Below are 144,179 nucleotides of genomic sequence, written 5' to 3' on the forward strand. Positions count from 1 at the left end.
CAAAGGCAGCAGACTTAGGACCCACTACATGTTACAGTCTGCTAAATCTTTTTGTTGCTTAGGAGTTTCTCCCTAAATATCACCCTTCAATTTTGAGGTTCTTTTTACCATTTCTTAAAATTATATCAAAGATCTTAGCCAGATAAATGCTAATTACTCTAAATCACCAGAAAGTACCACTGACAATTTGGGACTAGAGCCCAACCTGCTCCCTCAACTGAACAGACATCCATCCCTGCCCTTTATGTTACCATGGTGATCAGTTTACTGATAGAATTAGATTGGAAAATGATGCTTGACTACTTTGCTGTAGAATTTAGAATTTCTAAAGTATTACACCAAAGGCATTGTCTTAATAGCTAATATTATATTCTACACAGTTGTATTGCTTTCAATGTATTCTATTCTTTTAGGGCATTGTACATGGCTTATATTTATAAAATAAAACAATGAAAGAAGTATCTCAGAATCACAAAAGAGAGGAATATCTTTTATTTTTATGAAAAAAAAATTTTCTCCCAACAACCTATTAGTAAGACTTGTAACCAATATTTCTATTTTGGCAATTATGCCTTTTGCCTTTGACAATGAACATTAATATTAGCTAATAGTATCCACTATGGACATAATCAGAGTATCAGACTGGGTATATCTTAGTGTCAGAGGGTATATTTTCCATATATGTAGCCTGAATTAAAACCCTAGGGCCATGCTCACATATAAAAGTTATAATTGTATGGGTTAACTAAGATGATTCTGAAATCCATTTAGATCTTATTATAATTACTAGTTTTTGATAGCTTATTAGACCAGTTATTTAAATTTAAAATGTCATATTCTATATTAGATTACTAATGAAAATATGTCTAAAATAAAGATAGCATTTGTAATACATTCCAAGTAAAATAAATGGTATTTCTACATATATAAGTATGTCAATGGCATATGCTATCTTTAATATTATTTTTGGAAATAGGATGTGATTCATCACTGTTTGATCATAAGCATGACAGTGACCAAGGACATTTTAGAGATGAGGATTGTAGGTCCTAAAGTAGTTGATTGACAATTTTTTCGCTGAACCCTGATGGTGGTCTAGGATTCTAAAAATTGTGCCCCTGTATTCTTTTCTCTGGTTTGTTACTGTCAGTCCCTTCAGGAAAGCAATATGGTGGAATTAAGCAATGACTTGCTCTTGCCTGGCCTAATAGCATCACGATTTTGCTCCTCGGAAGAGAAGGGGAGTGTGCATAGTAACATGGGCAACTGGCACGTCCACTGGAGAGCTGAAGTCATTAGCTGTCCATGGGCTCATTAAACTCTAATGGTGGTCATAATCATTGCTGTGATTTGGAAGCACCGCCTTCACCCCCATGAAAGGCTTTTTGTTTTGCAGTCTTCTTTTCATTCAGCTTCCTGAAATGCTGTGCCAATCGATGTTTGCATGTTTCCAAGATGGCAACGAGCCTTCTAATTGCTTCTCCCACTACACTGTGTGCTGGCAGGAATGCACCCCACTTTCAGATCACTTGATACCTCCTGTCACCTTAGGGCTCGCCAGCACACATTCAGAGGCAATGGAATGCCAATTATTTTCCTTCCTGGCATTCCATGAAAACATGTTGTAACTCCTTAAAGGAGAGAGAGATTTGGGAGTTTGATTTCTTTAATAATTCCCACAGGGTTAGAGAGAGTTTAAGAGTTTAGCCTGTTCGGGGCGGGGGGGAGGGGCACTGGGTTTGTTCTATTAATCATGATATCCACAACCACCAATAATAGTAATACTGGTAATAACCAAGTTTTCCGCCTATAGGAGTTGAGAGATTGAGACAATGAGAGCACTACAGCTAATCAGTAAATTTTATGCTTGCTCTGCACCAGCGACATTTCAAGTGTTCTCAACCGACTGGCTTGATTGTGTTCTTCCACAGCTTGTCAGAATGTCTACTGTTCTTCTCTCAGTTTGTAGAGAAGAAGTCTGAAGCCCATGGCTATGTAACTAGATAATGGTAGAACCACCATTTGGTATTAAAATAACACATTTTTAAATTCAGGTTGGTGTCGAAGCATAAACACTTTAGTTGTTATAGGTAGAGCCAAAGACTGTCTGGGAGAGTGGTAGCTTCTAGGAATTACTCTCAACCAGGAAAACAATAGGCAGTGATGAACAGTGAGTTAAATGCATGAAACCTTCTCTTACAAAGGACTTCATTCCACCTCACTTTATCAACCAGCATCCTTTATAAAAGCCTTCATCCCATCCTACTTCATCAACCAGCATCCTTGCAGAAGAAGCCCAACTGGGGCATTTTATGCCTCTACAAAAGAATGCATTCTCCTGGCTTCTTGCTCCATGCAATTCTAATTCATCTCTCCTTAACTGTGACTTGTGATGCCCACTCACATTCCAAGGCAAGAGTTTCCTACCATCGAAAGAATCCTTTTGTACAACACCAGGATAGGTAGGCAGCCAACTGGCAGAAACAGACAGCAACTAACAGGAAGCCACACATCCAGTGACTCACGTTTTCATCTCTACCCAGGACCATAATTTTATCCTGAAATAAAGGCTCATTGAACATCATGACTTAGAAAATCACCCACAGGCAAAGCACCACACTTGTACACTATGTTTGAATTCGCAAGGTAGCTAAAACCATAATGTTACTTACTTGGAAATTCATCGTTTATCATTACAAACTATGTAGGCTCCATAGTCATCAGAATGAGTTGTGGACTTTAGAGGAAATGGCTTGTCAACCTAGAACAAAAACAAAACACCCAACAGTTCAAATTCGGCATGAAAAGATCAAGAGATTGACAGTACTTTAGTCTGTACATTAAGTGTTAGCTAAATAAAGGGTTGGCTTCAGAGTCTGGGGATGAAGGCAGCTACTCACATGGAGGAACACCAGGTAGCAGAACCACCATGTTTGTGTCTGGCTTTTGAGGAATCAGTTAAATGAAGAGAGCAAATGCTACAAACCATTCCTGGAAATGAACAACATAACCAAACCCGGGAGGGAGGAGCCTGCTGCCACCCACCTGGGAAGACAGGTTAATCAGAAGATCAATTTCTCTCTTATCTTAGTCATTAGGCAGCCATTGATACCACCTGCTCACTTTAAACATACAAATACATGGCAGGCATCAGAAAGCTGACGTCATGCTCCAAAAGCCCTCTCTTTCTGCAGAGTGACAGGAGGACCAGGGTCCAACTCTGACCCTGAGAATCTGGGCATCTGCTCCTCTGGCAAACACAGGTGGGAGGGTGAATCAAAAGCCAGTCTCCAAGTGCAGGGAGTGGAAGATGGATATGCCAGAACACAGGAGCTATATTTACATATGTGAAAGTCAACTGGGATTCAAGAAATAGTTAATGCATTGGGGAAGTTTCTCTCCTCTGAACCAATTCTATCCCTCAAATCCAAAGTGGCAATTCTTTAAAAACACACAGATAACACACAGATTTTGTTTGCTAATTTTACTGGTTTTGAGGACCACCGACTCCCTTAGATGTTGACTACTCTTTCCAAAGCATAAGGCAAGGCTCACTTGTCTGGGTGTGTTGTCAGCTGCTAATGACCAAGATTTAAAATGACTCCATGGAATTCCCAAAGAGAAGCCAGTACTGCCCCACCAGTGGAATCAGTAATTGATCTTTTCCTGCAGTAGCTCCTCCGTGTTTCTTTCAGCTTCAACTTTTTCTTAACTGCTGACACTCATGGGAAGTAGAGACGCATGAGGGGAGATCATCACAGCCCCTCACCTGTGCAGCAAATGAATATTCATGGCTGCCTTTCCCTTTTTGTGTTTTGAGACAAGGTCTCCTTATGTAGCAAGCTGGCCATAAACACCTGATTCTCACTGCCTCAGATGCTAAAATGTTGAGATTAAAGGTGTGCACCTTCCTATAAAAGGAATACTTTACCTCTTAATGGCGTGCACCTTTAGTAGCTGGTCGGTTGAGGAGTCAGTGGGTAACTGGTCACCAAGGAATGTCTTTCTGTCAGCTTTGCACATTCTTATTCTAGTCTGAATTACCTTGTCAGGGAGTGGTAACTTACTAACTTGGGAGGGAGAAGGTAAAGTAAGTTGTTTACCTTGCTTAAAGCTCTGGGATGGCAGCCTGCTAGCTAATTATGGCTCTCCTGCTCCTTTCTGTCTCTGAGAGCCAAAGTATCATGTGTAGGTTCTGAATACTTAAAATTCATTCCTAATTAAGCAATGTGTAGATGGATGGATTTTCTATCAAGTGAGTCTCAAACCTATAGCAGAAAATGAAGTAGCATTTCTGGCCTGAGACAGAAATGAGGTTAATCAAGATGCTGCATGAGAATCTACTTTCTAATAAAAAGACTCCCCTAGCAGTTTTCTAAAGTGCAGGTTTCTAAGATGGGCTAACCTTTTGTGTATTTTATTTTAATATCTGTGGTGCCGAGGAATTATTCCAGGACATCACACTTGCTAAGCAGATTTCCTACCAGTCAGCTATAGCCCTGTCTTCCTCATTTCTATAATTGGAGGTTCTTTATTGAATTTACCCATGATGGTAAATTTATACATCTCTTATTCTTTGTTTCATGTGAAAATTAATTGAGAGGGAATAAGAAAGTAAAATTTTGGAGACCAGAAAGTTTGAGGTTTCAATATACACATGATAAGTCTGACATGAACTGACAGAGTTAAATCAGAACTTTCGGGATTCGAACACAAGATAGAAAGGGTAGCTGAATGAGGTTAGAGGGTTTGACCTTCAAATGGTGGGTAAGTGGGGGCCTAGGGATGTAACTCAGTTTGTAGAGTGCTGGACTAGCACGCATAAGGTCATGAGTTCAATCCCTATCTTCAGCTCAGCATAAAATGAAGCATATTGCTGCATGCCTATAATCTTAGCACTTGGAAGATGGAATCAATTGTATCAGAAGGTCAAGGTCATAAAGCTTACAGAGTGAGCTCAATGGTAGATGCGATACATGCCTGTACATATAACAATAGTTAATAAAATAAAATAAAATGGAATCAACGTTTTTGAAGAGAACTGTTCTCTAGGATTTTCCCCAAAATTCCTACTTTTTCAATGAGTTTGGCCACAAACTCCCAAATTCAGCAATTCCTCTGCCTCAGCCTCCCAAATAGATGATATTACAGGTACATGCCACTGCAACTGGCTCTCCCTTTCTTCAGATTTTGAAATTACTTCCTCTTAAAAACTTTCCAAGTTCCAAACAATAGATGGCATTTTAATACATTTGGTCTAATCAAGGTAACCATTTGATTCACATAGTGGTGATATCTGCATTTACAAATACCAGACCGAGATTCTAACACTCCAGCGAGAAACAGTGTCCTGTAAGGTGTGATGTAGGGAAGAATGTTTCAACAAGAGTCAAGAAACAGTAAGTTCCCAGTAACGCGAAAGCAACATTTTCATCTGCCAAATGCAAATGAGCATAATTACCAGTAAACATAGAGAAGACTACACAATTCACACAAAAAGCTCAAGAATTAACACAGTGTCAGGTTAGAGGGAAGGTGCATCTGGTGTTCTCTTGTCTGGAGGAAAGGAAAAGGAAAAGATGGCGGGGTGGTTGTTTTTTGAGACAAGGTTTCTCTGTGTAGCCCCAGCTGTCCTGGAACTCACTATGTAGGCCACCCTGGCCTTGAACTCAGGGATCCATCTGCCTCTGCCTCCAGAATGCTGGGATTAAAGGTGTGTGCCATGACTACCTGGCAGGAAAAGCGTTTTTAAAAATGGGGTGTGTGGGGGGGTGGGGGCTTATATCCAAGTAAAGACATGTTTAACTCCCAAAGTTTTGAGCAAACTCCTCTGCCTTTAATGTGTGCATCAATATCCCTTGTTCTCCTACCTGGACTGTGGTGGTGACCTCCTACCTGTCTGTACCTGCCCTTGAGGAACAGGTCGAGTTATTGAGGTGGGCCAATTCCACTCTATCATCTTATGTGACACAATCTGAGGAAGCTTTTTCTATCACCACTAACATTGTCATTTTTTAATTAAAACAACTCTTAGAGTATTCTGAGTTGATTGAAGTATTCATAGAAGGAAGTTTGTCCTCTTAATTGGAAGCTTGGCTCTAGGATGGGGACATTAACCAGTAGACAATCAGTTGGGAACAGGGATAATGTTTGAGCAGGAAGTAAATAGGCTAGAAATCCAATTTCGGCACATGAAATGTCTGTAGTCTATAGATCAGAGCAAGGCTAGAAAATGAATTTAGTCAACAATAATTTCAGCAGAATTTAAAATGTAGCATCATTCTGAATAACAGTATGTCATATCAATAGTGTACCATAACTATACTATAAAAATGAGGCACTGAATAGTAATTAGTACTATTTAGAACAACTGTCTATTAGGTGATTAAAATGCAGAAATTAAGACGTTGGTGATGGTTAGTGCTCTCATGGCAAGAAGACACTAGTATCATCATACAAAAGAGAGAATGTGCATTAATAGAGGCTCAGTCTGGGGGAACTGTTCCTGGTATGTTTGAACTGAGTCTAAAGCTGGAAAGATTGGTAGTGGGCTATTGCAGTCCAGACATGAAGATGTTTAATGAGAACCTTGATGAGATGGTAGTAGTAGTAGGAAACCAAAGGACGCAAAAGATGCAAGAGGTATTTTAGAGGCCAGCCCCAGGACTTGGCTACTGATGAGATGAGCAGTGAAGGAGAAGGAGTAGACACAGATAAATTAGAAACATGGGCCCTGCAGAAGCAACTGGGAGGCTACCAGCAAAACTACAGATGTCTGAAGGAAAGAACCAGCGTGGTGCGGTGATAATGAACATAGGTGAAGTCCTTTCTGTTTGCTGTGTCATAATTTCTCATGGGACAGCAGCAAACAGCCACAACCACATGGTTATAATTAGAAATTGAACAAGGATGGAAGACTTCAGCATCTTCTAATGGATAAGGTGGTTAAAGCTGAGATTGTCTAAAATCACCAAAACTAAAAAAGACAGTAAGGCTCCATAGAAGTGGGGATTCTGGGAAATGGCATTATGAAGGCAGCCCAGCTAGAGGTGAGGCAAGCGGGGCTGATGAGTCAGTCTCTTTTCATGACTGTAAGCCCTTAGCAGGATTTACTTAAATTTAATTAAATTTACTTAATTTCATGATGGCCTTTAGAAAATCAGTATTGTTGTAAACTCTACTTTATAAATTACAAAGTGGAAGGGCAGAAAGTTTGCAAAAGCCATATCTTAGGCATGGTAGGGGCAAAATTCAAATTTAATTCTGCCTGAGAGTCCCTGACCTTTATCACTGTGCACAAGGAGTAAGCAAGGAATTATTGTTTGTTCACTTTTTACAGCTTTGACCATTTGAACCCAGGGCCTCAAGCATTGTGGACAACTAATCTACCATTGAGCTATGCAATCAGCCCAGGATGAGCTAGTTTTCCAAAAACAATTGCTCATAACAAAACAACATGTCCCATAAATTATATGTTCACAGTTCATTTAGTGAAGTGAATGTCCAAAGCCCTGGGGCTAAAGTTGGCTATGATAACAGGCCTAAAAAACATAGGTGAAAGAAGAGTTTCTAATAGTATTCAAATAGCAGCATGAAAAATTAGTATGTTCCACTTTCAGCAAGTACTAAAGCATTTACCAAGTTTACAGGAGGGGCCCTTGCCTCTTGTAAGGGGGGAAAGGGAGATGCTATCAGGGAAGCCACCCTACCTTGGGAAAGTGATATTCATACAGAGACTGTCTTAGTTAGGGTTACTATTGCTGTCTTGAAACACCATGACCAACAGCAACTTCAGGAGAACAGGGTTTATTTGGTTTACACTTGCATATCACAGTTCATCATCAAAGGAAGTCAGGATAGGAACTCAAACAGGACAAGAGCATGGAGACAGGAGCTGATGCAGAAGCCATGGAGAAGTGCTACTTACTGGTTTGATCTTCAGGGCTTCTTGAGCCTGCCTTATTATAGAACCCAGGACCACCAGCCAGGGACATCACCACCCACAGTGGACTGGGCCCTCCTCCATCAATCACCAATTAAGTAAATGTCTTTTTTTTTTAAATTTTTTTTTAATTTTACATACCAACCACAGTTCCCCCTCCCTCCCCTCGTCTCTCTTGCCTCCTACCTTCTCCCCACACCCACCCCTGTCTCAGTTTTATAAGTAAATGTCTTACAGGCTTGCTTACATACAGCCTGTTCTTATGGAGGCATTTTCTGAGGTTCTGGCCTCTCAGGTGACTTTAGCTTGCATCAAGTTGAAATAAAACCATCCAGCACAGAGAACTACAGGGTTTTTAAAAACTTCTTCCACTTGTGCTCATTTTCACCCAAGAAAATTTTATGCCGTCCTGGGCATGTAGGTTTATGATGCAAACCAGGAACAGAGTTCAATAGCAAAGAGCTTGCCTAGCATGTGTGAGATCCTGAGTTCAATCTCCAGTTCTCAAACAATAAAAATTAGAGTTAAAATATGTATACAAATCAAGTACTTACTGATAAAAAGTCATAAAAATGTTATAAAACAATGCTTTCATATATAAATAATTACACTATTTATTAAAGCCCAAAGCAAGTTTGGATACTAATGAGATGGATGAGCTCATTTGTATTTGCACACAAACTTAAGCCACGTTTGGGTATCTGACACTGTAAGACACAGAACAGCTTCAGTGTTTCTCCGTGCTGGTTAGTGTTGTAGTTTTATAGTTGGCAATGCTAGGCTTTGTAGAAATGTCTACCACCAAGAAGACACAATAGATTAAGGGACTGTTTCAGAAACTACAGGAAACCTACTCCTAATCCCAGTCCAGATACATGTAATGATTTGTTAAAAAAAAAACTCAAGTCAGTAAGTCAAATAGTGTTTTTAAAAATCAAACGTTGTGACACAATCCCCTCCTTAGATAAACCAATCTGTAGATGGTAAGTATTAGCCATAGGAAAACACAAAAAGCTTTAGTTTTTCATAGGTAAACCAATTTGCTTCTGCAAGAGCAGAAAACTTTGTGTGACCAAGACAAACACTGAAATGTATAGCATACTGTTTTCTGTTAAGGACTATCCTAGTTAGGGTTACTATTGCTGTCATGAAACACCATGAGCAAAAGCAAGTTGGGGAGATATGATGGCTATTCTTGGTTGTCAACTTGACTACACCTGGAATTAACTAAAACTCAAATGACTGGGCACACCTGTGAGGGATTGTTTTCTGATTTAAAACATTTCAGTGGAAAGATCTACTTCTAATCTGGATCATTGAGGTGGGAAAATAAACCTTTAATTCAGATTTTTGTTTTGTTTCGGTTTTTTTTGAGACAGGGTTTTTCTGTGTAGCCCTGGCTGTCCTGGAACTGACTCTGTAGACCAGGCTGGCCTCAAACTCACAGAGATCTGCCTGCCTCTGCCTCCCAAGTGCTGGGATTAAATTTAGGTATGTGTCACCACTGCCCAGCTTAATCCACATTTTTTGAGGTAGGAAAATCCATCTTCAATCTGGACCACACCTTCTGCTGGCAGTCTGTACAAAGGACATGGAAGAAAGAAACTCTTTGCTTGTTCTTGCTCTTGTTAGCAAGCTCATTTCTTCACTGACATTACAGTCCATTTCTTGAGGATTCTGGCGTATACTGAAGACCAGCTGAGGCATCCAGTCTCAAGGACTGATTCTTAGACTGTTGGATTCTTGGCCCTCCTGTTCATAGGTGGCCATTGTTGGATTAATTGGACCACAACCTGTAAACCATTCTAATAAATCCCTTTTTGTATGTATAGAGAAATTCATTCTGTAAGTTCTGTTCCTCTAGAGAACCCTGGCTAATACAGTGAGGAAAGGATTTATTTTGGTTTACATTTCTACATTATAGTAGCCCATCATTGAAGGAAGTCAGGGCAGGAACTCAAACAGGGCAGGAGCTGATGCAGAAGTCATGGAGGGGTATGGCTTACTGGCTTGATTCTTATACCTTGCTCAGCCTGCTTCCTTACAGAACATAGGACCACCAGCCTAGGGGTGGCTCCACCCACAATGAACTGGGCCTTTCTGCATTTATCATTAATTAAGAAAATTCTCCACAGGCTTGCCTACAGTCAGATTTATGGAGGCATTTTCTCAACAGAGGTTCCCTCCTGTCAGATGACTATAGCTTATGTCAAATTGATGTAAAGCTAGCCAGCACAGGAGCTGAGGAACTTCAGGCAGCATTGCTATTGATGTGGGTGTGAAAGCCTGCACAGCAGTGTGTATACAATGTGTTCAGAACCAAGGCTGTAGTGAAGCCACATGATGAAGCATGGGCCATCACTGCCAAAAACACCTTAGACTCAATGTCTGCTTGATTCTGAATTGATTTTTGTTCCTTGTGTATTCAGTAACCTTTAGTTACACAACTTCATACAGATAACTCAGAGTTTAAGAAGCCATAAAGGCATATATAATGAGCAGGAGTAAGCAGGCAAAATAGTCAAATATGATTTGAGAGTCCTTAGACAGAAATATTTGGGAATCCAATTTAAAGAAATATAGGACAAATATATTGGATAAAAGACCCTAAGGATTTTGTACTCTATTCTCAGAGCAACAGGAAGCTACTGAAGTGGTAATAATTATACTTCAGAGGGTTAAAAGCAACCACCCAAGTTCACATAGCTGCTAATCAAACCAAAAGGGAGCCCAGGTTACATCTATGCCCAGGTCTTTTCTTTCACAAAATCTCACCAAAATCTTGAGCCAGCTTACACAAGTCTAAGGATCCTTCCTAGAGAAAAACAGGGGCTTTAGCAATTTTTGGTATGGGTGGTATTCTAATTTCATTTCTGTTGCTGTGTTAAAACACTCTTACCAAAAGCAGCTTAAGGGAGACAATACTTTATTCAGCTGGCAGGCAGGCTCATGCTCGGAACTGCTTAGGGGATGACTCTGCTGACAGTGGTCTGAGCTCTCCTATATCAATTAACAATCAGGACAATCCTCTACAGAAATGTCCACAGGCCAATTATTTTCTAGACAATCCCTAGATTAAGTCCAAATCCCACAAATGGAACTCCATACTGAGGTAATTTTAGATTGTGGCAAGTTGACATTTAAATTAACCAACATAGGTGGTATGAATACCCCATGTCTTAATGACTTTTCTATTCCTATGATAATACACCATGACCAAGGCAACTTACAAAAGAAAGCATTTAATTTAGGTCTCACAGTTCCAGAGGGTTGGATTCAGTGACTATCATAGTGGGGACCACAGCAGTAGGCAGACAGGCAGGATGCTAGGATGGTAGCTGAGAGTTCACATCTTGATCTATAAGCATGAGGCAGAGAGAGCTATCTGGGAATGATACTGGCTTTTGGAACCTCAAAGCCTGACCCCAGGGACACACCTCCTCCAACAAGGCTCTACCCACTAATTTCTCCCAAACAGTTTCACCAACTGGAGACCAAATATATGAGCTTATGGGGGGCATTCTCACTGAATTCACCACACCCTGTTAGTATTATTTATGGATATTTACCATGTTAGGTTCAAATATGATATCACAGTAGATGTGGGAAGACATGATGCATATCATTCTCAATGGTATTCATAACACAGAGACAGCAATACTTTAAGAAGGCTCAAGTATGAGTTCCATCTTGACCTTGAAAAAAATCACAGATAGAAAATAATAAATTGCAACATAACAATTAGAAATGACTAGTTCTATATATCCATTTTGTGTGTTTCTAGTGTAAATCTCTATTCTAAATTTGTGTAATTTGAGTTTTAATAGTGGGTCTCTAGAGAACAGAGCACTTTCCAAAATCCTGAAAATTGAATGATTTTGACTAGTGCCAGGGTCTCTTTATCAAGCCACTCTTGGGCATACCTTTTTAGTTCCTTGTGTTTGTTTTGGGAAAAGGTTCCTGAAATTTTAGATCAAAGCTTCCTCATGTCTTTCCACATATCTCACCATGCTGACAAAGGTTCATTTTGAATAAGAAGAATGCAAAGATATTTCCTCCCAAATATCACGCCAAGAGTAGAAGCTGGCGAGGGAGGAAGGCTGTGAAATGCCTTCCATACGGACACGAGTGACTTACAGAAAACATGTGGCTGACTCCTCCCTCTTCTTGTGGCCCATCAGGAGGGCAGGATTCTCATTTCAAATACAAGTTTATAACTTGGATCACAGCTAAGTTTATAGCCTCTGTCTACATTATCATTCAGCTCTATTATTGTCATGTAACCTCCTCTTTAGGAAAAACCAGTGGACCCTAAAATAAAATGATCACAAACATGCAAATGAAGGTAACTGAATTCTCAGGCTTTGGCAGTGTTACTTGAGTTTGAGATGGCCTCAGAAGGGACAATCATAATATTTTTCTGGCTGTCTTGTCTTGATTTATAATTTGAATCTCCATAAATGATAATAGAGAGGGCAATTATCAAAGAAATGGAAAGGGCAATTATCATTAAATTGAAAACACATCACACATCCAACACGATGAATGTCTGAGCTAAAAACAGATTTTGTGGATCTTGCAACTGTTCCAGAGGAACTTAATGGAAGCAACTTCATCTCCCACCTCCTCTAATTAGCCAGATGACTTTGGATATATCCCCCCTTTCTCTTTCCCTTGGATGAAAACACAAGAGCTGTTCATCTAATCTGCCCAGATAGGCACACTACTGAGGATATGTGAATTTAAGAGAGTAAAGCAATTGTCTACTTAGTGTAAAAACATTTTCCTGACCTCTCTCTCTCTCTCTCTCTCTCTCTCTCTCTCTCTCTCTCTCTCTCTCTCTCTCTTTCTCTCTCTCTGTGTGTGTGTGTGTGTGTGTGTGTGAATTCAGGTGTGGGAAGGCTACAGTACGGGTGTAGAGGTCAGATAATAACTTCAAGTGTCAGCCTTTACCATCTACCTTGTTTTAAACAGGGTCTCTGGTGTTGATCCTTCATGGGACAGGCTGTCTGGCCTGAGGGTTTCTTCTGTCTTAGCCTTCAATCAATCTCATTGCAGGGGCCCTGGGATTAGAGATACGAGGCATCTGGTTTTTAAATGGTTTCTGGTGATTTGAATTCAAGTCTTCATAGTTGTGGGACAAGTACTTTACCAGCTCAACAATTTCCCCAGGAGCAGAATTTTCCCTCTTAAGGGGGGTAAAAACAGTAGAGTTCTCCTGTCGATACCGGTGTAATTCCAGGGGATACCCTTTCATCTCTACCAAATCATATAATGAATGAGCTTAAGTGAGGCATCTATATTTTGTTTATGGGCATAAATAACAGAATGGGGGCTGGAGAGATAGCTTAGTGGTTAAGAGCACTCGCTGCTCTTCCAGAAAATCTGGGTTCAATAATCAGCACATACATGGCAGCCCACAACTGTCTGTAAATCCAGTTCCAGAGGATTTGACACCCTCACACAGACATACATGCAGGCAAAACACCAATGTATATGAAATAAAAATTAATAAATCATTTTTTAAGTTAAAAAAATAAAATAATACCATACTGGACATCGGCATTACCTTAAACGGCCTTTGTCTTAGATAAATTATGGCATCAATTCTCATGACCAGGAGATGAAAAAGAAGAGGCAAGTGTTTATGGACACTGATCACAGCAGATCTTAGAAAATGGTGCTGGGGCAGGGGATCTAAACACTGAAAATTATTTTCATTAGCTCTTCAATACAGGAAGGGTAGTTATTTCATGGGTTCCGATGTCTGCTAAAGAGGCTCTTCCTCATGCAATTTGATCCAATCAGATTCTAGCAGTGAATAACCAGAATTACCTTTCTTTTCATAGGTAGTGTTCACTGAGTAGCCTAGGCTCTGGCCTCTTGATGTTCTTTATGTATGGATCATTAAGAAATGGTCTGGGCATCTAGAAATGCCCAGTGAATTTTCGTCATTTTATCTTGGTCTCTGATTCTTACTTTGTGTCTACAAGTAAGTCCAGCATGTATTTCTGGATAGTGCTAGACCAGATGGAACCTGTTTACTTAAGGGCAACGGACTACAGGTGATGTCGGCATGTGTGGCTACACTGAGTTACAAAACTGGACATCACAGTAATGAACAAAACAGTGAGATAAAACTGTTCAAAAGTAAAAAGGAAAGAAAACTCAATTGTCCTTTATCTGTCAGTTACATTAAATATCTGCAATTTCAGTGTTCTATCTTCTCATGTCAAATTATCTCTGGGCCTGTCTTTGTAAGTCACCCCCCAAAACAGATCAATACAATTTTACTATGCTCAGCATGACTACTGGAGTTACATTCTCCTTCAGATCGGAGGCCCGAGCTATGCCTGCTGGTTTGCTTATTGGAGTATTGAATGCAGGTAGTACTATCTACCAGCCAGCAGTATGTGACATTCATGCTGGATAGCCTTCTGAGGATAATTCTCCAGTGAAATATCCTTCTTCTTCTAGCTTTCATCCTACCTAGATTCCACAGCTATGTAAGAAATACTTCATTTTTTTTTTGTGATTCTGAGTGTTAGAATAAGCCAGTACACCCCTCCCCGCCCCACACTGAGCTGTAATGCAAAAAAAAAAAGTGTGCCCACCATGAATTTATAGAAACACACATGTATGTATATCTGTCATTCACCTTGAATTCTGTGTCCTTATTATTTTGAGGGATTGATTATCTTGGCAAATAACCATAATTTAAAATACCAAGAACTTAAACAACAATAACAAAAAGTAGTGTATTTTCTTTACAATTTCCCACTGTGGATCTGGGAATGCAACTTAGTGATAGAACACTTATCCAGAACCTCTGTAGCCCTGGGTTCAAGGCCCAGCACTGAAAAAAGAATTCCCCCAAATATCTGCGTGCTTTGAATTTCCTGAAGTCTTGCATAGCAGCTGTTACTAAGTGATTTCCACTCTGTGTACCCTCCCCAAGGCTGGGGAATTTCCCTTGAGTTACAGGAAGTCCCTCTCTCAATATGACACTTACTTCCCTTGATGTCACAATTTCTCCTGATAAGTGTAAACATTTATTTTTAACATGGTTTTAGATCTTATTTAGTACTTGCTTTCAATCCCTGAGTCAAGGACAGATGGAGAAGAAAGGTCAGCTAGTGGGTCAATGCACTCACACACTGAATGTGGAGTTAGAACAATACTGTTTTCAAATTTTTTAATGTCTTAAAATGTCAAAGGAGTTTGTGAAAAACAGGGGAGAGAGAGAGAGAGAGAGAGAGAGAGAGAGAGAGAGAGAGAGAGAGAGAGAGAGTTCTCTAACCAAAAGCATAAGTGAAATAAAATTCATGTCAAAAAATTTCCTCAGTAGTGTTTTGGAAGACTGATACATTTTTTACAAGTTTTGTTCACCATTTTCCCCTCAGATTTCACAGCTATGTAAGAAATCCGTCCTTTTCATTTTTTGGTGGTTCTGAGTATTAGACTAAGCCAGTACTCCCCCAGTGAGCTGCAATGTTAAAAAAAATAGATAGATAGATAGATAGATAGATAGATAGATAGATAGATAGATAGATAGATCAATAAATAGGTAAACTCTGAGTTTTCCAAAGTAGGAAAACAGGCAAAGCTTCTATGCAATGTGACCACCATGAACTTACAGAAACACACAAGCATATCTGTAAATCATTCATCTTAAATTAATGTCTATTATTATTTTGAGGGATTGGTTATCCTGATCAATAAGCATATTTAAAAAATACCAAGAACGTAAAGGTAAAGGTATTTTAAGTACCAAGGAGTTTTCTTAATTTTATTTCTGGTTGTCTGTACTTACTTTTCATATGAATCCAATGATGTATTTTAGGTCATCTGATTTTACATCTCTGAGAAGTTACCAAAAACTGACATAGCATACAGCAAGCAGACAGAAGGGCTGAAGCCCAGACCTGTCTGATTCTCGGGTCTATTCATTACAACAGGACGTGTCTTAACTGTGCTAGTTTTGGAGGGAAAGTGAGCCTACTTTACGTATTTTGTACTTCCTGGAATGTTTTCAGATGAACTGCTCCTTATGAAAGCTAAGGGTATATTGCTCAGTGCTAGAACAGTTAATTAGCATGCACAAGGCCTGGGGTTTCACCTCCAACAAACAAACAAAATTACAAAACAATCTTCCCTGTGAAGGCTCCATCCTTGTGATTTTGTTTGCTTGTACAGGCTAGGGAAGCATTTGGCCTCTGAATGATGTCTCCATACTTTGAGTTGTTGAGACAGGATCCTGTTAGATAGTCTAGGCTGCCCCCAAATTCCCTATCCTCCTGCTTGAGATTTCAAAGTGCTGAAAATATAGTTGTGTGACACCACACCTGGTTTTTCCTCAATTTTAATGTGCTCATAGTCCTCCCTCAGTCCCATTTTCCAAAACCAAACACCCAAATGTCTATTTCCTTTGTCCCTGTATTCATTGGAGATACATTCAACTCACTCACTACTAGGTCACCAGATATTTACAATCTGTGTCAGGTAGACTTCTAATCTTGGAGGAGAAAAAAAATATTTTCTATGTGTGGGAAGTTTTTCTCTGAGTAGGAAAACCAATAAACATGTTCATATGGACACAGACACAGATCACACACACAAACACACACATAATGACTTAGGCAAGATAGTGAGAAACTCAATGAAGAAAAATACTGTAAGATATGTTCTAGAAGATACTAGCTAATTTCTACTGAGTATGTTTATATGTGTGGAACACTGGTCTATATTCATCACAAAGGTGAATTTGTTTAGTTCCACCACACTCTTTGTAGTTGCTGCTGTATTCATACTAGCTAACTGCAGTGAGCTACAGCTTTCTCCCCTGGGTGAGATGTGGAGCTAATTGTTCTCCCTCAACCTGTGTGTGACCTCATTGACCAGGTTGATGGGTAGAGGCTGGGCAGAGGCAACAGAGCATCTAGTCCTCTTTAAGTTGTCCCGCTTCTTCTGCCTGGTCTTCAAGACCTAAGTGCTCAGTCATAAGTAAAAAGAGGAACCCATGCTGTGAGAACATTCCAGCAACAGTTAGTACAAAACACAGCTCTCACTGCAAAAGGTTAAGTGCTGTGGATGATTGATTGATAAATAAAACACTGGTTGGCCAGTAGCCAGTCAGGAAGTATAGGCGGGACTAGCAGAGAGGAGAATTGTGGGAAGTGGAAGGCTGAGGCAGAGAGACGCTGCCATCCGCTGCCATGAGAAGATGTTAAGATACTGGTAAGCCACGAGTTACGTGGCAACTTATAGATTAATAGAAATGGATTGATTTAAGATATAAGAACAGTTAGCAAGAAGCCTGCCACAGCCACACAGTTTGTGGGCAATATAAGTCTCTGTGTGTTTACTTGGTTGGGTCTGAGTGGCCGTGGGACTGGCAGGTGAGAGAGATTTGTCCTGACTGTGGGCCAGGCAGGAAAACTCTAGCTACAGGTAAGACTTTATTCTTGAGATGACATGACTTGTGAACATGGATTTGGGTTACAATAAATAACATGTCTCAACATGGAAATGGTTTCATGAAGTTTTATAGCTAAAGAACAAAGGAAAGTCATAAAGTCGGGTGTGGTGGCAAATGCCTTTGATCCCAGCACTCTGGAGGCAGAGGCAGGTAGATCTCAGTTAGAGGCCATCCTGGTCTACAAAGCGAGTTCTAGGACAGTCAGGGCTAAACAAACAAACTCTGTCTTGAAAAAAATCCAAAAGCCAAAAAAACTAGAAACTAAAATATAGAAGTCATAAGTCAAGCCATTTTACAAATGCTTTGATGGGAACATTAGCTAGGTGAGTTATAGGAAAGCAGGAAATACTGTTATCTAGATTTCAGGTGTTGTCTGATGGTATTCTTAGTTTCTCTATTGGCAAGCCAATGCATACGAAAGCTTTCATGTGACAGTCACAAGGATGTGAGGCCAGACACAGAGGTGGATGGTGAGTGACCATTAAGTGATATTCTGATTCTGGATGTGCAACATTCCAACTCCTCCCAACCACAGAAGTATAGTTTTAATCAGTTAGCCTTGTAGACTCTGTAACATGGGTATGGCTTCTTTCTGGGAACTTCAGTTCATGCAACACACAAAGGCCAGGTTTAATCTGAGCCCTGACCAAGTCCAGCCTGAGAAGGATCAGTACCTTAGTCCTCCAGTACTGCAGGGATGCACCTAGTGTGATCTGCCCAATAGGGTCCAGCCCAAACTCAGCAAAGCGAGAGGCAAGAGGAGTTGAACTCTAGCCCTTTAGACCTCCCCGTGCTTGAGCTGTGCAGTGGATAGCTGGGGCAAGCCCCATGTCCTCTTTACAGATGAGCAAAGCCAAGGGGAAGAATGGTGAACAGAAAAATGAGCCACACAGTAGAATCTGGATTCATACCCTGTCAGTGTCCCCAGGCATCCTTAAATATACCATAAAGCTGCTGGCTAGGTCATGGCCCGTTTTCTCCATGGACTCACAATGGTTAAAAGTGAGTCCCCCATCCCACGGGTGATCCACCAGTGCCAGGGTGCTTTTCTACCATGGGACCTTGCACTGTCCTTGTCCCAAAGGTATTATGCTGTCTATGGCTTTCCCGTGGATCGGAATCTTAGTGAAATAAGGAGACCACAAAGGCGATTGACCCGCACTAATCTATAATCCTTTCATTGTGTTGTAAAATTATGAGAATTATTCAAGTGAAATAGGAAATTGACTGCCATTTGATTAAATAAAAGGAAAGGAGCACAAAGTAATTTTCTTAAATTGAGGGCAAATAACTGTCACAAAAATCAAATTTCTTGGCATACAAATAGGTCACATCCTTTGTCTAACAGGCGTATTTGGGTGGGAAAAGAGTGAGTGGATGCATGGCCCTGAATACCCTCACCCAGCACTTCCCTCAGCCAGTTGGGCCCCCTGAGCAAGGAAGGAGATCAAGCTGCCTCCAGCAAGCTCAGCAGGCAGAGTTCCAAGGGTATTTACCATTTAGTTTAGCAATTTCCATTCTGAAGACCTTTTGTGCACAGCAGTGGGACCGCTCTGAGCACAGAGGAAAAACGTCTGTGGATGAGGTGTGCCCCTCTCCTCGGGAAACTCCTGATAGTCTTGAAACTTTCCTGTCAGACTATTAGACAATCCAGGGCCTTTTCCAAGCAGGAAGTATGATATTCCAAAGACAACTTGACCTCCTGATTGAAAATAGGGCTGAGTGAGTAGGTGGGTGGAGGTGGGGGTGATGAGAATGGTAATGAAGTCAGGCCCGGTTTATGTCGACCAAATTCACAGATACAAGCAAGTTAATTTTGGTAGAAACACAGGCTAACATTTTTCTTAAGACAAAAATTCCAATTTATTCTCCTCAGGGTACTTCTCAGGTACCCCCGAGTTTCTAAATGTTCAAGAGTTCCATAAGAAAGTCAACAGAATTACAGAAAGCAGCCTTTAAACAAGAGTATCCTGTTTTGTTTCCTGCATCCTCATTGGGGTGGCTCATCTGAATCCCTGACAGTGTCCAGTTCCAGTAGACAGCCTCAAGATTGTTTGCTGGCAGATTTTACCCACAGCTCCTCAGCAGCATGCCTGTTGGTCCCCTGGACCTGTAAGCCTACAATCGTCCTATTGTTTACTTTGCAGTCAAAGAAGCAATGGTCCCCAAAATCCTAACAGCCATGTTCCCTCAGCAGCAGGTCCCCACCTCTGGTTCCCAGAGGGGCTTCAAACAGGCGATAGATTAGCATCTCCATGGCTTGATGCAATCTGTGGCAAACCCATCAGCAATAGCCCTTTGAAAAGTGTGGTCAAGGCTAAATGATTTGCTGTGAGACAATTTCATTCTTGAGGTAGAGAGAAATTAGGGATAACTTCTGAGGACTGAATGCCCCGGCTGCGGGGGTAATACAATGCCTCAGACCTCTTGCCCTCTCTCAGAGTTTTGTTCTGTTGTAAGGAATGGGGGGAGGGAAAAGCTGAATTGTGTGCTGATGATCAGAACATTCCCTCCATGAGAGTGCAAGAAAGACACATGCCACTACCAATTAACCATCAGCAGGGCAAGGTATTTATCCTTTCTGTCAGATTCTGTGGGAAGTGTGCCTTATTAGCATTGAAGCCCAAAGAAGTAATACAGCAGTCCACATTCACTTATCCTGTGAGGAAAAGCAGAGTAGGCACTCTGGATTTGGAAAAGTAAATAAATAAACAAATAATAAATAAATGCTGTTAATCTTCCTGGGCTCTGCTTCAGTCCTAAAATTGAAAATCACCAAATGAAATCTGATTTTCTCCCTGTTTCTCTCTGTGTTTTTACAGTAGAGCAGGGGCTTGCATTTTAAATCAGTCCCATCACAACTGTGAGAGTGGTCAGGGGCTGCTAATTCCCTCCTTAACCATCTCCTACCCTTCCCCCTCCATTGCACTTTGAGTCAGAGTGTCTGGCTTGGGACTGAGAGATTCTCTAGGGCCCATGTTTGTGGCCCTATCAGAAAAAACTTTTCCCAGCTTTCAGCTGGTTCCTGGCATGTATCAGCGGGATCTGTGGTGAGTGGCAACTCGGGACTCACTTTTCATCCCGCCAGGCTGTGGTTAGGCTTAGTGGCGTTTCTTTCTTATCCCAGCCACTAGGAGTCAATCCCCCTGAAAATAGATGGTTTTCTTTTTTTTCCCTGAAAGGGAAGGAAGCAGCTCTCAGTCCCCCTCTTTACCCTTAAGACACAAACACAAAATAATCCTGCATGTTCTTTAGGTAAGTTGGGAGAAGACAGGAGAGGGCCAGCTTTCGGGGTTCTCTGCTTCTCAGTTTAATTTATGTGCTTTTCTATTAAAGACCTTAGAAGAGGCTAGTGTCCTGTAACTAAACTGCTGACATAGCGTTTCATTAAAGAATCAGGGATAAATAATACCACTGCTTTTTCATGTTGAAAAAAAAAATCCAAATTTAAAATGTGAGGATTTAGAATGTAATGTTATCACACCGAGAATGAACCAGGAAAATATTAAATACCAAAATTGATAAGATAAAACAAACAGGAGCTGGTACAGTTATAGAATTCTGGGAATGGAGAGGGCCACTTGGTACATGTCTTACTTAAGCCAGCACTTAACAGAGTTTAGCATTTCTTGAATCACTTTGGGAAAAGAAAGAGAACTGTAGAAGGCTGAGAAGATTTTACATTGCCAAGTCAGGCTATTTTAAAGACAGCAAGAATTGCAGTCCACCAGCAAGGCTGAAGAAGGGAACCTTCAGTCATTTCTTAAAGTGAGGACATGTGCACACCGGAGTGGTGGGGGCTGATGGAGGAAAGCCATCATCTCAGAAAGCAAGAGAGCTTTGTCGGGAATGAGGAGCTGTGACTCCCACGCCACTGTCCTCAGGGGTCTTCAGCAGCAGCAGCTTCCTGAAACTCACCCAGCCCCTTCCCACCTTACAGCATTTGCATCCCAGCCTCTGACAGGAAATGTGTGTCCTGGGACCCTGATGGAGTTCTCTCCCGCACTCTAACCACAGTGCTCAAACCCCTCCTCAGGCTCGCAGCCCTCCCTCCTCACTTCCACTTCTCTCCACCCCTCCCATTCATTCGTTCTTTCTTTTCCTTTTTCTCCTTTCATTCCTCCTTCCTCTCTTCCCTTCCCCTTCCCTCGCTCTTTTGCCCTCCCATGACCGGTCTTCTGTAGCCTAGGGTCACCTGACTCTGTATTGGAGGCTGACTTTGAACTTCTAACCCTCCTGTCTTTATCCAAAGTACTAGAATTACAGGTGTGCACCCTCCACACCCAGCACTGGGGATTGAACCCAGGACTTCATACATAAGCAAGCACTTGTCCAAACTGAGACACATTTCCAGCCTCTTGCTTTATTTTTCTACAAGGAGGTGTTACCGCCTAGAGGTGTGTGGTCATGGGTCTGTCTCTGTGGTTCAGTATGAAGGCAGGAGGCCATGTGCTTTTTATCTTCTCTTCACCTTCTTCTTTCCTTCTACTACAATTATACACGTGTGTAATTGCATAATCCTTTTTTTGTTTCATTTTACTGTTGTCAAGAAAATGTTTCTGTAAAGCCTGCATTATTTGTTATATACAAATCATTGTTAGTTTTTTCTATATTTGTGTTTTGTCTGAATATGTGTCTGTTTACCATGTTTGGGCTTAAGGCCGGTGGCATACAGAACAGTGTCCAGTTCTTTTTGATTGAAGTTACAGATGGTTGTGAGCCTCCATGCCTGTGCTGGGAACTGCATCTAGGCTTCGTGAAGAGCAGCCAGTGCTCATAACTGCTGAACAATCTTTCCATCCCTGGAAATCACTGTTTCCTTTCGGTTATTGGTGTGTGTGTGTGTGTGTGTGTGTGTGTGTGTGTGTGTGTGTGTGTGTTTTGAATTATGAAACCACTATTTTTGAGGAACAAATTTAGGGAGCCCCAGCAGCCCAGCTCAGTGCACGGCAAAGGGAATTGGACACTTGACTTTCCTCACTGCATTTTTTTCCAAGCAGCAGGAGAGCCACAGTTCTTAGAACATGCAACCAACTGGGGGTATGCAGAAATCTGGCTGATTAATGATTTCGGGAGCAGAGCCATTCCTAACACAAAGGTGGGATGTTTAGCAAGGATATGTCTTTTTCCTTCCTCCCAACATTGCCAGATTATACAGAACATAACAGGTGGCCCTGCCCTGAGGTCCACAGCTCACACTCCTGTGGCAGAAGATAGAATGATCAGAGGAAAGAACACAGATTCCCTTAGTTGGAGTTTCCGTGGCACAGGGCTTCACAAACAAGACTCAAAGATCCAGGGAAACCTCTTTCCACGCTTAGACTTCCTGAGGACTGTCAGAAGGGTAGTGGTGTGTTACACTTCCACTAACAAAACTGTACACAAGTCCATGGGAACCAGCAGTGCATAAAGGAGTGAGAACAGACAAAGGAAAATGATCAGATGCTTGGACAGAGAAGGGGAAACCCAGCAAACTTGGGCTGTTCAGATATTTCTTCATCTCTCTGTGACACACTCCTTCCTCCCAGGTATGGGGCAGAACCTCCCTGTACAATCAGAGAAGTAGGTCATGGAATTTCTCTTTGGCCACACATAGGAAGGCAGAGGAAGGTCAGAGCTTGTTTCTAGTGTTCTGACCTGCCTTGAGGGGAAGAGGCATTCTGATTTCTGTGAATTGCTTGAGGGAAGGAGAACAGAATGATGGCCCTCACATAGAAGGACAGAAAAGGGCCGTGGAGGGACTCCGAAGCTCCTTTGAACATCTTTCTCTTTAAAGTACTCAGTGTGTGAAAGGTCTATCCGTCTGGGGATAGCCTCTTCTGAGCCCCAATACCATTTTCCTAACCTTGTGGTTTATTGACACCTCAGAAATTCTCTTTGCAGTTTATCCTAAAACAGAAAATGTTTACTGACTTACAAAGCACAAGTTTCTTCTCAATAGAAAAGGTGACAGCAGATGCCAGGTGAAGCACAATGACCCATTGTTTCTCATGATGATTCACTGAGAAGTGACACCACAGGAAAGACAAGCTTATAGACCAGCATGACTACCAACAGCAACGGGGCACCATGGCAAAGGCCGTTTCGGATAGGCATTATGGAGAATTCACAGACAGATATTTTGAAAGTATGTCTAATTTTAGAGCCATATGGGGTGATTCAGATTCATTTTTCTTTAAAAAACAATTTTACTTGGAAACATTTTTTCCATTTTCTCTCTCTCTCTCTCTCTCTCTCTCTCTCTCTCTCTCTCTCTTTGTGTGTGTGTGTGTGTGTGTGTGTGTGTGTGTGTGTGTGTGTGTGTGTGTGTGCGCGCGCGCGCGCGCGCATGCGTGCACTAACTTGTGGGGACCAGTTCTCTCTTTCTATCCTGTGGCATCCAGAGGTTGAACTCAAGCTGACAGGCTTGGCAGCAAGTATTTTACTGGCTGAGCCGTTTCTCTGGCCAACTTTTTTGTTGTGGTGGTGGTTGTTCTTTTGAGATGGAGTCTCATACCTGAGGGATGCTATGCATCCAAAATTACTTTGGACCCTGACTCTTCCTGTCTCTGCCTCCTGAATGCTAGGATCATAGGTGTGCACCCCTGGCCCATTTATATGATCCTAGGAATCTAATCTAGGACTTTCTTCATGGGAGGAAAGCAGTGGACCAGCTGACCTGCAAACCCAAGCCCTTATTAAGAAACTTTGAAAGTGTATATTTTTCATTTGTGGAACATATGGGCTGACTCTTAAATATTTGTGGAAAAGTAGGACTACTAGGCATCAGAGTTCAGGACCTGGTATCCCTACATCTGCATGTTGACATGCCAGTGTGCCATGTATATTGGGTAACCCCTCTGCCACTGGGCTCCACTCACTGCTGCCACAGTTTACTGTAATGAAAAAAACAGAGAGCTCCATAGAAGCGAAAATGTTCTCTCACCTTTCTCCCCTGAAACATGGGCATGTAGCATTTCTTTGACCTACCTCCCCTAAATGAAAATCCAAAGACCCCCATGTTCCAAGTATTCTGCCTTATACCTGGAGGGCAATAAACCTGAGTGTACTGGCTTTGCTTCCTGAGCTCGCCTCGCTTGTCACCTTCTGTTTCTCTTGTTGTATTTCCACCTGATGATCCACTCTTTTGGAACATTGTTTTTTGTTTTTCAGGTTTCATTTCTGAAGGCTCCATGCCACAGAGAATGTTGGGTAAATAACATCACCATGCTTTTCTCTTGTTTATCTTTTACTAGAGGGCAGACAGTGATGAACTGTGGGCTAGATGAGAAAAATATATAACCACGTCTTTTACAGACTCTGGGTCCAACAGAAGGGGTCTGAGGTATCACACCTACTCAGAAGACTGCAGAAACGTTGGGCATAAACTGATAAAAGCCATCTAAAGGGTATTTTTTTAAAAATCAATGTCCACAAGGTCTCAGTGTTTTGCCTGTAGAGAAGAAGATCCAGTTTCTCTTGTCTCTTGCTTCTCAAACTCAGATGAGCAGTAGAAAAGCTTTGGAATGCTTTTCTCTTGTCTGTCCTTTGTTATGGGATGTCAGGTGAAAAACTTGTGCTTAGTGAGGGAAAATTATTTTTTCCCCTTTGTAGATGCCTAAGTATACACATCAAGCTTGGCACACAGTTTCTGCTTATAAACCAGGTCCGGTATCTCCTTTGCTGACCATTTATGATATTTAGCAAAGGTTTAAACGAGTGAGCTAGGGGAACAAATTTATAGGGAGAGGGCAATGAAGAAAACGGACTTGAGAATCCAAACATACCGGAGTGTATGTACACGTGAGCCTGTGCTTATCTTGTCTGTATGTATGATGGGGTTCTCTCCCCCTCTCCCTCTCCTCTTTCTCCCATTCTTTTATGCATCAGAATAGAATATAGATGGGGATTTGTACTCTCCATGGATTAATCCATCATATTCTGACAACTGGATTCCCAGAAACAGAGAATTAGACTTTTGGACTGGAGTCATTTTCAGTTAGATCTTATAGAGTGCTCACTTGAAGCCTGGCCCATAGTGGGTCCTCTAGCAATATTAGTTACCAGTGTTGGTATTAATTGTTCCCTTTAAGACACCACGCATGAGCTAGCAATATAGGGCGAGGGTGAAAGCGCTTGCCCTGCAAGCCTGATGACCTAAGTTTGATTCTGGGAACCCACGGCAGAAAGAGAGAGCCGACTCCCAATGTTTGTCTTCTGACCTTCAGACGTACATGAATTCACACACCTACACATACACACATACACACACATGCACACACACATAATAAATAAATAAATGAATGAATATAAAAAAAATAAAAAAGAAACCAAGCATCTGTGGCTGGGTATAGTCAGTGATAGAGAGCTTGCCTAGGATGTAAGAGTCTCTGGGTTTCATCTCCACCACCACAACAAACAAACAGACAAGGATTCCCATGTCCGACAGCTAATTCATGGCTCAACACCATTGCTACCGCTGTGACAACAAACACTTGGTAACACGTGAAGATAAAGTCATCGGACTGACTCAGTGATGGATAAAGAGTAAAATGTTAAGCAACTTAAGAAAAATCAGGAGAGTTAGATTTTTTGAACCATCACCCACTCAAAGGTCAATTTGTCTTATTTCAGTGTCTCTAATCAAGAGGATTAAAAGCAGAAGCAAGACTCAAGCCTTCTGATATTTGGAATAAAAAAAATGTGCATTTACATTGAAAACTGCCTGGGTACAATGATAGATGCAGTCATTTGTGGTAAAAGTGGATTGCGGACAGAGTAACCAGTGAGAATGCTTCTCAAGTATGCACATAGGACAAAATCCTCCAGGCATTAGCAATTGAAGTCTCAATTGGCTTTTCAGCTACACTGTGGTTTATTGTACTCTTTACATCAGCCCTAAGAAGACACTACATAGCATTGTGTCTGCTGGAAAAATCATTATGGTGCAATTAAAAGCAGTGTTGTTTCACAGATGAACATGGGTTTCTCGTCTGTGTCACACGGCTGGGCACTTCCTTGAGCCTCTTGTGACGCTGTGCACTTGTGATGGTCAAGAGACCCAGCTGTCGGGAAAACACTCAACAGATGGCAGTTGCAGCGGATGCATTACCCTTCCCGGGAGCCTCTCTGACACCCGAGCTGGGGACCTCCGTCAGCGCTGGTGTGCAAATGACTCCTTTCAAGTGACAGTGGTCTGGAATGTTCAGTGACAAAATTAATCTCCTTCCAGAAGTGAAGGAAATTGAATTGCCCTTATGAAACGAAGTGCACAATATAATACTTAAATATATTGTCCCTTTGAAAACTTTTAAACTCTTCTAGATAAGAGTGACAGACAGAGAGAAAGTTGACACACCAGTAAATGGACCCCCTTTTTTTTTTTAGGATGAGGTCGAAGCTGCGCTGGTCCTCTTTCTCATTGTGTGAAGCTCTATAAAGATTGGTTTTATATTTCTTTTTTTTTTTTAAAGAGCGATTTAACCTTGGCCTTGGTAATGACACGACTTGTTGAATGACATAGTCTGTAATGAAATTAGCCTAAGTGGTTTGAGAATTAATTAAGTGGTTTCATTTTACATCGGAACTGGCATTTTAACACAAAACACTTAAGCTTCCCTCTTTATTATCGTTCCTGTGTGTGTGTGTGTGTGTGTGTGTGTGTGTGTGTGTGTGTGTGTGAGAGAGAGAGAGAGAGAGAGAGAAGAAATCTATGGATGAGGGTTCTGAACAATGTGCCGAACGATGCTGGGATTGAGCCTCATTACTCAGTATTTAGAACGTGAGTTGCAAAAGACTTCTGACTCATGTTCTTTCCTGTCAGTTACACAAAGGACTCAGGTGCTGGAGCCTCAGTTCTGGCTAGAGAACATTCTGGTCTGTCTGCGTACGTAATTCAATGACAGGACAGTCTGGAATAATAGGTATAGACCTTCCTCTGTGTCCTGCAAAAAATGTCCTAGGTGCACCTGCCTGCTACCTCAACCCCCTTTCCAATATCTCCAAATGGTGTTGGCTTTCTTTACTTTGGCCTAAATATAAATGTAGGCTGTCAAATCTTCAAAACAGGTTACGTGGGGATTGCTATGTCCTTTAAGGTTAAGTTTAATTTTGTCAAAAATTTCTTTCCTTTCTGATGTCATCAAAATATGTCTTAAGATTTATATTTATTCTAAAACTCTGACACTTATATTGTCTAGTCATGTCCGAGAAGAATAGACCACCTGCTGTATATGCTTTCTGCTATTGTAATCACACTTAGGTCTTACTGGTCCCTCTATAAGATGAACTCTCTCTCTCTCTCTCTCTCTCTCTCTCTCTCTCTCTCTCTCTCTCTCTCCCTCCCTCTCTCCCTCTCTTTCTCTCTGTCTGATAAACAAACCAGGGAGCAGAGGCAGGAACACAGCATGGCATAAATTACATAATATTCATTTTAAATATATTGTATGTGTTTGAGACAAAAGGATTTCACTTATTCTAAGAGCTTAATGAATGTCAGCCATTGTACTAAGTCTTCTACATACATCATTAGATTTTGTTTTTACACATGTGTGAGATGCATTAACATCCACCAGGGCAGCACACTGGAAATGAATGGTGTCAAAGCTGATCATACACCTGAGCCTAGGTCGTCTTCCAGACTCCTACATTTTTTCAGAGGAATATAAGTATTTCTTGTCTAAAAAATTTACTATTTTTTTTCCTGAGAAAGGGTTTCTTTGTGTAGCTCTGGCTGTCCTGGTACTCGCTCTGCAGACCAGGCAGGCCTTGAACTCAAAGATCTGCCTGCCTCTGTCTTCTGAATGTTAGGTTTAAAGGCATGCACCACCACCACCTGCCACTATTACTCTTTATATGCATTTGTTCATAGAGTACTGTCATGTTATTAATAGATGTATGGGCTAATTAAGAAAACACTGAAAATATGCATTTGTTTGTATAATGAAAGACATCTTTATGTCTTAAAATACTACAATTTCAGCCGGGCAGTGGTGATGCATGCCTTTAATCCCAGCATTCAATAGGCAGAGACAGGCAGATCTCAGTGAGTTCGAGGCTAGCCTGGTCTACAAAGCACATTTCAGGACAGTCAGGACTGTTATATAGAGAAACCCTGTCTCCAAAAAAAAAACAAAGAAACAAAAAAACAAAACAAATTATAATTTCTATGAAAATCTAGTAAAAATAAATACATGTTCTTTTTTTAAAATATGGAATGCTTTACCAATTCCAATTCGCATGTCATCACACAGGGGCCATAACAATTTTCTTTTTATTGTTCCAATTTTAGTACATAGGCAGCCAAATTGAGCACATACATGTTCTTTCAAAGGATTCAGAAATGTTTGTAACAAGTGACTGCTTTTTGAAAATTTCTCTTTGAAAATTTCATTGTAATACAAATAATTTTGTGATTTCCTTTTATGGAAAGTAAATGAAAATTCCTCTTCCTATCTACTGAATGAAATATGTCTGTAATAACACCACTGAGAAGAATTTTAGATCCTTCTCCAATAGCCTACAAGTGGTAATACATTCCAGGCTGAGATTGTATAGGAATGATGTAACAAGGCATGTTTTCAAAGGTAATTAATAGATCAGGATCTGTGTAATTTGGGGATTGGAGAGAGGGGACAAATTGCCCCCCCCCGGAAAAGAAGTGAATTACAGATTGTAATGATAACCCCCATTCCATGTGTGCTGGAAATCAAAACTAGTATCTCATACATGAGAGGCTAGCCCTCTACCAATGGAGCTCGGTCTCTGCCTCTATGCACTTTTAATTGCAGCAGGATGAATGAAGTGGAGGGGGGAAATACACAGCAGAATGCTCCCCGGTCACCTCTGTGTGCTGCCATGATGATGGTTCAGAAGGACACTCTAGACAGCTCTGACACTTATGTGGACACAAGGACCTGAAGTGGATCCGTGCGACACAGAAGCACGCGTAGCTTAGATGATGTAAAGAATGTAGAAGCTGCTTGGGTTCGGGTGCTGTGGGTCTGAGCCCCGCAGGGAATGGCCCTGTAAAGCTGCTCTCATCATGTGTGGTGATTCTGCTGAGTAGTTGAAGCAGGTGAGAGAGATTTACTGTGGGGACCACTCCACGATTGTACAGTCTCAGCTCTGAACAGGTATGAACTTCATCTGCAGTTGTGATGTTCACATCAGTACAGGAGGTGGATCAATAGTAAAAGGAAGCAGACAAACTGTAGGCTTTGCAACAAATCTGTGGTATTAGGTGGACATAATTTAAGCACTTGTTTTTTTTTCCCTTTTCCTGAAGAATAAACACATAATGGGAGAAAAAAATGAGGCTCAGAAGGGATTACATGTCCCTAAATATTTTATGCCTGTATTAAATGCAATGCTGTGCTTTCGAGCTCCACTCTGGAGGAGTATTTGCTCACAATCATTTACTCACCAACTACAAACCCAAGAGCCACCCTTTGAGGTTTCTGTGTGTGGTTTTCATGTTGGCCCTTCTGTCAGTGTCCCACTATCTGCATGTAAAGACCAAGCTCTTTGCATGTAAGAAGAGAGGCAGTGGCGACTTCATCTGGAACATGTCCCTCCGTGCTTTTACCCGGCTGATATTTCATGATTTACCTTTGAATGTACTTCATCTTCCATAGCCCTGAGTCAAACAAAGCAGCTGCTATTGGGCATGCAATAATATTGAACTTCCCACCAACGACCTGTGAGAGTATCTGTCTTAGCTTTAGCTACGGAACCCATCTGGCCTTTCCCCTATGCCTGACAACAGGGGGAGAGGAGCTGTTTACTTCCCATCAGTGCAATCTGGGACAGAATGCATAATTATGCCAGCAAAAGATCTTCAAATCAAAATTCCTCATGTTAGCAGCGATCTGCAGCTCTAGAGGACAAAACAATACACTTTAGCTCATTATCAAAGGAACTGTGAGAAAGCTCAGGAAACACGGAACGCTCCTGCTGAGCCGAAATCAATCCCAAGGGTAGAGGTGTCCCTGGCAGAGAATCTGCAAGAGGAACTTATTTTCTTATAACTTCTAGGTGCTCTCTTTAGTGTGGAAGGGTAGGTATTTGAAAAGCCTCCCTTCTCATAGTTTTAGAAGATATTTAGACAGATGTAGAACTAGAGAGGTGGAGAAATTATCTATGAAAATAGACTTTTAAAAGCCTAAAGCAGGCCTGGGATGTGGCTTACTTGGTAATGTGCTTTTATAGTATGAAGAGAGCCCTGGGTTCCATTCCCCAGCACTGCATAAATCAGGGTATGTGGTGAGTGCCTATAATCCCAGCACTCAGGAAACAGAGACAGGAGAATCAAATGTTTAAGGTTGTTTTTGGCTACATAGCCACTTTGAAGCCAACCTGGGCCACATGAGACTCTGGTGTAAAAAAACATCATCATCATCATCCTCATTATCATCATCACACTACACACACACACACACACACACACACACACACATACAGACACCAAACCTGACTTATAAGATATGTAAAGAGATTGAAGACTTTTGGAAGGAGAAATATGACATTTATATTATCAAATAAAACACATGTTCTACATCTGAATTTAAGGCTTTTAGAATTATTGTCAAGTTCTTAAAAAATTGAGTATAGGCTATGGCTCTTTCCTCATAAATTTTTTTGTTAACATTGTAACATCTGTAAATTAGGATTTATTGGAAAAGGAAAATGATTATGAATTCTCACTGTAATTACAATCCTGTCAGACAACAACTCTTACCTAGTTATGATGGTGTCTAATCCCTTGGCTGTATACAGTGGACCGAAAGCAGTTTTCTTTTCTAACAATAGAATCCTAGGAGACAGAGGACACTGTGGGGCCTGATATTTTCACTGTGGACAGTGTACTTGAAGGTGTCCAACGGGAGTAGACTGCTATCTGTTGCAGCATCTTTTATTCTTAAAACTAGGGTCAGATTTTCCTCCAATATTTTTTTTTAAATTTATTATTATATTTTAAAGATTAACTTTGTTCATAATTTAGCAAAAAGAGTTGTATTTACTTCTGTGCATATTAGAAAATACTGAACGGATTGGTCCTATTTTATTTATCTATTTTTGGTGTTGGGGTTTGAACATAGGGCAGATACCCTGCAGATACCTCTTTGCTGTACAACTTCAGTGCTATCTGTAGTTTTATTTTGAAGTCTCAGTAAATTGTCCAATCTGGCCTCCAGTTCACTTAGTAGCCATTGAAGGCCTTGAATTTGTGAGCCTCTGGCCACAAATCAGCTCTAAAGATACCGATGCATTTTCTCAAGTTTGATGATGTTTAGTAGTTTGGACTCACCATTTGGCAAAAATGTAGATAATTTCTACAACGTTCATAATTATTCCATTATGATATATGAAAAAGCAAAGCCATTCACAGTGAGATGGCTGAATGAAGAAAGTGTGTGCATATGGGGCTTTGCCTCACACACCTGGATTCTCAGTACATAGGAGATGGAGACAGGAGGACAGGAGTTCAAGGTCATCCTTGCCTGTGTAGTGAGCTCCAGGCCAGCTTGGGCTACGTGAGAACCTGTCTCAAGAAAACAAAACCAGGTGAAACCAAAGAGTATAATGTGGTCTGACTTAACATTGTACTGTGTCTAGGCAATGGCTAGGAAGCTGTTCAGACCATTTATGACATTAAGTTTTCCTGCCTGGCTGGCCACAGGCCTAGGGCATGTATACATGGACTTTCAGCTTCATTTCTACTTGGGAAGAAGTCTTCTAAGTGTTTACTTACTTAGAGCAACTAGCTGATTTTCATGTGGGCAAATGAATGTGTTGGTATGGAGAACTGAGCCAAATGATCATGATTCCATTAAAAAAAACGCATGATCAAAGCACATATTCCCTTTTAACACACTTTTGTCCATGTGACTTGCTGCAGATTGAAGACCAAGTATTCGTGCATCCAGCTCAACTAGTTAGAAAATTTGATTTGGGAATCTTCCCCAAGCTCCTTCCTGAAGTCTAAATACTGACAGGTATTTTATATGATTTTTTCATTCCCCTGTTTGTTCAGTTCCAAGATTTATAGGAGCTCTAATTTGAAGCATGGCAGAAATGTCACTGTGCAGACAGCAGGGGTTTCCCCCACAAAAGTTTATTATAATTGTTTCCAGGCCCAAGGGCAAATTATTACAGGGAAGTATATATTTAAAAATAATGCTTGCATTCTTTTTCCTTTTAAAACTTTGAAAGTAAATCTTGTTGCTTTGGGTTGTTTCTGAGAAAGCAGATGTCCTGGTTGTTTTCTTCTGAGCAGCCTTAGCACATGTATTTGGTAGTTGTTGTTAGAGACCATGTTTTCACAAACAGCCAGGAACAAATTCAGTCTCTCCTTAGCTACACTGTTGGCTGAATGTGGGAGAGCACTCAAAGAAAGTGAACACTTCACAATTCACTGTTACTGTGATCTAGGTCCATCGAGCCTCTTATGTATGTATCTGTCGTATGGTAGAAAATGAAAATCAACATAGAAATGACATGTCTTGGAAAGGAGGTATATGGATAGATCTGTGTGTGATGGGAAGTGGTAGTTGGGGGTTGATGGCAACTGAAATTTTCCATTGTGGTTAGAGGACTTCTGACATTTTAAATAACTGATCACAGCATAGCAGTATTCAAGGTAGAAGAGATTCAAAACATATCAAATCATTTTGAAGAACTGACCTGGCAACATTGGAGACAAGAAAACCATGGGTGTATTACCAAGAAACACTTCTATGGGGAATAGTGAGTCTAATAAAACTCCAGCTGAGGAAGAGCTTTTCTCTCTACCCTGACTGTGATGACACTCTAAGGCAGAAAGCTGTGATGTCTCTCCCATTCTGCCATGTTTGTGGCTAACCGCCACATTAAAAGACAGGTTAACAAGAGAAAGTCTTGTTTTCTCCTACCTTCCCATTCCTTTTCTTTTCTTCTCTCTTCCTCTTTTTTCCTTCTCTCTTTTTCTTTCTTCCTCCCTGCCCCCTCTGTCTCCCTTCTGTTCCTCCCCTATCTGGTTTTGGTGACAGTCTTGCTGTTGCTCTAGCGTGTTTTATATTTGCTACATAGCTCCGTCCAGTCTCCCACTCTCAGCAACCTTCTTGGTACAGCCTCCTGAGTGCTGAGATTACAGGTCTGAGCCACCAGGTTCAGGCACAAGAATGCGTTTCATAGGTTTCATATGGCATAGACACTTCAGAATCGAGGAATAAATGACACTGAGAAAGCTGTACTTTATGCTTGAGTTTAAGGAAGAATGGTGCCTTATACAGAACTGTGATTAGCCAAAAGCTATGTTATCTAATGCAATAGACTGAAATAGGAAACCTTGCAAGGCCTGTTTTTCTGGATTCTTCTTGGGCACTGTGTAGTTCTGAAATCAAAGTCTTACGTGTTTCTGCAGAAAAGACAGGGGTGGGGTGGGGGTGGGGAAGGGTTAGAGGAATACTTCCATAGTGTCTCTGGCTTCTAGTTGCTATGGCTCCCCTTGGGGAAGAGGAATATAAAGTCAGAGAGAGACTGCTTCTGAGATGTTTTCAAAGCCTCAGTTGAAGGTTCTTCCTATGCCCAGTCACAATCCTTCTAGGTTCCTTTTCTCCAGCTCCAGAAGCATGATGCCTTCGAGGCCAAAAGTCTTGTATATTGTGACTTATATAAGCGGAATGATCCAGCTGACAAGAAGCAGACACCATTGACGAGGAAGGAAAAGAGGTTTCACTTGAGAAACTCATAGAATCCAATGGCACACTGGCAACAGACAAGTATCCGTGAGAACTTTGAACACTGTTTTATAAAGTAATAGCCAAGTTAATGAGTCCATGAATCATCATCATAATTACTTGCTAATTTACAAGAGGGTGGTCTTGAACACTTCTCCTGTCTCATCCTCCCCGGAGCTGTGATTACAGGTGTATACCACCACACCTGGCCTAAAAATATATTCTTAAAATGTAACTATTTTTAATTGTATTTAGCAACCTCCAGTTATTTCTAAGTTATCCTATTCCTCAAAGATCACAGCCAACTTTATAAAGTGTGATTTAGAAACATTTAAATTGTAATCTATAGGAAAAGAATAATGTGGTAAGGAGGATGCTTGTTGTTCCTAGAATACAGCTTGGCATAGAAGGAAAACGCTTTAACTCTTAAGGCTGTGACTCCTTCAGCAGCTTCCAAAGACAACGTAAGAAATACCTGGGAAACTTGTTAGAAATGTGCACATTCCTGGGATCCAGGCCAGATCTACTGAGCCCGTTCCAGAGGAATTACACCCAGAACCAGTTTTACCGCACACGTCCTTGCAGATGCTGTGTAAGCACAGACGACTTTGAAGGCTCCCTTTCAGGAACTCTTCAACCTATGCAGTAATTTAGAAGCACCATCCCAAATAATAAACCAGCAGGGTTAGCTGTCTGAAAGTGTGGAATAAAGAAAGGCTGATCATTTCCTCTCATGTCACTGCACTTTGTGAATTATTTTGTACAGGCTAAGCCCAGAACCAAGATAATACTATGGCAATGGATGAGTGCAATTTTCTCAATTACAAGACTATGAGGAATATTATTTGGATGTAAAATGTGCATCTTATCTTTCTTTCCTCATCAGAGGGCCATAATTAGCCAACTACAACTAGGATTATACAAAGGAAATTGACTATTTTGAGTGTCATACATTCAATAATATTTATATCATGTGAAGATAAATAGATACTTTAAAGCTAGCTACGGGGGATAGTTAGTAAGGGACAAATCTCAGTAAAACTGTAACTATTTAACAGGGGGTAGAGATGCTGGATTTGCCAGCCATTAATTCTTTTCCCTTTCCTTTTATTTTTAACCAGAATGTAGTTTAGTGTGTGCTCCACACAGTGTTTATCTTTAGGAATAAACTTATTATCCTTGAAAGTCCAGAATATGAATGCTCTCATCTGTAGATATTTGCTGAAAGTGAAATTACTTCCATTTTAGCAAAGAGAAGAAACAAGCTGCTAATGTTCACATTTATTCATTTACTTCATGATCCAGCAAATAGTTATTGATGACTTACTCTGTGCATAGCTAAATAAGATAAGGTCTCTGGCCTTGGAAAAGCTCAGTGCCTGAAGTTTTGAGAGGAGTGGATAAATGACATGACAAAGGGCTAGAAAATGGACAAGACAGACTTATCAGGGACTCCCGTTTTTCTTTTCAGAGCCATGGCTTGAGGCTCAGTGAAGACAACGTAATTAAACAGCTAACTGAGGTCCTTTAAGCAACGTTCAAGGGTTAGCTGCAGGAAGGCAGTCTCCACTGACATTTCAGGATGAACTCAGAAGGAATCCCCCCTGATTTTTATCACAGATGGTTTCCCACTCAGTTCCTGAGGTTCTGATTTGGGTCACACACTCTGGGAGTATTTGTGAGCAAAGTCATTAGCATTTCCATCTAATTCTCTCTTTGTTGAACCAAGCTGTCATAGGCTTAATAAACAAGCAATAAGTGTTTACAGACCATCCTTATGATCTGCTCTGTCCTTTCTGCTTCTTCTTATAGTATCTTTTGTCGGGCAGCCGTCCCTTCCACGCCATTGTTAAGCAGGGTGTGTCGACATCCTGTTTCTTTATGTAATTATCTCTTTAGGACATGTGATAGTTTTATCTACTAAACTGACTACGCCCTAACTAGTGAGGCTGCTGTTGCAGGATTTTAACAAAGAGATTGTACAAACAAGGGCACTGGTGACTCTCAATTAAGTATGTGATGAGTTGAAGGTATTTAGTAATAGTTGAAATCAGCTAGTCATTTAAATTTCTTCTGTGGTACTATTAATTTCTTTGTGATATCCTTCTAATAGCAGCATACAAACAGAGACAAATGTGAATTAGACTCTGTATAACGTGTACTAGTCTTGTCTTTTCCGGTTAAGCTGTTTTAATTCCCCCTTCTAGTACAGTTGGACAAAACAGAAAGCTCTTGTCTCCAGTGCATGGCTGATCAGCTTTACCTTCCCTCCTTTATGAAATGTTTGGTTTAGGTTGGAATGTGCAGTCTAGGAGAAATTATAGGTTTGCAGTGTCCTGTAAATAGCTAGATAGGAAATGAAGAGAATCAAACTTCCTTCTAGACCCTGTGAGCCAAATAGGAGGGGGCACCTTTTTCCCCCCCTTTGAAACAATGGGTAGCACGTGTCATGTAATTTTCAAGTCTTGTATACAAATGATAGCATTCTCTGCATGAGATCCCTTCTTAAAGACGAGACCTGTTTCCTAGAGCCTTTCCCATCACACAATAAAGCTGGAGTCTGCGATTAGACTCAAGAGCTATTTACCAGCGCCAGAGACACTGAGGAACTTTGAAAACACTTCCTTCAAATAAGATAATACTCTCCAAGGAGCAACCTCAGCATTTGGTCAACCTGACTCAGTGGGAAGAGTGCCACCTATTGACGGTGGCCACAGACTGACAGCACCTGGTCACCCTTCCAGCTTACCCCCACCCCCACCCTGTTTCCCCAGAGAGCGGAGGATAATAACCTTCTGAGGTGGTCTGAAGTTCACCTAAGTGTTTTCATATCACGCCTTATAATTTGAGGCAAACACATGAATTTAAATCAGTTTTTCAAACAACCAGGCCTCTCTTCTCATTTACTAGAATGAAGGAAAAAAATCAGTTTTATTACCTTAAAGATGCCAAACAGTGCCATTTTATTACTGTGGGAAGCTGGAAGTCATTTCCGAACTCTTTTGGCAAGGGTGCTATGTAGAGCAAGCGTCCAATTCAGCCCTTTAAGTGTCTTCTGAGAACCACCACACAGACTGTGATTTACTGTCTCCAAGAGTTAAAGAGACCCTTTCTACCCTCTGAGACGGAAGAAGGAAAGGTGAAGTGTGTTTACCAAGCATCCCAATGAGACTTGCGAGACTAGGGTAGAACTCAGATCAGGGAGCAGGAGGTAAAGATGCTCTGAGAACACGTGTTTTTTCAACATGTAATTCTTATTTTGGTACAAAAAATTATGTTGAAAGTTTTTCAAAGTTGTGGCAGTTTGGGTCTTCCGCCAAGCCACAGATATCTTACAGGGGTGAATGTGGCTCTCTTGCCCACCCTTCCTTCCCCTCTCACTATAGTCCAAACAGGTTTTAGTACACTTCCATAGCAAATACAAGGTTGTAGATAAAAATGTATAAATAGAAGCAGGCATAGTGGTACATACACACCTATGAACATAGCACTGAGAGGTGGAGGCAGGAGGATTAGGAGTTCAAAACTAGCCTCTGCTACCTAATGAGTTTCCTAGGTCAACCTGGGCTACTTGTGGACTTGTCTCCAGACACACCTGCATACATACATCTATACATATACACACACATACATGTACACACACACACACACACACAACTCTCAAACAACAAAAACTTAAAAAGTTACTAGCATACGTATATAAAATTATTATGTTGTTTAGATATACATGAATATTATATATACATACATATATGAAGATATATAATTCACACAAATATATGTATACATATACATATATATATACATGTATGCATATACACGCTATGAAGGTACAAAAGTTGAATAAACATATAGTCAATGGACTAAACACATTTGAACACGAGTCAAAAAGATTTTTGCTTGTTTTCTAATTTGCAACCAAAAGGTGGAGAGACTCCAGTCAGCCTTCTTACCATTTACTAGTAACAAACAAGAATTTTAATTTCTATGCTCTCAGCTGACTCAGATCTCTGGTGGCTGATTTCATGTAATCTCAAAGACACCATCACTGCTGTTAATTAAAACATGTTCACACACATGTCTTTTCTGCCCCTTATGTTACTTTGAGTAGGGGATTTGACTGACTTTCCTCTTCATGTTGTCCATAGTCATAAGTATCAGGTCCCAGGAGTGAAAACACAGAAAGAAACAGGATATTTAACCAGAGGGCACAGTTACACATTTAATCAAACAGCATATTACACCGTGTAACTACCCGTGTGTTTGGCACACAGTGGGCTCTGTTTAAATATCTGAAAACATATCAAATAATGGTAAGTTATGCAATCATGAAAATAATTGTCCCGTCATAGAAGAGATGAGAAGCTGTCTGCTAGTGCAAAAGAGTTTGATAAATTCTCTTCTTGACAAAACGTGGAGCCACTGACTACAAGGAGAAAGGCCAATCTTTATTTACCTCTCTCTTTCTGCTTTGATGATTACTGTCAAACGCAGCTCTCTAAGCAGGACATGGTTTCTTTTACATTGTAAACAGCTCAAAAATTTTCATGGGGCAATGCCTCTCCAATAATGGCATGTTTTTCTCTTTCTGTTTATCTTATTAATTAAGTAACCCATCAATTAATTGTTGTAGCATTGTGGAATAAACCTATGGCCTTGGGCATGCTAAGCAAGAAAGTGCCCTACTGCTGAGTTGCATTCCTAGCCCTTAGCAGAGTATTGCATTCATAAACTATATAATGAAGCTATCTGTAATGGCAGCCTGTGGTTTTCACATATGTTTCTGTTGGGTGAAATTATTTTTTATGGAGATGTGGTTATTAATGAGGAAATTATCATTTTATTTAATTTATTTTTGTTCTTCCAGGCAGGTCTGTCACTTGGAGGAGACATAAATTACTGGAAATTGTATACACTCTGCTCCTCAGCACCCAGAAGAGGTACGTATGCTACAGTAGATCTACACCCAACAAGGTTTAGGATGTCCTTCTGCTTTCAGTGTGGAATTGGGCAAGGGTCACAGAGGTCAAATCCTCCAGTAGCATCTGTCAGGTCAGTGGCTCAGAGAAGAAGAGGACTCTATCCAGACAGCCCAGATGCAAGACATACTGTTCTTTGCAATGGTGACTAGGGAACCAAATGTCCCCTTTCTCAAAGGGGTGTAAGTAAGCCCAAAGGTTCTGCTGCTTGCCCAAGTGAAGAAGGGCTTTCTAAGAGCAAACCTGACTACCACCTTTTCTGCATTAGCACCAGTGGCTATTCCAAAGGAACATCAGAAAACAGAATTACGTTTTATGATGAGTTAAAATATTTCTCTTTGAAAAAGACATGTTTGTGTCATCCATTTCTTGTATTTTTATACCATTTGTTTTGCTTAGACCTTCCTCTATCCATCTATCATTTGATTATCTATCTATCTCTCAACCAAGTACTTATATCATTTTATTCTTTTATCTCTTCATAAATCTAACCTATTTGAGGTCTGTGCTTCGTGACTCATACATACACTATTAGCTAATGGCAGGAAGGCATGGAAGTGGGAGTCTCCTCCCTCAAGTTGCTTAGGGTCCCATGGGACTGAGAAAGTTAAGAACTTCCGCACAGTAGAGGGGGACAGGAGATGATGACATTTTTCACTGAAGATTGAAAAGCTTGTAAATCATACCACTGGTTCTGGGAAGTCTGTCACAAAAGTTCAACTGTAAGAGGCAAATGATAAGAAGTAGGGGGTGGTGATGAGAAAGGTCATTCAAGACACCATATCTACCATATATAAAATGTCATTACTAGGGTTCATTTCTGGTAAAAAAAAAAAATGACAATTTAAAGGAAGCAACTCTTTGTCATATGATGTAAAGTAATGATTCAGTTAGCGGTGACATGAGGAAGTGATGACTTAATAGTTATATGTTCTCTGCCTCTGGAGCCAGACTCTCAGGGTCTGAGTTTTGGCTCTTACTCATTCCTGCAGATAACTTGTGGGGAAGTCACTTGCCTTCTTGGAAATTTGAGAACAATTGTTTATCTCATGGTGAGGACTAAATGAATGTAAACATGAAAAATTCATATGTATGTGCCTCAAAAGAATACTTAATATACATGTGATGTTTAATTTCAATTAGAGTGAGAGATGCATAGGAAGTTAGTGCAGCACATTCCCGATGTATCAGAGAGGGTGATGACTGCACCATTCAACAGGCTGGAGACCAGGACACATAAAGAAGAAGAGGAAAGCTATTAGCATAGGCCTTTCCTCTGCTCTGCAGCCCACCATGGCCTGAGCCCCTTTGTTTTGCCATGGCTTCCCTGCCATGATGGCCTGAAACCTCTGAGACAGCCTAGTTAGTCTTTTCTTCCTTCTATTGTCTTCTCCAGATGTTTGTTACAGCCAAGGAAAGAATCACACATCTATGCAGCAGTTGCTTTTCTCTCAGATTACAGTTGTATTATTGGTGAGTGATCATCGATAGCAACATGATCATCTTTTGAGGAGGTGTCACCAAGCTACCACAAAGTGGGGTTCACCTCAACAACCAGAGGTTTCATCCTCCCTAAAACTTAAAACTTGTACAGATGGAAAAAAAAATACTGGGAATAATTCAGGAGCCCTCTATTCAAATTTTCTTTGCTACCTTCAAATTGGGGCCTTTTAGCAAGATATTTAACGTCTGTACTTGTCTTGCACAGGAGTACAAACAACATCAGCATGTCTCTGATTGGCTGTTCTGGACATTCAATACGATGGTGTGCATAGGACTAGCATCACCTGAGGTTCTGTTCCCTCATGCAAGAAAACCTTTAAAAGGTGAAAAAAATACATAATAGCTAATCTGAGCATTCTGAGAAAACTATCTTTCCCAAAATACACGCTGAAGTTTGAGAGATCACATATAAATAGTCACATCTCCATGTGCCAACTCTGGAAAACACTCTTGAATGTTACTGCTGACTTTGATAGCCTGCCTTGGCATCTCTTCCAGGACTTGCTCTCTGTTGCGGCTATTCATAGCACACCCTTGGATAATGCTGTAGGTTAAATGTGGATGGCTCCTCCAATTATGCTGGAGGCAGTAATAACAGTGACTAAAACAGTCATCTGGAAAATAAACTAAGTCTCTCTCATATATATCTATATCTATATCTAATATATATGTTATGTATATATCTCATATATATGATATGTATATATCATATATATATATATATACCATCATCATATACAATCCTTAGAGTAACCCAAGAAAAGATTGCATAACACTAATTGAGTAAAAAGCATTGAACACACTAACCTCTTTGCTAGATATAGATCACATGCTATAAAAGATTACTAACCTTATATAAGATAGAAATTCAAAATGAATAAAAAAAACCTAAATTATATAGGAAAACAGATATTGTACCGTATCTTTTTATGGAATTATTTTTTAATTGCAAATATTGTTTAAGTCTCTGAAGCCAGTCAATTCAAGCAGTATATGCAGACTGACTTTAAATAAATCCGCACAGCGCCATGTTTCTAATGCCGTTAAAATCTTGGGTCTCTCCAACATCTCTGCTGTTTCTTTCTGACATACCAATTACTTAATACTGTTACATCTAAAGCCAGGGTTCGTTAGTCTGCCTGAAGGAGCACAGAGGTTCCAAGCTGGCATAGCCTCTATTTTATTAATTTTTTTCCCTTGCCTGCAACCTGATTTCTTCTGGGTCTGACCTAATTCCTTTGATGCCTGGGGCTCGGAGGCCAAGGCTAATCTGGAGGAAAGGTGAGACAACTGTGGGCTGAAGGAAGGGGAGAGCAACACCTGAGAGCTGTGCTCTTCAAAGCCCAACCGAGCAGCACCGTCAAAGCGGATCGCCCATGGTCTACCCTCGTTTATAAAGAACTCGATGCGCTGTTTCTAACACAGCTTTCTCCTATATCTTGATTCTTTACTTCTTTTAGTAAGCTTGTCAACACTTTACAGCTAGGGCAAAGCATTATGGGGGACGCAGGTGTGTGTGGTGTGTGTGTGTGATAGCAAACTGCTAATTATTAGCAAGGTACTCTGAATGAGAAAATGTCTGTTTGAAAGACGCCCTCGGTGCTGTGGAAGCCGTCTTTGAGGGAAAGGTTTGCACCGATTTTTACAGTGTTCACACGATGCACTCCGCTTTGTTCCTAAGCTGTGGAGCGTGCTGTGATTCAGACTCTCCTAGACCTGTCCGTTTATTTATTGTACCTCTGGGTCTGTTCCCAGGTTCCTTTCCCTTTGGGAAGCAGATTCTTATTGCTCAGCTATGCCGCAGACATCTTGTAGTCGTTAAAGCCCCAAAGACAGGGCCAAAGGAGCAGATTTTCCTAGTGCCTTTGCTCATCTTGGTTTTGAACTGAGTTCTGAGAGTGGGAAAGTGAAATTTACCCTTCCTTGCACACAAATGCCACACTTCATTTTTGAAATGTGAAGAAGTCATAAATTTACATGTATCTACAGAAAAGGGGTGGTGGTAATGTCCGCTTGTGATCTGATGGATGAAGACGCTCAAAGCCGCCATTACACCTGCTGCCCTCCGAAGAGGCGCACCATGGCTCGCTTTGGGGAGATTTTCCCTCAACAGATGTTCATAATCACATGGTGCTCACCTTCCCAACTTGATAACCATTTGGCATCCAAGTCAGTGCTTCCTAGCCACGTGAACAGCCTGTACCATACGTAGACAGGATCCACTGAATTTTGGAGCTGCACTCTGTCTAATAGATGCAGCTTCCTGTTTCAGCATATAATTGCCGATTTCCAAACCTTATCTTAGGCAGTTGACTAGATAAATTTATTTATAGGCTATTTAGAATGGGACTTGGTACAAATGTTGCCTTTTGTGTTTTTCCAGGAATTGTGGGGTTGTGTTGTTTATATTTTGCTTTCACGTTTGCTTCTGTTTTAATAGTGGATGCGCCAGTGAACAGGTACATGGCAAGGAAAACATTTCCTAGAAGGGAGGATGGAAGGAGGCAGGAGGGGCTGAGTGAGAAAGAGGGGACAGGGAGAGAGAAGGAGAGAAGAAAGGAGCAGAGAGTCTTGAAACTGGGTAACACAATGTATAAAACTAACACCTATAATTAGTTATAGATAGAATCCTGGCACATGTTAGTAGGGCTGTGCATTGTTGCTCTATTTTAGCATAAGTCTGCAGAATCAACATTTTTCACACTGATGGAAAATTTGGCAGTTTGATCTGAATATTGTTTCTGGAAGAACTGGAAAGGCCATTTTAAAGCAGCATATTCTCTATGCCATCTCCTATTTGATACAAAGAAACAGAAGGTCATTTATGACAGTGGGCGGGTGCCACTTTATGTCATTGGCCTCTCGCACATAGACTGATGAGTACCTAAGACCAGAAAATCCGCCTTCAATTTAGAGCCCAGACCATGCCTTGGAGTTTTACTTTGACAGAGATAAAGATAACTGAAACAGCCCCACATTTAGAAGTTTACACTGCTTAGTTTTGAGATCCATTATAGCTCCTAGTTGGGCAGGTAAAAGATTAATTTGCGTTTGTAAACATGCACACCCTTGGGGGCAGTTGTATTTTATGCATGAGTGAGCCAGGATCTTTTAGCAGCAAATCTATGAAGTTGACATTTTTATGCCTTTCATTTTTTTCTTTTAATTTTTTATTTTAAGCACAGATCTAAATACAAGAACAGCCGATTCCCAATATTAAGCTGTTTGTTGAATTCGTCTATCAGTTTATAATTTATGTGGTTCATAAACAAATATTAGGTACAAACTTAATATGTATATACATACATTTATTTTCCTAAGACACCAACATTTTTATTACTAAGTACAGTAAAGGAATAATTTATTTCTATCTTATTAATACAACCACCCATTCATAAAGGACTCCAATTATACTAAAATAAGAAGACATTTTAAAAAAATGAGCCTGGTTTTCTTATAGAAAATCTCAAAGAGATTGTTTCTATTCTTGCTGTGTTTTTTTTACAAAATTATGAGACTCATTCCATAGAATGGCTCTACATAAGCTTTGCTCTGCAAAATTCTCCTGCACACAATTTTATTTTTACAGAATTCTGATGAGCTGCGTGTGGTGCTGCGGAATTCTTCAAGCAAGCTAGACCTAATGCTTATGATAATGATCACAGCAATTACAAACACAATAGATGCCCATTGCCTCTGATGAGTTTCGAATCCCCTAAGAAAGGAGGACCGGGTCTCTTTCTTCCTGAGTGCTTCTCATGTCATAGCCTCATTGCTGATAACTAATAGGCAAAAATGCAAGGAGGGGATGCTGTAATGCCACCGGGAAACAAAAGCAAAATCGCTCTCACTTGCACTTGCTCTGCTAACCCCTTTCTCAGATGATCTTGGAAGCTTTACCTCTCTGCTTCACTCTCCTTCTAACCTCTCATGGATAGCAAAGCCAGCTCCTCCCCCTCCCCCCTCTCCTCTCTCCCACTGTTTCATTACATTTTCTTATGTGCATACCATCAAGTCCTCTTGGACACATAATAAGATTTGTGCCAGACTATGTTTCTTGGCTTTAATGGTTAGTTAGCTTTCCAGAATACACATGCAGCTTTATACATGTTTTTATTACTGACATCATGAGAACGCATTGCTCCTATGTTTACAATCGGGTGTTCACCCTTAAATAAAAGCCAGGAGACCCGGTTGTTTAAGGGAATCTTTGAAAAGCAGAATAAAAACAGCTGTTATCTGCTCGAACCATTTCATTTGCTCCCATGATCTGCATGGTAATGATGTGTAGCAGTGGGCAGTCTCCTGTGCTCATTATCCACCATACATCACAGCCTCTTTCAGGTCGGGATTGGGGCTCTGTCCCAGAGTTCCAACGTGATCATTTCCACCTCACTTCTAACAGGTGCTGGTGTTTGGGGGTGGGAGACAGGGAAGCATAAAACACCTATGCTCACTCCCCACTGACCTCCGGATTCAGGAGGCTGGATTTCATTGGCAGAGTAGGTTTGAAAGCAAAGCCAGGTCTTTGCTGAAATCTCACTCACCAGGAACACATTGTACACATACCCTTGTCAAACAAATGAACAATAGGGTGGTCCTCATTAATCAAAGCCTGGCTAAACCAAGCGCAGATGAAAGGGAACAATGGACTTTTCTTCCATAAAGATTTCTAGAAACAGGGGAAATGTCTGTCACTCTCCTTCAAGACACAGTGGGCCAGAAAGGATCTCAAACCACATTAAACCCAAATGAAAGAAAACAACACAAATAAACAGAAAAATTTAAATCCCATTATTGCCAGGATCCAAACCAGAGGCCTGATGACACTGGCAGCCAGTCAGCATGCCCCTGCCCCAGACTACTTCTGAGGATTCGGTGGCATCTGCTGGAGAGCTACCTGCAAGCTTCAGTTGGCTTGAACACCCCCGTCCTCTTCTCATATAACAGACGTTGTTGACTGGGGAGCAGAGTCTTGCTTTGCCCCAAGTCAGTGACTTTGAAATGTTGGTGGAATGTGCTATCGAGAGTAGAGCTCATCCCTGACCAAAATGCTGTTTGTTATTCTTAATTGACACAAATTTGCCAATAGCGATAGTTGAAATGTTGGGGACGGTGGGACGGCTCAGCAGGTGAGGGTTGACCCCTGGGGCCCACAGAGCAGGGGGAGAGAGCCCACTCCAGCAGGTTGTCTTCTGACACACTTACTGCACACATCAAGACAAAGCAAAGAGGGGAGACGTTTTGAAAATAGAGAACTTAAATGATTTTTTATTACGTGTGTGTGTGTGTGTGTGTGTGTGTGTGTGTGTGTGTTGAGTGCAATGAACTGGGAATTGGAAAAACAAGAATGTTTAGGAACACACAGGGGCTGGGGAGATAGTTCAATAGATAAACTGCTTGAGGACTCAAATTTGATTCCCAAAACACATGAGAAAATAACCTGGATAAAATTCCAAGAATTAAACATGCTTACAATCCAGGGAGATGGATACAAGGGGATCACTGCTCAGCCAGGCTAAGGTTAGTGAGAGAGCCTGTCTTAAAAAAAAGAAAAAAAGAAGAAAAAAGTGAACGGTGCCTAGAAAGTGCTAGGTCAAAGGTTTTCTTCAAGCCTCTGCAGGTGGGCAAGCACACATATATACACACCTGCACAAACAACAACATTCACACCTGTGTGTGCACGAATGTGCAAGTGTGTACACACATGCATGTACACACACACACACACACACACACACACACACACACACACACACAGAGTCCATATTCTGGACCCAGAGCTGCCTTGTTTGATCTTAGCTGTAGTGCCTAAGCCTGTTTTAGAACTAGGGATTGGGGATTCTTCTGGAAACAGCGACTTCAGCGACTTGTGGAAGACTAACTGCTACTCTTTAGAAAGAGGATACCTCAGATGTTTTAGCAAAATCAGCCTCACTTCTCTCTCAAGACTCATAGCATTATGTTCCCTTGTAGTTCAGGCAGGACCAGAAGGTGCTGAGATGCTACTCAGTTCTCATAAGTCTTAAAACAATATTAAACTCAAATCATATTTAGAAGGTTGGAAATTCCTTTGTGAAGACCCAAGGCAGAGGGTGTGTGTCTTCCACTGATAAAACAGCCCCCTGTATGAAGACTACTGGCGCCCAGCTTTTTTACAGCCAAAAGCTTTCAGGAGGCACATTCCTCCTCTTTGTTCTCAGTAAAGAGCCATCAACAGAATAGATTAACCTGTGGCTAAGTTTTTAAAAGGCTCTTCCCAAACTTTTGCAAGATAATTAGAGTCCAGATGGGAAAATTTTCTACTAATAGATTAAATATGTGTGAAACCTCAGATTAATTATAAATGTCTTTTTCAAGAGGACTACAATATTATAGCTTTTTGTGAGGAGATAATGTTTTATTGGATTTTGTGAGGAAATGAAATAAAATCATTTATATAAGAAGAATTCACTGACACTCCAGAATCAAGATTCCACAGTGATTTTCTGGGGAAGGAAAAGAGATTATCCAATTGATTTTTAAAACACTTGTTGGAAAAAATTGCAAAATTTCTTATGGAAACAGGTTCTACTATTTTGGAAATGTGATATTTTGTTCTATACATATGAAACAGTATATTCCAGTACTCATGTAGTGAGCTTCTCTTTTGAGAAGCCCTTGTCCACTCCAGGGTATGTTCAAATGTCCTTTTCTCAAGTCTTTCTTTCTCTTAATGCCTGTACTGAAGTCTATATTTAAACTTTTTTAAAGTCCAACTTTGCTTCATGAAAAAGCACTCCAAGTAACTCCGTGAATATGTGGAAAAACAACCAATTCTAAATCAACACAGAATCTTTGGCAAACGCTGAAGACTTCATTATTTCAATTTCCTGGTGGTGTTAAGTAAGTGATAATATCTTACTGAAATTCACTTTCAATGAGAAACTGTAGTACATCATGTTCCCCCTTACAGAGTGGGCATTCCTCAGAAAACACTTGCATATGACCAAGGCTTGTTTTGGAGCCATCTTAAAATTCAATGCAGCTTATTCACACCATAGTGTAAACTTATGCACCAAGGTCTATGTGGAGAAGACAGTTTGAGATTACTTCAGATGATGGAAACTCAGTGGTCCTAGGGTATTCTCTGGGAATGTCAGCAAAGGCTTTTAAAATCTTTGTACAAACCACGTTACATTTAACCTAGATACTACCAAAAGCTGTAAGGATTATAAAGTAGTCTTGATTTGTCTAGTATTCAAACTTAAACTAAAAACAAAAACAAAATAAGTAAGTAAAGATGTGGTATTGTAATCCCCCAAATACTGTGCATGCTAATAAACTTATCTGGGGTCAGAGACAGAGCAGCCACAATATTAAACATAAAGGATAGGCAGTGGTAGCACACACCTTTAATCCTAGCATTCCAAAGGCAGAAATCCATGTGTTCAAGGATACAGACAGGCATGGTGACTCATCACGCCTTTAATCCCAGAAAGCAAGCCTTTAATCCCAGGGAGTGGTGGTAGAAAGCAGAAAGGTATATAAGGTGTGAGGACCAGAAACTAGAAACATTTGGCTGGTTAAGCGTTTGGCTGGTTAAGCATTCAGGCTTTTGAGCAGCAATTCAGCTGAGACCCATTCTGGATGAGGACTCAGAGGCCTCCAGTCTGAGGATCCAGCGAGGTAAGGTTAGCTGTGGCTTGTTCTGTCTCTCTGATCTACCAGCATTGACCCCAATAACTGGCCTTGGGTTTGATTTAATTAATTAAGACCTTTTAAAATTTCTGCTACACAAAGATGTAACCACCACTTATTTCTGTGTTAAAAGGAATAAGTGAGACTATGAGAGAAAGAGAGAAAGAGGGATAGTGAGAGGGGAGGGGAGAGAAGACAGGACAATGAGTGAGAGAAGAGCTTGTTTGGATCAGAAAGTAAGAGAGGAAGGGGAAGGGAGAGAGGGACCAGTCTCTGTGGAGAGAAGAGCATCTGGTGGGAGGAATCTTCTAGTGACTTCTGTAAGAGGGTGAGACATTGGACCAGGGCACTAATGAGCTTCAGGCACTCCTTTGGTGTCTTCTACACGTTTAAAGACCATGAAAGAAGCAGCAGAAAGAGCAAGTTGTAGGATTGGCTTGATTCTGTCCCTTCCAGTTGTGTGGTCTTGGCCTGAAAACTTAAGCTTCTCAGTACTTCATCTCCTTATGTACAAAATGTGGCGTTAAAATGTTATAAGAAAGTTGGGAGTGATGGCGCTCACCTGTAATTCTAGAATACAGGATGTAGAGACAGGAAGATAGAGATTTCAAAATCATCCTCAGCTAACTAGTGAGCTTGAAGTCAGCCTGGGCTACATAGGATCCCATCTCAAAAATAAAACAAAACAAAAAACTCATAAAAATTATTTGCTCAAATGTTCTTGGAAGAGTATCTGGGACATAACAATACTCCACAAGTCTCTGTTACAAAATATTCTCATAAGAATTCTCTAAGCTGGGAAATAATTAATTTCATTTTAAAACAAAGGTGATTGAAGCCACAAAGTTGATACCAGTTGTCTAGGATCCAGGAGCTTGTCAATGGTAGCATGAGGTTGACACTTTGTACATCTGATTCCAGGATCATAGCTTCACTGTGCTCTAGAACATTCTCACAAGGCATAAGGTCTAGATCCATGATCACTTAAGAACCCAGTAAGAGGGCTGGTAAAAAGGTTTAGTGACTAAATGTACTTGCTTCCAAGCCTGACAAGCTGAGTTCTGTCCTCAATGACCCACATGGTAGGAGAGAATCAACTTCCACAAGTTGTCCTCTGACCTCCACATGTACATTCTAGCACAGCACACACACACACACACATACACACACACACACACACACACACACACACATACACACACACACACACATACACACACACACACAGAGTAAATATATGGGAAAAAGTCAAGTAGGAAATGAATATGGTTTTCTGATAAAACATCAAAGATGTTGCTTTCACACTCTCTCACTGTCATAGATGGAAAAAGAGGTAGGTGAAGACAAAATGCAGAAAAATGTAAATCACAGAAATATAAGTACATATACCCCCCAGCAGCAGTCCTGATTTGTAAACTAATTTTTCTTTTCCATGAGTACCTACTTATTCACTTCCCAATAATAACATCAGGTTTGATATGGGAACTCAGAGGTATCATCATTAAATGAAAAAATTGTTATGCAAATTCCAATAAAAATTTTAATTGTTTCTATTCTGAGCTTCATCACTTGATACAAGGTCAACTCATCAAGGACACCTCCCTAGGTTCCTGAGTGGATCAGAACTGTTACTTAGCTCTCAGCTGACTCACCCTTCACCTGTTGCAGTTTCCGTTACATGTTTTAAAAAATACTTCAAAAAAAAGGAGAGCCTCGTATCTGGAAGCATCACGAGTAGAAGGCACATGCCCTTGTCTCCCCCTTAGCTCTGACACCTCAGATGGTACTAAGCATGGCATGGGATACCTGCTCCATTAACGTATGCCAGATGTTAGTGTGACGCGTCAAAAGGAAGGCTGGCGAGATGCTTGAGAGTAAAGGTGCTTGCCAACTATCCCAACGACCTGAGTTGGATTCCTGGAACTCACGTGGTGGAAGGAGAGAGATAACTCCCTCAAACTGTGCTCTGTTCTCCATAGGAGCTCAGCCCCTCTTCCACGAGTAAATAAACGAAGTTTAGGAAAGAGTAAGTGAGCGCTGGGTTAAACAGCAACTGGCAGTGGTGGTGGTCAGTCTACATTGAGACAGTGCACCTATGTGGATTGTACGAAGCTGCCAAAACAAAATTGCTGTGTGGACAACACTGTGCCATGTTACTTCAGATCAGGATATGGGGTTCAAATAGAATTTTTCTTTTCTTTTTACTAATTTTTTTCGTCAGTCTGTTTTACACTTTGAGTAGAATACCTTTCTATAATTTCATTAGAACAAGCTGGCTGTGGTTTGAACCTATAAGTCAGAACAATGGCAACCAGAAGGATGGGTGGCAGCGATAATGTCAGCTTTCCCTGGTGGATGTTCTAAGTCTGTGTCATGGAAGGGTCACCACTCTGACCCTTGGGAGCAAGAACCCCTGTGTGAGTCATCAAGGAAACACTTTCTTCATTGAACTCCACAGAGGAGTTTCTGTACCCAGCAGGTGAAATAACATACGAGGGAGCCTGGAGACAGAGTGCCATATTCCCTCCTGACCTCAATTTCCCAAAGACACTGTGTTGTCTCTTTGTGTGTATGACATATGCGCTGGGAAAAGTGCAGGGCTGAGAAAAACTGTGAAGTTCTCAACAGATGTCTACCCTAATATAGGAAGATCCTTGTGTTGGCATTTAGTTAAGGAAAGAGGCTGGTTTCACTGGTATTTGAGAAAGAAGAAAAGAAGCCTAATTTGGCTATTTGGAGAGAATGTGTGCCACTTATTAAATCTGTCCTTGCTGACTCAAACCAGTTTGAGATCACTTAATCCTTTAGTGAAGATCCTACTATGTTATTTCTTCTCTATGGCTGTATTGTATTTTTTTTGGGGGGGGGTTCTATGGTTTTAAACATAATATACATTTGTGTTCCTTCTGTTTTAAATATGAAAGTTCAAAATAGAATACAATTATTTGAGTTGTAGTTCCCTAGATAGACAATCCCTTATTACCTTCATGGGTAACTAGGTATTTCTTGGAGTTGATAAATAAAAATTTCAATGAAGGATAACCACGTTTAGAAAGTGCAGGACAATGATACCCATACAGGAGATATTCATAGTATATATGAATCGGTTAATTGATATATATTTATTTCAAGGTATGGGTATCCTGTGTGTTATCTTCATGCAGACATTTAATACAGCGTTTTCTCCATTTAGCTACATTGTTGTAGAAGGGCTTTTCATGATGGAGGAAGTTAGTAAGATCTTCTCATTCCTTGTTTTAACATGGGCTTTTCATCCCTCCTCACCATCAAATTAAAAGTCAAAAACACCCAAATAATTAAAAATGGCAAGCATCGCTATGAAGGTGGTAGAGATAGGAGGATTACCCCAGGGCCACTGGGTCAGTAGGGCAATACAGAACGATTTTACATTTTTGAGGTAGAGAAAAAAATTGAGTAGGGAGAGACAAAGAGACAGAGACAGAAGAGAGACACAGAGAGACAGAGATGGAGGCAGAGGAGAGACAGAGACAGAGAGAGAGAGACAGAGGAAGAAGGGAGGACGGAAGTGGGGTGGGTCACACTTGTCTTCACAGCAGATGGCTGAGGCTGGAACATCATGAGTCAGGTCATCCTGGGCTACAGAGTGAGACCCTATTTAAAAACAGCACCAACAATGAAACAGGAAAGAAAGGTTGTGTAATTTTTTTTTTTTTAATTACGGTTAAGATGGTGGGGACCTGTGAGATGGCTTTGTGGGTAAGGGCACAAGCTGGAAAACCTAAGCTTAATCCTCCGAAGCTGTGATGGTAGGAGAGAAATGACTCCTGACAGTGTTCTCTGGTGTCATATGCATCTTTGTCTCTGTCTGTCTGTCTCTGTCTGTCTGTCTCTATATTTCTGTCTCTCTGTCTCTGTCTCTCTGTCTCTGTCTGTCTGTCTGTCTCTCTCTCTCTCTCACACACACACATACATACACACACACACACACACACACACACACACATACACACAGAGGCACACACACAAGAACAATAAAATTTTAAAGTTAAGACTGGCAGAGGTCTCCTTCAGAAAGTGGTGTGATAAGGAAATGCTAGACTGTTGAGATGACCTATGAAATCATTTCCCCCTCCCACTTTACAAATGTCCTCTTATGCTTCTTGTGTTGTTCTACATTCCTACACTGATGTTCTGGAGCATGGAGCTGGAAGCTTCTGCACAACCAAGCTGTATCACCCATCTTTTCCAAAACAATACAGTCAACTGGGACTGTTTAAGCATTGCTTTCTGAGAATTTCTGGTTTTCATGAAACTAAAATTGTCAATAGAATTTTCATAATAAAATTTACCTCTTGTTACCTCCACATAAATAGAGATTAGGGAACCAGTTACATTATCTTTCTTCCTTTTTCCTTTGTCGTGTTAGGTCGCACTGCAGAGGGAGTGTCTGGAAACATCAACGATACTGAAATTTACATTGCTCTGTGCAGATATTGTCAGGAAAAGGACAACAACAACAACAACAAAAGCTGTGTAAAAACAAGGAGAGGGGAGGGCAGTTTTACTCAGTAGCCATTCCTTTGGGTGGGTCACACACTATTACAGCTGTGCTTTTTCAGAGGAACGCTACTCCTCCATAAGACGGAACAGAATATGACAGCCAGTTTGGTCAAAGCTTTTCTAGCTTGGAGACATAGGCATAGTCTAGACGAGACGATTGACTTCAAGAAACATGCATTTCTTTTTTTTTTAATTCTTTTTTAACCCTTTTTATGTTATATTAGAAAAGAGAGGCAGAACTAATCAAGAGAAATGGTGCCAGTTGGCACAGCCTTTCCCCGGGGTTCCAAGTTCATAGAAACTCCCATCACCCATTGCTCCCAGGCACAATCTTTAATGCTATGCTCCCTGTAGAGAGGCTGCTCCACAGCTTCCATTGCTAATTTGTAGCTAGCTTATCTGGTGGAGACTGGTTAATCCAAGTGTGGTATTTGGGAATGTGGGATTAGACAAATATGACTCTAATATAGATAAGCTTTTCTTCTTTTACATCTTTGGGGGTTTTATCTGCCCACATAGCTTCTTTGTTAGTATTAGCTTGTTCCTGTAGCATACATAATTCAGTAGAAACTGGTTAAAATAGGTGACTCCAAAGCAGGAAAAGTTACTTAGGAAGGCAGGTACAAAACCGAACTATCACAAGTATGTCCAAAACCTTCCTCTGAAAGTAGACTTCATTTTTATTGCTTTTATCTAAACAGGAGGGGGTTCCTTAAGGCCAGAAAAAGTTGCCTTTTTAGTGGGGCTTGAGGAGTGAGGAGGGAAAGAGGCGTGCATTCAGTGTCTTTATGTATGGTTTAGGGTTACCAATTGTGCTCATATTGGGACTTTGACCTGTGTGAGCAATATAATACAATCTATCAAATATAAAAGACGGGATTAGGTAGGCCTGGATTCACATCTTGATTATTTTTAGTCTTTATTTTATGTGTTTGTGTGTGTATATGCCCATGTGGATGTAGGTGCCTTAGGGTGCCAGAAGAAGATGCTGTACCCCCTGGTGCTACAGGTGGTTGTGAACCACCTGACATGGGTGTTGGGAGCTCAGATCCTCTGGAAAAACAGAATGTTCTCTTAAGCACATAATCATCCTTCCAGCCTTCATTTTGATTCGCTAGTTGAAGGTTTAGTGATTTTTGTGAGTTGCTATTTCTCAGGTTTCATGCTTCTCATTCATAAACTTGGGGTAATGATCACTATAGAAACAAGGTAAGATGATATACATAAAATATGTAATCTTGTAAGTCAAGTATTTATTACAATGTGAGGGTTTAAGGACAGCAATGGATGTTTTTGCTGTTTTCTATGTACTCCAGGGCTTCTGAGAGTGTAATAAAATACTGGTTCTTGGATATCCTCTGTGCTAGTTGTGTTTTGTGAAATTGATACAAACTATAGTTATCCGGAAAGAGGAAACCTCAGTCAAGGAATTGTTCTCTCAGACTGGACTGTGGATATGTCTATGGACATTTTCTTAGTGATTAATGCAGGAGGATCCAGCCCACTTTGGGTGGTACCATCCCCTGGCAGGTGAGCCTGGGCTATATAAGTACAGAGATGAACCACCCAAGGGGAAGGAAGCTAATGAGCAGTGTTCCTCCATGGGCTCTGCTTCAGTTCCCTGCCTTCAGGTTCCTGCCCTGACTTTCCTCAGTGAAGGGTTTCAGCCTGAGAGTTGTAAGGTGAGATAAACTCTTTTCTTTCCAAATTGCTTTTGGTAAATGTTTTATTACAGCAATAGCAAACCAAAGTAGGTAGCCTGTGTGTTTGCTTTCTTGAAAGGAAAGGTAGATATGTACCTTCTCATCAGAGAAAGCAGTGCTTAGTGTGGCATAGATTTGGAGTGTGAAAAATATAAGTAGGAAAACCACTAGATGTGTGTGCAGGGACCAGAGACTGCTTCCTGCAAGGGTGCAAGCTCAGCTGCACACCAAGGGCGCATGAAGATGCACAAAGGAGCAGAAGACTTATGGGAGGTCTGAGAATGGAGATGTACCTTCCCTGTCGCACCGGGAAACTGCGTGAGACACAGAGAGGAGTGATGGCAAGGCACAGGAGAAGTGGCACACAGTTGCTAAATTTTCTGGTGGTTTTCATCCTGTGAGAAGATTCTGAAGAGTGACTACACAGGTGGGAGACAGCGGCAGCAGCAGCAGCAGCAGCAGCAGCAGCAGCAGCAGCAGCAGCAGCAGCTCTGGCCTCTCATGGTCAGTGTGAACATCAGAGCAGACTATCATGGGGCAGATCTTCCGGGGTAGTGCTCACTTCCCTCTTTCCTTCTATTTAGTTATTATTACTTTGTATATCATTCATTTATTGATACAAGGTCTCAAGTATCCCAGGCTAGACTTGAATTCACTATGGAATAGAAGAAGACCTTGAACTCTTGATCTTCCTGCTTCCACATCCTGAGTTCTGGGATTTCAGGTATATGTCATTACACTGGTACATGTCTGTGATGCTGAAGTTTGAACCCGGGGCTTTCACACGCTAGGCAAGCATTCTACCAGTGCTTGGACTTCAAACCCAACCCTTTATTCCTTGCTCTCCTGTTGGTTTTAGCATATCACTCTCTAGCTACAAGAGCTATATGCACTTGGCCACATCTGACTCCTATATTAACAGCCCCGAGCACTGAATAAGTTCTCAGAAAGTGATCTTACTGCATCAGTGAATCAATGCTGGCGAGTTCCAGACAAGGGCATTCATTTATCCTCTTTGTTAACAAACCTGATTGCCTTTTGTACTTCAAAATGACATATGCTAAGCTGGAGATCAAAATAAATTTCTAACTCGGTAGCTACCCGGTGATTTTTAGCACGAGGGTCTCCTTTAAACGTCCAAACTCTCCATGAGTGTTTGTACTTGAATTATCTTGTGATTGCAAAAGTATATAACACAGCAGGTAGTAAGACAGCTCCCACATATATTTAAAAGTAGTCTTATAAATGGTGTTTGTGGCTGAATCCATATAATAGCAAAACAATCGAAAAGTGGTTATAAAAACAAGTGTCCACCTATAGTGAATTTGTTAAAGAAATTATGCTACATTCATTTATATATACAATGAAATAATTTACAGGACTAAAAACATGGTAGGCAAATGTTCACTGATGCAGAGAAATATTCAAGAACACATTAGAGAACAGGTCAAATTACAGCATGGAATATATAGTAGATTTCCCACTATATATGAAACCCACACTAAGCTGCTTCGGTTGGCATAGAAAAGTTTTGGAAGAATATGGTAAACTGGAATGACTCTGATAGGAGCAGTGCCTTTTTGCTCCACCTTGTCAACTATTAAAATATTTGAACTATCTTCTTATAATAACAGAATATTTATGTTTTAAGGATTAAAATTGCACATCCATATATACATGACATCTATCATGTGTGTATGCACATGTCCACATTCCTCCCATATTAAAACCAACATTTTCTGTCAGTGGAAAAAGCTTCACACATGGCCTTTGTGGAGATTTCTGCAGATTCCCAAAATTTTGTTGGGCACTGAACTGGAACTCAAATTGAAAGTCTTCCTAACTAATTGATCAACTAGTGAATTTTTAGATGGTTTCTGGCTGAATCATTCCACCTTCCTGCTCATGATTATTATAGGAAGGTCCAAGTTAGAATGGAGAGCCCAGAACTTTAGTGGTTCATTTCATAATGGAGGCTCATGACACTTCTTCTTCCTATTTCGGGGGGAACCTAAAATCCAAGCAACAGGGTGGTAGGGTGACATCCACTGAATCTTTCATGGGAAATCTAATTCAAAACTAGCACTTCAACCATGTCACCAGGTCATCTGGTTAGGAGACTTACTGGCATTCCACCAGGCTACACACTTGAAGTTAGAGTTCAGATTATCTGCTGTGAAATTGTGGTATGCCATTTCTTTCTGGGGATGGTGGCTCCACAGTAAAAGAAGTTCAGGATTATGTCCTGCTCACATCTCTGATGACACCCAGCCAGTGCCTAACAGAGTATCTTTCAGATGAGGGATCATCAACAGAGGGCCAGGGAATGAGTGTTTAAGTTATATTTAATAGTTGAGATGACTTTCCAAGATCCTTCATCAGGTAAATGAGACATGGAAACAAATTCTGATGCCCACTCCTGACCTAAGCTGCTTTCAATTCTACCTTAAAGTATTCTTTGCCTACATCTTGGTGCATGCATTTAATTTGACTTAAATTTCTAAGTTATTTGTAGTTTTAATTTCCTTTAAATTTAGTAAATATAGTAAGCTATTTTTCAATATCTCATTCCTTATTATTCTTCTATTTATCTCTATGAGTTCATGCCCATCTATTTTATTCATTCAAAAAATAATTTAAAATCAGTTTGAATGTTTCCCCTTTTGGCTATGTTTCTTTGATTAAAGTCTTCTCTGTATTAAAAGAAAGTGTTTTATTGTTCACAAGGTCTTCCATTTCAGTCAGGTCACACTATTGAATGTTTGTGGTTCAATAAGGTTATTTATTCAGATGATCCCTCTTGCTAAAAACAGCTAAGAGTTTTATACTAAAAAAGCTGTCCTAAAAGGGTCTGAGCTGACAAGAGTGTAATTTAGGACAACACTGAAGAAAAATGGAGATCCAGAGACCTGAAGCCTTTGTCCTAAGGATATTTTTGCATTTTGTCAGTTTGGGATTACAGTTGCACACAGTCTTTTAAGAGCACCAGATGTCAGACCTGTAGCAGGACACGCATCCTACATGGAGCCAGTAGGAACCATGGGGAATTTTCTATGCTGTGTTTCCATGGGGAACAAATCATATTCTAGTCTGCTTGGGCTGCTAGGAGAAAATGCCACAGACTTAAAAAAATTAAGAAAGAAAAGAAAAGAACAACAACAAAAACCTAAACAAACAGAAAGGTCTTTCTCCCACGTTTGTACCTAGGAAGTTCACAGTCAAGGCACTGGCAAAAGAGCTCTCTTGGACCTTGTTTATAAAAACATTAATCCTGTCCCTGAGGGCTCTGCCCTATGGACCTAATTACCTTCAGGATCATCTAATGTTTTCACTTGGTGTTATAATTTTAACATGGGTCAGCATAGACATAAACCTTCAGTTCTTAGTAATTTGGTATACCAAATATCCAGAAAGACAAAGAAATTGGTCAACATGGCTGTTGGCTTGCAGTCCACATTATATGCTGGTTTGGTGACCCAGGGCTCTTCAGTTTGTGAACCTGGTCTGAAGTGTTACATGGCAATTAGTAGCAGTGGATATATGGCAGAATCAGTATGCATGCTCTTGTGGGATGCCCCTTAGGTCTAGGCCTCAAGGACTTCGTGTAGATAAATACACAGGAAACCAGGTACTACATGTAAGGGTCAGGGGAACATCACTCAGAAGGAACCGATCAACTGACTTTAGATGTTGGAATTACCAGTCAAGGGGACTGAAATTATTCTTGCCAAAATACAAGTTTGTAAATAGCCATAGGTAACAGAAGCTGTGAATAATAATCTAAGATTTTTAGAAAAGCACTGCCTTAAAGGACACTGTAAATAAGACAAAATGACAGCCTACAGAATGGGAAAAGTTCTTCACATCTGAAAGAGGACTGATCTCCAAAATATATAAAGAACTCAAGAAACTAGACATTAAAATACCCAACAATCCAATTAAACAATGGGCTACAGAGCTGAACAGAGAATTCTCAACAAAGGAATCTCAAATGGCCAAAAGACTTTTAAGGAATTGCTCAACATCCTTAGTCACCAGGGAGACGCAAATCAAAATGACTCTGAGATACGCTCTTACACCTGTTAGAATGGCCATGATCAGAAACACTAATGACAGCTTTTGTTGGAGAGGATGCGGAGCAAGGAGAACACTCCTCCACTGTTGGTGGGATTGCAAACTTGTATAGCCACTTTGGAAATCAGTATGACTATTTCTCAGAAAATTGGGAATCAATCTACCTCAAGACCGATTGATACCACTCTTGGGCATATACCCAAGGAGTGCTCAATTTTACCACAAAGACACATGCTCAACTATGTTTATAGCAGCACTACTCATTATATCCAGATCCTTGAAACAACCTAGATACCTGTCAACTGAAGAATGGATTAAGAAAATGTGGTACATATACACAATGGAGCACTACTCAGCAGTAAAAAAAAAAAATGACATCATGAAATTTGCAGGCAAATGGATGGAACTAGAAAATATCATCCTGAGTGAGGTAACCCAGACTCAGAAGAACAAACATGGTATATACTCACTCATAAGCAGATACTAGATGTAAAGCAAAGGATAACCAGACTACAACCCAAAGCTCCAGAGAAGCTAGCTAACAAGGAGGACACTAAGAGGGACACATGGATCACCTTGGGAAGGGGAAATAGATGAGATCTCCTGAGTAAACTGGGGGTAAGGGGAGGCAATAAAGGGTAGGGGACAGGGGATAAGAACATAAGGGGACAGGATTGTGGGGCTGGAACAGAGTCAGAGTGGGAGATCAATGAAAGAAATATTTTGATAGAGGGAAACATCATGGGACAAGGGAGAAGCCTGGTGCTAGGGAAATTTCCAGGAATCATAAGGGTGACCCCAGCTTAGAGTACTAGCAATAGTGGAGAGGGTGCCTGAACTGACCTACCCCAGTAATCAGATCAGTGAATACCCTAACTGTCATCATAGAGCCTCCATCCAGTAACTGATGGAAACAGATGCAGAGATCCACAGCCAAGCACCAGGCCGAGCTCCAGGAGTCCAGTTGAAAAGAGAAAAGAGGGATTCTATGAGAAAGGAGCATTAAGATCATGATGGGGAAATCTACAGAGACAATTGAACCAAGCTAGTGGGAGCTCATGAACTGTAGACCAATAGCTGTGGAGCCTGCTTGAGATTGGACTAGGTCCTCTGCATGAGAGACACAGTTGTGTAGCTTGATCTGTTTAAGGGGCCCCTGGCAGTGGGATTAGGATCTATTCCTGGTACATGAGCTGGCATTTTGGAACCCATTACCTATGGTGGGACACCTTGTACATCCTTGATGCAGGGGGGAAGGGGCTTGGCCCTGCCTCAACTGAATGTACCAGGCTTTGCTGACTCCCCATGGGAGGCCTTACCTTTTCAGCAGAGAGGAAAGGGGGTGGATTGAGGGGGGGGGGAGGCTGGTGGGGGAGCAGAAGAAGGGATGAGAGTGGAATTTGTGGTTGGTATGTAAAATGAATAAAAAGTTTAATATAGAAAAAGAAGTACTGCCTTGCAAAATTTTAAAAAAGATAACTTCAGAAACCCCAATTAAAACCTAGTGAACCAATTCAACAGGGTACAATCACTAAGGGTCAGTTAGAGTACTCAGAACTGGCTTCAGAAGTTGCATCAGAGAAGTTACCTAGAGGAGAAGTGAAGACATTGAGCATAGAATGGATCATGGTAGTACAATTTAGAGCCTTAGAAGATGACCAGAGATGACTGCATCATTTGGAAAGGACTGCAGTTTTGTTTTTTTTTCCCCTCAGTTGACACAAGACACTAATTCATAGACTCAAGTGGCCATTTCTATTTTCAGGCAGAATACACGGAAGAAAAGCTGCTCCACCCACATCTCTGCGGAACTGTGGATGTCCAAAACCTTGGTGCACAGTGCGTGGCAACTGGTTGACAATGAAGTTGAGAAAGTGAACTAATTAGCATCGGCACTTCTGAGGTCCGTCTGCCTTATTCAATCATGTGACATAGACAGAGATTATTTCACTGTCCAACCTTCCGTCTCTTTAGTGACAGGGGATGGTGATGCTCTTTGCCTCAGACAATCCCTCACAGAACTGGAGATTTAGTACATGTGCACATTGCTTTAAATGGAAAATGCATAATGGAAGTAATTTAGCTTGATTATTAATGTAGAAAACAAAACCACATTTGAATAATTTTATACTTATTCTTAATTTTTTTCTTTTTTTTAAAGTTTACTTCTGTAGCAGAAACACTTTGGTGATATAGTCTGCTCCTTTGTGGATTTAAATTACATTTTACTTATGGTGCTGGGGATCAGACCTAGGGTCTCACACATGCCCATCATATGCTTAACCACTGAGTTAAACCCTTGCCCTTGACCCTTCATTGTTTTAGAGAAATGCTGATAAATAAAATAACTTGGACACTTGGCCCTGGCTCAAGACTGCAATAACAACACCAACTAACAGTGACTAACATTGACTTTGTAAGTTCAAGTGCATTAACAAACAGTATTCCAGGATGGGATTTACTAATACTACCAGCTTGTGAAGAATGTGAAACTTTTTTAGGATCTCAGAAGCCAAGTCATCCTAGCTGATGTTAATTATGAACAGAAAGATCAAATTCTGTAGAGATAAGAATATACGAAATCTGTCAAAATCAGCCACAGTCAGGTAATAGGTGCCATATTGTCTAAGTGATCCACTGTTCCTTCCTTCCTTCCTTCCTTCCTTCCTTCCTTCCTTCCTTCCTTCCTTCCTTCCTTTCTTCCTTCCTTCCTTCCTTCCTTCCTTCCCACTCTCTTTCTCTTTTCTCCCGCCCGCTTTTTGATGTGTATGTGTGCATGTGACTATGGTATATGCATATCTGTACACACAGGTAGGTATGCAAAGGCCAGAAGATGATGTTTGGTGTCCTGCTCTGTCACTTTCTGATTTATTTTCTTAAGACAGTGATCCTCCTGCCCCCACCCCCAGAGAGTTGCTCATAGCCACATGCAGCTTCTTATGATTTCGAGAGGTTTGAATTCAGGCCCTCGTGTGTGTGTGTGTGTGTGTGTGTGTGTGTGTGTGTGTGTGTGTGTGTGTGTGCAGTGAGTTTTCCATCTGCTGAGCCATCTCCCAGGTGCCCTAAGTGCTCCTCAAGGTGATACGAAAGCACTGTTCTCAGCTATCCTCACTAGGCAGGAAAAAACATTGGGGAAATTATGAAGGTTTATCTCAGCTCAATTCTGTGATAGCAGTACCCATATTTAACTATTAGTATTGACATGATCATAATATTTGACACTGATGACATACATCAAATTGGTTCAAAACTCTTTTAAACTTAGCATGTACATGCCACATGAGGTCCTCAGTTATATATCTTTTGATAAGGCATGATCACAGGAAACATAGGCTCCTAGCATGAAGACCCCTGCTTCTAGGTGCTATAAAGGAAAACATGGTGACAGTGTATGGGTCTGGTCTTGGTGATGGATATGTGACTAACAAATAGAGGAGAAAAAAAGAGGCCCTGAGCAAACACACACACACACACACACACACACACACACACACACACACACACACACTTTTGAGATGATGGGGGCTAGCAAATAATAGCAGCTTGATTGGCACTTACCACATACTGGGGCTGCTGATCATCTCTGGAACCAAGGCTAGCTCAGCTGAGCTAAGTGAGTGGTTTCCTGCTCACTAGCTTGGTTCTCTTAGGTCCTTTATAAAGGAAACCATGTCTGTTTCTTTTCAATTAGACAGAGGGACAGTCAGACATGTTATTAGATTACCTTTGACTCTGACCTTGTCCTCGTCATTTTTGATGGTAAAGAATAGGAGGGTTTTTTTTTTTTTTCCAGGAAAAAAGAAAGAAAATTCTTTCAAGTTAGTGACATTGAATCCTAATAGATTGGGCTATTTAAACAGAAAACAAATTAAAATTGTTCAGCTGCCATTTTTTTTTAATCTTCTTGTAATTAGCCACAAGTTCCTAGAGGACATTAGACAATTATAGAAATATACTGAGCTATGTGGTCTCAGACTTCAAGTAATACTCATTTTCCTGGTTTCTGAAGACAGTTCATTTTCTGTGGCCGTTGTTTTAGGGACCACACCTTTTTTGCTTCTGTGTACATAATTGTGTTTATTGAGCAGCAGCACATGATCTGAAGAGCAGACTTGTATCAGTTTCCCTCCAAGGAGTCATCTTGTATAGCTACTGTGGGACTTCTGTAGCTTTAATTTTAGTTTGCAATGAAATACAGCACAAGCTTCGTCATTAGCATGTTAACTTTTTTTTTTTCAGATTTGTTTCTTTAATTGTCACCAAAGCTTCATCTGTGCCCAGGGCAGATATTCCAGTTTCCTGAAGTAACACCTCAACATGCATTACTTGTTGCTCTTCTCCAGGACAACTGCTAACAGCCTCCGGTATCAGGAAGTGTTTCTGTGTCTTTTCCCTGAGTCACTGGTTGTGCTTACTCTTCATTATCAGTGATGTCCTCTGCCTTTGTCTGTTGATTTTATTTAGTCGACATCAGTCATAAATTGTGAGCACATCAAATGCTCTTGACATTTCACTTGTATGACTGTTGTAACATGAGTGTCTACCCAGATTCCGTGCCTGCAGCTTTTGGATTATATTTTGAATTTTAAAAATACAGTCAGTTTTTGAGGTATATTTCTGTGCTAGACTTATATTCATACAGCTTTATGATTTTCCAATATTCACCCAAACCCTCAAAGCTGTACCTCGCTAAGGGAAAATAGTGGGTTTTAAATAAATTTATAGGATCATCACTTTTATATGGCCACATAATAAAAGAATATGTGGAAATAGTACTGATGAAATTTAAGCATTCTCTTCAGGTTTATGGAAGAACAAAGGAATGGAACACTGCCACTTTTTATATATTTATCAAAGACTGCCAGACTACTGGCAGGATATGTAGAACTGACCGCACTTCAGTGTACTGTGGACCAGGTGGAGGTTGTGATATTAAGTGGGTAATAACTTTCAAAGTACGTAGGCAGAATATGTGCCTGCTTCTCATAATCACTAATAATCTGTAAGGAAGAAAATAGTTCTGAAAGTGTCCCGAAACCTTTTGCAGTTAAAGTGAGCAGACAAACTTGATAATGAAGCACTGCTTTACCCCATTCTTTGGCTAAATACCTTAAGAAGTTGCCTTGGGAAGCTACCATTTTACAGACGCAATGTTGCTATGTGTCATCTGCTGACAGAGACCAGAATGCATTCATCTGCTTCAGATGACGTGCTAGGAAACCTTCCTTATAGCATAGAGCACACACAACAGTGGCCACAGCTGAAACTGATACCCAGACATCATATCCACTGGAAACTGTTCTCCTCAATTTGAAAAAGAAGCAATGGATGAGGCGTTTTAAAGATCAGTTTCAAATAAAAGCACCCAGCAATAAGTAAAAGCACAGACTAGAATATTTTTCCTTTTTTTCTCCAGACTATCTTCTTCCTGTTGTTTTACCCAACCCGGTCACAAGTTTTAAGAATGTTTTTCTTGTCTTTTTGATAATTTTCTGTATCTCTCCAAGCTTTTCTTTTTACGTAATTGAAACTATGCCACAATTTTTAAGTATTGCTCTTTATTTTTAATTTATTATTACCATGTGCATACATGTATAAATGTGGGTGCACACGAGCCACAGTGCATGTGTGGAGGTCAGAGGAAAACTTCTGGGAGTCAGTTCTTTCCTTTCACTTTTGGATCCAGGGGTCACCCCCAGGCAGTGCAAAGGAGCCATTTTTCATCTGTGGAGCCGTCCTGCTAGCCCTCAGCTGACACACACGTATTTTCCCATATGGCAATCACAAAGATGTTTCTTATTTTAATGAACCACATGATGTGCTGGTGTGATACCATACCTTACTTCAGTCTGTTTCCAGCCGATAGACATTTGGATAGTCTCTGGGCATTTTCTTGGATGAGAAACTCACAATGTGCATTTTAACAAATATCTTTGCACATTTGTGTGAGAATTTCCAGAGAAAAAGATTTATAGAAATGAAAACACTGAGGACAATTTCGCTTTTGATAGTCATTGTTAAACTCCCCTCCCCAAATGTACCAATTGCTTTTCTGCCAGTGGGAGAGAAAACAACCTTCTTGCCTGACCTTGGTCAAAACTGGCTTGTGTGAAAACTTAAAAAATTTTGGCTTTGTATTCAATATCATACTTGTTTTAATTTGCATTTCTTTAATTATTAGAGAAGTTGAGCATCTGTGCCAAACTCCCTTCCAGAAGACTGTGTTGTGTTAAATAAACAAGAACATATGATGACCTATGAAGGCTCAAATATCTATGCACACAAATATTTTTCTCTCCCTCCCTTCCTCTTTTCTTCTTACTCTTCCCTCCTCCTCCCTCCATCCTTTATAGAACACATGGCATGAAAACCATTTAAAGTTGCTTTTCAGCTATGGAATCTGTTCATATAGACACTGACATAGAGGAGTCAAACTGCTAATTTAATTTCTGATTTCTAGATGAAGACCCTCCTTCTACATGGCCAGGCATTTTCCCAATGTGATTCAATAGGAACAGCTCCAACACTGGGTTAAAAGAAGCAGTGGATGAATGAGAAGAGTAGTACAGGAAGGATGGCTTTTGCTTCCCTGAACATCCCCAAAGCCTACAGCAACACAAACAGACTGAATGGACCCATGGATGCCCTTGAACCCTGAGCATGCAGGTAAAACAATTAGTATGCTACTTTCCTTATTGGAATTATACTGGAGATTCTCACTGACAAACTTAAAACATTCCAGAATGCTAGTTAGGATCCCAATGAACACTGATATTTTTAAATTATCAAATTATCAAGGTATTCATCATTCACTGATAAAGATCTTTCCTATATCCTTTTACTATCACTGAGGCTGAGATCTTGAGATCAGTTATAGTCATCCAATTTTCTCCTCCTTTCTCACTGTTTAATTTTGGAAGATATTCTATTCAGACAACGAAACACGATCTTTGAACATAATGAGTTTTTGATCAAACTGTTTCTTAGGTTATGTTCTTTGCCAACTCCACAACACCAGTACCCTATAACTTTCATTCAGTATTAAAAATCTTTGTAAAAGTTGCATTTTTAAAATGCCAACCCCCTAACAGACATGGTGGTGCATACTTGTGGTCCAAGCACTAAGGAAGTAGAGTTAAGAGTAATGATATAAGTGTGAAACCAACCTGGTCTATATAGGGAGGTCTAGGCTGGCCAGGGATGCATAGAAAGGCTCTGTCTCATGACCATATGGAAAAGGAAAATAACATGAACATTGTCATGAAGCTGAACATAGTTGATTTTTCAACCCAGGCAAGAGTGGGTTACTAGACTGCAAAATGCAAAGTAATTGCTTAGCTTATAAAGGCTCTCCCAATGGGGTGTGATTCCATAATTAATGGGCATTCACACTGATATTATTTTAAACTCAAATAACAGGAGTAGTCTTGATAATAAGATATTGAAAGACTCTGCATGTTCAATCTCAATGCTTTTATTTAACAAACGTTCTTAAGAAGGAAGAAAATATGCATTGTAGCTATTCAGGTTCATGAGATTAGTGCGAGAGCTGAGGGACTGCTAGCTGTTGGTGGACAGCAGCCCCACTCCACCAGGAAGTAGCAGATAATGATGACCATAGATATACCATGCTATGATGAAGCTTATTTAGAACATTGAAGCATAGAAGAGTTCAGTTAGGCTTCCTATTGGAGGAAAATCTATAAGTTTAGTTCATGCCAACAATTAGTGAGATATTGTAACACAAATTACAGGAGAACATATAAATCACTATGGAGCTAACAGTCATGACTAATGAATGTCAAGATCTGGCTCAACACAGCCAGCCTAGGAGAAGTAATTTTTAAATATGGGTTTTGAGTTTGACAGAGTGGCGATTTCAGGAATAATTGATGCAATTGTGTGTTTACATTCTTGGTTGTAAGTCCAACATTGGAGTGCAGTAAGAAAGAATTGCCCACAACCAGGAGGAGCTTATTCATTACAAAGAAAGCATGGTGTCATCAACTCTCTTCATAGAAAAGAACAAACCAGAGTATTGGAAGGAAATGACACATTCCTATCTAAAGGGGCTGAAAGGGATATTAAAGCTTTATATAGTAATTATTTATGACCTAAAGTGAATGGAAGGCCAGTCCTTGACTATGTCCTTAGTTTAAACTAAGTTTAAGCTAGATTGTGGGTGAAAGTGTGCATACATGTGTGTGAATGTGTGTATATGAATGTGCCACAATGCGCGCAAGTGGAGGATGAAGACAATGTTGGGTTTCACTCATCACCTTCTACCTTGTTTGAGACTGGGTTTCCTTGTTGTTTGCTGCATATGTTAGGCTAGCTGGCTTGTGTGAATCCAGAATTCAAGAGACTCTCCTGTTTGTGCCTCACAACTTCTCACAGGAGCACTGGGAGTAGAGATGTCTGGGGATCCAAACTGAGGGCCCCACACTTCTATGGTAAGCAGTTTGCTCACAGGGCCTTCCCTCTAGTCCCCCAACAGTTAACTTTCTCTTACTGGTGAAAACCAGTAATAAAATATAGTTTCCCATTACCATCATTAATTTTAACTCATTTGAAGATTTCTGATGGACTAGTGGTGTGAAAGCAAACATGAGAAATACATATTAGGCAAAGTATTAATTTTCAGAAGTTATGTGAAATAAAAGATTATTAATATGACCCAAAATATAATCACATTTAATTTAAAGCTAGAAATAGAATTAACTTAATATGTCCCACTCATGATATTAAGAAAGTATTAGTCACTCAGGAATAATCTTAGAAAGAAATTTCTATAACGGATCTAAAGAAAATTATGAATGCTGATGTGGTCTGTACATGATACACAAAGACTTAAACACCTTCCTGAGATCTATAACTCACAACAAAACATGTCTGTGAGGGATGAGTGGATTTAATTTATATTTCACGTGTTTCCCACGTGTATTTATATGTTTCAGGTTGTTAAAATAAAATAGGAGTTTTGGGGGAAATTTAAAACTCCTTTCCCCCCTCACATTTACTCAGGAAGAATAAGCAAGCAAGATTTTCAAGGTGAATTTGAAACAAACACTGTCACTACCACCAAGAAACACATTGTAAACTTACACTGTGTAAATCTATAGTGTGGGTACAGAAGTAGGCAGCTGAGTGGAAAGGAATAAATAGTTCAGCAATAGATGTTATTATTTATAAAAATGTCATCTAGGGTAAAGCCATTGTAAATCAATAGAACGGTGAGGGGGGGGGCTGTTAGAAAAGACTTGGTAAATGGTTATCAGTGTGGAAAGCGTCTGTGACTCCCACCTCACACATATTCCAGTTTCAGGTGGGCTGACTTGCTAAGGTGACAAAAACCCAGACCATTATTAAACAAGAGAAAGTATAAGTAAATGTTCAGATTCCTTTTCTAGATGAGCACAACGTCACAAATGATTAAAAAGCAACTGCAAAACTGCTCAAGCCTGGGAACTGGGTTCGGATCCCTGGCACCCACAGAAAAGCCAGGAATAATAAGGATATCACCTGTGACCACAGTGCTGGGAAGGGAGAGGCAGGTGGATTCTGGTGTATGCTGACTGGTGAGCTCTGAGTTAAGTAAAAGCCTGCCTCACGATGGTGAGAGATCCAGGAAGGCACCATCTTTAACCTGTGTCCTCAGCATGCACAGGCAAGTGCCCCCCCCCCCCCCCCCGCAGGAGTGTGGAGAATTGCGTTTATGTAAAGATAAGCTTGTTATTTAAAGCAGAATACCCCATTCTATGTTTGATAAAAAGTTAATAGCTTTGCATTTAAATACAAAGCCAATCCTGTTTGTAAGTACCAGGCACAGAAAGAAACCAATCCACAGAAGAGGAAGTAAGACTAGTAAACAAACAGGAGAGCATGTTCAGTTCATCAGTAGTCAATGAAACGAAAATTAAACTTAAACTGGGAAAAACTGGTTTGTAGTTCAGGCTTCTTCAGACAAGGGCTTCTGCTGTGTGTTAGGGACAATAGGAGACGTGGTCAAAGGAGCGGCTGCTGTGCTCAGCAATCTCCCCTGTGCAGTGGCCCTGGGCACCAGAACCTGCTCCCCGTGGAAAGGAAGGAGAACCTGTTTGACTGGTCCTGACTGAGGGCAGGACATTCTGTTCACTTAGTACAGGATGCACGCTGCTCTCCTAGCCCAAGAAGAAGGGAAACTTAGAGGGAGAAGGGACGGCAAATAAAATATCAATATTATTTAAAAAAAAATCAAATTGAAGGAGAAATGCCGGTAAACAGCAAAGAGTAATATTAACAAACACACAATATAACATCCATTTTCAATGATCACACCAGCAAAAACTGAGATAAGGAAACAGAATATCTGCTAGCAGGATTGGTGGTATGAATTTAAGGTTTGCTACCAGGGGCATCTTTTATACTACGCGTCATTGGATAATAACTATCAATTAAAATTGGCTAAAAGATTAAAGAGTACTTTTCAACCACTTAACACCCAATGTTTACTAAATACTGCACACTTGCCATTAGAGAATACACTTGACATGGATTTTCTAATTTATTTGTCACAATGTGTTGTACGTGAACTAAGTCTTATTTCTACAGAAGGGGTCATTTAGTGTTCAGGAGGTTAATAGACTTATAAATATCACCCTACTAGTAAACACAGAAACTGCAATTTATGATTTACACAGGGGTAAAGTATACATATAATGTGAAACACTGTTCTGTGACATTGGTATGTTTTTATCATGTTTCTAGTGGTCTTCTTCTTCTTCTTCTTCTTCTTCTTCTTCTTCTTCTTCTCCTCCTCCTCCTCCTCCTCCTCCTCCTCCTCCTCCTCCTCTTCCTCCTCCTCCTCCTCCTCCTCTTCCTTTGTCTTCTTCTTGTTGTTTGTTTGCTTTTGTTTTGTTTATTGACAGGATTTCTCTGTGTAGCCCTGGCTGTCCTGGAACTCACTCTGTATACCAGGCAACCTCTAACTCTTCCTGCCTCTGTCTCCAGAGTGCTGGGGCTAAAGGTCTGAGCCACCACTGCCTGACTCTTACCATGTTTCTAAAAAGTGCATAAATAACCAATGAAACCTGAAAGTTCTTGGAGATGTGTGTTGTGGTAAGGTAATTTTTTTCCTCCTTATGATACTCTGATAAATCAGGGCCCAACATGCTTTAAGCAAGGTTTTTTGTTTTTATTTTATGTATGTTCTGTGTTTTAAAATGTTTACTTATAATTATGTGCCCATGAGTGGATGAGCATATAAGTGCAGGTGCCTCCAGAGGCAGGAAGAGGGCCTAGAATCCTCCAGAGCTGGAGTCACAGGCAGTTGTGAGAGTCCATGCAGGTGCTGGGAGCTGAATTCTGGTCCTCTGAGAGAGCAGTAAGCATTCATAACTGCTAAACCATCTTTTTAGCACCAAGCTCTTAAACAAATGAAAACAATGAAAAGCAACCTACAAAGGAGCATGTTCCACAAAGTGGAGCCTAAAAATGAGCCCAGCAGGGTCCCTCTTGTCACCTCTTGCCAAGGTAGAGTCATCCTTTAGAACTGAAAAGGTCTTCACAGCTAAACCCCTGGAGTAGTGTCTTTCCTACCTTCTTCCTTTGAGCTAGCAGGTCTCAGTTGAAAATCCTGCCAGTTCCAATGCTGATAATAACCGAAGGATGGAGAAGGTAGTGATGAACATGGGTGGGATCATGAAGGTGCCTTTCCCTGATCCTTCAATTCGGTGGCAGGAACCGAGCTCAGCCCTCTGAGGGACTCTACAATATTACTGTTATCTTTAGTTCATGTGTTAAAGACCCGTTGTTATGCTCCTCCCTGAAAATACTCGGTCTCAGTTTGGTTCTTTCTGATGAATATGAAAGTGGTGTATTTATCATCTTGACCTCTGTGCCCTGTCGTTTATATCCTCTGTGCCCTGTGTTGGATATCCCGCCAAATCTCAGGCCTTGCAGGGCTTTGGAGCAGATTCATTCTGCATGATTCTTGATGATGTGTCTGGCCAGAGGCGGGGCGCTTCTCTTCTGGTGTGCAAGAACAAAATGGGCCTCAAGCCAAAAGGGGAGACATGGATAGGAGGAGGGAGAGGGGAGGGAGGGGGAGGGAGGAAATGGAGGCTTTTTAAACAGGGTTGTACCATCCCGCTGTGTGAAGTGAGAGGGGGCGGGTCAACCCCCAGGCATTTGTGGAGCACTGTGGTGTTTGGGCTGCCCCCATAAAACAGGCTGGAAGGAGTCCCAGAATACCAGGATGCTAAGCAATGTTTCGTAGGTTGGCAGGGCTCTGCTGTTCCCTTTTCAATGCTCAAGAAGTCTGAAAAGTGAAAGTTGCCCACCCCCCAGGCTGCTGGGAAAGCCGCCTAATGGGTCCCTGGAACAGGTTAGCGAGAACCAGCATGCATATCTTTGGACTTCACAGTTTTGACTTGAACAAAGCGAGATTTTTAAAAGTTTGCTAATTGACTTGCAGAGAAAGGCTGAGGATATCTGCATCCTTCATCTTTCTACAGGGAAGCAGGAAGGGAGCCACTGCCAAGCACAGCAAAGGCCAAGCTCCAGAAGGGGGAGTGGGTATTTAGTGCTGTTTTGTCGGTAATGATGCTGCAGCGTTATCAAAAAGGGAATTCTTTCCTTTTATTGAACATAGTACATATAGGACCCAGTACACTTCTTTTAGTTCTATTTAACAAAATGTTAAAGGATGTATTTTGCTTTTAAACATAAGCATCAAGGATAACTTTAAAAAAAAAAATCACTAAGTCCAAATGACGAAGCAGAGCTGAGTTTATCTTCCAGGCCACTAATACAACATAACATGAGTCTAGTGCAAGAATACACAGGGATTGGAGTGTCTAGAGTTGCGCTGAATCACAAGGAGTGACCCAAGACAGGACGCCTGTAAATAATGTAAAATGATTGTGTACACTGGAATGCTTAGAATATGTCACTTGAGTAATAGACATATTTCAAGATATTTCCAATATATAGGCAATAATATTTAAATGATAATTATGATTATTTTTGTAACACTAGGGATGCAATGCTAATGTGTAATTTTCATCCCCATATATGATTATTTCATTTTGCTTTAATTTTTTTTCATACCTGTGTGTATGTATGTGTGTGGTTGTGTGTTCCAGCTGTGTGTAGGAATGCCTTCTGAAGCCAGATGAGGACGTTAGATCCTCTGGAACTAGAGTTAAGGTGACTGTGACTCTGTGATGTAGAGTCTGGGTGCTGAACTCAGGTCCTCCAGAGGAGCAGCCAGCCAGTATTTACCTTTCATTAAACACCTGATATCCTTTCATTTTGAGCTGTAATAATCCCTCCTTCATGAAGATTTTTTGACTCCTGGAACCACAATGATGTGGCACAAGTTGCTACCATCACACTGTGTAACTATCTATTAAGACAGACATCAAACAAATCCACCCACAAGAATGTCTATCCCTGCATTGGCTGCAAGACTCCTGAGGATAAAGAGAGTTCCCATAATCTGGTCTAGAAACCTAGCACTCCTTTACTACAGAAGTCCCTGTGTAATCCTCCTTTACCTTGTGTGAATATATGTTGCTGTGATTGGTTTAATAAAGAAGCTGGCTGGCCATTAGCTGGACAGCATCAGGTTAGGTGGGAAAACCAGACTAAGGACACTGGGAAGAAGAAGGGCAGAGTCAGAGGAGTTACCAGCCAGACAGGGAAGAGGAAATAGGAGGTGCAAGATGAAAGAGAGGTAACACCATGTGACAGAATATAGATTAATATAAATGGGTTAATTTAAGTTGTAAGAGTTAGCTAGTAACAATGTTTTCATCGTTTATCGAGCACTTTTACAGAGGTCTGTAAAGAGGTAGATAGAATTACTGCCATTTAAGCATCCATGCAGGTTTGGGTAGAATGGTGGTTCTCACAACCAGGTACTCACATTAGCTGAATCAGCATCACAGTGGCACTTATTAGCAAGGCCAACTTGATCTCTGCTTCCAGATGTAGTAGACTCTAAACTCTTGGAACAGCATTTAAAAAACCCCTTCCTCTTGGGTAACCATCATGATACCCATTAAAATGTGAAAATCATTAGAATTTTACATATATTGCTGTAACAGAGGACTAAGCAAAAAAAAAAAATATAGAAATATAGCATAAATCCCAGCACCTAAGTCGTGTCTACAAATAGACATATAATGTTTGGTTTTAAGGGCTTCCTCTACAGATAGAAAAAGTAAGAGTTTTTTTAACAGCCTTTGACATATAAACAGAAAACAAGGCTTTGTACTAAACCAACAGAAAATGAGTAATCTCAAAAGCCAACTCCCAAGTTTGTGTGGTGGTATGAATCTGTATTCCCAGCATTTAGGAATTGGAAGTGGGAAGACCAAGAGTTCGAGGCCAACCTCAGCTACAAAGTAAACCTGAGGCCACCTTGCACTACATGAAACCATGACTAAAAATAAATTAATAAGCAAAATAAAATAAAGAAAATTAATTATCCTGAAATATTTTTGGAATGAGATGGAATAACAAAGAACTAATGAATTAATCAAAAAGCCATAAGCAAAGAAGGCCAACATCCTATGAAGTAATACCTTGAAACTTACTAAAAGTAAATTGTAATTGGTACATCCAGCAACATAGGGACTTTCCATGTAATGCAGGCGCTGTCTCATGGAGGCAGGCAGCAGCCAAGAACCAGTATCAAATGTGGCTGGGTTGGTATTTCTTTCTGGTGTCTGCTTCTCTATTCTCCTTACACAAGGTAGGATCCTCTGGCATTGCCAAATGCCTTTTTGCCTAAGAAGGAATATGGCTGTTGGGAGTTACCATGTACCAATCCCTTTATGAAGACTTTTGTTCACATCCCCCATCTTCCGCTCTGTCAGCTGAAGCTTGACTGCGATGCCTGCTGGAAGAGCACTCTTGAGCTACAAAGGTTTCAGAGTTTACTGTGAGGTTCTGCTGACAAGGCAGATGACCTCCCACTTCTGTGAACAATGAATAGGCTGTGTGTTTCACACAGGGGTGTGATCTTTACCCTACAGTGTGGGATGGAGGCTCTGTGTTTGCCGATTACATTCTTCTACCACCTCCATTTTGGCACTTGCTCTGTCTTTATTCATTGTACAACCGTTATTACCATTTGAGTCTGAGAATACTAAATTTTCTGACCATTGCTGTGTTCCCAGCCGCTAACAGGATACCTGAGAGATGATTAGTTCAACTGATAGTGAAAAGTGAATGAATGGTTGATTGCATGAATTTGATAAGTTGTGATGAAGTATTTGATTTTTCTAGCTCAAAGCCATGGTGATTTTTTTTAAATGGCTTTTGTACTTCCTAGTAAGCAATTTGCACAGGAACTATCACAGGAGGTTCGAAGCTGAACATTTACAATGGGTTTCAGCATAGTTCTTGCAAATGATACAATGTTTCATTTGTAAAGAACAAAGTCATTACTTTCCAAATACCAGTGCCAGGCTAAGCACCTTGTGATTCCCCTTTTAGATTCACAGCAGGCAAGGACTTACAGAGATGATATTAATGGATGTGTAATGTTTGTAGTGGGAAATACTATCTTTGGAACTCAAGTTTGATTCCATAGCTGTCTGGTCTTCGTTCACACGCTTCCCTCTGTTTTATCACCCCATTTTCTGTCCATGGACTGTCTTTCCCCAATGTCTGTTTATTTCTCTGCCTGTGTCACTTCCACCTAACTTGGTCTGTAAAAATGGAAACAGAGAAAATGATACTTCAGTTTGGGCAGAACTTTGAGTTTTATCTGCTGGTCAGGGTCTAACAGGCATAAAAAGGGGAGATGGTTGGTTCTGGTTTCTTGACCTCTTATAATGTTTCTGAGGGTGAATGATAGCCTAAAAGATGCATCTTTTCCCAATCAAGTCCTGATATTAATGAACTACAGAAAATGAGAACTTATTCCACTTTTCAGTAACATCTGCCTCACTTGGGTACACATGGCCTAAATGGATAGATTTTTAAAAGCATTTTATTAGCATACTGAAAATTCCCATTAAACGCTAGAGAAGTCACTATGCTACATACTGTATTGAAAACTGCCCTTCTTGAGACTTCAAAGGATGGGCCTAATACGCTTTTCTCATCTATAATATCTATGATTCTATTACACTTAGCATAACTTAATTCTTTTGGTGTCTCCAAAATGAAAATTTATTACATAAAAGTGAAGTTTCTTGAAAGCACAAGACGCAAAATCACATTTAATGAGGGAAGAGATGATCTTAAGTGGTACAGCTCATTCCTAAAAGGGACTCAGGTCAATCAGGGATTCTAGAACATGCTGCCTTACCCGTTCCCATAGGAAGAGGAATTTTAACTATCTTCAGATCTTAACCTAAAATTTTTTTGGGGGAAGGGACATCTTAAGAGAAACATGCAAGCATCTTTCAGATGTGTATATTTAATTGTAAAAAGAATGTTGTGGTTATGCCAATTTTCATGTAGAAACAATAGCACTTATTTCTGTTTCTTTACACGCACAATGTGGTCCTATCAAATCTCCTTGTTTAGAACTTGGGTCTCTGAAAAAGCAGACAAAAGCACTAGATAGAATGAGGATTGTTTTCTGTTCACAACAAGCGTTTTGCTATTTGTTGAAAGGAAAGACAAATAAATAAATAAAGAAGCCCTCCAGCAATGGCCTAATAGTTTTGGATTCTATGAAGTTTTATATCTTTTTCTTAAAGTTCTGGATCAATGCCAAAGTTCAGTTTCTCCTGTGCCAGTTGTATCCATGAAAAAGAGGTAAAAAAATCAATTAAAGTTAAATATTCTAGAAGAGCTGCGAAATGTATGGAAACAGTATTAAGTTAAAGCCTTTTTTGGTTTCCTTTGGCAGTTCACCTCCAAATTGTGTCCAAACCACTTTGTTTTGCCATGGAATAAAGGAAGCTGTGTGTTTTCTTTCCTTGGCAGGTGAAGGCACCACTCACACAGAGGGGAACATTTTTTTCCCTTAGGGTGTGGGGGTGCTGCAGAAACTGGCTGACTGATGACATCATCCTGTAAGGTAAGCTGGCTTCACTGGTTCAGGAATCACTATTAGTTGCAGCAGTTTTCTCTTCCTCCAAACACTTAGTGATGATGAAAATATGAATAAATAAAAATGCCTAATCTGGGTACCAGATATAGACTGGTGTTTCCTGTAATGTTTTGAGGGCTTCATGCAAATCAGTGCTCCAAGTGAAGGATGCCTGAACTCTTGGGTGTTTTTCAGCCACAAATTCTCTAAGCCACAGGGTTCTTTTTCATGCCTCCATGTTTGTAGGAAATATAAATTGATTTAATCTAGCTTTTCATTGTGTATGGGAAGAAGTATATACAATGTGGTGGCTATTCTTTGTAGTTACATCTGGAATGAACTATAATCCAGAAATGGAGGGCACACTTTGTGATGTGGATCTAGAGGCAAGAAGACAATATGCCTTTGCACCAGACCTTGAGGCTGGAAGGCACACTTTTAATCTGGGCCACACCTTCTGCTGGAAGGACAGTGGAAGAAGGAAAGAGGTGTGTTCCTCCCTTGCCTGCTTGCTCTTGCCTTGTCAGTACATCTGTTTTCTCCACTGGTGTTGGAGTTCTTTGGGATTCCACCAAATACAGAAGACCAGCTGAGACACCCAGACTCGTGGGACTAAGCAACTGCTAGACTCTTGGACTTCTCATTCACAGCTAGCCATTGTTGGACTCAGCCTGTAAGTCATTCCAATTAATTCCCATATATATGTATATGTATATGCACACGGACACACACACACACACACACACACACACACATATGTATATATACATATATATGAAGTCATTCAGTCAGTTCTGTGACTCTCGAGAACCATGACTAGTACACATGACATTTCAAATGAGCCAATCACTACAGAACGAGGTCATCCATTCAGTTGAAGCAAGATTATTTTGAAAGCAGAACAGCCCTGTTTAGGGGGTAGAGGTTGATTATATCTGAGTGCTTTTTGCAAAAATCTTTTAACTCTTCCTAATAAATAAACCAACTCTATAAATGGTGAATTTTGACATATAGTCATGAGTGTCAGGTAAGTGTGTGGGGAGATATATATCACTCATGCACACTCATACATTCTGATTTTTAATCTCTGACTCATCTAGTTTGATAGAATAATAACTTGCAGTATATCAGCCTCTCCATGTACTTTGCTGTCATTCATCAAAATTTATAAGATCTAGCATACTGTAATAGTTACTGAAAGAAAGAAATACATTATTGATAATATTAATGTTAAAACACAAACTACATCTAACCTATGATTAAATAAATTAGAATCTTAATACTATTCTGATTATAAATAACTTGTGTTTTTTCAGTGATTTCTTAACATTTTCTCAATAGAAAATTCATTATAAATTAAAAATATACTTTTTAGATTTATAATTTACTTTTATTTTATGTGTATGAATGTTTTGCCTGTATGTATGTGTGTACACCATGTGGCTGTGATATCAACAGAGGCCAGAAGAGGGCACTGGATACTCTGGAACTGGAGTCACAGATGGTTGTGAGCTGCCACGTGGCACTGGGAATTGAACTTGGTTCCTCTGGAAGAACAGCCAGTGTTCTCTCTCCCTCCCTCTCTCCCCCACCCCTTTCTCTCTTTCTTTGATATGGTTTCACTATGTAGCCCTGCCCTGAGACGCCATGCACAGACAGGCTGATGTCAAACTCATAGAGATCCATCTGCTTCTGCCCGAGTGTGGAATTAAAGGTGTGTGCCATCACACCATGTCCAAGATTGAAGATATTTTTATGCTAATTTTTTTTGTTATCCCATGTTGTGTTTACTGAACATACAAACACATGTTCATATTCTTCTTTTCCGTCTCTGTTTCCCTCATTTTCCCATGTACTAGGACACCTATCTCTCTATCTTTGTGTCAACCTCGTTGTCTCTCACCCCTCCTCCACAAACTCACACATGTCCCATCAGTATTTATTTTTTTCCATGCTTTTTTTCCCCCAGTCTCATAGAGCTAGGGTTAATGATCATTTAGGTATCTATCAATCTATGTATATAACCATCTGTCTATATACACACAAAATGGGAATATATAGAAGACTTGGGTTTGTCAGGAAGGTTAAACAGTTGTGTTGTTCATTTTTTTTTTAAATGGGGGCAGAAGAGATTTTTTTCTCAGGGAGTTGTGCTGGAGAAAGGAAGGGAAATGACCAGGAGCTGCATATACAGAGCTGTCACTGAGAACATTTCATACATTAGGAAAGTGTTCAGTGGGACGAGACATGGTGGGGGGTGGGGGTGAGGATTTAGGCTTTATAGGACAGCCTGCTAAAAGTGCAGAACTATGGGAGTACAGTGTGAGGAAGGGACTGGCAGGCAGATTATGATTCATTAGGTCTCTAAAGATCACATACTTTGTAGAATAGTTATAGAGTTTTGAGTTTACCTTACAGGTGGCAGAAAGTCATCAAAAGATTTTAATAGTAGGTTGGCATGTTCTTTTGTGCATATAAATTCATCAATACAGCAGATAGGTGCTGAATAAAAAGGAATAAAAAGGAAGGAAAAATACTGACAGCTTAGTTGTGGAAGTGGTCGATGGAAGTACTAAGGACAGAGTGAAGAGCCAATATGACAAGCATTGGCACACTGGAAGAGGAATACCTAAGAACTACCATTAGATAACAGATGTACTTAAGTTCATGGGATTGGGATGTTTATAATAATAAGGGGCCTGTGAGGATGAGTGAGGTCAACAGGAAATTTGTTAGACATTATAATTGTGTGTGTAATATATATAGAAGGGCTATTCTGCAACCAGTTGACTGTGGGTAATGAACTCAGGAAACAGTTGACAGAATTGAAGTTTCTAAGATTTTAAGCATTCACAGAGTGATTAAGACCATGTGAGGAAAATATGGAGCATGAGGAAAACAGAGCTTGTAGTAAATAAGGTTGTAGTCATCCTTAACTGATAGAGGATGAGAGTCCAGTGACTAAAGAAGTAGAAGAAAGAAGAGAGCTTTTCTTTTCCATTTTTAACAGTGAAATGATTTTCCTGTATCTCAGGTTGGCCTCAAACTCCCTGTATAGCAACAAATGACCCTGAGTTTCTGGTTCTTCCACCAGGTTTTGTGTCTGCTAACACCAACGCTCTTACAGCTCATCACAAAGAGACATTTTCACCATCCTCCCCCCACCCCCTCTCCTTTTTTTTGTGGTGGTGGTGTAGACATATGACTACAGTGGCACACATGTAGAGCTCAGAGGCCACCCTTCAGGAATCACTTCTCTCCTATGATGTGTGTTCAGGGATGAAACTCAGGTTATCAGGCTTGGCTACAAGCGATTTTACCTGCTGAACCATCTCTCTGGGCCCACGAAAATAGGACCTGATTTGATAGAATTCAACACTTGTGAAGCTTCCACTACTGAATGGAAATGAAATAACTAAAATTCCTTAGAACATTTAAGAAGATACATAAGGTGGACCTGGAAATACTGAAGCATTTCATGTTGAAATTTCTAAGGGAGATAATCTGAGTCCATAGCTTGAGGATGTCTTTTGAGTTACTACAAGATAATTTTTTTAGCTTAAATCCAAGGCTAGATTGTTTGAAAGATTAGCCTACCATCTTCTTAGTGTATACTGAGAAGTTGGGAAGTATAGGTAATGGCAGTATACTAGAAAACTGGATGGACAACCCAGTATATATATGTATATAAACAAACTGCATTCAATTTTATATCCTTTAGTTTTTTCTAATATTATTTTCTACTATTATTGTCTCTGGGGTCAGAGTTTTGTAAGATTTCCAGCATGTTCTTAGAAATATTTGTATATTATAGCCACTTCTTTGGATAAAAGAGGTTTTAAAAGGGAATCTACCATGCCAAACTGGATTTGCTGTATTTCTCTTGCTCCCTATGAGCCCTATCCAGGAGAATTATCTAGTGAAGAGCTTCTGAAAATGTAAAGTGCTCATTACCTGGAAATGAGTAAGACTCTTGCTACCACCAAGACTCGCCATTGCATCCCTGGAGTGGCCAATCCAGCTGTTCTTCAAAGGCAGGAAACAGGAAACTCAGGATGACAGGCAGAGGCCCACACTGAAGGTTTCCATGGCGAGTATTATTTATTTGGGGATAGGAGATAATGTATCCCAGACTGGACTTGAACTTGCTGTCCAGGTGAGGGTGAGTTGAACTCCTGATCGGCCTGCCTCAACCTTTAGAGTGCTTGGACTGTGGGGCTGCACCAGCACACCTGTTTCTATGGCACTGGTGACAGAACACACATCTTCATCCATGCTAGGTGAGAACACTCTCAGACAAGCTGCACTTCAGCCCCTTTGTGGAGATTTTAGTGAAAAAGGTGGAAGAAGACTTGCTGAGAATCCAAGATCATCCCTATTGTTTCCTTTATTCAGAGAAAGAGAAGAAAATTCAGTGGAATTGTAGAGAATGAAAAGAAACTTATTATTTAGGAACTCTGTGAAAAGTCCCAGCCTCTTTTAAATGTGCCTATATACTACTGGACACACTCAGCCTTTAAAACAACCTTTGGAGGTATTTTCCCTCTGTTGTAATGAAGGATCAAGTCTAACGTTGAAAGTCAAATAGCTAGTCATCTATGCCACTCAGAGTCAAAAAACAATGTCAATGGCATTGTTTACAACCAATAGATTTCAGCTATAGCTAAGCAAGTGCTAAAATTGAGTGGGAGAGTGATCTGTGTATGTCATTTAGGGCATGCTGTGAAGTCTTGTGACTGTTCAATAATCCATCTCTATTATTCTTTTTCTGCTAATATCACTAAATAATTTAATGCCACAAACAAATGCCTTTCTGTCTGAAGCTGAAGTCTCTCACTACTTTTGACTCAAGAAGAAGGAAAATGAAACTATTTTATGTCTTTAGTCTTGATAAAAGCACACTTAATAGTAGGGAGGGCAGGCATGATGTAAAGATAACAGATGGCATGGATGCCTTCTGTTAGATAACTCTAGGAAGTGTGTGTGGTGCTCGGTACAGATAGATGAAAGTATGGGTGAAAGATTACAAGGACTATGTATTTCATTTGGTGACTTCCTGACTCAACAGTTCTTTGAGTTTTAACCCTGGCTACTGTGACATACTCTCTAAGCCACTATTTCTTCTTCTAGACCATGATTTGAAGCCTCTCCTCTGGCTTGATCTTGTTTGACTGACTTCATGAAAATGGACTTTGATTAAGGTTTCATAGCCATCTTTGTGGCATATCCCACCAGGAAAGCCTGGTTACTGTCTGTCCCCAGCTCTCACTTCATGGAGGTCAGCTGTCAGACAGTATGAGGAAGTAAGTGAGTACACAGCCCAACTGATTATCCCAATACAGTTTCAGATTTAATTATCAATATTCTGCTTTTCCTGACTCCTCCATAATACTATGGATTATAGAGAATTCTGCTCACTGTAAGGGCTCTGCTTAGGTCTGCTCCCTGCACTGATACTCCTCTTTTTTTGCAATCATGCAGACAATAAACAATGCATTAAAAAAAAACCCTTTGAGCAAGAAAAGAATTAAAAAAAAACTGTATTTCTTGTATAAATGGTTGCGATGCCTGGTTCAGTGGTAGACTGTTCACTTGGCATGTTCTAAGGCCTGGGCTCAATCCCTAACATCAGGAGCAGGGGGAGGTAACACTTGGGTTTAGGCTATAGCTCCATGATATAGTACTTGCCTAGTACAAGACTGGCCCTGGGTAAATGAGTCTGGAAAGCAGAGTTAACTCTCTCTCTCTCTCTCTCTCTCTCTCTCTCTCTCTCTCTCTCTCTCTCTCTCTCTCTGTAAGAGAAATCAAATCTGATTTCTCTACACTTAATTTTTAATGTTTCTCCTGCATCCTATTTACCTAGTGGGGAAGAGGTGCAAGGTGCATTATGTGGAGGTCAGAGGACATCTTGAGGGAGTTGGTTCTCTCCTTCTACCTTGTGGGTCCCTGAGATGGAACTTAGACTGTCAGGCTTTGAGGCAAGCAGTTTTGCAAACTCGGACATCTCACTGTCCCTGATTGCTCTTCACTTGATCTGTGACATTAAAGAATTATCAATTTTTCTGCTCCTTAACCATGTGTTACTACTCATAGTTAGCTGCTGTGGGATGTTCTGTATGGCAAATGTGTTGCTCTGATTGGTCAATAAATAAAACACTCATTGGCCAGTGGCTAGGCAGGAAGTATAGGCGGGACTAACAGAGAGGAGAAAAGAAAGAACCTGAAGGCAGAAGGAGACACTGCCAGCTGCCTCCATGACAAACAGCATGTGAAGATATTGGTAAGCCATGAGCTACGTGGCAAGGTATAGATTTATAGAAATGGATTAATTTAAGATATAAGAACAGTTAGCAAGAAGCCTACCACGGCCATACAGTTTGTAAGCAATGTAAGTCTCTGTGTTTACTTGGTTGGGTCTGAGCGGCTGTGGGACTGGCAGGTGAGAGAGATTTATCCTGACTGTGGGCCAGGCAGGAAAACTCTAGCTACAGTTAGCGTTAGCAGATCTAACCCTTAAAAAATTGGGCTTTGGATATGGAAATATGTCAAGATGTAAGTAGTGAGCTTGGACTCAAGCTTAAATCAAAGAGTGTGAGGTGCTGCACCATGACTAACTATTACAAATATTTTCTTGCTCAAAATTTCATCTCTCTCTCTCTGGTCAATTTTCTTCTGGTCAGTTTTCTTCAGTCTGATTTTCTTTTCAGGATTTTTCTGTGTATGTATATGTGTGTATTTGTATGTATGTGTGGAGAGAGTGAAAGTTAAGACACAGCAGAGACAGTGTACTCAGAAATGACGTGGCTCATAAAAGGTTAAAGAGTATAGAAACTTAAATATAAGAGTATATTTCCTTCTTTAAAATCCAGACATACTTCATAAGTGTTAAATGCCCTTGGAAACAACATTTACAATTGTTTGTAAACAAAATCTTTTCATTTCAAATGAAAGAGAGAAAGAAAGAGAGGCATCAATGAAGAACATATTACCAGAGGCATCTGCCTAATGCAGTGGTATAAGTGTATAGATGTCTGTTGTTAGATCATTGTTTTCTAAATAAAGTACACAGGAGTAGAAATTTGAGTCTGCCCAATGGGTATTTAAAAAAAATTACTCAATTTGGAAAGTAAAAAAAATTTCTTCTCTGTTTTGAGAAATAAATTAAGCACAACTATGACGTTGTTGCTACATGGAGGTAACATTTTTTTAATGAATTCCTTCATTAGTAGCATATTGGGTGACTTTTTTTATTTATTTGACCAAATTTTTCAATTGTATAAGCCCAAAGCACACATAACTCTAAATTCTCCACTGCCCACTCTTAGACGAGCATTCTGCTCATTTGTGATTCCTGTATTCCCACAGAGTGAGAATCTGACTGTACAAGAACAAGAATTTTAGAATATTGTCAAAGTTTACGGAAAAGTTGTTATGTTAGGCATCTCTAGAGAACGAATTATTCAGCTGGATTACCATAGGATTGACTCATTAATAGCCTAATTTGAATAATGACTAAGTTACCCTTTAACATGCTTGATTGTAGCAAAGGCATTATTGAAATATCACAGAAAGTGGGTTTTTTAAAAAATATTAAATCAAAATTTCCTGACTTGATCTTCATAGTAACCAGAAATACTGTACACTACTAAATTTCAAGTCTTCTTATTGTAATGCATTGTTATGTACATTGCATCCAAATAGTCAAATGATTTAAGATTCCACTTTGGCTTGGTAATATATATCTCAAGTATACAAATATAGATAGCCATATAGAAGTGCTGGTTTGTGGAATAAGACTCAGGTTTGGTGTATATACATCACCTAAAAGAAGAGTGCAGGAAGGTTCCACAGGCTGGTAAGCCCAAATCTGGACAGGCTTACAGCTATAAAAGGCAGAAAACAGTCTGCATTTTTTTGAATTTCTTTTTTTTAATTAAGAATTTTTTATTCATTTTACATACCAATCACAGATCCCGTTTTTAAGGTGCTAGGATTGGCTAGACTTCTGAGTTTCTAACTCCGAAAGGAATATTCATCATGTGAGGAAAGATTTAAATGGCACAAACTGAATGAAGGTGGGCATACTTTGGTCTGTACTGATCATTGCTGTGTTCATTGAAAATGAGTGGAAAAGTATATATTGTATATTCTGAAAATAATTTCAAATGTCAAATACTTTACATATAAAGTTTCAGGTCCATATGTCCTCATTTCTTGTGGAGAACTTATTGTCCTGATAGGAGAGCATGGGATACCCTTTTATGACACATTTTATTGCATTTCTGAGTGTAAGATTTCTCATAGTATTAAAAAAAAGCAGCAGAAAAGCTATAACATTAACACTAAAATGATCAAAAGGCAAAACATGTACGACAGAGTATGCCTATAATCCCAACACTGGAGAGATAGAGGTTGGAGGAACATGAGTTCATGGCCAGCCCAGGCTCCGGGCTAAGACCAAAACAAACAAACCAAGAAACAAGCAGAACAGAAATAATGGAAAAACTCTTTGGGAGAAACAAATTTAACTAGCTCTTACTTTTAGAAGTGTTCTCACATGACACTCATGGGGAGAGGGACACAAGGTGACGTAATAAAACTACTAACCTCAAAACCCTTCCCAGCTTTAAATGTCAGGGCCAGACTCCCACGGTGTTTCAGTGTAGAAATACTTAATGAAAGCAGAGGACCCCTCACCAAATTCCCCCAGAGACAGCACAATGCATGCAGTACTTGTGTTCTGTAGATGTCTCCATCAATACATAGTAGATGTCTACTAATTCTCAAAATCATGCTAGAGAAAACTTTAACCTAGAGGACCATGACCATTCCAGGAGTAGAGAGCATTATGTGTAGGGAATTTATCTCGGAGAAAAAGAAAAACTGTGCCTAACTGGAGCTGCGATTCAGTGTGGCGGCAACAGGATAAAAAGTCTAAGGACAGATGGGGTCTTTACAGGATGGCAGCAAAACAGGATTCCTTTTTTTTTTAATTGAACTGTACTCATTTCATTGTATATATACATATAATAAGATCTTAACAATAGTTTGTTATATTAAAAAAAAAGCGGGGGGAAATACAGTGTTTATCCCTTTTGAATACCTAGAGGAAATTTCCAGTGAATTTTGTGGTGATGATGTGGAAAATTAGACTCACAGGAGAGATTGTTCATTTTCCCCACTAAGGAATTAGATTTTTAACTCCATTCATTCATTCATTCATTCATTCATTCATTCATTCACCTATTCACTTAAACACTTACTGAGTGACTCTAATATAGGAGTCATCTTTGTAATAAAGCTCTTCATAACTCTGTCCATGTCTTTAAGGAAAACTTACCCAAGGTCCTGGCTATCCTGCTTAGAATCAGTAAAGCCCTTGGGCAAGGTTTTTGAAAATTTGCCAATTCTAAAAGGGCTGAAAATAGCCGGGCGGTGGTGGCGCACGCCTTTAATCCCAGCACTCGGGAGGCAGAGCCAGGCGGATCTCTGTGAGTTCGAGGCCAGCCTGGACTACCAAGTGAGTTCCAGGAAAAGCGCAAAGCTACACAGAGAAACCCTGTCTCGAAAAACCAAAAAAAAAAAAAAAAAAAAAAAAAAAAAAAAAAAAAAAAAGGGCTGAAAATAAAGCATGAGAACAATCAGAGTTATCTTTCCTCAGCAAGAGTGTAGGCCAAACCCAAACAGGGCCAGTTTGAGTGCTGCTGGGAGACAGCGCCTCTGAGAAGCACATTAGAGCATCTCAAATGGCATTAGAGCATCATACTCAGCGTTCTCCAAAATGGCAGTATACAGACTGCAATCAAGGGATTCCACTCAGTGGGAATCACACACTGAGAGAACACAGCACTGCATCATCTAATGAATGACATGCAACAGCACAAACATGGATTTGAGCTGCTCTTGGGTTTGCTCTCTTTGTTTTAGATGAGGCTAAAGGAACAATAAGACAATGCAACTAACATTTCCCAACAGTGCAAAATCAAGGCTGTCTTCGTCTCTTTCTTTTATCTTTTACAACTCTGTGTTATCTACAGATTTATTGCTCAATTTCCCCACATAGATGCTAGGAAAAAGGGAGACTTTCTCCTGTATGTATTGAAATTTTGGGGAATTCTCAATGTAATTTTTTGTCTTTCCACTATTTCTAGTTTGAAGAGAAGATACAAAAGATCAGGATGTCAGCTTGCTTCTCTGTCGGACACACTCACTGCATTGCTGTCTTCCTCCCCCTTCCCTTCTTTTCTTCCTTTTCTTTAGTGAATATTTAGACAACATGTTCAAATACTAGGGATGCGAACGTAAAAACAGATATTATTGTTAGTCTTTTGCAATATATATTTATTTGAGATAGTACATTTATCAAAATACAGTTAGAACAACACAAAACATAAAAGTAAATAAAATTATTAAATGTGGTTCCAATGAGCAGGGTACTCCATCATGCATAGTTGGGAAAGATCTCTTTGACTGATGAATCATAAAACTGAGGAATGGATGACAGACAGGAAGAAAGGCAAACGAAGGGATGAGAACAGAGAGTTCCAAGTAGAGAAAATTGCAGTTCAAAGATTATGCTTGATTTGTGCAAAGTATAGTTAATGTCTAGGCTGAGTGAAGACCTGAGTAGCACAAAACGGAAACCTTTTCTAGATCATAACTTATGGTATACCAGGTAAAGAGTAGCTCATGTAGAGTCTTGGTGGCTTGTTACATGCCCAATTTTTATTTTAATGAGATATCATTTGAGAGTTTGAAGTAGAACAATGGGATTGTATTAAAATTATTACAAGATAGTCACCCACTCAGGCTATTGTGTGGAGAACGGACTATTGTCTGTTACTGTAGGTCAGGAGGCTGTGAAGGTTGATTCTAGATAAAATTTGGAGGCAGAGCTATGAGGACTATGCAGTGGGTCAGATGTGGGAAGACTGATGAGAAGGAAGTCAGGAGTACTTGTAAGTTTTTGGTTTTGACAAGTGGATGGTTCTTTATCTCAATGGGTGTGAGAGACTTGTGAAAACCAGGTCAGGGTTAAGTGAGTTCATGCAGGTAAACATAACATCTTTCTCTTGGGCAGGTCAGATTTAAGATGTTTGTGAGATATGCAGATAGAGGTGACAATGTACAATTGAGGCATAGTGTTGGAGTCCAGCAAAAATGTGAAGGAAGAACAATGATTTGATCATAGCATAATCATGCTAACAATAACATATTGACTGGGAACATGAAATAAATATGAGCAGTATTTGTAATGTGCTGATTTTACATTTCTTTTTTTTTTTTTTTTTTTTTTTTTTTTTGGTTTTTCGAGACAGGGTTTCTCTGTGTAGCTTTGCGCCTTTCCTGGGACTCACTTGGTAGTCCAGGCTGGCCTCGAACTCACAGAGATCCGCCTGGCTCTGCCTCCCGAGTGCTGGGATTAAAGGCGTGCGCCACCACCGCCCAGCGATTTTACATTTCTTATGGTTAGTGTTATCCATGTTTCCATTTACTACATGAAGTGGTGGCTTGCTTTGACGAACTCCAGTACCCAAAAAGGAATTGGAATTATAGACTGCATGCTGCATGCTCTCCCTACAGATAGAAACTACTTCTGTTTTGTTTGTTTGTTTGTTTTGTTCTTTTTAACCAGTTTGTATCTAGTTGAGCACTTCCCAATGCGGGTGCAGATCAATTTCCCAGGAATGAAGTAACCATACATTGTTATTAAGCTAATGTAGTCAGTTTATAGCCTCCATATGGTTCTTCTTGGTCACAGAGGTCCATATTCTCAGGCATGACCTGACTTAGACTTGTGTATGTCATGGTATCAGTGGTGGCAAGGACAAAAACAGGTCTGCATTGTCATCCACATCAGCCTGAGAAATTTCCTTAATCTCTTAGGAACCTAGACTCGGGTAGAACCAGAACCTAAGGAATTTTAGGACTAGTTCATATGAAGTTAAGGTGAAATTTTCATAAGAATAGAAAGAAAGGCACTCAGAGGAAGAATGATGCATAGCCGGGAGTGTGGGTGTTGGCTTCTCACAGGAGAGTTACACTTCAAGTGTCCTAGTCAATGGGCACCTGTCCACAGGATCTTGGAGGCTTTTGAGATTACACTGCTCATTTGGGTTTCCTGGAGATAGCTCTCTTCCATGATTGATCTCCTTTTCTTTCTTTCTTTTTTTTAAAAATTTTAAATTTTGTGTATGTGTGTGCCTACATGAATTTAGATGTTACCACCTGGTGCAAGAGTCTTTGGGGGCCAGAAGACAGCATCAGATCCCTGAAGCTGGAGATAGGGGAGGTTGTGAACAGCCATGTGGGTGCTGAGATAAACCCGGGTCCTTTGGGGTAGCAGGAAGTGCTCTTAACTGCTAAGCCATCTTTCCAGTGCTGCTCTCCTTTTCAATAACTGAGAGTCTAGGTATATCTGGAGATGCTTTGGAGAGATCACATTTTGATAAGATAAAGCCAGGAGCCACTAGGCCTGCACAAGGTGGATAGGATATAGCTTCTCCATATGAAGGAAATTTCTGGGTAGGTACCAAAACAATTGTAGGTGTATGGTTGGGAAGGGAGAAGAACTTTAAGCAAATATTTCTAATTGTGCTGGAATTCTTGATTTTCAGCTGAAAAGAGGGTTCAATCAGACTCTGGAGTAAACAAACGTCTCCTCTCCTTCTTCATATCCCCTTAATTTTCTCTGTCTTCTTGTCCTGCTTCAATGTTTCTAGACTCCCTCAAGAAGTTCTTTTGGTCAATTCTTTAGCTTAAAGATATTCTGATTTTTCTTTCTGTGATATTTATGCCAAGATTTTAAAAATGTATGTATATATACAGATTTGTGTGTTTACGTGATGTGTGTGGGGGAGTGATGTGATGACATGTGTCATGATACACTTATGGATATCAGAGGACAATTCTGTAGAGTTCATTCTTTCCCTCAACCTTGCCACAGTTTCTGGAGATCCAATTTGTGTCACCAGGCTGTGTTGTAAGTACCTTTATATGTTGACCCATCTCTTTCGGCCCCTATTCTTTCTTCAACAATGGCCCCTCTTCCTCTAGTGAACTCCTATTCATTTTCCAGATTTTAGCTCACAGAACAATACAGGGTCGAATTCCAGGTCTCTCTGAGGCTTCCCTGCCACCTGCCTACCCTCCTTATGAAATTATTCACCCAGCCACTTGATTGACGACTACCCTGCTTTTAATTATAACCTGAATCTCTCCGTTTTTACTACATCATCTAGATTGGAAAACAGCTAGCACTTAAATAAAATGTCTTCATGATTTCAGAATGACAAGAAATGTGGAATCTTTAAAAGGCAAGATAGAAAAGGAGACAAGCAAAGCTATTTTACTCAGGTTGACTTCCAACAGCATCAGTAGAATTAGTCAAACTATCAATGCCATGTGCTTTGTCGTGGCAACACGGAAGCACAGATGGGCAGTGTCTCCACAGCTCACACATCTGCTTTTGAACTGGAGCAATTCAGGGACCCAGACTGAATTTAATAGGGTGAAAATGTAGGACACCATGAGCTCTGGGAAAATCGGGATTCTTTGCCCTGAGCACGCGGGGCACACAGTGGCTTCTTAGACTACTAGCTCATTGAGACTCATTCAATTCAAGGGAGCAAGGTCACTGCTTTCTTCCCTGCACCTTCCATATGATGTGGGAAAAATATTCTCCTGGCTGCTTATTAAAAAACCCATCTTCTCCCACTTACCTCAAAAATGCACATTCCTGTACACACCAAAAACTAAAAATCTACCATTTTTATGAATTAGTTCTATGAGGTTTTTTTGAGATTATGTTGACAATGGAATTAAAAGGTCTATTAAAAGTCTTCCCCATGGAAAAGGCTATACTAATAAGGTCCCTTTAATCTGACATATATCATGGCCTACAGGGGCAGGACTGTTACTTTTGCCATTTGCTCTTCTGCTTTGTTCTTTGTTAGTGGCCACATTCCTATAACATTCGAATGTTTATCATGCATGTTCCCTTAGCTCATACTTCACAGGAGCTGCATGGATATTAATATCCTCATTTTGTAAATGAATGAATTAAAGCTTAAATATCTTCAGAGGCACAATAGTTTAGCAGAAAGCGCACATGTGTTAGAACTAGGAGAGCTGGCTTTGTATATAGATGTTATTGGGTATTGACTATAAGAACTTGGATAACTTATTTATTAACCCCAATCTCTCATCACCCCTCGCTCTTCACCCTACCCAGCCTTCATTTATTTCCCCTGAAAATGGTGGTGGGACAAGCGATTTCAGGTCATTGTTGGGTCGAGTAAATGACAAGGTAAATTTGACATTTTCAGTAATTATCTAATAGGTGCTCAGATTTGCTTTAAAACCAAATCCAGTATTTTTTTTCATAGTATCATGCTACATAACAAAACAGATGAGTAAACATGGAGCCAGATCCTAAAGTTTCGTTAGAAACTTCGAAAGAAATAGGTAATAAAAACTGAAGATTCAAGACACCTAACATTGGTAGACAGAGGGCTGAATATGGAGAGGAGGTCAGAATTAAAAATTGTGGCTGGGAGGAGACTGGCGGTAGATAATCCCAGCTGTAATGTGTTTGTATCTAAAACATAAGGAGAGAGAGCTTGATGACAGAATATTCTTTCCTGTCTCTGAGTAAAACTCCTGAGACAGAGGGTAAGACAAAGCCTGAGGCACCCCATGTGGCAGTGTGCCTGACTGAGGCAGGGGAGGGGATTTCCAGGAAGACTGTAGGCCTCTTCTCGGAACGACTTAGCATGTGAGTAGCCATTATCTTGCCATGTGTGGACAGACAAGCTCCAAGTACCTCATACCTCAGATGAAAGGAAATCTGTGACTCTTAAGGCTTCAAAAGGAAAGCCTAATGCCTCCCCCTGAAGACAGACAGAAGCACCCCTCTGAGAAATGTTTAGAAGAGATCCTAGTGCCCATTGTCATTCCACAGCACAGAGGAAAGAACCAGGATTCCTCACCAATAACATGACTTCCCTCCTCACTCCTTCTTTGGTAGGCTTGGGAGACTGGGGACTAGGGAACGTTGAGTCTAGGGGCCTCATGAACACAAGGGAAGTGTATTACTGAGTTGATCTCTCTGACCCTTCATTTCTTTTTATTTAATCTTTCTAATTTCTGGAGATCTCCCCTATAAAAAATTAATAGCACACTTAGCAATGTGGCCAAGGTCAAAGAGTAATCAGAGGAGACAGAAGCTGAACTAGCAAAACATTCCATTGTTTCCATTGATCTATATGCTTTTAAAACACGACTTGAAAACCACATGTATGTATCCATATGATATGTACCGTATGTAAGAGCTAGCATCCTGCAAGGTATATTCTAAACCTCAATGAGATTTCAGGCTGAATTTAGCAGTTTCGCCCCCATCATTCTTGTTGGAGATGATGCCATTTCCTTACTTGATTTTGAGTCTAATTAAGATATATAAAACCTACTATAGACTGTAGATGTGGGAGTGAGGGAAGCATTCCAGGTTCCCCCTGTGCTGCCATCTCAGATCCTTTTATTTCTACCTACTGGCCAGTCATTACTCAATAGCATAATTTCGAGTTAATTGGAAGGCATTTCCTTGGGGCTCCTGATGCAAACCATCTTCACAGTCTCTGCAGGCTAGAAGAACACAAGCAGGAGGGGAAACACGTGCTGGTGGCAGAAAGAAAAGCTTTTTCTCAATTTTGCACAAGATGAGGACATTAAACAGCTGTCTGTATTAAAGGAGTAGATGAGGAACATTGGTCTAATTGGAGCTTATAGAGATAGTGACAAAGTCAGGGTGGGAGAGAGGGGGATCACCATTCAGGTAGTGACCATAGATAAAAAAAGAGGACCTTGTTGCCCGTAGAATACCAGTGGGAATTCTGAAGCTGCTGTGTGTGTGAGAGGCTGCAAAGCGGTAGGCCCTGGGGAACCTGCTTCTCATCAGCTTTGCTCTCCCCAGACAGCATGTTTCCTGCACTGCTGTGCAGCCTTCTCCAAAGTCAGCTGACATCATGCTCCCTTCTCAGGACAACTGTGCCTCTTCATTTTTATCTCACTCAACTAAGCACCTGAAGTATTTTATAATTTACTTTTTGTGCCATTAATCCTCATGAGTCTATAGATTAAAGGAATATGCATGTGTGGGTACATCAATGTAGCTGTAAATATTTGAAACTGAAAGTTGTATGCCAAGTTTCCACCAAACATAACTAGAACTTGGAATGTTTAGGACATGAAAGCTATGTAAATTGGGATTTATTAAGGCATACCAAAAGCTTGTGCTGGTAAGTAGCAAAGAGCTTTTCAGAGAAAGTCACGAGATGCCAGGTGCATGTATATATTTTAGAGTTGTTTTTTATAAAATCTATTTTTTTACAACCTTTGGAAGTCTTCCGGAAAATGAGAAGAGAGCATTATAATATTTATGATACAGCAGTGGGTTAAGTGTCATTTAATACTATGATTTTAACTAGTTACTCAATCAGCAGACAATTCCTAAGAGCAGTGAGAAATGGCATGAGAAGTGTGGAAGCACACGGCTATTTTTGCAAAAAGCTTGCTGCAGGATCTCAGAACCTGGAAGGTGTTTAATTGTACAAAACAGGATGGAATGAACTCCAGGAAAGGTGCACAGGCCAGCGGAGGGAGACACAAGAAGAAAGCTTCTTTTTGGAAAGGGTCGCCAAGGAGGCTTTGCAATATACATAAGGGATGGAAGACGTATTAGTTTTAAATGGGATTGGGAAGCCATTTTTAATGGCAGGGAGGTAAATGCTTTTGTCTTTCAATCAGTGTTTAGTGAGACTCTGCTGTGCTTCTGGTTGTGTTGTGACAGGTATGAAAAACAGTCATTGGATATCGGATACAAAGGTCCTTGCATTTGAAGTATAAATTGGGAGACAGCTTACAGCAGTTGGTAGTTCACATTCTAGGGGAAGATGCATAATCTGTTTCATCACTAAATACTTTAGTGAGTTGGGGCAAATTCTCTTTTTTTTTTTTCTTGATACAGGTCTTATATGTCACAAACTAGCCTTGAAGTCACCATATGGTGAAGAATGCTTTGAACCCCCACTCCACATCTGCCACTGATGGGCTAAAATTACATATTTGGCCAACTGAGTCCTTATCGCCAGTTCAACTTTGGAAACTCCTTAAGCTTTTCTAAGATGTAGCACCTTTTGGGTAAGTTCAGTTTGGTAACTTTTGTTTTTTTCTACAGGGTCGTCAGAAAGTCTGAAATTAAACTATGCATATGAGATATTCATACCGTGACTAACTTAGAGTAATTCTCCAATGAGTTAGAGTCCAACCCATGTTCTTGACCTCATGTTGTCTAATTTCCTAGTGTGTTCTCAGCCCATGCTGCTTATCAGCTCTACACGTTTCTCCACTTTGACTTTTTTGTGTGAAGATGCTGTTCCTTAAGGTGCCTCTGGATGTTAACCTTAGTGTCATCCTATAGTTTTTCTTCATAACTTTTCCAAATCAAACCAATCAACACATCCTGCAATTATTATTTGTTTCCTTTTTTTTTTTTTTTTTTTTTTTTTTTTTGCTTTTTGAGACACGGTTTCTTTATGTAGCTTTGTCTGTCCTGGAACTTGCTTGTAGACTGGGCTGGCCTCAATCTCACAGAAATCTGCCTGCCTCTCCTTCCCTCCCCCATCAGTACTGGGATTAAAGGCATGAGCCACCACCACCTGGCTGCATATTTCTTTTCTAACTCATTCACTCTCCTTTTGTCTTACTTCTTTGTAGTTTCAAACATTGAAAAGTCTTCCTTGTTGGTGTGATAATACCTGGTGATGGGCTTCTTTGTGAACTCAGGTGTATGCTAAATTCCAAACATAGAAGCTGAGACTGTTAGGCCCCAGGACCTTCCATCCTGTTCTGCATTTGCCCTAGGTTCAGATAACATGCAAATTAGGGTGTAGCTTTTACTGGAAGATTTTGAAATATTCAAAGACTTGCCAGGATACATAGAGTGTAAGACCCCAACCTGAACTGTTCATCTCACCAGGGAAGGCTCTGTCATTGTCCTCCCTTCCCTGCAGAGTGGTCTCATTGTGGCTGTCAGGTGCTATGTGTCCTGTGAAATCAGGAGATTAGCAAGGCAAATACTTTTCCTGGGTTCAAATACTGGAAGCAAAGGAACAAGGTTCATAATAACACCAAGTGACCAAGTTCTTGTAATAATGTCTTGAGTGATCAGCCCCCCCCCCCTCTATCTGCTCTCCCATGTTTTCTGAGGTTGTCTTGTTTATCTAGTGTGGGGCTCACCAGAACTCACAGAAGAAGGAAACTGCTGAGTCTAGTACTTAAGCTGTTCAGTACATTATTTCAGTCTGACTAAAGTCAGGGTTTCAAAGCTAGAGTGTAAGTTGGTTGCACCAACTTGTTTTTCAAACCCACTGGATGGTCATAGGGTTGCATCTATTCCACTGGGGGTTCTGTCATTCTAAACAATGTATCCAAGGTCCAGAAACTGGAAGTAGATTTGAAAAAAACAAAATTATCTCTCTGTTATAATAAACTGCCCATGTGGATGCAGCGTCTGGGTTGTGCATCACTGGCTGCCACCGCCATGCCCCCATTGCGTGTGTCTGGCCTGCCCGCCACTGTATCTGCGCAGCACGCTCGGGATGCCTGGGATACCCTCCGGGGTCCCACACACAATAAACCATAACACCTGTAATCTCAGTACCTAGGAGAGGTGGAGGAAGTTCAAGATTGTCCTTGGTGACATAGAGAGTTCCAGGACAGCCCAGACTCCATGAAACCCTGTCACAAAACAAAACACAAGACAAAACAGAAGTCTCATTCTGGTGTGGAAGCCCATGAAGGTGAATCAGAATTAGTTGGAACCAGAAACACCCCATCATTCCGGCCAGGCCTGCTTTCTGGGTTCCTTCTATTGAGGCTGTCTCTCTGAGGAGGGAAACTGCGAGCTTACACGTGTAGGTGCTGTGCGACATCTCTGCTGCCATTGTTTGGCGTTGTGTTTTGGCTACCTGCCACTGAAATGAATGGCTTTCAAATTGCTTGAAAAGTGAAATGGCACTTTTGTATAATTTTAGAACAAGGGAGCCACTCTTAATCTTTTCTAAACTGACTCAGACACTTGTCAGTTACTTGAAGGGGTTTATAACGTTGCCACCTATGCAGTCATTGAGGTTCTCGCCAAGCAAGTGCCACCAGGAACAGGGACACGTCTGCCACAAAGTGTAAGCTGTAAAACATTATTCAATTTGAACCTGACTCTGAGTAGTCAGCCCCTCCCTCTGGGAGCTAAACCTTCTTACACACACTTCCTAGGTTGTCACGTTGGTCAAACACATCAAGGACTTCTACCCACTTACTCCTCTTTGTCTGCTTGTCAGAGAGCCTGTCCATTAGGGAGGTTTTCTTTAATTGGACTTTGTACTTCCAGATTGCTGTTTCTCATCGCACTTTACAATTCGTTGCTAAGTATCATCCTTAAAACACACGTAAAGGACTCCAGCCTGGAGTGGCTTCTCTCCTCATCTGGTGGGGAGTAACTCTAATTCTGTACTTAACATCATGTTTTAAAATGAGACTATTTATACTTTTCACACTCGGGGTGGGGTGGGGTGGAGTGGGTTTAAAGACTTTTTAGTCTTTGTGAATTTTGGAAGTTACCAGAAATTAAAACACACACACACACACACACACACACACACACACACACACACACACACACACATTTAGTAAAATGAAAAAGGGGGAGGGAGGCTAAAAACTCTCACAGAAATAAAAAACATCTGGACTGACAACTTCTATAAGTTCCAGACTTCTGCAGCTTCAAGGGCCAAGTGTTAAAAGTCTGGAAGTAAAGATGTGCAAGAGAAATGCTAAGTGTCACGCAAAGGCTTAAGGGAGCATTGTCAAATAACTTAGGGTCAAATTTTGACTAAGTTTTAAATTGGCATAATCTGGTAATAAATGTCTTCCAGATTTTAGCATTTTTTACTTTGTTACTTTTTAGTTAGTTATGGAAATAAATGTAAAAATGTAATAGGTAGTACTTGCTTAGAACCCTTCTTTGAGTTATAAGAAAAATGTAGATATATTTTTCCTTCAGGATCAAAGGCGTGTGATTAAAGAATCCATGCTATTGTTATACAATTAATAAATGAATGGTTCTAAGACTCCAGCACAATTAAGTGACAAATTGTCTAATGAAAGCAGAAGTCCACTTGTGAAAAAGTTCAGCCTCTGTTATGAAGCCTAATGCTGTTTGTTCCGTTGTGATGAGGATGCTTAAGTTCTTTGATGGGTGGTACACTTTGCTTTCTTTATACTTTCAGGCAACACTTCTCTCAAATTCTGCTAGTGGGGTCTAAACCGTTCCATGGTTTTAAGAGCCACTCCATCCTCCAGTCTTTCCTCTCTTACCATTTCAATATTGTGACTCTATGACATGAATTTCTTCCCTGGTTATTATTTGATGGAAGTCTTAGGAATTCTTTCAAACTGCCACCAAATTATTTTGGATACTTGCTGCTGAATCTTAGAATATCCATTTTAATGTTGATGTATAATACAGAACTCTTTGCAAATACTCATTTATTGAATCTCAGACCTCAGTATAAACTATATATGTCATGGCAGTAAGCCCTTGTGTTATTTTCAGGGCCTTCTTTGAGGATGACCCACTGAATCATTAAGAATTGTGCATCCTCTGATGAAATGGGATGAGGCGTAGACACAGTTATGTGCTAATCAAATCAGAGTCGTCTGTTTATATGTTTAAAAATCCACTTCTAAAATCACAACTTTTCAAAACAGATACACCTCAAAACAAGAAGAGTGAAAGACAGGTGTGCAATAAAATGTAAAGGTACCAAGTACTTCTCATCTTACTCAAATGGAATCTGCAGTCATTATTTTAATTTGATATAGATTGAGAAAGGGGAAAACAACAGAGGAACAACTGGTGAATGAATGTCTAAAATGTGTTTGAAGAAAGTGACTTTTTTTTCTGCCCTCCACCCCTGTCCCTGACCTGTGTGTACATGGGGTGAGTGTCCACACGCCCACGTGCCTGGTTGGAGATCAGATCCCCCTACCTTGTTATAAGCATCAAAAAACCTCCACTCCCAAAGAGCAAGTAGAGAAATAGATAACTGTGCAGTCTGATCTGATGTGGTAAATTGGCTGTTCCTATATTCTTCTTGTATCTGTTACCAGTCTAGTATGGACACACTGATGACCAAATGTTGGGAGAATTTACTGAACCTAATAAGCAAATGCTGGCGCATGGGTGTGTACACACACACTGCTCAAAAAACAGGTCTTTCTGTAATATCTCTTGTTTAGATTTGTGGAGAGATGGGTGGAAGGTACAGGGTGGGGGTAGATATGGGAGGAGAAGCTTTTAACGAGTTCAAAATTCAGAGTCCTGATACCATCCCTGCATCCCTTCCATTCTTGTCCTCACTTACTCTTAAGGTCCTGTTTTTCCTTCTCAGTTTACCCTGTGTGCTAAGGTTTCCTGGTTCCCAGGTTAAGACCAAATGAAAACAAACAAGGAAGTTTATACCACAAGGCAACATGAATACAAAGATCATCTGTGGAACTGAACACCACATAAACAAAGACATTCCCCGATAAGGATGACCACCCATCCTTCAGCCTTTAATAGCACCTGGTGACAAGCAGACACCTCTTCAGTGGCTGTGGAATGAAGCCTGTAGAGGAGCCTGGAGCCATGATTCTCCCACAGTTAATGACTTTGCTTGCATTGATTGAAGCCTAACCCCAGCTCTTGGGAGGTGATTTTTGCTTGGATATGATGATTCTTTCCGAAACGATCAATAGTTATGAATATACAGTCATAAAACTTTTTCAATGAAGAAAGAAAATATGGTTTAAAGTGTAATCAAAAATCAGTGTGACCGTTTGAATCTCTCGTGTGCTGCAGAGTGTTCCATTAGTGCAGCAAGAGGTCACACAGTTATATACTGTCTCTTAAACAGCAAACGTATAATAGCTTTCACTGCTCCGAACAAATTCATAAATCAATGAAGCATGTAGATGCATAACTTTAATTATGATTTCTGCTCAGATGGTTGGTTTATATAATGTAATTGTTTACTCTTTCCCACTACTACACTGGAAATGCTTGGTAGGGACATCTCATATTTCATATGGTTCTCATTAAAAAAGAAACATTTATTTGTGTGTGTATGTACATGGAGGTCAGAGGATAACTGGTGGGAGGTGGTTCTCTTCTCCTACAGCGCAAGTTCTGGAGATCAAACTCAGATTGTCAGGCTCACTCATTAGGCCGTCTGGTTGGTCTTGTTCTCAGCCTAAGAACATTTTTCTTTTTAAATGACAGCCAGGAAGAGCAGTCCTTGAGACCTGTCCTTCATTGTGATGTCTTGTTGTCACTACTGTCATTGTCATTTTATCTGTGGGCTTTATTTTCTGCTGCTTTGGGAATCTATGAGATCTGGTTCTCAGGCTCAAGAACCTTCACCTCATTTCATGCTTCTTGTAGTTTGGTTTCAGGAAATTACCCACAGGTTTTAATACGTTAGTCTTTGACCACGCTCTATCCACTCCCACCTCTACGTACTAAAGCACTAACTGAACGTTTTGAGTCTAAGAACTGGGACAGATGTAAAGAGGAGGGACCACTTTTGTAAAGTCGGGATCTGCATAGAATCAAGGCACATTTCAGTCTCAAAGAATGCTTTGTCTTGATCTTGATGCATCAAGGTCAGGGGAACTAAATCAGAGACTGTGCTGTGTAGTGCAGAGGTAAGTCCCCTAGGTCACAGGCTTGAGAATACTCTTTGTGAACCAGATCCCTCACATGGTTGTCCTTGTCCTGTTTCTTCATAGCTTGAGTCATTAATCTACATGGATTCTAAAATAAATTATATATATAATATATATATAAAATATATATATATATTATATATATACACACACACACACACCAATGTAGACTAATATATATATATATTTCATACCAGATCCTTTCAATAAACTATAAAAAATAAATAACCCCTTAAAATAATATTTTATATCAAGATAAGCTAAAACCTAAAACAATTGATTTATGATTTTTGAGAAAATTTTACATGTAAAGGATATCATATTTAATGACAAAATGAATTCAAAGTATATTTAGCTATCTGCAGGAGAGAAAAGGGAAAACGTTACTAATACAAGATCTGAACAGTGAATTCGGACAGGAGACTTCAAAGCAGCTGTTCATATAGAACAATTGCTTCTGGTTTTTGAGACGATAAAGGCTGTATTTGTTGATCTTTATTCTGAGTTGTTCTAGCTTTGCTTATTTGACAGATGCAGGGCTCTTCTTACTTGAAATTTTAGTTCATCCTGAGGTTCACGGGGGAAATGTGTTATCTAATTAACATATGTAAACACTACCAATTGCAGATACATACCATATAGCAAATGCAAAACATAGTTCGTAAATCAAATGAAGGTTAATTTTGTAAAAATATTTATTATGTATAGTGTTCTGCCTGCATGTACTCCTGCAGGCCAGAAGAGGGCACCATATCTCATTCCAGATGGTTGTGAGCCACCATGCATTTCCTGGGAATCGAACCCTGGACCTCTGGAAGAGCAGCCAGTGTTCTTAATCTCTGAGCCATCTCTCCAGTCCCAGAAGGTTAATTTTTAATAAATGATCACTAAGTTTAAATGTGAGGAATGGACAACATCCATTGTGAGTCATTTGGGAAGTTTGATTTCTTAATATGGCCAACAGTTTCTTTCTCCTCCCTCAGCCTCCACAGGCAAACACAATGGGAGTATTTGTAAGAACACAATAACTCAGTTCATGAGTTATTGTCATCAACATTCTTCAATTATTTATTCCATTTTCCTTTGTAACATAGTGTCAATCTACACCAACCCCCACGGTAGATTATTAGTGTTAACTGGCAATTTTTTGATGTTTTATTCTTTGAAATGATCACACGAATGCTTTTTTGTTGAGTTATTTTGGACTGAAAGTCTCTTTAAAATGTGCATGTTAAAGTTGTATTTCCTCAGCAAGGCACACGCCTTTAATCCTAGCGCTGAGGAGGCAGAGGCAGGCACATCTCTGAGTTTGAGGCCAGCCTGGTCTTCAGAGCAAATTCCAGGATAGTCAGGGCAACACAGAGAAACACTGTCTCAAAAAAAAATTTCTATTCCCTCCTCAGTGTGATGCTGTGAGTTGGAGTCTATAGTTTAGGTGAGGTTGTGAAGGTGAAACCCTTATGGTGGGCATAATTGATTTTATATATATGACCAGTTACTCTCCTATGAAGTACAACAGGAAAGTACTCACAAGTTCTGGGAAGGGGTCATCACCTAGATAATACAGTGTTCCTCCACCTCAGTATTTGATTTCCAGCTTCTATAACTAAATATCTTTTATTTGAGCTACCTAGTCTTGAGTGTTTTATTATAATATCCTAAGCTAAACATGATGAAATTACAGTTCTAAATTTGGTTAATCTTTCACAAGTCTTTACATTTTCTTATTTCACACACATTAATACAAAACATAGCTTGTTGATACAAATAGATTATTATATAACAGCTATAAGCATATGCTTACAAGTTTCCTGTTACATTCATTAAAAAATCTATTAGAGGTGGCATGCAACTTTATTCCTAGCTCTTGAGATACAGAGTAGGTGGATCTCTGTAAATTCTAGGCCAGCCTGGTCCATATAGCATTCTTGGCCAGGCTAGGCTGCCTAGTGAGATTTTGTCTAAAAAATTATTTGAGGAAAATAATTACCTGCATATTTTTGTTTCCTTGGGATACCTAGTGACATTTCTAAACTAAAACACAAAACAATTTGGAAAACAAAGACTTCATAAAAAAGCAAACTTTTGCAGAGAAAGAATTGAGCTTTAGGCAGATTTCACAACTTGCTGTCTGTCTGTCATGGGGTACTTGGCTACATTTGTGAGTTTTGACATTTTTCATCTACAAGGAAGAGAATAATGGTACAGACCTCATAGGTGATTACAGAGATGAACTAAGTAAGATGCTAAGAGAAAAGTGGTATAGACCTCATAGGTGATTACAGAGATGAACTAAGATGCTAAATGTGATCAGAACCTCCACTAAGAAAAATGAAGTTACTTCATAGAAAGGAGACATCTACTGATGAGGAAGATTTTTGACATCACTGAAACACTTCACCTAAACAAATTTCAAATTTGTTTTGACATACATACATACTTACATGTGTATACACGTTATCACATGGAATCTTTTCCCAGATACTATTTGTGGTCAAATAATAGACTGGTCCATGAATCATAAGAAATGCATAGTTTGATATCATTTAGTAGCATGCCAAATTCAAATAAAGCCAATACATTTTTCATGAAAAATTATTGGAAAAATTATCAGTTACTGTGATAAACTTTGAGTAGAGATTAAATTTGACTCTACCGGTTCCAATTGGAGGAACATCTCAAGTTCTTCAAAATTTGTTTTAATTTCCTTATTTCTCTTCTGTGTCTTTTTTAGTTTTTAGACTTAGTCTCCCACAGTAGGCTAGCTTTATGATCCTTCTGTCTTGACTCCCAAGTCTGGAATTGCAGGCCTGTCACCAAGCTCAGTAATTAGTTGCCGTTTCTGTGGTCTCTTAACACACAGACCTAAAACACAGTCTACAGTTACACATAGGTTCTTGAACAAATGAACACCTAAATGATATGCTTAATAGAGTAACTTAAGCATGTATCATAATGATTCACCAAAGGGAAAATTTATGTGTCAAGTTTTCTGTCACTAAAATAGATTTGTGTGTGTATGTGTATGTTAACGCATCTGTATGTAGCAGACCAAGTTCCATCTTGTTCTCAAATGCTTTCCACTTTTTCTTTGAATCAGGGTCTCTTATTGTCCTGGAATGTCATCAAGTAGGTTAGGCCAGCCGGCCATTGAGGTTCCAGAAATCCTCCTGTTTCCACCTCCCTCCTCTCCATTGTTGGGATTATAACACACATCACCATGCCTGGCTTTTTATGTGGGTTCTTGGGCTTGGGCTCAGATGTTCAGGCTTGCAAGGCAAATATTTGGCCAATGGAACCATTGACAAATGGTGATTATTTATTTTTAAATTAAAATACTTGGTATAATGTAAATCCAGTTGTTTATGTGGATATCAAACAAGCTTTGTATTCCAGGCTGAACCTTTGGGAACTCTAACTCTACTAACTTGGAAAGTTGTGTTCCTCTACAAGTCCTCAGTTGCACAGTCTGTGCTGAACACATTTGCAGAACATTAGCCCTACCCACCGTCTGCTTCACAGGAAATCAGTTTTTATTGAATTCAGACTTCCAAAAGGAAAATATGCAAGCCTAATGTCAACTGATATTTGTTTTAGCTTTAGTTGGAACTGAAATCGATAGTGTTACTAGTCTTTGCTGAACTAATTGGTAGTAATTCTCCATCTGTGTTGATAGCTTTGAACACACACATATATAACAGAGACGTAAAAGTATCTAACTCCCAATGAGCTCCATAAACATATTTTTAATGGAAATCTAGAACTATCTACTAGTATAGTAACATAAGGTGACATGAGTATCATGTTCATTAATCTATTAAAATTCCTAAGAACTAGAAAAAGTAAATAGTAAACTGTGACTTTAAACTTGGAGAGAGTCTGCTGTGTAAGACAACAGAGATGCTCTCTCGATTGAGCAAATGGGTGGCCAAAGCGAGACACTCTCAAGTGTTGAAGTGCCAGGAAATAAAGCCAAAGTATAAAATAGGCACATGTAAGAAACAAATCACAGCCTCCTAACAGAAGAGCCCAGGTGATAAATCATTTCTGTTCCACTGGTCCTCTGCGAAGAGGCCAAAGAGATGACACATCTTCAAATAAATCCAGAAGCTCTTCTCATTTAAGCCATCTCTGTTGCTATATTTATTCCAGAAACTAAAACAGTATCGTAGCTTCTCCACCCCCCACCCCAGCAAAAATCAATATTGAGTTTCCTTCTAAATTTAAGAATTAATTTTTTTCCTCTCCAGGCAGGGGACTGGTTTTTAAGCCAGTCCATATCATTTTAAACAACCTTAAGTTAAACATTTTACCATAGCCTCGTGTTATTTCAGGGATGCTTAATCAAGAAATGATTGTCTTTTCTGCCATTCAAGGTACCCACTTATTATTGTTATCTTAGAACATGTACCAAAGTTATCAAAGAAGGCTCCATGGGTTAAGTACTTGCCATGTAAATGTGAGGAAGCATAGAACCTACTGAAATCACTTTTGTAAAAGCTGGACAAATATAGTGACTGTCTGTAATCCCAGGACTCAAGAGGCAGAGAAAGATGATCTCCAAGGCAGGGTGACTACCTTTACTAACAGAATGGGTGTGCCCTGGGTTTAGTAAGATACCCTGCTTTGGTAATAAAAAGTGAAGGGCAATTAAGGAAGAAAGCTTTGGGCCTTCACGGGCCCACAATACACGCATGTGCCATGTGCACATGAATCTGCACACACATATGGGAATATACACATGCATATACAACACACACACACACACACACACACACACACACACACACACACACACACGCAATCAAATACATAGTAACTTTTGTCCCATGATAATTTCTGGAGAGAATGCGTAGGTAACTTGGATTTATCAGGCATCAACAGAAATAAAGCTTGTTCTAGAATGAGTTTCTATACAGACACCTCACATTGGGGAGCACATCTCCTCTCTAGTCATCCTGGCTATGGCCCTAAATTCTAAAACACTCTGGAGAAAACCACTTTCTTATCTGGAACGCTACAGACCAGCACCATCGATTTAATTTGGTCCTCATGGGTTTATTGTTGTAGAAGTGCAGCCAAACTGCCTCCTCTTCTTACTTTTAATTTTAATCATAAATGAGTGTCAGAGACAGCTTTGGCCATAGATAATGTGTGACTGCTTCTTAGAATGAGTAATTTCCTTTGACACTGCAATCTAATTCCCTTCCTATTCAGGCAGGACCATGGAGAGTCCAATCAGATGACCCTGCTACCCTGGTAGAGGGAACAAATTGCTTCTGGACCAGAGAACTGATGTAGATTCCTGACCTGAAGCAAGCATACAGTGGGCAACAGGTTTAGAGTCTTCAGAAAGCAGAAGCTTGTGTATTAGAGGAAAAGGTTAGTATGTCCTCCCATGTTAATTACACATTGAAAAAGCACAAAAATGACACAACAAAAGTATTAATTTCCTTTTATCCAGTCTATATTTTGAAATGAAGGGCTAGAACACTATTTGCTCATCATATCTTCAAATCACTCTTGGTACAAAATGACAGAAAATTAACAAATGACTTTCTGATCAAGATGCAGCAGTATTCAAGGTGTGCTTTTTATATTTCTCATCCATTCATTTACTAAATGATTGAGCACTCAGTCTGTGAAATCCAGTTCCATGCACTGAATTGCTGACATGAGTGCTGCATAGTCCTTCCTTAGTTTCTTTGGTGGGAAATGCAGGAACAAACATAATGGCAGAAAGACAAGAAACACAAATTATACTAACAAAGAAACATAGGCAAAAAGTACACACAGAAGATGGAACAGGTAGACTCAACACCTTAACCTAACTCCACAAGCATAACTTGGAATTTGCAGGTCAGAAACCAGAGAGAAAGACTTTTCAGGCAAAAGCTTCCTTATGCACACATGTAGGGAGATGCAGAGACTCCGGGGCAGTCATTGAAAGTCATTTGAATTTTGAAATCACAAATAAAACAGATGGGAACTAATGCTGTGGGAGTGGGTCTTTTGGGAGCGAGAAGACTGAGATTTGAAACCCTGGGAAACACCACAAAATGTACATCAGATGAAGGATGAATGGAAAAACAGGCTCCAATAAGGAACAGTAGTAAATAGTTATAGTTTCAAAGATCACATTCTATTTCCTAGACACTGTGTTAGGATCTGGGGTTACAAAACCAAATAGCTAATGCTCTGACTAGTAAGGTGCTTCCAGTCAAGATGAGACATGCAATGTATCAAGTATGATAATTAGTTTTGTGGGTTTGTACACATCTGCAACACACACATGAAAAAGAAAATGATCTTTAGAGTCAGATGGTCTAAGTTTTAATTTTGATGTTGTGAGTTATCATTAATAAATTAATTATAGACACAGAAAGATTTGTGAATTAGAATGTCTCAATGTGTTTCTGTGCAATGAAGTATCTTCCAAATAAGGTCATTACAAAAATAGAAGTTAACTATCCCAGGGGCAGGTTTTAATTTTTTGCATATGGCACTGCTCAGCTAATATCAATCATACACATGGGCATACACAGGGCATTATGGGAACACAGAGAGGTACTTCTAAATTAGATTAAGATTCAAAGAAGAGAATAGACCAGTATCTAAGTTTTGTGGGATTGCTAAGAACACTCTGGTATTTTAGAATCATGAGTGACATAGCAAAACTAGAAACATTTAATGTTGTCAGAACAAGGGCAGTGGGCACTTGATGAGCCAGAAGTTCAGTACAGAGTTCAATGATGGCTGTGTCATGCACTTTCTTAGAAAGTTGGAATTGAAGCCAGGCTGCCTGGGTCAATTTCTAGGTTGTCTGAAATTACCATCTTGGCATAATCTCAACTGACTTCTCTGCAAAACAGTGACAGCAGTATCTTCCAGGAGTAGATTAAGAAGCACCCAGAACTTTATCTGGCATATGGTAGATGCTCTGCATTTGCTGATACTGTTATCAGACATCCAAGTTGGTGGTAGAGTCAACTCAAAGCAACAGTCAATTCAAATTCTCCTGTTTCAAAGGAGATTCTTGAAGCCCTGTGTATTCTTTTTTTTTTTTTTTTTTTTTTTTTTTTTTTTTTTTTTGGTTTTTTGAGACAGGGTTTCTCTGTGTAGCTTTGCGCCTTTCCTGGAACTCGCTTGGTAGTCCAGGCTGGCCTCGAACTCACAGAGATCCGCCTGCCTCTGCCTCCCGAGTGCTGGGATTAAAGGCGTGCGCCACCACCGCCCGGCCCCCTGTGTATTCTATACCCTTTCAATATCAAATCACTGTTTGTTTTTTGTTTTGTTTTGTTTTTTGTTTTTTAATCATGGTGAGCTCAGAGTTCAGTATTGGTCTTGGGACTGTCGCTTAATATCTTACTTCACACTGCCAACTGTATCTCCATAAAAGCTTGTTGTGTATATGTTAAGTAGAGTTTTGATTGTATAAGTCAACACTAACTTTGGGTTAGTCAACTTCAAAATAATCATATATAAAAGCATGCCTTCCCCACCCCCTTGGGGGAAGAGGAAACCTAGAACAGAAATTTGAGAGCAGTATTTCATAGACTTGAGGGCACTGACTCAACCTGGATCTCCATTAGCAGATAGTATGACTAAAAATTTCAGCAAACACACAGAATTCATGTGACTTCTCTGACATCATATGTTTGGATCTGACTATTTTGTACAATCTGTTGCTTAGAAGAAAAAAAAACAGAAGAGTACAACAGTGTTTTAGTTAGGATTTCTATTGCTGTGAAGAGACACCATGACTACAACAATTCTTATAAAGGAAAACATTTAATTGGGGCTGGCTTATAGTTTCAGAGGTTTAGTACATTATTGTCATGGCAAGAAGTATGGCAGCACACAGGCAGACAGTGCTGGAGAGGTAGCTGAGAGTTCTTCATTTTGATCCACAGGTAGCAGAAAGAGACTGTGTGCCACACTGGGCATAGCTTGAACATATATAAGACTTCAAACCCCACCTCCACTATGACACACTTCCTCCAATAAGGCCACACCTACTCCAACAAGGCCACAACTCTTAACAGTGTCACTCCTTATGGGCCAAGCATTCAATCACATGAGTCTTTTGGGGGCCATAACTATTCAAACCACCACAAGCAGTGTACTAAATATATGGCATGTCTCTTTAAGCTTTTGTTGTTGTCTATCAAAGTCTATAGACAAATGGGAATTTAAGAAAACAGATATGGAAGCCCAGTGTAGTGGTATATACACCTTTAATCCCAGCAATTGACAGGCAGAGGCGGGTGGATCTCTTGAGTTCTAGGCCAGCCTGGTTTACATAGTAAGTGCCAGGACAGCCAGAGCAACATATTGACACCCTGTCTCAAAAACAAAACAATAACAACAAAAAAGAAAACAGTTATGTACATTGAGATAACTTGATAAGCTTGAAAGTTGACCATGTACATGAAATCGCTAAATCTCATGGAGCTTTTGGTATCTTCTAGTACAGTACTTGTCAACCTTCCTAATTCTACAACCCTTGGTAACCCGCAACCATAAAATTATTTCATTGCTACTTCATAAACTGTAATTTTGCTACTGTTATGAATCATAATATAAATGTCTGATATGAAGGATATTTGATATGCAACCGCTGTGAAAGGGTCATTCAGCCCCCAAAGGAGTGATGGCCACAGGTTGAGAACTGCTGTTCTAGTACAAAGGGAGAAGTGATTTATTTTTTGAGAGAGATCTCAGAGAGAATTAAATTATCAAGAGACCCAGATGAGGGAGTAGTTTCCCCTCTTACCTGAAGGATGGCTTTAACAGAAGCACCTTGTGTGTTGACAATCATGCTTATTTAGGACCATCTGCACATCTCATTAACAGACCTCAAGGACATGGGCAATGAGCATAAGAAAATTGCTAAGTCAATTAAGATATAGTCCCAAGTTAGGTGGGAAGATCCAGGAACAGGCACAGTGAACTGGCACCAGGAGAAACACATCGGCTTTCCCTTTCCTGTACCTGGCTGATATCTGAAGCTAGAAAACTATTCCTAATCAACGTGATAAATGCAAAGTATTACAAGGAGCCGGTGCGGAGCTCTGCCCTTTTCTCATCCCTGATTAGTACCACAATCAGCTACATTCATACTTTTATGTGGAGATTTAGAAAAAGCACTATCACAGCTCGTATGGGTCTTCAGAAACTGTGTTGTGAGTGGGGCAGACAAGGAAGGGAGGTGAGGCAAGGCTGAAAGCTGCAGATGGGACTCGCAGAGGAGAACAAAGTACTGAGAAATTCTGGGATCTAGGTTCTAACTGGTTTTGCTGTTAATCACATGGCTTATCTACTAATCATTATAAGAAGTGCTGAACTCCATGAGGAGAGGCGGTGCCCTGATACCATAACAGTTTCATGGGCCTGCAGTAGGATTTGATATATCCAGAAGGAATAAAACAAGGAGTACATCTCATTATCAAATGTGAAATAAAAACAACTTATAATGGTCAGTGATAGAGAAATGGAGGTATTGAGAATTTAAGCAGAGGTTAGAACTATACATGAAAATTACAATTAACAAAGTATTTGCTCATCTGAAAAAGAGAAGCAATTCAAAGTACTCTGAAAGAGACTTTAAATTCTTTTGCATATCACATTTTATTTTCCGTGAATAATGTGTTAACCTTGTGTTTTTGTGAATAGGAATCAATTTTGGTTTGGGAGCAATAGCTTGTCTTAGGTAGACTTCACTGTGATACGTTGTGTGTGTTATCAATGAATGAATGATAACTGTGTATCACCAAAGCCACTGAGCCAAAAAATTGTGGGTACAAGATCAGGCTTTAGGTGTATGACAATAAATAATTTGTACACTCTGACCTTTCAAATTGTTTCTGTAAAGTGGGATGGTGTTATCCATTTGTGTGTGTATGTATGTGTGTGTGTATGTGTGTGTGTGTGTGTGTGTGTGTGTGAATCAGGTGAAACAATTCTCACATACTAAGATATTTTAAGTGCAGAACTCTAAGCAAAGATGATTTAAAAAAAAATCTAATTTACCTTGTTATTACCAGATAATTCTTGGGCTTTAAATTCAAGCCCATTTGGTACTATATTTGGATTGTCTACATGTACAATCTTGAACCAGTTACTTACAGTTCCTTTATTTCTGAAATGAGGCTTTGGAGATGGCTACTCACAAGTCAGGAGGACTCATTAGTGGTCATAGAAAATGTGCTTTGAGCCAAGAGACATGCTAAGACCTCGGCATCCCCCACTGTCTAATCTTCACCCTCCACATCCTCCGTTTCCTCTTTCCTGGAAGATCTTTCCCCTGTTCTCCAGCTCCCTCGTCTTCCTCACCTCCATCCTGAGAGGATTTCTGCTGTTCCTGACTGGCACCTAATCCCTCTAAGGCCGTGACTGGTGATCAATATGTGATAATGACTTCAGACAGAGGTGAACAGCCATTTTTTCACAAGTGCCAATTCTGAGAAAGTAAAAGTGTTAATAGGCCATAATAAAAAAAAAATACAAAGAACACAATAAGAATTATGTGCCTGTACAATAGGTACTTCTTTTAAAACATAAAAGTGGTCATATCTGGATATATTTAGGGAAATTGCAGCATGGAAGCCATTTTTAACATTTATTATAAAATTATAAATGTCTTTTAATCAATGAATTTATTTTATTTTGTCAGAGAGAATGTGGATTTACTGAGGAAAAGTGAGAAAAGAACTCCCTAGAATGGGAGGGGCCAAGGGAGAAACACTGTAGAAAAGTGTTTTCAAGTGACCACAGTGAAAGGCTGGGGTAATAGATAATTCATGTGAGAAATTCTAATAGGCATCTTACATGCCTTGTCTACCTGATGCTCACATGCTGAGGAAGACACAGATGTTTTTGGAGATGAAGAAACCATGCCACTGGGACAGGGAGCCAATCACATAAGCTCACAGCTGGTGAAGGACTCAGCTGCAGGACCCCAATTTTATGTTCCTTAGAGTTGCACTGTTCTGGGAGCTTTGGGAGAGGACCTCAGAAGAGTGGGCTGCTCTAACACAGTACCATACACAAAAAGTCCAGGAGGCTGGAGAGTCTACGATCAAGATACAGAAGATTGTGCCTGTGATCAGAACTGGATTTTTGCTTCAAAGAAGCTCTCCTTAGCAGTTGTGTAATATGACAGACGGACCGACAGGCTCCCTTGTTAAGGAGGCAAATACCTTTCAGCCTAATGGCTTTTCAGAGGCACCTCTTCCTAATACCAGGGTGTAAAGTTTCAGTGTACACATTTGAGGTAGAAACAAACATGTGTTCCTTATCATGGCTCTTGCTTCCTGGCCTTCAGTCTTGTAGCCAAGCTGGATCTGTAGGCTGAGTTTGTAAGAAAACTTATACCCTGCTAAATTGGTTGGGCTTATTAATGATATATTTTATACAATATGTCAGTGGTTCAAGGATTTTTTATGTTTTAATATAGAAATAGAGGTACTAAAATAATTTTGTAGGTTGGATACTTTGTCATGTATCTACTTCGGTTAGCCAATTTTCTTCTCATTGTGATGAAATACTTGGAGAGAGACTCCTTTATGGAGGAGGGCCTTATTCTGGCTCATGGTTTGTACTGTATTCGCAACCTTCTTAATGCTGCAGCCCTTTAATACAGTTCCTCATGTTGTGTTGACCCCAACCATAAGATTATTTTCATTGCTACTACATAACTGTAGTTTTGCTACTGCTATGATTTTTGATGTAAATGCTTTTATTGAAGTAGAGATTTGTCAAAGGGATCATGCATGACCCACAGACTAAGAACCGTTGGTTTAGGATCTACGGCCCATACGGTGGGAAAGGCATGACAGTGGGGAGGCCCTTGCAGCTCAGCTCCTTGCCTACAGGAGGGGGAGGTACATAGTTGTATCAGGTTAGCAGTCAGGGACAAGAAAGCTAAAGCCAGAGCTGGTGCCTGGAGTGAGGCCACAACATCTGTCCACACCAAGAATGGACTATTTTCTTCGTCTAATCCCTGTACCAAGAATTACAGAATCTACCAAGGCAGTGCCACCATCTGAGGGCCAAGTAGTCAAACACATGAGTCTCCTGACACTTAACATTTATAGCACAGCATTTTATCCCTAGCCCCCACAGGCTGGTGGCCACCTCATAATGCAAAGTGAATTCAGTCCAACTTTGAAAATCCTCATTTTTTTTTTTCAATTCTAGCAACCATTCAAAAGTCATCTGAGACTCAAACCATTTCATAACTGTGAGTTCATGTAAAATAAGGTCACATTGCATACTTCTATTATACAATGACAAAGAGGAAATATTCTCATCCCAAGAAGAGGACTGTCAAGAAAGCAAGGAAAGAACAGGTCAAAACAAGATAGGAACCCCACAGGGCAAATACAAAACCCTACAGGCTCCATGTCTGGCATCCGGGGCTTGTGGCAACATCACCTGGGCTCCTCCGGGGTTGGTGGGTTCTAACTCCACAGTCTGATGCCTATACTTACATAGATTTTTCTCTTGGGTCTGCTCCTCTCCGTTCCATCAGCTTTCTTAGGCAAGTATTCTATGACTCTGGATCTTCATTGCAACTTGGATTTGCTTTCAAGCTGTGGGTTTCCTTACAGGGAATCTGACACTGCTACAGATTGCCTGGTCTCATCAACCTTTTTCCTTCCCACATAGGTGCCAACCTCCTTGCCCTCCCTCTCAACTCTTGTGTCCTGAATGCCCACACAACTAGTACCATGTGGAAAATGCCAAGTTTTGCTCCTCATTTGAGATGTCGCCTAGCCCTCTTGGATCATAGCTGCAGAGCTATGAGCACATTCCCATATACACCAGAGAAAGAAAACATTTGCTTAGACAATTTTCTTCTATCAGGACACTCTGAAGCCTTCCATGAATGGGGTCTTGCCTTCACAATATTATTCCTATTCCTCCAGTACAGAAAGTGTTCACTTTTAGTTGCGTCTAACCTCTTTAATGATGTCTTCTGTCTGACCTGCCAGATGTGCTCACTTTGGTCACTGCTTCTGCTTCTAGAGCGCTAGTTGCCGAGGCTAATTTTATGTGAGGGACTGAATGGGACTCTTTAGATTTACAATTCCTTCAGCACTTGCAGGTCCTGAGAGCCATAGTCACTGTCACTTCCATTCTACTGACCAAAATGGACGCTTAGGGAGTTGAAGGATCTTGTGCAGTCACCAGCAAGAGGACCAAAGGTTGTGAGTCCAGGTATGCTAAAGCCAATTTTCTCTCCTGTCCCTTCAGTTTCCTGTGGGGCAGGTCCTCCCTTTTCTACTTCTCTGTGTCTTCTGTAAAGACAAGACCAGGCTGGGTCATTGGGCACTGGCCATGCTGACCTGTCTCTGCTCCCAAAGCTCTTTCTTTTGCCATGTTCTGGATGTTATTTCTAGAGATCTTCCCTTCCATGTCCTTGTCACTGAGATTTCAGCAGAAAACTTGTCTCATCAGCAACACCTTCTACTGTAGTCCCTTTGTCACATTAACCTTTCAAAACATCATCTATACATCTCCATTTGGAACTGGGAACATGTTTGAGTGGCTTCCTTAAACTAAGTGTGTGATATTTTTATTTGTGAGTTAATTAGAATAAAGTGTTTTCATTAAAACTAAGAAGAAAGTACTTTCTTTACCCTTGGAAATATAGCTTGCTCCATATTTTTTTTGATATTAATAAAGCCATTTTACCTTTCCGAAGAAAGAAAAAAACTGTCTTCTAAATGCTGATCATTTTTATGAATAATTTGCTTGTTTACTGCAGGTCTCATTTAAGTAGAATATATATTAGAGCAAAATAGCACTCTACTGTAAAACTACAGTATATGCTCATCGCCTGGGTGAAGAGACCTAGGAATCCACATCATTAGCACATCTGCCTGATTGCATTCTTCACTCTACAATTGACTGGTTAAACTCTCTCACAACATAGTGATTCTTGAAGCTAGTATGGATCAGACACAGCACCTAGCTGCCTCACATGTGACTTGCAAGAGAATTAGCAACAGCCTTCTTATTGGCTTAGAGAAGTCAAGAACTTGCTCATTTACATAGTAATGTGATATCAGAATGCAGTTGTGGCTCAGGCCCCTACACCTGCAGCTTTCCCTCTATCGGGCACCTACTGGGACATTGTCTGTGTCCCTAGTTAACAAGCTCTCGCCTGGGAAGTGCTTACATCAAAGTCACTCATCCTGCTCCCACCCCATTCCTTGTTTGTTTCTTGGGAATCAGAACCCTGCTGTGGGTGTGTGCTATGAAATTTACCTCATCCTTGCAAAGGTATAAGAAGAGACCCCTACTTCTGCCATTCAGGCTTGGGTTCTTCAGAACCTCTGCATGCTGTCCATGAGACAGGGACCTGTACTTATTGAGGAGAAAAGCAACAACAACAACAAAAAGCATGTGTATTTTTAAAACATCAAAATATAAATCCACAAAGTCCAAACTCAGGTGCTTTTTAAATTTCAGATGAAATTCCTCCTCCTCCCCCTTTTGAAAACCAATGCTGTTGCTTTGATGTATTACTAGAGAAAATAAGGTGAAAGGCACATATGTTATGGGCACTTGGTTCAATTTTCTATAAAAGTGTTATTGTTATACATTTAAATATATGTTTCCTCAGGGAAGTCCAACATTTAGGGTACATTTCAAGCTTGCATAAGTTTCAAAGTCCACGTAATCTTTCAAACAAGAGCCTTTGTCTGAGATCAAACCCTACCCACGAGAAGGTTTGAGCTCTATGTTTCTGAAACTCTTGAAGCACGGATATCACTAAACTTGATGGATGTAATTCAACTTGGGGGCTGGGAATGTAGCTCAGTTGGTAGAGTGCTTGCCAAGCACTGAGTTTGAGCCTCAGAACTGTATAAGTTGGTGTGGTGGCTCATATCTGTAATCCTAACACTTGGGAGGTAAAGTAGGGAAGTCAGAAGAAGTTTGGAGTCAATCTAGACTATGCAGCAAGTTCAAGGCCAGTCAGGACTGCATGAGGCGATCTTAAAAATGACTGCCTGCCTGCCTGCCTGACTGACTGACTGAATAAATATATGAGTAAACAAACACACTTGGCCCTTTAAGTAGCTAAATAACCTATTTAGTATATGAAATATATCATTCAAATTCTATAGCATGCATTATGGTTTATTAATCTCACCAAAGAGAATATAATGCTTAATACTCTTAATTATTATAATATTATTTCTTTTACTGACAATAAAATAGTAGACTTCAGAGTCAAGAACAGACATTGTGTGCGTACATATTCCAGATACAGATGCCATGGCTTTGTTTAGATGGTTCCCTTCATAGCTCTCACTACCCAACCTCTATTCTGACTTTATACTTCAACACCAAGCAGAGCATTCTGTTACAGACCCCATATCACATGAATTCCATATTCATATCAATGGTATATAACAGTGAGAGTACTCGTTAATCACAGAACCCACTTGTTGTACCAAATTATCAAGTGTGAAGAAGGTTCAGGGAACAGTTAAGCTGGTGTATATAAATGGGTGTCGTATAGACATCCTTACAGCAACAGGAATGACTTAACCCTCCCATGCTTTCTAAAGTTGAATGGCCTTGCTTAACTTATTTTCAAATCTGATGTCTAATCATTTGCTGTGATCTAAATGCTCCCCCACAATCTTCAGGGATGTGATTGTAGATTTTATATCATAATGCATACTAAGCACTCACAGCTCTAACATTTTTTTATGTTTGGTAAATGTCAATAAATCTGTGGCATGCGAAAGGGCACTGCTAACATGGCAGCTATTTGATTTCTATACTTTGTCAAATATATGGACCTCTTAATTCAATAATCCATAAAGGCAATGCTCACTGTGGTTTCCCATTCATGAACCTGACCTTTCCTTAATGTCAAACATCATTTTCAACTAGCAAGGGAATAAAGCATATTATTTATATAAAGCTAATAATTATTAGGGAAAATAAATACAGAGGAAGTAATCATGAAAAAGATGAGCCCTTATTCATTTTTATCACTATGACTTGATATAACACTGGGCATACTCTTTCTCACAGTTCCAAAATATAAAGAAAAATATGCCATATCATCAAAGAGTCTAAATTTATCTAATCATTAGTTCAGAGTCTAAGTAGTGACATGAATTATTTCCAAAGCCATCATTTTACTTGCAAATGTGAGTTCTTTCTCAAAGTGACCTATTGTCTTGAGTTTTTATTCATGCATTTTTCTTGTTATCCAGGGCAATTCTATACTACCTGATTTTTTGTTTTTGAGAAGCAGCTAAATGGATTATGAATATCTGGAAGTTAAAGGAGAACTCCCCCACCCACCCCTCTTTCACCAGCTGGGTACTTTGGTTTGATGTGAACAAAAAATATTCATCATCAAATATTTATTGAGAGCACACTGTGCCAGGCCCTGTGCCAGGCATTGTGGGGCATGCAAATATGTCTAAGAAACAGTTCCAGCATTTGCAGAATTGATGCTTAGTCGTGTGTGAACTTATCAGCCAAATTAGTCTGTTGTTAAACTTTCAAATGCTACCAGTGACAGTTATTAATATGTGTTCCCAGTTCTACAGAAACACCCTTTGAGCCACGCTTACATGTTTTCTCAAAAGCGCACAGCAGGTGTCAATCACGCAGACCTTCAACACTTGTTTTGCACTTCTGTGAGGTGCAGGTAGATGTCAGCCTCCAACCTGGGAAGCAGCTCTTCCAAGAATGCGAAAAGAATGTGTTTGTTGTTGACAGAGGCATCTGTTAGCAGCTGGCAGAAACAGTGATTAGATATGCTGTGTGTTACCAGCTTTTGAATACATAGATAGTCAAGATGGGATGTAATAGGAAAGATCCAGGGGCTAGAGAAATTGCTCAGGGATTAAGAGCACTTGCTGTTCTTACAGTGGAACCCAGGTTCAGTTCCCAGCATCCATGTGGCAGTTCACTACCACCTGTAACTCCGTTTCCAGGGAGATCCTACCTCCTCTTCTCACCTCCTCAGGCACTGAATGCATGTGGGGTACTTACACACATTCAGACAAAACATTCATACATGTGAAATAAAAATGAATAACTATTAAAAGGGAAGGATCCATTATTTCCACTGTATTTCAAAGAAATTCCAGTTTTAAACAATCATTCCTGACTTAAATACATCCAAAATTTCCGTAATTACCCCTGCAGTGAGGGTTGACTCAGATCACTCAGATCAAGTAAAATACCTTTCTTATTTTGGGATTGTAGTTAGATAAATTTTCACCTCCTGTGTGTTCCCAGCAGCAGAGCAGTCTCCAAGGTGGAACATGCCTGCACATGTGTTGATATAAGTAAGGATGTGTGACCTTCTTTGATCGGATCTGATGTCAGTTGTATCATTCAGTGACATGTGACCGTCTTATCTGTTTGAATTAATCACCACAGGATCAGCATGTGATTATCTTTGGACCCTATTTTCCTGTAAAGCATTAATATATTTAGCTGTTTTGGGTCATCATCATGATGATGAAAGATGAGATGCTAAGCACAGTTGGAACAACTCATATCTTAATAGCTGCTAATCTCATGAACATCCCAGTTGACTGGCATATGGCACATGCCAGATAGAAGCTAAAAAAATAAAAATAAAAAGCCCTCTTGGATGATCAAAAATATTGTTATTTATTTAAGAGCAATTTAATCAAAATAACAGTTTTATTTCCATTTCACCTTGACTCAAATTAAAAATTAATCACCAGAAATATGCAAAGCAAAGCAAGGAAATCTGCATCAGGAGAGCTGTCAGATAACAGTCAAAAAAAGAAAAAAGAAAAATCACAATGTCGAACCGTGCATTTATTATGTACTGGCTGCTGCTAGAGTTTTAGGTGAAGCAGATTAGAAATATATTATGGCATGAAACTGATGTTCTTTTCCTCTGGTTCTCTTAACATTTTTAAAATAACAGTTGCTTAAAACCTACATATCCATTGCTGAGCAGTGATGACACACACCTTTAATCCCAGCACAGAGGAGGAAGAGCAGGCAGAACTCTGAGGTTGAGGCCATCCTGGTCCAAAGAGTGAGTTCCAGGACCATCAGAATGACACAGAGAAACCCTGTGTCAACAAACAAACAAACAAACAGAAAGCCCTATGGGAAAAAAATAAGTTTTCATCTAAAACAAATAGTACAAATGTGGTGGTTTGGACAGTTCAGACTAAAGGAAATTATTTTGAATTCCTACTCTATAGCTAGAACTTTTACCCTGAAATCTCCAGGCTTCTCAGACAGGGTTATGCAATAAAATAATCCTAGTTAACAAAATCCCCAAGCAGCTTTTGATGAAAAAATTTGGCACCTGATTCAAGATAGAGACTCCTAGATAAAGCACTGGGGAAGGACAATAAAGAACAAAAGGAGAGACAGTGTGGTCAAAGTTTTTAATTACCTACTTACTACATACTGCATTTCTCTCCTCTTCCTAAGAGGTTATCAGAATCAACAGTGTGTGCTGGGCATGGCAGCATTCAGTTGTAATCCCAGTAATAAGAGATGGCAACAATAAGATCGTGAGTTCAAGGTCATCCTTGGCTATATAGTGAGTTTGAAGCAGCCTGGACTTAGGAGACCTTATCTCAAACAAACCAACCAAACCAAACCAAAACAGAATGACAAAGAAGAAACAATGATAGCCTAGTGACAACACTGCCTCCTAATGGTGACACTAAGACACACAGCCAGGTGTCTGGGTGTGAGTGAGTGTGCGCTCTGAAAAGAATGCAGTGGCATGGCTTTACAGGGCTTCTTCTCTTTGCTCTCTCTTGCTGTGGGATGGTCTGTATGTCAAATGTGTTGCTCTGATTGGTCAATAAATAAAACACTGATTGGCCAGTAGCCAGGCAGGAAGTATAGGCGGGACTAACAATAAGGAGAATTGAGAGAACCGGAAGGCGGAGGGAGATACTACCAGCTGCTGCCATGACAAGCAGCATGTGAAGATGCTGGTAAGCCACGAGCCACATATAGATTTATAGAAATGGATTAATTTAAGATATAAGAACAGTTAGCAAGAAGCCTACCATGGCCATACAGTTTGTAAGCAATATAAGTCTCTGTGTTTACTTGGTTGGGTCTGAGCGGCTGTGGGACTGGCAGGTGACAGAGATTTGTCCTGACTGTGGGCCAGGCAGGAAAACTCTAGCTACACTCTCTTTTCTTAGAAAAAAAAAAAAATCAATGACTGTGATGGCTAGAACGTCACACTATCCTGCAAAGAGAAGCCACACAGTGGAAACAGAGAGATGGTAACAGCAAGGACTCCAATTACAGAGTCAACCTCTCTTCTAGCCCACTCTTCGCCCAGGTTTCTCTGGATCCAAAGAGAACCAGACAAACTGGTTTAAGCTGCTATTTACCTGTCTGTTCACAGAAAGGAGGTAAACAAATTTGAAATTCTTGGATACATCTCTGTAGATGATGCAAATTACACAGGGAATGAATAGGTCTTTTCAATAGACCAGGCCTGAAGCTGATGAAGTGCTTACATACATTTTCTGTGTGGGGGAGACCAAAGTGGCTAAAGATTCCTGACTGAGTTAGGCCAAGTTCAGGTGAGCCTTAGTAGAGGGTACCAACACATCATTCCCTCCACATGCTTTTCAACCAAAGGGAGGGATGAGTTGTTTATCCAGGCTAACTAAATTATTTTTAAAGCATGACTAAGTGAGGCAGCATATGTTGTTATAGAAACATGTATGAAAGTATATTCAGAAATGAGAGGTCATATGATAACGTAGAAACAGAAAAAGGAGAACTTAGTATTCTTAGAAAACTTCTGATCTGGTACCAAGGCTTCTATGTCAGTGGGTTTTGTTTGTTGTTATCACTCCTGAATACTATTACCTCTTTTAGTTTTTTCGAGACTGTTTCTCTATGGATCTCTGGCTGTCCTGGAATTCACTCTGTAGAGCAGGCTGGCCTCAAACTCAGAAATTCACCTGCCTTTGCCTCCTGAGAACACTAGTATTAAAGGTGTGTGCCACCAATGCCAGGTCCAATGCTGAGCACTGAAACCAGAATGTCAGACTGTCACACACACAATTTGACTGTCCTCCTCCACCCCCGGTCCCCATTTACCCTTTTCATTTATTTATTTTTTTGCGGAAAAACTTGTCTTGAAATTTGTATTTACAAATGAAATTAAGAATAATGGTGGTTTTATCGCATAACAAAATTTGGGTCACCCCCTTTTCAGGCATTAATGATAAAATCAGTGTCATTTAAAATCGTAAAATCTGTGTTTCTCAAAACTTCTCCTCCAGGTGAAAATCGTGGATTTCCTGCAGCAGAGGTTTGGGGCCAGTGTGGTCTCAGGAATGTCACGTGTTGGGAGACTGGTTACAGACATAACGGAATCGAGAGAGCTGGCAACACAAGAGTGGAACGGGGGTGGGAGGTGGGGGGTAGGGTGTGAGTGGGTGGGGTGTTAGGGGCTGAGTGGTAGGCTGGTAGAGGTGGGTTCATGAGCTATCACCTTTCACCCTTCAAAAGGGTTAATGCTTGTGTGCTGGGTGTGAGTTATGTGTATAGAGACTGAACAGGGAGTCCCCTCAAACCTGTATGAGTCTCTTCTGTGAGTGATATTGCCACCTTTCATATGATGGAAGGCAGAACGCAGATGTGAGGTTTGAACTTGGACTTTCAAGCCTTCTAAACCACGTACCAAGCATTTCTGTTCCATTTGAAATGCTTATTCTTAGGTGTTTTGATATAGCAACAGAATATGTTCTAAGATCCCAGATGAAGACTATCGCCCTTTAGTAGTCATCCAATGACTGCAGCCTGCTGTAAAGACAGGATGGTGGTCAACCGCTTCTGCAAAGGGAAAGGCTTGAAGCCTGAGGTAGCTCCTAGGTATTCCTGCCTGCACTTGAAGGGCCTGGCAGCAGGCCTGTTTTCTGGGCACTCCTTTTAAAAGCCTGTTCAGTCTTTCGCCCCCCTGAGCCTGCAGGTTGGTTTCTGGTGTAGGGTCAGCTGCAGCCCTCAAATGACTTCGAGGGCTGTCCAGGCCTGACAAGAGGAGGACAACCTCTGTAGAAGCAGCTAATGGACCTTGTCAGCCAGCCCGAGACTGAGCGCCAGAGTGACCCCCACATTTTAAACACTCTTTCAAAGTTTAACACAGGGCAATGTTGTACACGAGAGCAAAGCCCTGGCACACTCGTGGTGTAACATACAGAGGGCGTGACATTTGATTATATCTAAGCTTCTTCAAATGCCAAGAGGAATTTGGAGAAAGATATTTGATATTGACTTTTAAAAGGTCCACATAGATAAAATTAATAAATCTTATTAAAGTTTATTTTAGGGATATTGATTTTAAAGTTGAAATGCACCCACAAAGAAAGTCCCATGATAAGGGTAATGTGTAAATTCCTTTAAAACCCATAGTTACTGTAATTATACGGAGGATTTTACAAGCAACGAGGGACTGCTTAGGATAGATGACTGAAATTTAATCAGTTTCTGGCATAGGCTGCCTTCCTTTCCCACCAAGAGAATTTCCAATGCAGGCAGACCTGTTCAGAGACTGAACCTTGCTTATCACACTCGATCTGTCTTTGAGTACTTTCCACAAGAAAGGCTTCCTCGAATCTCCCAAAAGATAAAGGAACAGGGCAGTTTTTCTCAGTAGCATGTACCTTCCTCCCATCCCATCCCATGCTCTTCTCAGTAAACTTAATTCAGTTCTCCAGCCTAGCTTTTATACTCACAAGGAGCATTCTGTATTGAATGCATAAAACATGGGCGTGCTGATATTGCCACAGAAGAGCATCCAGTAAGAAGGCCTAGCCTTTATACTCTTAGGGAGGAAGTGTTTGCTCCGAGAACTTCTTTCAAAAACAACTCATTTCATTTTCAGTTTTATTTGTATTAAGTGGTTTAGGCCTGCCAGTCTTGTGAGGAGAAAGCTGAATTTGTTGTAGTTTCTTTTATAGCAAGGAGGAAGTGGAAAAATAATCACCAATGATAAGTGTGGAAATTAAACTATCTCTAGAGTTCATGTTTTACAAGGTCAAAATCGATTAGTTTATCTCCCAGCTGATTTAAAACCTATCTGATTATTTCTGATGGCTTAAGATGTAATTGTCTGGAAGTCTAAATAGAATTTTTAGACTTACCATTATTAAAACCTTAGGAACTGAAGATAGAACTGTCTAGCTTGATTACCATACTTTTACTGTTGTGAAAAATAAGAACTCCCAAGTTGCCATTTGTTGTTCGCATTTTTATCATAGTGCTTAATAAATCTCTGTCCCTAGTACAAATTAATGCTTTTTTAAAATTGTAGTTCATTTAAACTTAGGTTCTTTGAGCACAGTAGCATTGCAGTGTGACATCTGAGTCCCAGAGATCAATTGATGGCTGTTGAAGATCATGAAGAATGGCCCATTAAAGCAGTTAGTGTATGACAAATAACAAGGTTTGTGTTTAGTGTGAAGATTTATCAACTAGACAGAGCACATGTGCCTGGGACCTGAATGAAAGTCTACTCAAACCTACTTATTAATCAGCCAGTGCAGCATTTTTAACAGATCATATTATTAAAAAACTCTAGATATATGAAAACTGAGCTCTGATGTGAAAGGTACCATCCCTGAACCACAACCTTGAAACACATATTCGTTATTGCATACTACAGTCTGTAAGAAAGAAAAACAAGCTTTTCATTTTTTTTCCCTATTTTTCTGAGGACTAGCTAGCATCCTTTGCCTGAGACAGACCTCTGGCTCTGGTAAGCAGTGTCTAGCAAGCTGTATCTGGATCACATAGCTGATTCTCTGTCCCAGTCTATGCAAGATGTAATTACGTTAAGGTAGTGTGTCCAACTTAAAGTTACCTCGTGTGTATATCTATAGAGATCACATTAAAGAATCTGTTTAAATATCCAAAGCCATTTGTGGAGTGGAGAAATGAAGTACTTCCAATAAAGGGGTAGGGGAATGCCTTCCTGGGTATCTAGAATCTCAGCAAGATTTTCCAGGCCTCAGAGAAATGTCAGATTTCTCATCTCCAATGGGACTTTCAATGAGTCAAGAAGTTGATTGAGGACGATGACTCTTTTGATTATCATCTCAAATGACAATGACAATCAGTGGGTATTGATTATCTGGGAGCTCTGCATTGAGAAGAGTAAGCACAGGAGAAAAAGCCACAGTAAATTAGTGACTTTTACATAGTAGGTGTGAGTGTCCTAGTGTGGAGAGCCCTGGGCTTCTAACTTTTACAGCCCGCTGCTGGTACTTCCAGACCTCTCTATTCAGGAGCCTAAGAGAGGAATATGTGCAAGTTTAAAAAAGAAAAAAAAAATCAGCCAATAGTTGGTTCATTCCAGCTTTGATAGTCAATTCAGTGGCCTAAGTGAAGATGTTTTGTTTTCTTCATAAAAATGTAAAACTTGACATTTATAATTTATTAAACAAAATGAAGTTGGGTTTGTGAGGTGGGTTAGCCAGTAAAAGTGGTTGCTAACAAGCATGACAGCATGGTGGAAGGAGAGGATGAACTTCCAAAAGTTCTTCTCTGATCTGCCTCTACCTCTTTCTTTCTTTCAACATAATTTTTAAAACCCACAACAAAGAATAACAGTGTGATGGAGGATACCCAGTCTTCCAGAGCATCTTGGCCAGCTGTGATTGTCCACACCTGTTATCCCAGCAGTCTGAAATGGAGGCAAGAGGCTTGAGCTGGTGGCCAGCCTGACGTAATAGTGGCAGTCAGTCTCAGCCTCAACCCTCGAAACATTTCAGGTAGACTTGACGGCCAGCGGAGCTGCTAGGGGAGAGTCGGCCCTCCTCAGCGAGCACTCTTCATTTAAACAATAGTTCTTTCATTAACTGAGCTGAAGCAGTCCTCCTTGTAAAGTTGGCATTTGTGGAATGGATCAGCTTGCTTGAACACAGGATCATTCTAGTCTCTTTTGCCTGACAATTCACCAAGTAGTCAGGCCAGCAATACAGTCATGTCTTAGAGCAGCCACAGCTGCTGCTGCCTCCTCCCGCTGTTCCTCCTTCTCCTTCCTCCTCCTCCCATTTCCTCCTCCCTCTCCCTCAACTCCCCCACTTTCTCCTCCTCCTTCCCCCACTTACACTTCTTCCTCCTTTCCCTTCTCACTTTCTTCTCTGTTTATTTTTTCTCCTGTCCCTTCTCCTCCTACTTCTCCCCTTCTTCTTTCAAAAATAATCGATCCAGATTCTCATTCTTACTGGAGCCAAAACAAGTTTTTTAATTATTTTTATTTTTATTTCTGCTTTAAAGTTGTTCAGCATGTTCCTCTCTGAAGCAGTTTATCTAGTTACTCTTATCAGGAAATGAAGTCTTACTTGGCATCAAGTTTCTTTCTTCCCAGCCATATCCAATCCATCACCACAGTCTTTTGATACTCACCTCTAACATACCTTTGGGATCATTTTCAGTCTCCAGCTACTGCTCCACGTGAGGTCAAATAACTTTACCCCTTACCTCTTCTGCTTCAACAGCCTCTGAAGGGAGCTAGCTCTCAGCACCTTCTCTCCAGCCCTTCAGCAGCACGTAACCAGGCCAACCGTACAGAACCAGGCCGATCTGTGCAGAAGAGAATCGGTCCACCTTTCTCATCACTTACATTCTTCCTAGCTTCTCCTGGCATTAGTCTTCAGATGCACCAAAGCCCCCATCTGACTCTGGCTTTCTTCCCCTACCTTATTCTTTATCATGCTCTGACATCCCTCTTTACTAGTCCTTATTTTACAAACCTCTGTCTCACCCTAGGGTTGTGATTATGTGAATTGTATGTGTGATAATGCTTTTTTACTGGGATGATACCGCCCCCCCTCCCCCCGCGTGCGCTACTTCATTTACTTGATACAAATACCACTTTCTCAAAGAAGCCTTCTGTTTAGTTTTTCTTGTTTTGTGATTATTTGCTACCATGAATTTACTTGTGTGATTATTTCAAGCCCATCTCCTCATTTTGAACATAAAAGTCATTAACAAAATGGGGGAAAGATTAATTTTTTTTCGTTTTCTGTCTCTACCATACATGAGTACTACTTGCTACACAATGTCCATGCCTGTTGAATGATATCCCAACTGACCCACTTCAGTTGTTTCCTGGATCTATGCTTGCTCTTCTGTTTTCAGGGCTAACATGCTTGTTCCATTTCTGTTCCTCATAGGAGATGGTTTTGTAATCCTTCTCTGAGTTGGGCCCACATTGACACATGTCTTCTTCAGCGTTTTTTTTTTTTTTCTTTTTTTTTTTATTATAAATGTAGAGAACTGACTATAATGTGTGGGGTGTGATTGGTAATTGAAGAATGTAATGCTACCATTTCTTCCACTGTCTGTTAATTTAGTCTAAGTTGGTGGCATTCTTTTATAGTCTCTGTGGCTCACTGTGGGTACATATTAACCTGGATCATGTACAAAGCCACACATCTTTTCTTCTACTATAAAAGTTCCTTGCTAGAAAAGGGCCAAGGGAAGTTATGCATAGTATCTTTGATGGCTCCATGGAGTCATGCATTCCCTTATGTGTTCCAGGCTATACTTGCGGTTCTTTACAGTAAGTGGTGTTTTAATGACCCTTTTCGCATTCTTTCATCTTGGGTATATATACATGTTGTTTACCATGTTCATGTTACATGTAGACAAGGAACATTAGGAGGTAGAAATTGCATTACTCTACAAGGTAGAAGTGAAAAACACACACTGTTTTATTCACACTGTGAATGTTCTCAAGATACAGACAAACTATGAGTTTACAAATAAGCTTAACTGAGTACATGTTTCAGTATTTATCTGTATTGAAAAGAGGACAGTTCATCAAACTATATGGACAAAGAATTTTGTTATCTTAATTTTGAAATTATTGTTATGTATCAATGATTCCCGAATCATTTTTAAAATTAATTAAAAGCAAAAGTTAAAATGTCTGACATCTTGTATTAGCTATATGTTATAAATTTCTGCTCTTTATGTTCATATAAAGATGAAAAGAACAATTTTAGGAAATTGGCCCAGGAGGCATTGAAGACAAAATAGTGCATGAGTCATATGCTCCTTTACAATTATTGCCTTAATCTAAGAAATAAAATTAATGAATGCAATAAAAGCTCGTGATAATTTGACTTATGATTGTTGTAGCCTATATATAACCATTCATTACAAATGTTCACAATTGCAGTTTCACTCAGAAAGCATTTATTAAGCCCTGCTTCTGAGATCAGCATGGCAGACACATGACCCTGAAGTATACTTTGACCACTCTGTCCTATTAGAACCAGTGGGGAAAAGACAAGCTTTTTCTATGAGAAATTTTCATATTTCATAGCCTATTGCAAAAAAGTATAGGTTTATATTAAGATCACAGCATGATGGTCTAGGACTGTGAGGACGTGGAGAAAAAGAGGGAAGGCTGGATTTACTGAGGAAGTGTATATCCGGAATCCTGTCTTAAATTCTTTGCAAGTACTGTGCAACACCACAGTAGTGATTTCAATAAAACAAATGTCACTAGCAACAGAAGGATAGAAGGAAAAGAAAGAGGCACAGAGGATCAAAGCAGCTGAAATGATGATCCATGAGAGAGGGGTGTCTTGGGTCATTCATAACCTTGAATAAGCTATGGACACTGTAGCTGCAGTAAAAGGCTTTCCTTTTTTGTTTGTTTTTGAAACCTTAGTGTATTTATTCATTTACATGTGTGAATATGCCACAGCATACATGGTACATGTGGAAGTCAGAGGACAGCTCATAGAAGCTGGTTTCTCCTCCCATCATGTGGGTCTCGGGGATAAAGCTTAGGTCCCTACAAGGGGCCTGGGTTGTCTTGCGCTGCCACTATTGGTGCCTCTGTCTTGGTCATTTCTGCATCTCACTCATATCAGCTCCCATGCACTCCATTAGTTAAGTCCTTTCTAATACTGTCCCCACTTTACAGATGAGCTTGAGGTTTAGGCTGTTAAACAAGCTGCTTACGTTCTGGGAGCTTCTAAATGGCAGACCCTGAAACGGAGCCTACATCTATGTGGTGCTGGAGTTGGGCTCTAAATTCCTAAGCATTGCTGAAGTAAGTTTTTGGTGTTTACCCAAATGTTTATCTTGGCATCAAAAGAATTAATTCCAGGTATGCCAGATGTAGGGTTTACTCTCTGTTTATAGAACAACAAAGGAGAATGATGTTATGAAATGTTACTTGTAAATGTTGCTGTTGAAATTATAACAATTGCTGTAAATGAGATACACAGATTAGTACTGATTAACAGTCAGCAATTTAACCTATGTTCTTGTTCGTTAATTGTAAGACGTATTTTCTTAATCCCTTACATTATTGAACATACTCATAGCTAAAAACAGACATTGAAAACGCAAAAATAGAAGTGACAGTAACTTCAATCATGTGACTGAAGTTCATTAAACACAGTTATGTTCTTTAAAGGCAGAAAGTGATTTTTTTTTATTTTATTGCAGATATAATATTTAATTTATCCAATATATGCAATCACTAGAGCTTGGAAAACATAATGGTGTAAATGTCAAAATATGCTTCAGTTGGATATATGTATGAATTTATGAGACTATCATTGATTTCTTCATTAAAATATATACCTTACAGTAATTTTATATTTATATATATGCACAGTCATACTATGTTTAATAAACATCTAATGTTTTAATACATTTTCAGCTAAATGCATGTAACTGAATATATAGGGAGACCCTTAATTATCTAGGCAGACCTTCTTAAGAATGGCAGAGTTTCAAAAATTTTTAAAAATAGTTACGTTATTTTCAGGCCAGCATTTAAAATTTACACATTTAATTTGCAATGCCTGAAACCATATCTTAACCTCTACTTAAGCTAACTTCAAGCGTTCTGTACAGTACTGCTTCTAGAAGTAAACCTGGCTTCATTGAACAACAGATCTTATTGGACAGCTATATCCAGAAGAATGATGCTAGATATTAACAGTACGAAGTGTAGTTCCCAGGAGATTCGTGGTGTATTATGGGATACAGAAGAAGATCAATTCTTAGAGATGAACGACACAGTGATGTGGTAACACAGAGGAGAATTCCCGTAATAAGATGATGTCAGCAACCGCTAAGCCTATGGAACTGTACAGTCTTTTGAAGACTTTTGCATGGAGGAAGCCATACTGCTTCATTCCCTTTTGGGCACATGGATACACAACGAGCCTTTGTGAGTGCCAAGTCAGCCAGCTTTCACTATAATCAGTATGAAAACCACTTGAAACCCTCTTCTCTTTCAACTTGAACACAACTTCATATATTAAATTATAATATACTTCTTGATTATCTTATTAAAACAATTTATGCATCTTGTTTCCTTTGCTTCTTAAAAACACAGATTTCACCAATATATTAGTTATTTATATCCATAAAGATTTAGACAATAAAAACAAGATGATGTCAAGCAACAGAGATTTCCTGAACCAGGGCACCTGTTCCTGGGCATTGTGGTGGAGGAAGAGAAGTTGACTAGGTGCAAGGTGGGCAGTGCTTGTTAGAGGTGGTGAGAGAACTGATACAGAAATGAAACAGAAAGTAAGAAGCAGCTGCATGTTTCCTGTATGATGTAGTTTTTATCCTCAGAGCTATTGGGATCTTGGATAGGATAAGTCTTTGTGGAGGGTGGTCCACTTTACAGTGTGCTCTAAACATCACCAATGTCCATTAAAAAGTGAGGCCACCCCTGTTTGAGAACCACCACGGCAGCAAAAAGAAGCATGGATATTTCTGGGCACTGGAACAACACTCTGACCCCACAAAGATTCTAAGAAAGGCAAACTGGGCTAGAGAGACGGCTCCGTGGCTGAGAGTGCTCACTGCTCTTGCAGAGGACCCTGACGTGCCACCTGGCACCCACACCTGCATAACAGCTCAAGCGTCTCCAATTTCAACTCCAGCAGATTCAGGTCCTCCTCTGACCTCCACAGACTCCTGCTATCACGTGGTACATACACGTGCACATGCGCGCATGTGCGCGTGCGCACAGACACACACAAAGGCACACACACATAAGATAAACAAATCTTTTAAAAGGGCAAATTATTTTTGTACTTCAGTGTTTACTCCTCAGATTCCTTAAATCAGGACATGGGACAAAGGCTGTTCATATTATACAGCTTATCTTTTTTTTTCTTAAACATTTTTTTTTAATATATATATATAGCTTACCTTTTTTTCTTACCTTCCTTCCAAGTACTTGGAAGCTGCTGTTTGCAATTCAACAATTGCTTAATTACAGGTTGGAGATGTGATACATACACACACACACACACACACACACACACGCAAACGCACACTGCAGAGATACAAATTCAGAGAATGCCTTTGATTTGTTCATTATATTGAATGTTCATCTATATTTCACTCCTATATCTTCAGGGAAAAAAATCGAAATCATAAACTTACCAGAATACAATAGACATCTTGCAGAAGTAAAACCAAGCCAGTCTCAAGGAAGACACGATACTGATCCTAGAGAGTCTCCTTATAGGGGGACGTTTGTTTAATGCATATTTATTATTCTTCTCTTTAAAAAAGGGATGAGCAATGAAAATTATAGAATATGACTGGCTTACAATACAATATATCCAACTTGAATCATTTTCTAAATCCAAAGACATTTTTAGATGAAAGCAAAGGCAGTCATTTCTACATCATTTGTGAAACCTAAGCCTACCCAGAGGAAAGGTAATTTTGTTTGATCCTGAAGATCAAGTGAATTTGTTCACCAAACCGTTTATTCCAAAAGGTAATTAAAATAATGTAAAATCGATCTAGTCTATGTTTAACAAAATTAACTAATTATGATCTGCTTAAATCATTTAACCTATATAGCTCCTTTAAAAACCGTTGATTTTCTTTGGAAAAATAATGTGTGTGTGTGTGTGTGTGTGTGTGTGTGTGTGTGTGTGTGTGTATGTAAAATAAAATACATAAAATAAAATGTATAAAATAAAATAAATAAAAAACAAACTACATATATATATGTATTTGAAGATGCATCCTTGTTTTCAGTTGGTCTTGAGATTTATTTTCCCCAAACTGAATAGACAAATAATCAAGAGGACAAATTGAGATTGTCCTTTAAGTAAGCAAAGGAAAAAAAAACAAACAACCAAAAAACAACAAAAACTTCCCATGATAAGGAAAAGACATATTCAGAGGTGAGGAAATGGGACTCTGTATTTTGGATCCTGAAATTTAGTAACTGTCACTTGCACTGTTGATGTTAGCATGCTGATGCCCATTGAAAACGTCCCAACATGAGCAAAAGGTACACCTGTTATCTGCCTTTCCGTGTTCAAATTGATTTTGGACAACATAAATATATACAACCTAGTGTTTGTTTATGTTCAACTAATTTGCACCTATTCAAGTTAGCATCAAACATACTTTAAAATGTTCAGCAAATCAGAAGAGCTAATTGCCTGCCACTCGCTACATTGATTTTCAACCTATCTGTTCTAATCGTGGAAACACTATGGAGATGTCAAAATTTCGAAGTTTATAGGTCCTTGTAAGTGTCCCTGAGAGCTATGAAATCGTTACAAAAGAACAGAGATTATCTATGACAACTCAGGGCTTTAAACAGAGTGGCGAAGCTGGAAACTATGTCAGGGGAGGTAACCTCAGGCCCTGGGTGGCTTGCCGATCAACTGCCACCTATTATTAATTTATTATAGCTCACTACTTTATTTTCAGATAAAACCGTCATTTATGTCATTCCTTAAACCAAATGACATTCTAAAAGACACCCGGTGCTAAAAGTATCAGCTGAACTATCTCTCTACACTGGAAAAAAAAAAAGAAAAGAAAAGGAAAAAAGAAAAAAAAATGCATGAATCTGATTTTTGACAGCAATCTCTGTGAACCATCTCTCATACTGAGGTCGGTTTGTGGACTTGTGATTTGCACTTATCCAATGATACCAAATCACATGAACACACCTCTACATCTAATCAGGAATTTTTTTCTAATTGAATTATGACCTTTAATCCACCTTCCTCTTGATTATGAATGACAGTGACCTTTACCTAATTTAAAACAGACACTCTCATGCAAAATTATGCAAACGGCACATGTAAATTCTGAATCAAAGATGAGCATAATGGACTGCTGAGAAATTATTTCAGAAGTGTTCATATTGCAGCCCAGTGAAGGCTTGGCGAGTAAGTGAGTTCTTTAGCCTGTGAGCAGTCAGTCTGAAGAGCTGCAGATCCCTATTGCTGTTTGTATTTTTTCAGCATCTATTTAGAAAACTGGCATGTCAATCAATATACATATCAATTTTGATTATTCTCCTCGGCATTTTATGGCATTCAGGAAATGATCACCATGTAATGAAGTCAGATGAAATTATTTTTCAGGAGAGTTGGCGCACTGTGCTTGAATATTCAATTCATTTCATTTCGTATCATTTCTGGCTGCATAGGAACCTGGTGAAAGTCAGCTATAGCACGTGGGGCGAGTTGACTTCCTGATACTGTTTTATCTCATTAAAGAGGAACTTCATGCCCATGGCAGCTGGCAGCCAGCAGTGTTTCTCAGATATATTTAGAAACTACTGTCTCAAGGAAAAAAGTTGAAAGAAGAAAAGCATGTTTACATCCAGAACCAGATGAGCCCTAACTCTCGATTCCCCTTCCCTGCATCGACTCTCCTTTCTCTTTAGATCAATAGAGACGATTATGAGCGGTCATCACTTAAGGCGAGCCCAGCTTGGAGCACAAACTAACTTAGAGCAGAATCCTATAATCCACCCTGCCCTTTCTCAGGTCATTCCATTATAAACTGAGCAGGTATTGCAAACAAGATACCATTTTCCCTCAAATTTCACATAATTTTCTTTATATACAAAAGCATAAAAATGATTAGTCTGTGTCTTATATCCCAGACATACATATGTGACTTTGGGGATGTAGAGATTATGTCACAGTAATAGACGATTGAGGGCCCTTTACTGTCAGAATTCCTGTAGACGGTACCTTGTAGAAGCACGTACTTTCATGACTAATACGGTGTGTGTGGGGAGGGGGTGGCAGATTGCTCTATTTAAAATAAACAAATTGACCCTGGCAGATAATAGCATTTTGCACTGCCAAATACATGTTTGTCTTTGGCTATCGACGTAATCACACTGACCGTGCTCTTAGTGTAATCTTTCTTAGGAAATTAAACAGGTTTTAATGATATGCTTATAATGGATTGGGGACAGAGTTCCAGGGAGAGAACTATCAATACTAGATGTTTGGGGAGAATACATACATGAAGCAATGTCGAGAGGATCAATGAACATCAGAAAGAAATCAATGGTGGTCTGTGTTTAAGGAACTCATTTACATAGTACCCAGAGAAGTTGCCAAAAGCCCACAAAGCTATGTAAGGCCCTCCTCCCTTTCTCCTGAATAGTTCTCTACATGCACCTTGACACACACACACACACACACACACACACAGAGAGAGAGAGAGAGAGAGAGAGAGAGAGAGAGAGAGAGAGAGAGAGAGAGAGAGAGAGAGAGAGAGAGAGAGAACTCAAAGCAAGAGTCTTCTTAGGAAGATGTGTGCATTTGTCTAATTCATAGTTCTCAGAAGTTGTCAATCTGGCTTTTCAGAGTCGGTTCTGGAAACTCCCTGTAGCCTGGACAGATGCCACTCACCAAATGGACCCCCAAAAGCTCTGGAACCAGTGCTCATCCCTGGCATGTCTGAGAACAGGGGCAGACATGCTAATTTACGAGCCACAGAGGGACCTGTGTGGTGCCTCAGCTGTCAAGAGCACTGACTGCTCTTCCAGAGGACCCCGGTCTGGTTCCGGGTACCCACATGGCAACCCATAGCCATCTGTAACTCCAATTTTAGGGGATCCAATGGCCTCTTCTGACCTCCAACGGCACTGGGTGCACACGTGGCACACGCACATACATGCAGGCAAAACACTCGTGTACAAAAAATAAAAATAACTAAATCTAAAGAGCCTTAGACATAACCACACACTGATTTGGAGTCCTCACTCCCAAATAATGTTGAGCCCAGAGAAGCACATTTAGGGAAAACTATTAATTTTAATCAAAATTATACATGACCGCCAGCACCGGAAGCACTGTTTGTTCTTGGCTGCAGTCTGTCTCATTGCTGTAAGGATCGGAGAGTTTTAAATTCAACTGACCTGAGATGCTATATTAGTAACAGGTTAGAATCACCCCTTTCTTGCCCCATAAATCCATTCTTCAGGCTACAAAGGAAAATGAAACTAGGAAACATTGAAATTGTTATGTCTATGAATGGCGTTGAGCAAAGCATGAATTTAATTTTTGTTCAGAAAATACAACAGGGTGGAAAACTATCTCAGTACAGACTAGGCTGATAGCAGCTGCCTTCTTTCCCTGCTATAAAACTGAGAAGTGGGTATCTTTAAAATTCATGTTATGGATGAGGAGGCTGAGGCCTGGAGAGATGAGAATTGCATCCCTGCCATAATTCTAGCCCAGGTCCGTGTCTGAAGCCAGGCAGCTGCTTTGTGCTTACCTTGAAGAGTCAGCTCTGTGATTTAAAATGCCTACTTTTCTCTTTCTTCTTAATCAAGAATGTGAAACTTTAAACGATGGCCACACACCCCTCTCGTTAATTAGATAGAAACACACACAGCCACCCGCAGCCTCTTGCTCCATCCTTCCCTGAACCTGCTAAAATCGCAGTGGTTGGTTTGCAGTGGCTTTTTTCACAAGCTAATCAAAAGGATTTCACGATAGTGTTTAATATCACTTGGGCTGAAGGTGGAAAAATGAAACCATTTAGAGCTGAGACCAAACGCCATAGTCTGAGCTTGGCTATGCAGTTGGCACTGAAGCTGCTTTGTTTAGTGTCTTCATCCACCCAGAATCTTTGGAGGTACTGGTAGACTGTTGTTCCTGTGGGCCTTGGTCCATAGACCGGGTTAGGAAGCCCTTCTACTCTCTGGTTATCCCTGCTGCTTGCCACCAATGTCTGTCCTGGTTTGCGACTGTCTATGTGTTTTCTTAAGGCTGTATCTTATTGCAGGTATCTCAGCTCTTTCCCAGGAACACCCTGGCTGGAAAAGCTTTGCATGCTCTCTGCTCCAAAGCCCATGGCTTCCACTGTCTTCCTTTCTACCTGCCCAGCTGCTGCCTGCTAACTCCCTTGTAGAACTTGACTCATGGTCACAAATGCTTTCTGTGGACTTAGTTGTAGGGTTGGTAATTCCATCCTTCAGCAGCGTCTCCTACCTTCCTTAGCCAATGCATTTGTCCTCATAGCTAAAGCTTCCAGGCAAAGAGCAATTTTTGTTAAAGATTAATTACTACTGGATCTTCACTGAGAGTTATTAAGATTTGATAGTACAAGTTCAAAAGCTGCAGACCGTGGTTAATAAGAAAACCCTAAGTCTGAATCCCTTAAAAGCAGCGATCCCTTTCCTCAGCTCAGAGAATATCACTCTCCTCATCCTTCTCCGACTTTCCATGTTTCTGTAACTTTTGTTGTCTTTTTCATTTTCCCATTCTTCCCACCTTTCCACTTAATTCTTTCAGAAGTTGTGCCTCTGTTTTATATCAAAATGAGAAACCATAGCATTTATCATTTGTGTTTGGTGGGATCATTTCTTACCTTATGCTTTTTTTAAAAAATCGAGCACAAGTACACTGTTATATTCCGGGAGCACATAGCTTCAGGGTGGGGGCATAGTTACACTTTTTACAAATACAATTTACAAAATTGAAATATTGAAATTGTACAGAGAAGTGGATCTCTTATTGCCCCTGAAACAAAATTTGAGTATATAAATCAGTCTCACCACATTAAAAAGTAAGCCCATGAATTGTCCAGACACTAATCAAACACAGGCCCTGGGCTTAGCACAGAGGCCAGGTCTGTAAAAAACACAGCACAGTCTCATTTTCATCCTGAATTAATTTAAGTTACAACAATTGAGGACTTATTTTCTTAACCTCCTCCCACCCCCAAATTAGTTTGAGGTATACGGCATGAACTTCAGTCAATTATGGACAAACAGAAATGAAGTCTGTTGCAGAGGTGGCTCTTATTTTTTTTTGGGGGGGGGAGATTGGGCACCATGCAATAGTAACAGCACAACAACTACAGGAACAGCAAGAAAGACGTGGTGCTGGTTGAATAGCATTGCAAATTTTGGCTCTTCTTTGAAAACCAGTCAGTCTTCTGAGCTATTGAGGTTTTATTTTTTCAGCTCCCCTGTAATGACAACTGTCGCTCTCAAGTGACTGCTAATACGTTTGAGAATTAAGTTGTCTGAATATTTTTTGCAAACTTCCCTGGAGAAGAATATCTTTTGCTTTCATTTTTCTATTTCAAGAAGCTGACACTATTTTTAGGCAAAGAATTCAGCAATGGGGCTGATGGACTGAGCAACAACGAGTGCCTCCTTTCCGTGGTTTAGGGTCGATTGTGACTCTTAACTAAATGTATCTCCCACCAGACTCTCTTCCTAACTTCTCCTTTCATGGCAGAAATACCACCCAAGTAATTTGACTGGGGAAATCAAATGTGAATGGAATGCCTCATAGGCTAAGGAACTCACTCAGCAAGAGATGATGGCAGGATAAACTCAAATTTAAATTAATTCCCAGCTTTTCCCATACCAATGGCTGACATCTACCTTGCCGATCCGGACAAAACTGGTATATTAAAATAACCATAAAGATATGATTTTGGGTTTTCTGCCTGCCAGCAGGTAGAGATTTGGGACATAGAAGAGTAGTCCATCTGCCCAATAGTCTTAATATGATTGAAAAGAATTCTGGCATCATGCAGTGGCATCAAAAATTTTTTCCATTTGTCCCCCAATAAATGTGTATCTTGTACAATCACTACTGACACATGGTCTCCCTATCTTTTCCAGGAGATTGTGTGTTGATCCTGTGTAGGTGTTTGTTTCAATTGTATAGATGATTCCATAAGTCAAATGACCAGAGTGTTTAAATCAGATTCCTGTGGGTGACAGGTGTCAGAGTTCATCTTTCCACACTGGGACAAACGATGATAGGGGAAGGTTGAAGCTACCACACACAGGCAGACAGGCGGAAGGCCACTCTCACTTGCCTGTAAGGACAGGTTCTTCTCTTTATCTTCATAAAAGGGATAACACCAATGACACAAGGATAGCTAACTGTGGCGAGTTGTTCACACTCAGCATATTTAAACATTTATTATCACGTTATCTGTTCTCTTCATTTGCTTTGTAAATCTACTGGTAATATTTTACCTGGGGAAATTTCCATCAGATGTTCCCAGTGAACAGAAAGGTAAAAGAAAGGGCCACTGCTGACCACACAAGAGATTTTAAAGGATGTTTTGACAAGACAGTAGAATATACTTTTTCTTATATGAACAGTTGTTTGCATCAACGTTTTAATTGTTATCAGAACTTCAATGGAGTTAGTAGCAAAGGTAGTTAGAGAAAGCGTTAATTTCCATCATTACCAAGCACTTTACACCACTAATATTCCAAACATATAAAGAGCTGTCAATCTTGTTTTTAGACAGGGAAAAGAAGGGGGGGGTGTGTGTGCTTCAAAGACAAACCAGTCAATTACAGATCTGATTTAGTTCTTACACTCTACTGGAGTAACCATTCCTGGCCTGTCTTCAGTGAAATAACTCTTAAAAACTGTGCTATAATGGTAATGCAGATAGAGAGGAAAAGCTATGAAGAAGCTGAAAATCGGAACAAGATCCCTAGTTCTGGTGTGTCAAGACAACAGAAGGGTAAATGGCATATGCTTGCTGTTGGAAGAGGGAAGGAAGTACCCTGACAAATAAGCCAGGAAGATATTGTTATACGTGATTTCAAAGAATGAGCAGGTTCAATCCCATGTCTGCCACACTCTATGGCCTTGACAAAGTCAATTAACTTCTCTGAACCTCTCTGTCTTTATCTATAATATGTGTATGATGGTCCTCTTGACCTCAGAGCATTACTATGAAGATTCATATCAGTTCAAACAAAGCAAAAAGGGTCTGATGAGTGTTCCCTAGATGTCATCATCAGTCCACACACAGCAATAACTTCCAAGGTCTGGGAAGTGTTTAGTATAATAGGAAAGTTTCCTGAGGAACTCTGAATGTCTGCGATGAAGCAGGCATCGAATGCCTGCTGATAATACAGATTATTTTCCCTCAAGCAGTGTTGCAAGTTTCTATGGTCCTACTGAATATTCTTGAAGTTCTGGACAATTATTAACACCCCTCATAGCATTCCTTTAAGATAATAATTTATCTTTTAAACTGTACTCAGTGAAAGCAGCAGAAGGGAGTCCGGTGGGAATAACAGCCCACTGTTAAGTACAGCCATGAGGTTTATCAGTGCTCTACATTTTGCTGCAAGGCACACTGAAATGGAGTAAATGTAACTTACCCTGAGCAGTTGCTTGAATGAGTTACTAGAGAAGTGGGAAGTGTACAGATGAAGCAAAGGAACCCAGGGGGAGTTGAAGGCTGTGACCGTTTTATTTAGGATGCACAGTAAGGCCTAACTAAAGGCATAGGAGGTAGGTCTTTAGAGACTTTCTTGAGGTTTACAAAAACACGCAAGCATCTATAAAAATATCTGCTTTTGAAATAACCCTGTGAAATGATGGCTTGGGATTCCGTGGGGAGTGCCTGCAAACCTATCATATCCAAATAATGTGGATGCAAAGAGAATGCCTAGTTGGCGGCATTTTCTCAGTCCCCAGAAGAGCCTCTTGGCCACTTTCTCTGTCTCTCCTTAGCTTGCCTGCTGACAGAGTATCTGTGATATTCCTTTGTTCTGAAAGGGTATCCTTTAGTTTCCCACTAGTCTCAAATTCACCCAGCTGGACTATCCCACACACCTCTCTGTCTGTTTAGTGTTTCTTGTGCAGGGGCTCCTCTCCAAATCTCTTTGGATCTAGAAGAGTTTCCCTTGACCAGGAGTGAGGAATCCCTTTCTTCCCTGTAATACAGAAGCTCAAATAGAATACTCCAATGACAATGACTGCATAGGAGATATTCATGGGCAGTCACATGGCTCCAAGAGATACATTCAATTAGCTTTTCCCGGCAAGCCTCAGTTTACTTTACAACTTAGTATTTCAAAGAGTTTTAAAAGAAATTAATTACTAGGTAAGCAATAAGTCAAATTCCTCTTTTCTCACTGTGAGGGGTTTTTATTACACCCTGCTATAAATCACACGCCCCCATCCTTGCAGAGAAGCATTCATACCGATAGGGCTAATAAAATGCCATGAAGCAGAACATGTTTATCTGTTAAATTCTACATATAGTAACCTAACGAACGCCAGAGACAGAGAGACAGCCCTCTGTACAGTAATACTTGTGTCGACGCTTCTTTATGCTAACAATGACAGGGCTTCCTGCCTTATACTACTGTACTCAAAAATCAGAGTGCATCTTTTCAACGGAACATTCAACACCAAAAGGAAAAAGAAATGCAGAGTTTTGACACTGAGATATTTTATGTGGGTAATAAATTTCTCCCCACAAACTCTACTAACTACAAGTATCTACCTAGATGATGGAATCTGGGATTTATGACATTAGAAAGATTGTGTATACCAGAAAACATTTTTTTCCTTCTTTTTAAGACTGTCAACTTTGTTTACTGCTTATGTTCAATTCTATCTCATACAAGGGATTAAATATCCTTGTCAGAGCCATATGTCAAAATGCAAAATCATATTAACAAAAAGTACTTTCAAAGACAGATGACATTATTAAGATTTGGGTTGCAACTGGAATGTTCTAATTATATTTGTACTAATTCAAAATATTTTTTGAATTTGTAATTTCATGACATTTTAGTGTGATTTAAAGTTAAAATGACTAAGGAATAATTAAAATATTATTAAAAGTCACTTAAGGGAAACACATTTTCAGTATCACAAGCTGAGGGATTGCTTTCAGAAACAACAAATATATTGTGCAATCTATTAGCCTCTTCCACACATTTTTAACCCAAATTTAACCGTTCGATATTGAAACCATTCTTAAATAAGGATCTCCAGTGGCACTATATACACATCAGGGTTTAAAGAGTCTCTTTACATTAAACTTTTCTAAAATACAATTTAAATTTCAAAACAATACGTAACAGCACATCTGACAACGGTAACTGAATCCTAACTAATTGTAATACTTCTGCATAGCTTAGTAATTTGTGAATTGTGAAGAATAAATCTATTTGACAGGGCAGTTAGCAATAGAGTCTCCAGCTTGTTGCCATTGCAGCAGAATGAAGTAAGATCTACCGTTTCTTGCTGATGTTAAAAACATTTCAACAGTTAATTCTTTTTTATTCAGGGAAAATGCTGGAAGAAGGTTCCAGGTTCAGGCAAACAATACACAACCACCCTTCTCACGGATGAATTTTACACTTGGCCATGGTGCAGGAGAAGTTAAGACATCTAGAGAGGTTATTATTTTTTAAGAGGGAAAACTTGATAGCGAATTGTATTTCTAGGTTAGAGAGTAGGCACTAATCTTCCTGGCGTTGTAAAACCGGAGCTGGCTACATGGAAAATAAACATCCAAATACCCAACACTTAAACAATTGTGCCTACACGGTTAAGTAACAAAAGCATGAGGCACCTGGAATCGCAGCCAGCATTTGTGCCCAATGCCAGAAACAATGTAAAGCATTCTAGTGACATTTGACAATGAGCAGACAGTAGAGGCATTACACGCATCTTTAGAAGAATCAGGCTTCCTACCTTGAAAAGACAGATGGAGGTAAGTTCCTTTATAAGAAAAAGTTGTAAGCAAAACCAGGCAGCAGTTGAAGTCAATTGAGTCCTTTCTGCCACTGTATACATACAGCAGTTCTGCAATAAGGGGAGAGATAGAATGGGAGGAGCGGCTGTGAACGAGTGACCTCCTCAGGCTGAGTCCTCTCCGGGAACCACACACTGACAACCAGTTTCTGATTTGCATGGATTATCTCCACTTGACCAGATCCACGGCAGATACATTTAAATGGAACTGGCACAATGATAAAAATGATGAAAGAGGGAATGAATAAGTGAGAGAGAGAGAGAGAGAGAGAGAGAGAGAGAGAGAGAGAGAGAGAGAGAGAGAGAAACAGACACGAGATCGCAGAGCGTGGATAAGCTGGGGCGTGCAGAATTGTGTCTCCGAAGAGCTACAGCTCCCTCTTCATGCCACAGTTGTAAGATAAGAAGCGTTGTCATTACGAGCTGGTTAATCATAGTGAGAAACAGACCGAGATTAGTCCGAATGACACCTGCTCTGATTTCTGTGGACGTTTTATGAATCTTATTATTTTGCCAGTAGGATTTTAGACGGTATACCAAAAATATTTTATCAGTACTCAGGTAAACAAATTTGGATAAAGCACCAGGTTGTACAAGATCAGTGCTTTGATTTGAATGGAGCAGATAACAAGGAAAGAACACAATTTGCTGAAAGATTTATTTGAAAGAGAACTGATTCCTGACAACTTTTAAAGAGTTACTTGCATGTATTACAATGCAAATAAAAAAATGATAATCTCATATTTATGAATAATTAATTGATTGTCTGGAGGTACTCAAATATGCTACTGAAAAGAGGTAGTTGTTTCTTTAAATATTTTAAAGTCACTGTTTCCATATTGATTTTTCCTATGCTACAGATTTGTCTTTAAATATATAGTTATTATTTAGTTCCCCATTTAGCATCTTCAGAGATTGTCTGGTTGGCTATATGTTCATGTTCTCATTTGAAAGTTGAGAAAGGGAAAAGAAAGCACAGTTTTAACTTTTACCAACAGTTGCTTGCTTAATTCACAGAAGATCTAGAGAAAAGGGGATGTATTTGAGTGAGTTACCTTGACTTTGCAGAGAGGTGTCTGCAATGCCTAAACTGCCACACAATTAGGCTGATTCCATGGAAAAACCAGTCAAACCAGATGTTTAATCAAATTGATCACAGCTTTGCAGAAGCCAGTGTTGACTTGGTGAGAGCCAAGTAACACAGGTTGAATATGCTTTAACTCTCAACATAAACGCACTTTTATAGAGAGGCATTTACAGAGTGAGGGAGAGATTTCTCAGCAACTGCCCTGCCCCTGTAGCTCTGTCTCTTTTCAGGAAAGATAAAGAATTTGAACACATTGCACTTGCAGAGAACTGACTTGGTGGGCAGATGTGGTACTTTAAAAGAAATCGTAAAAAAATGCTAACGCATTTCCATGAGATTGTAGGGAAGACCAGGGATTTCTGAAGAGGGCAGACTCAGTAGCAGTAACAGTGTTTAGAAGACAATTGCTTGGAAGTAACGGGTGAAGACAATACTTATTTTCTGTCTGTGACAACCTGTAGTCTGATTGCTATTGGAAGGGATAGCTGCCTTCACTGGCCTATCCCCCTCCCCTTTTCTTTCTTTCTACTATCAGTTTGAACACAACTTGTATACGAGCCTGACTTGTAACATTATTGGGGTCTTAATACTGCTTCAGCCTCAAGCTCTTCAAGTCAGGGACTGTACAATTTCCTTAAAGATACTTCTCCAAATAGCCTAAAAGTGTCCTTTATTTAGCTTAGACATTTCATACACTTTTTTTGCAGAAAAGATATTGAAATTATTGGCCAATCTTTCATATTTTCTATACTAGTTATTCCTGTAAAATTTGGAGTCAGGAATTATGTCTTCCAAACCTTTATGAAATAAAAAGAATTAAAGTAAATATAATGTAGTTGTTAGGACATGCATAGGATGGAAGACCAGTAGTAGTTGTGCTCAGGTGTATATTTTCATGAAATCATAATTAGATATTTCTTTCTTGTATTAGGGACTTCTTCCTGAAGATGTTTAGGATTTAAGTTGTAACTTTCTGGTCACCACTAATTGACTCCAAAAATTACCAGCATTGTTGCTTAATAATTGTAAAATAGGGGCAACAAAATGCCTTTATTATATGGCTGGCATAGGTAATAAAGACAAGGTACCTGGTAGACATTTAACCAGCATAATCTGCTGTTATAATTACTAGGAATCTCTTTCCATTGAGTTAAAATGTCTGCCTCCGGAAAGTGTTAGTATGGTGCCCATTGGATGTAGGAAGAAGATGTTTTCTTTGTCTGTTCTTGGCTTTTTCTGTTATATGAGGGAGGCTCATTCCTGATCCCTGACAACCAGAAGGAATGGCATCTCTACCTTTTTTATAAGAGACAGAAATAGAAGCACGGTTCTCAGGAGAGCTGGAGAGTGTTGTGGCAGCAGAGCCAACCTTCTGCACAGGAATAGGAAATGGCTGGTGTGGTACAACGTGAAGGGCACCCAGAAGCTCCCTGGTCCAGAAATATCTCCCCATCTGTCCCCTCCTATTCCCCGAAATGCCACCATTAGGGGCTCATTTCTATGTTTTACTGGCTTCCCATTCTCTTTTCCACTGCACACACTACTGGCAGAGTTTGCACATTAACACATTTACACTTGAGTGATACGTGAATTCACAGTAGTTTCACTTATTCTATCAGAGATAGCTTTTCTAGCAAGTAGGTGAAGATCAGCATTCCAAGAAGCCAGGCTTTAAGTCAGGTGAAGAGCAAACTTCTTTGATGTGTGTAGTGCTCTGTGTGGTAATGAAGTTGCAATGTGCGTGGTGCTATTGCTACATTTCTTGTGTATGTATGTATGTATTTTTATGAATATGAATGTCGTGTGTGCGCAAGTATGAATGTGCACATGTAAGTATGCACATGTGTGTGTGGGTGCACATATGTGTGCAGGTGAACTTATGTGTGAGTATGTATGGAAATCACAAGACAACCTCAAGTGTCATTCCTCAGGTAACACCCACCTTGTTATTTGAGATAGGGTCTTTCATTGGCCTGGAACTTGCCAGACAGCAAGCCTCTGTGATTTGCCTGTCCCTGCTTCCCCAGTGTTGGGATTAAAGGTGAATCCCACCATGACTGGCATGTGTGTGAGTGTGTGTGTGTGTGTGTGTGTGTGTGTGTGTGTGTGTGTGTGAGAGAGAGAGAGAGAGAGAGAGAGAGAGAGAGAGTGAGAGAGAGAAGAGAGATACTTAATGTTTGTAAAATAGGGATAATAAAATGCTCTTTACTATATGGTTGGCAAAGAGAATAAAGGCAAGGTACCTGGCAAACATTTAATCAGTAGACTTTGTTGTTGTAATTACTAGAAATCTGTTTCCATTGAGTTGAAATGCCTGCCTCTGGGAAGTTTTAGTAAGGTGTCCATTGGATGTAGGGAGAAGGTGATTTCTTTGTCCTAGGGATGGAACTTGGGCATTTATGCAAATGGTAAATGGGTTCAAGAATGCCACAGCCATGATTCCCACACTGGCTTGCTGCGTGATTCCCACACTGGCTTGCTGCGTGATTCCCACACTGGCTTGCTGCGTGATTCCCACACTGGCTTGCTGCATGATTCTCATACTGGCTTGCTGCATGATTCCCACACTGGCTTGCTGCATGATTCCCATACTGGCTTGCTGCATGATTCCCACACTGGCTTGCTGCGTCCAAAGCCTCCAAAACCGATTAATTTTAAATCATATATGAATAGGCCTTAGAGTACTTTGGGTTAGAAAGTAGGTGGAGCTGTGGACTTCTGTCCTCCAAAATACATGTGCACTTTATTGACTAAGCTATTGGCCAATACATAGGAGAAGCTTCAGTCTACCATCAGAGAGTGTGGAGAAATACTGGACCATGATCCACAAAGAGAAACAGGATTTATTTGTTCATTTGTTCTGTCTTTCATTTGTTTCTTTCTTCTTTTCTCCTTTCTTTCTTTCTTTCCTTCCTCCATTCCTTCCTTCATCCATTCAACAAAATGAGGACTGTTGAGTTAGACAAACCTATGCTGTATATGTAAAAAGTTATGTGTTTACTGTCTTTTATTACTCCTCTGTATGTATCACATGAGGAAATTGATTCTAACATGAGAAAAACACATGAAGGTAAAGGACAGAGCGAAAGAAACCAAAATGTTGCTGGGGAGAACAAGAAGTGCTTTACAGATGGTGCTGCTGAGTGTCCTTGCAGACACACTAGGGAGTACCATGAGAAGAAAGAGAAGGCATCAGTTGTATTTCAGAGTGAGCGATCACATTTCCAGGGGCAGGGCAGCAGGGCAGATGACCAGGAATGGACACAAGTCCCACATGCTTAGATCATCATGGGGGGTACTTCATCAGGGATAAGACACGAATGCTGAGCAAGAACTGAAGAATGGGACAAAGAAAGGAGACAGGAATTGAAGCATAACTGCTCATTTGCCCCTGCATGCCTTGAACACGTGTTCCTAAACTCCCAGCCAAGCCAGCATGTATATAAGTAAGTGTTTCAATGACAAAGAATGCTGTCTCCATTGAGAAAAAAGAGCCAATTAGCTGATTTCAGTCCTTATGAACTGAAATATTTTCAAGTTGTTTGCGAAGTCTCCAGTTCCATTCTATACTTAAAGTGCTCTATGGCCTATTCATATATGAATTAAAATTAATTGTGTTTGGAGACTTTGGGTGTAGCAAATCAGGGCGGGCATCACTGCTGGAGCCCTGGAACTCATTTAGTATTGAAAAACTACAGCACTTTGAAATCCTTAGTGAGATAGATTATGAGCATAAATGCCATTAATACTAATGACGGTTAATAATTAGAAAATCATATTTATAAAAACAGCAATGATAACAGAGTCAAACTAGCCAGCACACCCCCCAATTCTAATCCAAAATGCCACATTAGAAGCTCCCTATTCTCTTTTATTGCCTGAATCTTAGTTATTTTGACATATTTATCCAGAAATTATTGAAGTTTCTACACTTAACCCAGGGATGACAAATTGCTTCTTGTAAATATTATGCTTACAGTAAAATTCACTATAAGATAAATGATTACAGAGATATGGGACCCAGAAGTGGGAAATGTATTTGAATTATAATAAGGACTGGTTCAACTTAAAACCAATTAATAACTGTCATTTTCTCACAAACATAATGACAAGTAAAACCTCCAGGAAGGACACCTGAACCACAAAAGGCTTAAAAACTCTGCTTACTAACACAGTGACAGAATACATTAGGATTCTTTCGAGTTACCTTGTAATAATGGTTTTCCTTGCTACCAGCCCACCAGACTGTCACCATTGTCATAATGGAGACAGAAAGAGTGCTTTAGAGGCTGGAGAGATGGTTCAACAGTTAAGAGAACTTCCTGTTCCTGTAGAGGACCCAGGTTTGATTCCAAGCACCCACATGACAGCTCACAATCCTCTGAAACTAGAGCTCCAGGGGACCTGACTCTCACTTCTTACATCTGTGAGCATCAAGCACACAGGTGGTGCATGTACCTGTCTATACTCAGGTCACTGTATCAGGAAGGCTTTAGGTAATGTACTTAATGAATGATTAAGTACATTGGGGTCTTAAAAAAAAAGTCCCTTTCTTTTTAGTATAGAGCAGTTTTTGCTTGGACTTCCTTCAATCTACACTGTGGTCTGAGGTTTAGTCTGTCCAAGCCCTGCCTTTTTCTGCTATTTTACTTTCACGTAGTTAATTAGTTCCTGGGAAAATCTAGACTCCACCACTCTGTATATTCTTGTTGGCTGCTTTCCAACTAATCGACACATTTTACTTGAAGAAGAACCAACTGTTC

This window comes from Peromyscus eremicus, chromosome 6, assembly GCF_949786415.1.
Source record: "Peromyscus eremicus chromosome 6, PerEre_H2_v1, whole genome shotgun sequence".
NCBI lineage: Eukaryota > Metazoa > Chordata > Mammalia > Rodentia > Cricetidae > Peromyscus > Peromyscus eremicus.